The following is a 144179-nucleotide window of genomic DNA, read 5'->3' as shown; positions in this document are numbered from 1 at the left end:
CATCCTTTGCCAAACCTAGGATAATTAGCAGTTCCTGTGAACCACTCGATCTAACTACAGTGTCATACGTCACATTTCGTAAGACTCCACTCACAGAACTAGAAATAGAAGAAGTATTTATTAGCCGTGCGGTCTAAGGCGCTGCAGTCATGGGATGTGCGGCTGGTCCCGGCGGAGGTTCGAGTCCTCCCTCGGGCATGGGTGTGTGTGTTTGTCCTTAGAATAATTTAGGTTAAGTAGTGTGTAAGCTTAGGGACTGATGACCTTAGCAGTGTCCCATAAGATTTCACACACATTTGAACATTTTGAACCTGTCAGGACAGAACCGGAATTATCCAAGTTGCCGTGATGCATTAGTTTTCTTCAGCCTGGTCTATGACCTTTTGAATTACCGAAAGGAAATGTCGACGATCTCTTTTAATATTGAAGTACCTTTCGTTTTCCTAGGTGCTGCCTAAGAGTTAGCGAAACAGATAGACAAGGGCGTGTTAGTCTACTACGTCATTCGACAGCGAAACTCGGAAACGCTGCCTTGAGGGACAGACTGAAACGATACCGCCAAAAAACTGTTTATTTGCTGTTGCATCCACATGTGGCATGTTATTCGAGTATTTCGAAATAAATAAATGAATGCTCATTTTTGTACTAATTACGATGTTAATTTATTTTAGTGATTGGGTTGTCATTTCTCTCATTCAGCTGAAGCGTAAACTGGCAGTTTTTAACTGAAAATTACAAATTCACTTCACTCTATTTTTGTCGACCACATGTATGAGAGAGAGAGAGAGAGGAGAGAGAGATTGGAAAGAGGTGTCTGTCACAGCTCCCGTGTCTGAGAACGCCAGTACGGGTAATTTCGGTTCTTCACAAATCGTAGATCTGTTTTATGCTCTTCCAGACGCAAAACTGACTTTCAAAAATGGTTCAAATGGCTCTGAGCACTATCGGACTTAACATCTGAGGTCATCAGTCCCCTAGAACTTAGAACTACTTAAACCTAACTAACCTAAGGACATCACACACGTCCATGCCCGAGGCAGGATTCGAAGCTGTGCCCGTAGCGGTCGCGCGGTTCCAGACTGAATCGCCTAGAACCGCTCGGCCACAACTGCCGGCCAACTGATTTTCAGTCACACCAAAGACGACAGAAATCCTTACTCATGTACTGCCACTATCTGGGGCACTATAATTTTATTATTATCTAAGAAGGCTAGGCCTCTAGAGCTTTCCTTCATTTTGCGATCGTGATATGATGAAAACTTTAGTTCACGTCGCTATAAACATTCTGTGTGTGGACCAGAAACCGAAGCCTGCGCATTGCTTATCACGGACAGGGCTGCTGCGGACTGCGGCAAACAGGACGTACAATTGTAGGATGTAAAGACCGCCAGTTATACAGACCACCGTTTTTTCCGAGTTCCCAAACATGTTTCAACACCACTGTGCCATCATCAGTGGGTTTCCGTTTTATTTAATCTGTAATGTGAACATTTTTAATAATTGATCACAAAATTATGTGGATATTTAGTTCAAACAATAATTCGTTTATTTTTGTTAATACCTTCACACTTGGTGTGCATTAGTTTTCAGGACCACTTGTGCATTATTTATTACAGGCAGCTTGTCATCTGCATCCAAACGATGCCGATGAGAAATTTTGTTAGGAGTTAACCTATCATCTAAACGTAATTTAGTTTGTCCTGATATTTCACGCCTGTATCAGTACCGTCACCTTACAGTCCGCGATTGTTGGAATTCTTGCGTACACTGCTGTCGCCGTGAACGCGCTGTGACTTCTTTCACGACCCCGCCGCTCGTGTTGTGTTGCAATTCTCCTTCATTTTTAAACCTGTTTTGTTACATTTATCATCAGAAACGTGAAACACAAAAAGCTTAACGAGTCGGTGCGCAAGGATCTCGCGCTTTACGACTTTATAATCGAAAATACATGGACTGTCTAGTAAAGTCGGCGTAAGATTCAAACAAATAGCAAAATGACTTAGAAATGATATCTGGATGGTGAAAATTGTCTCTGAATAAGACCAAGTGCGAAGCCATCCACTTGAGTACCAAAAGAAATCCGTTATACTTCGGTTACACGATAAATCACTCAAATCTAAATGCTGTCAGTTCACCTAAATAGTTTGGAATTACCATTACTAGCCGGCTGGTGTGGCCGAGCGGTTCTAGGTGCTTTAGTCTGGAACTGTGCGACCGCTATGATCGCAGGTTTGAATCCTGCCTCGGGCATGGATGTTTGTGATGTCCTCAGGTTAGTTAGGTTTAACTAGTTCTAAGTTCTAGGGGACTGATGACCTCAGATGTTAAGTCCCATAGTGCTCAGAGCCATTTTTTGTTAGTGTATGCTACCTACATTGGGAGAATGATCATCGTAATAAAATAACAGAAATCAGAGCTCGTAATGAAAGATTTAAGTGTTAATTGTTCCCGCTCGCTGTTACGGAGTGGAACGCTATAGAATTGATCTGTAGGTGGTTCGACGAACTGTCGGGCACTTAAGTGTGAATAGCAGAGCAGCCATGTAGATGTAGATTCAGATGACACCGACTTCAAGAATTCTAAAATTGGAGTGAAGGTGAAAACCAATGATATAAAATTATTTGTTTTATTATGTATTACATTGTGGGTATCGACATCTTATAAACCAAGATTAATGAAGTTTTTTTCAAAATTTGCATCTCTGTACATACAGATTATTTTAAAACTTTTATTTTCCAATATTTAGGTACTCACTGTGGACAACACTGGAATTGAAGTTTTCGGTCGATATTTCTCTGACACAAAATGTATGTGTCATTGCGTTCCCTAGTTGCGAATTTGAATTTGGTGATGTTTGATGTGAAACTAACATAATTGTACGTACAGTATCTGTATTCTGTATTTTAATACAACTGTGACGTGAGTAATTGGCTAAAATTATGTCATCTATGCGTTATGGAAAAGCTTGAATCTCCCATTGTAAAGTCTAAACATTTGACATACAATACCAAAAATTGTTTCAGACTTCCACCTATCACGACTCAAGCAATAAGTAAAATCACGCTTCTGGACATCTAAATTATCCCCTGGATGGGGCCTCATAATGAACATTTTAACAGGCAATGTTTCGTCAAGTTCAGTAACGTACGTAGCTTCAGTATATGTGTTTGACAGCGTAGCGTTTACTGGAATATTTTTTTAAATTGGAAACAGCTGTCTCATCATTACTTTGCCTAATGCTGTAACGTCAACTGCAATAAAAACGGTCACGTTTATAAGCGAGTTCATCTTTTTGCAGGACAGAGCCACAGTGTAATCTTCAAAGGACTAGTTGCATCTGAAAATAAGTTATCTTCACTTAAATTGACGCTCACTATAATAAGAATATATCATGTTGGCTACCATGCGACGTCAGACAATGTACACTCCTGGAAATGGAAAAAAGAACACATTGACACCGGTGTGTCAGACCCACCATACTTGCTCCGGACACTGCGAGAGGGCTGTACAAGCAATGATCACACGCACGGCACAGCGGACACACCAGGAACCGCGGTGTTGGCCGTTGAAAGGCGCTAGCTGCGCAGCATTTGTGCACCGCCGCCGTCAGTGTCAGCCAGTTTGCCGTGGCATACGGAGCTCCATCGCAGTCTTTAACACTGGTAGCATGCCGCGACAGCGTGGACGTGAACCGTATGTGCAGTTGACGGACTTTGAGCGAGGGCGTATAGTGGGCATGCGGGAGGCCGGGTGGACGTACCGCCGAATTGCTCAACACGTGGGGCGTGAGGTCTCCACAGTACATCGATGTTGTCGCCAGTGGTCGGCGGAAGGTGCACGTGCCCGTCGACCTGGGACCGGACCGCAGCGACGCACGGATGCACGCCAAGACCGTAGGATCCTACGCAGTGCCGTAGGGGACCGCACCGCCACTTCCCAGCAAATTAGGGACACTGTTGCTCCTGGGGTATCGGCGAGGACCATTCGCAACCGTCTCCATGAAGCTGGGCTACGGTCCCGCACACCGTTAGGCCGTCTTCCGCTCACGCTCCAACATCGTGCAGCCCGCCTCCAGTGGTGTCGCGACAGGCGTGAATGGAGGGACGAATGGAGACGTGTCGTCTTCAGCGATGAGAGTCGCTTCTGCCTTGATGCCAATGATGGTCGTATGCGTGTTTGGCGTCGTGCAGGTGAGCGCCACAATCAGGACTGCATACGACCGAGGCACACAGGGCCAACACCCGGCATCATGGTGTGGGGAGCGATCTCCTACACTGGCCGTACACCACTGGTGATCGTCGAGGGGACACTGAATAGTCCACGGTACATCCAAACCGTCATCGAACCCATCGTTCTACCATTCCTAGACCGGCAAGGGAACTTGCTGTTCCAACAGGACAATGCACGTCCGCATGTATCCCGTGCCACCCAACGTGCTCTAGAAGGTGTAAGTCAACTACCCTGGCCAGCAAGATCTCCGGATCTGTCCCCCATTGAGCATGTTTGGGACTGGATGAAACGGCGTCTCACGCGGTCTGCACGTCCAGCACGAACGCTGGTCCAACTGAGGCGCCAGGTGGAAATGGCATGGCAAGCCGTTCCACAGGACTACATCCAGCATCTCTACGATCGTCTCCATGGGAGAATAGCGGCCTGCATTGCTGCGAAAGGTGGATATACACTGTACTAGTGCCGACATTGTGCATGCTCTGTTGCCTGTGTCTATGTGCCTGTGGTTCTGTCAGTGTGATCATGTGATGTACCTGACCCCAGGAATGTGTCAATAAAGTTTCCCCTTCCTGGGACAATGAATTCACGGTGTTCTTATTTCAATTTCCAGGAGTGTATATCACATTTTTACATTACATTAATCACATTCCATGTATTCCATGGTGACTAGTCTAAGGATGTCGAAAAAAGTCAAAGATCTAGCAAGAGTTACCCTATAGAGTTCTTTAAGTGTGTCCACCACAGGATCTACATGACATTTAATGTGCTCTGTACATTGTTGAATACATTTGTACCCTTGTATCTCGACTCCTTTCTGTACTGATATTAACCCACTGAAATCTTTGTAGAGGTTTTCTTGGTCCTAGTGTTATAGCCACTAGTAGTTGTCAAAGTACCTAGTTTTTCGAGTAGGTCTGTCTAGGATGTTCGATAATTAACATCGAACATAATACTTACAACACGTTTCCTTATTCAGAAAATATTGTCCCTGTGAGTTGCGGCTCCACAGAAAACGATTTCATAATTCGTAGGGAATGGAAATATTCAGAACTAACGTATTTAAATAACCCATAACATTTAGCTCGCGTATTGCAAAAACATAGGTGCACTAAGGTGTCACATTAATTCTAAGCAGCGGTTGTCCCAGCAGAAGTTGTGATTTCCCTGTAGCGCCAAAAACTTAGTACTTTTTCGTACTTCATTTTGGACTTCCATGACAAGTATTGAACTCCATGCACTGACTGCCTTCGAAATAGAATGGTAATACACGCAGGAACATTGAAAATAGCGCAACGGCAGTGAAGAAAGGTACACACGTGAAACTTTGCATGCAAGTTCAGCGAGATCCGATATGCAAATGACCCAAATTTGGTGTCAATGCGCATGCCTAAAGACCCCTACAGCGAGGCTGCAATCGAACAGGAGCACTGTTTAAACAACGGGCAGTGGGAGAGACATACGCTTGAGAGAGACCAAATAAACAGCGTGAAAACCCCCGCAGGCTGGTCGACACAACGTGTGGTTCGTCTTGTCGATCAGTCGGAGTGTTCCGTGAGACTATTTTGGAAGCAGTGGACGCGAGAAGACACGCACGTGCGACATAGCGGATGTACAGCGACCAGGAAGACAAGGCGAGAGGACCGATGGATCATGCGGCAATTACAAAGCATTTCCAGACGCTTGTGGACGATAATTTGCAGCTCAGGTCCCAATGTAGATTACTGTCGTTAATCTCGAGATCTCGGCAATTCCGTCCACTGTGGTGCTAAGCCAGAACAACGTAGACTTCCCAAATTGACAAAAAATGGTGTTTGGTGAAGAATCTCGATTCTTTTTGGGCACGGTTGATAACCGCGCACGGGTGTGGAATCAGCCTGGCGAACGGCACAGTCTCACCGACGCCGTCGTACGCCACATCGCACAGCTGGCGCAACCGTCTGGGGGCCATAACCTGCGGTAGCCGGCTCCTTTAACTGCGGTACGTGGAACCGCAACGGGCCAGCGCTATGTTGATGACATTCTTCTATCCCATGTGGGACCTTACCTACATGGTCTATCAGGGACACTTTACCAGCAAGATAATGCTTGACTGCTTATAGCAGGAGTTGCTCAGAACTTATTACGTAATGTTCCGACTTTTCCATGGCCGGCCTACTTCCTACAGAGCACGTGTGGATTTGTCCCCTATAGAGCAGATATGGGACCAGCTGAAACGGCAGTTGCCGCTTTGTTACTCTGTACATGATCTGGAGGTGACTGTTCAAGATTTGTGGGCCATTCAGATTCAGCACAACATCAGACCTCTAATGAACTCGACGCCGGACAATGTTGCAGCGTGTACTGCAGCAAAATGTGGTCCAACGCGTTGTCGATATTGCACTGAATTTGTCTACTTGTGCACACTGTATCTGTTTATTTGTCTTGATTTTTGAATCAAGTGAATCATCTGTATCATTATCTCTAACAAATTTCCCATGTTCCCGTCTTGGTGCGCTACTTCCAATGTTCATGAGCGTACATTTGTCATGAACCATGTGTTAATCTTTCCGAAACCTTCATTAGCTGACTTTTCAGTAAGGACACTATTTCTTTTGATTCCTGTACTTGTATCATCTGCAAAAATGACAAATTTTACATCTTCTGAAACTGCAAGTGGAATACCATTTATGTATATCAGAAACAGAGGACCCAAGACCGAACCTTGTGGAACACTACGCTTGGTTGCTTCAAGTGGCTGTGTGACTGACTTGTTCCTGATAGAATGTGCGGTATCTATTATTCCACAGTACTTTAACTTAATTTAAAAGTAACACCTAACAGGGCTGACCCGCAACGCATACGCTCGTTACAGCTTATTCCGCTGATATGCTAGATTTTTGGCAGTGTGTTCTGTAAATCTTGACGCTCGAAGCCGAGAGTTAGTTGCAACATCCAGCGGGTGAGAAGCCTCCTGTGGTACCTTCGCCACCTGCAAATCCCGCCATACCACTGCAGGAGGCTCGTCAGCTCATCTGCCTGAAAAGCCTGCGGAGGCGCTCGCGCACGAATAACTTAATTTCTATTCCCAGTGGCGCCGCCTATTCATCTATAAGTTACTGCTTTTTCTTATGTACTTTCAGCTTCTTTTCCCCTGACTCCACGAATTCATTATAATATCGCCCGAGAAAAAAAAGGAAGGACCTCTGGCCGTGAAATTGAGAGAAAGAAAGACGGGAAGTTGGAGAAATGGAATACGGAGCGAGAAAAAAATCGTTAGTCATTTACAGTTGAAGACCGCTAGGAGAATATTAATTGCGTAATCCAGAGAACAGAGCTTTAAGGATCTCGTTTAACTTCCATTCCATTTTTCTTATACTTTCCTTTTTTTTTTCTTTCTTGTCTCCCCTCTTTTCTTTCTTGGCTGCCATCAATTTCGAAAGTCTTTCTGCTTGCGGCACGGACTTAATTAGATGCTTAGTCACTCTGGTCAGTATTTCAGTGCTTTATTTATTATGTCATTAAGGCTTCTCGGGTTCTGAGCTTGCGTCACAAAGAAATGCTATTAAGCACACCTAAGCGCACTTTCCAACCCACGTTCTCCATGCAGTAGTTGATTACTACAACTTCCTTTCTGCGGTTATTTGCTCGGCAGCAGCCTGTATTTGGATAGCAACTGTCATCACATAGCACTGTTTCGACACACATACATACATACATACATACATATACCGATAATATACAATGGCTGGCAGGTGTGGCCGAGCGGTTCTAGGCGCTGCAGTCTGGAACCGAACGACAGCTACGGTCGCAGGTTCAAATCCTGCCTCGGGCATGGATATGTGTGATGTCCTTAGGTAAGTTAGGTTTAAGTAGTTCTAAGTTCTAGGGGACTCAGAAGTTAAGTCCCATAGTGCTCAGAGCCATTTGAACCATATACAATGAAGGCACATAAATCACATTTCGCGAAAGTGAAGTACCATTGTGCGCGAAAACAGATAACTTTTTCCAGCTAGGTAGCTGAAACCCTCTTTGTCTTAGCCTCCCAGCTAACCATACCATATGATTTTAATTTGCTTACTTAACAGTGAAACTGGTGCAAAATTTTGTTTCATCTAAATGGAACTGATCAGTGTTGCAATTTTTGTCGCGAATTGTACAATAACATACTCGCATTAAATTAATGACACAACCCAATGGAATCCAAACCGTAGCTTTGTATTTATTATGAATCTAGTTACATAATTCAGTCTTATATTTTTGTAAACGGAAACATGGAATTACCATGAGATTTATTTTCAGAGACATAATTATTTTTCGTATTTTCCATTAAATTCGAAATTGTAATCACATTTGGGAATTATTAACGTTTTTTTACAATTTATTCTGGAATCGTTTGTAAACGATGTTTTTAATTGTGTGTGAAAAATCGGTATTTTTAACACCGCTGTGCTGCGACTTCTTAAATGTTTGTATTTTTTGTTGAGGTAGTAGTTACGGAACGAGCTTTCGTTACTTTGTTGTCATGGAGTTGGCACGAGAAATAGTTGATCCGTTTTTGGATTCCGATCTATAATGTAATGTGGAACTGATATAAATTACTATATCAGAGATGGAAATAATAAACGCACAGAGGGATAAAATTCAGCACGCAGCAATGTGCTTATTTTAGAACTAGGTTAGTGCCCGCTGCTTCTCTCGCGTAGACTGTATGTTCTGCACTTTTTTTTAGAATTTATATATTGTTCACAAAATGCAAAGGCTATAGAATTATGGTCTTTACCGAATGTACTTCTGACCAAAAGCGATTCTGATAGTTGGAGACGAAGGTTTTTGTTTATCATACCTTTTGCGTTCTTGTGGTGATATTTCCGTAGAAACTTTCGTCCCCTAATACATATTTATTTACATCTAATCGAGCAGTCAAATACTAATGTTCATAGATTTAGCTTTAATATCTTTAAATATAACGGAAAACAATGGAACATGTATTCTTTTACTTCTAACAGAGAAACCAAATATAATCTTTTTCGTAGATTTAACTTTGAATACGCTATTATAATTTAATATTTTCATAACTTTTCATTCTCTATTTCATTCCCTTGGGAGGTTGAATTTCCAAAAGCAATGACACACGTTTTTTTTATTTCTGACGGGGAAACGAAATACCTATTTTTGCAGTTCTAGCTTCAAACTTGTCTTAATAGCGACATATTTTCAAAAAGCCTTTCATCCTCTCTTTCACTCCCTTACAAGTGAAATTTGGAACAATCTCTTCTTAAACGCTTCCTACAGTATAAGATCAACACCCTCTGCAAATTTCAAATTTCTGTCCTTAGTGGTTTGTGCTGTGCGATGTTGAGTCAGTGAGTCACTGAATCAGTACAGATGGGACCCGATCGTACCATAGACATAAGAATGATTATTACAGCGAGCCATGTTTCTCAACGAGCCGTATTCATGAGAACCAGACGAGTATGTTTTAGTTTTAGTGTTATGTGGAACTTCCTTCTCGCTTGCACTGAATCAGAAATATTATTCCTAAAATTTTTTATTAGTAACAGATAGAAGTTGGTAACACGTTAAATCTATGTAGAGGGATTATAAACTCGCCAGGCATAGGCTCAGTCAACTGTATCACAGCTAGACCTCAACTACGGGCCTTGACAATCCACTCCCACTATCCCATTCTCACTCACTCGATCAGTCCTGTCTCGTAGCCACTGTCTCCTTCGTTCTGTCCTACTGCTACTCTCGCCTCCCACTCTGTCTCTCTCTGGCTCTCTCTCTTACTGCTGTCATCTCATTCATTCCTTTCTATAGCTGCTGTCGCTTCTCACTGTCACATCACTGGCTCGCATACACTTCCACATTCTACTTCTCTTTCTCTCTCGCGGGCACTGTCTCCTTCACTCTTTTTCCTAGCACTGTTGTCTCACTGTCAACTATGTTCCTCTGTCAGTTTGTCACTGCACTGCCATTGTCTCCTTCGCTCTTTCTAAATCACAACCAATGTCTACTACCTTCCAGTATTTATTACTTTTCCGTCTATTTCCCAGTGCAACTGTCTCCTTCTCCGTCAGCATAGCACGAATATATTCACACGCCAAGATATGGCTCAGGAAGCTAGATGTGTCAGCTGGTATCCCACCTTTTAGTCAGTCTTTCAAATAAACGGGAGCATATTCGCATTTTTGGTTTCCCTCTTTCCCCTCTTACTGCAGGACATGTCACTGATATGGAAAAATTTGATGCCTCAGTAAAATTTAGATAGTTTATTAATGTGACACCGAAACAACGTAAAACCAGTTTTATACCTCAGACCGGCTTTTATGTGCCCCTTCTATTCAAACTGGTTTGAATCAATGACGAAAATAAAAGAAACGTTCAAGACTGGTATTAGAATTCAAGGTGAAGGGATATCAGTGTTAATATTCGCTGGTGACTTGCTATCCTCAGTGAAAGTGAAGAACAATTTCACTGATTTCATCCCCATCTAAAGCCACATGATTACTGTGTAATTCACACATAAGTATTTAGCAGAGGATTAATAGAACCGCTTTCAGACTGTTTTTCCCACCGTGGTGGTCTTTGTTTTGCAGTAACAATGAGGCCGTCCACCAAAGCGTTTCGTCTTCTTGTGCTGAAGGCGTCATCAAAGACGATACAGGAACAGATAACAGTTGCAAACTTACACAAACTCATCAAACCGAACTGTTTATACGTGAAGTCATCAGAGTGCTGTCTAAGATCCTGAAGTCGCGCTAACGTGTGTTATGAAGCATGTAGTGCGGAAGAGTTGGCACCCAACCGATCGTTGCGGCGATACACATAAAGTCCGACTTGCTCAGCTTACTTTAAATCTGAAACTGCTTTCTCTGTCTGTGAAGCCGCGATGATGTCTTCATCTGTAGGAGATGAAGGGTTATGCACATAAACGTGCTGTCGACCAGGGCTTAGCGTCCATAGAACAAAATTCACCAGTGACACAAATACCGACCTTGAAACCTGCATTATATTATATTTCACTTTGGAGAAGTGAGCATGCCAATCTTTACCCGTGAGCTCAGATTCCTATTACTTTATTACGATGATCATTTAAAGAATGGAAATATCAGTCGTTCTAACTACTAAATTTCACATTCTTCAGGAGAATAAAAAAATAACTTGTTTCTTTTTATCAGTATTCTGACTGGTCTGATGCGGCCCGCCACGAACTCCTCTCCTGTGCTAACCTCTTCATCTCAGAGTATCACTTGCAACCGACGCCCTCAATTATTTACTGGATGTATTCCAACCTCTGCCTTCCTCTACAGCTTTTGCCCTCTACAACTCCCTCTAGTACCATGGAAGTCATTCCATCATGTCCTAACAGATGTCCTATCATACTGTCCCTTCTCCTTATCACCGTTTTCCACATGTTTATTTCCTCCCCGATTCTGCTCAGAACCCCCTCATTACTTACCTTATCAGTCCACCTAATTTTCAACATTCGTCTGTAGTACCAAATCTCAAATGCTTCGATTCTCTTCTGTTCCGGTTTCCCCACAGGCCATGTTTCACAACCATGCAATACTGTTCTCCAGTCGCACATTCTCAGAAATTTCTTTCTCCAATTAAGGTCTGTGTTTGTTGCTAGTAGAATTCTCTTGGCCACGAATGCCGTTTTTGCCAGCGCTAGCCTGCTTTTGTGCTTTTGACGTCTTCCTTGGTTCGTCCGTCATTGGTTATTTTGATGCCTAGGTAGTAGAATTCCTTAACTTCACTTGCTTCGTGACCATTAATCCTGATGTTAAGTTTCTACTACTTCTCATTACCTCCGCCTTTCTTCAGTTTACTCTCAATCCATACTCTGTACTCATTAGACTGTTCATTCCGTTCAGCAGATCAAGTAATTTTTCTTCACTTTCACTTAGGATGGCAATGATATCAGCTCGTATCATTGATATCCTTTCATCTTGAATTTTAATTCTACTCCTGAACCTTTCTTTTATTCCCATCATTGCTTCCTCGATGTACAGATTGAACAGCAGGGGCGAAAGGCTACATCCTTGTCTTACACCCTTTTTAATACGAGCACATCGATCTTGGTCGTCCACTCTTATTATTCTGTCTTGGCTGTTGTACATATTGCATATGACCCGTTTCTCCCTAAATCTTAACCCTACTTTTTTCAGAATTTCGAACATCTTGCGCCATTTTAGATTGTCAAACGCTTTTTCCAGGTCGACAAATCCTATGAACATGTCTGGATTTTTCTTTAGCCTTGCTTCCATTATTTGCCGCAACGTCAGAATTGCTTCTCTCGTGGCTTTATCTTTCCTAAAGCCAAACTGATCGTCTTCTGCGCTTTCTCAATTTTTTTTTCATTCTTCTGTATATTATTCTTGTAAGCAGCTTGGATGCATAAGCTGTTAAAGCAGATAATTCTCGCAATTGTCAGCTCTTGCTGTCTTCGGAATTGTGTAAATGATGCTTTTGCGGAAGTCAGATGGTACGTCGCCAGACCCATACATTCTACACACCAACGTGAATAGCCGTTTTGTTGCCACTTCCCCCAATGATTTTAGAAATTGTCATGGAATGTTATTTATCCCTTCTGTCTTATTTGATCTTAAGTACTCCAAAGCTCTTTTAAATTCTGATTCTAATACTGGATCCCCTATCTCTTGTCAATCGACTCCTGTTTCTTCTTCTATCAAATTAGACAAATCTTCCCCTCTTAGAGGCTTTCAATGTATTTTTTCCACCTATCCGCTCTCTCCTCTGCATTTAGAAGTGGAATTCCCGCTGCACTCGTAATGTTATCGCCCTTGCTTTTAATATCCCAGTATGCTGAGAATGTCCTCCTCATAATCACTTCTTTTTCGATGTCTTCACATTTTTCCTGCAGCCATTTGGGCTTAGCTTCCCTGCACTTCCTATTTATTTCATTCCACAGCTACTTGTATTTCTGTTTTGCTTGCGTATCACGGAACATTTTTGTACTTACTCCTTTGATCGATCAGTTTAAGTATTTCTTGTCTTACCCATGGTTTCTTCGCAGTTAACTTCTTTGTATCTATGTTTTCCTTCTCAACTTCTATGATGGCCCTTTTCAGAGATGCCCATTACCCTTCAACAGTAATGCGTACAGCCGGCAGGAGTGGCCGAGCGGTTCTAGGCGCTACAGTCTGGAACCACGTGACTGCTACGGTCGCAAGTTCGAATCTTGCCACGGGCATGGATGTATGTGATGTCCTTAGGTTAGTTAGGCTTAAGTAGTTCTAAGTTCTAGGGGACCGATGACCTCAGAAGTTTAGTGCCATAGCGCTCAGAGCCATTTTTTTGTAATGTGTACTGAGCTATTTGTTATTGCTGTATCTATAGTCTTAGAGAACTTCAACCGTATCTCGTCACTCCTTAGTACTTCCGTATCGCATTTCTTTGCGTATTGATTCTTCCTGACTAATGTCTTAAACTTCAGCCCACTTTTCATCACTACTATATCTGCTCCTGGGTACGCCTTACAACCCAGTATCTCATTTCGGAATCTCTGTCTGACAGTGATATAATCTAACTGAAATCTTCCCGTATCACCCGGCCTTTCCCAAGTGTACCTTCTCCTCTTGTGATTCTTGAACAAAGTATTCGCTATTACTAGCTGAAACTTGTTACAGAACTCAATTAGTCTTTCTCCTCTCTCATTCCTTGTCCCAGCCCATATTCTTTTCTTCTACTCCTTCCCCTTCAACAGCATTCCAGTCCCCCATGACTATTAGATTTTCATCCCCCTTTACATACTGTATTACCCTTTCATATCCTCATAAACTTTATCTCTTCATCTTCAGCTTGCGACGTCGGCATGTATACCTGAACTATCGTTGTCGGTGTTGCTTTGCTGCCGATTTTGATAAGATAACCCTATCACTGAACTGTTTACGGTAACACACTTTCTCCCCTACCTTCATATAGAATTCTACTACCGTTTTACCATTTTCTGCTGCTGTTGATATTACTCTATACTCATCTGACCGGAAATCCTTGTCTTCTTTCCACTTCACTTCACTAACCCCTACTATATCTAGATTGAGCATTTGCATTTCCCTTTTCAGATTTTCTAGTTTACCTACTGCGTTGTAGCTTGGGACGCTCCACGCCCCGACTCGTAGAATGTTATTATTTCGTTGATTATTCAGCCTTTTTCTCATGGTAACCTCCCCTTGGCAGTGCCCTCCTGGAGAGCCGAATGAGGGACTATTCCGGAAACTTTTGCTAAAGGAAAGATCGTTATGACACTTGTTCAGTTACAGGCCACATGTCCCGTGGATACTCGTTGCATTTCTTTGATGTAGTGGTTTCCATTGCCTTCTGCATCCTCATGCCGTTGATCTTTGTTGATTCTTCCGCCTTCAGTGTCAGTTTCCCACCCCTAGGACAAGAGTATGCCCTGGACCTCTGTCCGCTCCTCCTCCCTCTTTGACAAGGCCGTTTGCAGAATGAGGGAGATTTCTTATACCGGTAGTTTCCGGCCGCCAATGCTGATTATTAATCAAAATTTAACCTGCGGCGGGATTTGAACCCGGGATCAAAGACGTTTTGATTACGAATCGAAGACGCTAGCCATTTTTTATTTATTTTTTGATCTCGTTTTGTTCGTTATGGCTTGTTGCATTTGTTCGGCGCGGAGATCATACGACATCCATTCAAGTTCATCGTTGATCCGTTCACTCAGTTTTTTTATTACAGAGGGCAGCTATCCCTCTGACCGAACACGTTGAGCTACCGTGCCGGCTCCCTAGACCACTGGTACCTGACTTAATTCTATCAAAAAATGGAGAAGGTATTCTGATAACAGAGAAATATGCTGCCCACCTCATCACTACAAAAAATAATGAGACTAATTAGAAAATAAATAATTTATTAAGAATGTTTTATATGCCATACCCAGGACTGAATGGTTATATGTGCCAACAAGGAAGTTTTTGATTCAAGTGTTATTAATACTGACGCACTACGTTTCATTTGTGATAATACGAGGGCAGAGATACGGCAGCAATGTTTTAACTAACAGAAAATAAGAAAGCTTTTATTTCATATCACATTAATACGTTTTATTTATGATAACGAGAGGGTAGAAATGTAGAAGTAATATTTGAACAAAAATTATTTCTTACATATTTTAAATTTTTTAAAAGAGAATAACAAAATTAACTTCAGGGAAAAATATTTTATTATCGACTTGTATTTCTTACACAATTTCATTTGTGGAATCAGATGTTGCAAAGTTTACTGCAGAACTTCCTGTATTGTTACGGACGAAATTACAACATTGTCGACAGCTCTTTGTGTTTTACAATTGCTGAACATGGCATACGTCAGCCATGGTCTCTCCTCTTTTGAACATATTGACATTTTTCCATTCTTCTGTTTGAGACTAAGACTCTGTAATAGGTATTTGAGATGGATGGCTGTGAGACACTTTGGTCATACTGCACCTGAAGATCTTGCACGCCTACGTTGACAACAGTGTTTCAGCAGCGTGCACAAAATCTGTAACTGCGTCGAACCATCCACTGCTTCAAATAGTCGGTGTAAATTTTATGAAACAAAGACCTTTTGTATCTACCTCTCTTTCTCTACAACTGCAAAAAAACTTGAGTTATAACTTCAAAATATCCAAAGCTAAGTGGAAGAGATATACGCGCATGGCACTTGGAACCCCACGGGAGACACTGCTTGGGACAATGACCATGTTCCATCTTGCAACGAACCAGTGAATCCGAGTAATTCTTTAAACTATCGAACTGCCATGTATAAAACGGCGTATGTCCCAAACTGTGTGTCCTACAACGATATAATTTTACACGTATGTTGAAAGATATATGTGAATACTACCTGTAAAATCTGTTGCGAATAGAGTCAGTAGTAAAGAAGTAATAAATAAAAACGCCATGCCTGACTGCATTTTTCTGCATGCGCAACGAAAATGTAGTAAGTGACAAACTTTTCTCCTTTCATCTTTTTGTGGGGATGGAAGCGAGAGGGAGGGCTAGGAGTCAGCGGAAAACATTTTTTTTAAGAAAAATGTTTCTAAATTATGTGTAAAGTTTGCTGGGAATTGCCAGCTGCTGTCATTCGCTTATACATGATGACTTACGTCGTACGTTTCGCTGCCACTAGCTGTAATACTTGACTTATTGTGTGAAACCTTTAACATAGCATTAGAGGTGTTAATGAGCAGATTACGACAGCATTTTAATTTTTTACAATAACTCGTTAGTAGCTGTATTAAATATTGATAAGCAATTTTTTGTGCCGTTGGAAGCCTTCAGATAAGGATCATGTAATTGAGCCTTGCCCCGGGTTAACCATTGTAATACAGATATTAGAAAGCTTTCCTCCATGATTTGACACTCGTAACAAGTCTAGTGACTGGGAACACAGCAGCACTGAAAATTCTTTTTGTGAGAAATGGCACTAGGAACGTTTGGCATTTCGACTCTTGATTTCTCCCTTTGCAGGTAAGCAATGAGATGATGGTATGGTATTGCTGTCTGGAAGATCCTGTCTGGGGTTGTTCGGCAGCCTTGCGTGAGTCCCTGTTTTAAGCCTCTTTGGCGAGTCGTGCGTCGATGACGATGATGTAAAATGATTAGGACAAGACAAACACCTAATCCCCGAGCGAATAAAAAATCTCTGATCCCACCGGGAATTGAACCATGGACACCAAGATCTGGCTGCAGCAATGCTTACTACTAAACCGCGAGATACAGACTCCCTACGACGTCGAAAGTCTACAGAATACGTTGGCATCAACTAATTTAATTCCAGATAATGTAGTTGTTGAAATCAAGTGAACAGGCCTTAAGGTGCGTGCCATTTTTATTTTTTTTTTTTTTCGGTTCGTCATTAGTGACCAGGGCTGCCTGCTCTACAGGATCTCCAGCAGGGAGCTGACGCGACAATAAAGCAGAGTGAGTGCTGCTAGCGGTATTTTCGGCCCACCGCTCCCGGCAGCGTTTCCGCCTCTCTGTGGCGGCCACTCTCGGCCGTTTAAGCTTCCGCTCGCCGTGCGTAATCAGTTTAGCCGAATGCCGTCCGTCCGCCGGCCACACCGCGCGCGCGACGCAACGCGACACGACGACATGCCGAGCGATGGCCCGGCGAACGCGACGCGCGGCGGGAAAGTGAGCAGCGAACAGTGAGCACTGAGCACGCCCACAAAGCAAACAGCGGCGACCCGCCCTTCCGGCTGCAGATCACAACAGCGCCTGCCGACTTCCGCAAACTCGGCCGCAACTTTTCTGCCGCGGCTAATGCGATATTTCCGCCACAGTGACGTCGGGCCCGCGGAAGCGGCAGCCAATCTCTGCGCCCCGCCTTGCCCATTACTCTGCCAAGTTAATTCGTATCTCCGCAATAATTTCGCCACAAACGCCGCCGCCACCGCAGCCACCTCCTCCTCCTCCTCCTCCTCCTCCCTCGCGAGTAATTACTCAAAACTGCCACTGTGCGCTCTCTGTCGATTATCGTTCATTGTGACGGAATGCAAAGTAGATTATCGTGTCAACCGCACAACTTCGACTCGACTCCTTTACGGAGAATTCTGCAGCTTTTAAAAGGACCCCGCACAGAAAACATTCAGTTGTCTGCGCGCAGCAGTAAGGGCAACTTAAGCGCAGCAGCTCATTTTTCTCCATTAGCGAGCGAGAAATCTGATAACACCTCTTTCCTCTCGGCTTGTTACTATTTCGCCCGCAGCTTTTAATAATGAGGCGGGGCCAAAGGCGTTCTCGGCACGGTCGACTGCTAATGCACTTAAAATTGGATTTCCAGCAATGATTTAAGTCGCACGGTACTGCACCCGCCCCTCTTTCAGAGAGGTAAATTTTTACAAATTCCAGAAACAGAATTTAATAATATTTCACAGCCGGGAGAAAGTTTAAATGAATGCAGGATGCGGTTGCTGAATCGGAAATGCTTCTTCACTGCCTAACTAGGGTAAGATAAATCCACATACGACACATCCTGTAACATTCAGAGTTTTCATATTGGAGTGGCAGTAGGCAAGCCTTCAACGTGAAACTCAGTGACGTGGTTGGTTGGCGATCAGATACGATCTTACTGCAGGCGTACTCTATGCACGTGTGATCTGACAACATAGCACTTACCGTCGGTAGTTTGGTCCGCCAAGCAGCAAGAGAGTTGGAGCAGCTAAAACTCTAGGTTCGTGTTCGGGAGGGATGGGTCTCAGACCCAGACACAGGTAATCTTTCTTTTTTATGTGTGACACGCAGCTGTTTAGTTGTCTTTTATTAAACCACCAATTTCGGTATTACACCACCATGACGATATCTGTATTCAAACAAAGAAAGCAAGAAACAAATAGAAGTGCACAAAAACTAATCAGCTACATATACCGCATGTCCCAAAAAACGTCAACAACACTTTGTACGGTTTTCAAGAAGGAACTCATGTCCGGAGACGCACTGCTTGGGCACTGGAGAACGTCGAAGTCTGAGATGGGCGTGCGTTCCAAATTACGTCAATAAACCTCAACATGAGCAGCACATCACGCTGTCTACATTACAAACGGGTTCTAACTGCGTACTTCCTATGTTAGTGCGGAGTCTACATCGGCGGTCCTGAACGTCACGCACATGAGCCAATAAGTGGGGTTGTCTTTGAAGTATTTCAGTCGCTCCGAGGACTCGAGTAATAAGGTCCTCCACTAACGTTACAGGTGTGCCACAAACCTTACCCTTCATACTAACACCCCCCCCCCCCCCACCACCGCGCCGGAAATAATCGTCAGGCGCCAGTGTGACCACGGAACTTGTCCACCTCTACCAATCCATGATTGGGATAGATCAGGATATGGGACGTTGTGATTCCACACATCGACATCAAAGTGTGCTGAATTCCGTCGTGTTGCAGCTCCATCCCCGTCAGAACATTTAGTAGCATTACATCCAGTAGGACTGGGGAAAATCATCTGTAATAAATGTGAGGTAGGTAAGTCCTGGTAGTTGGTTTGGCAGTAGATATGATCCAATAATGTGGTCACCTATTTTCCAGGGATTTTAATACCGATCCTGTGTTGGTGATTTTGAATCACCTGCGCAAGCGGATCTTGGTCCGCCTAACATGCATGTTGTGCAAGTTTAATATGCCGTCTCTGAAACTTCCTGGCAGATTAAAACTGTGTGCTGGACCGAGACTCGAACTCGGGACCTTTGCCTTTCGCGGGCTACTGCTCTACCAAGTGATGCTCTACCAACTGAGCTATCCAAGCACGATTCACGACCCGTCCTCAAAGCCTTAATTCCGCCAGTACCTCGTCTCCTACCTTCCAAACTTCACAGAGGCCCTCCTGCGTACCTTGCAGAACTAGCACTCCTGAAAGAAAGGATACTGCGGAGGCATGGCTTAGCCACGGCTGGGGGGAGTTTCCAGAATTGCTTAGTTGCCGGAAAAGAAGATCCCGCCAACAGTATTTATTTAGGCTTGATCGTTTTGTTAAGCGAAACTCTGTTTTAGACAGTGATATTTCCAGTCTGTGTACAGTATCGGGTCTTCCCAAGCCATTTCTTCTTCGTTTGTGTGTTAATGGATCCTTATAATAGGTATAGCAAATTCTTGCTGTCTAGAAATATTAGGTACTGTCAAAGGACAATGACTACGTCAATGGGAAGTACAAGGCATGGTTGATTACCTCAAATATTATCGCCCCCTACTGGCAAGACTTTTCTTGACCCAGAAGGACAGAGACTGCCAGTCTTTCACAGAATTTTTCGGCTAATCAGAGGTATGAGGATTGTGCTTTACGAGTTGCAACAGAGTCCCACCAAAATTTTTCCAGTGATACAGGAAGATAGCTACATAATTTTTAAACCAGTTAAGGATCCGTAACTTGAATAAAAAGTGTATAAATGGGAATTGTATTTCATCAGATGAAAAGGAAGAAAATGATACAGGGAAATAGCTAATATGACAGGCGGTGAAAGTTCTTGTATAGTGGAGAACTAAAAGCCTGTTTCACTGTTGTGTTTGAGGACAAGTTACGTAAACTATTTTATTCTCGTATATGATGACAATTTTTAAGATTGGACCACATTCTGTAAACACCATTCGTGTGAAAACCCAACACGTTTGTACGCGACATCCAGACGTCTATAAAATAGTGGAGCTCAGATTGGTACCATGTTCCTTGATTCCCATAAAGCCTTTAATACATTTTCGCCTAATGGTCTAATAATCAATACAGGTGACTCACGAATATAGGTACTGTTTCGTAATTGGATAGAGAAATTTGTAGCAAGTGGATTGAGGTACGTCGTAGTTACTGAGGAGACGACGGCAGAATTAAAATAACAATTCGGCGGACCTTACGAAGAAACTTAGTACGGAAGGATGAGACAAAACGTTCCTATCGGTGCTGAATTCATTAGAGAGAGAGAGACCCAGATCGTGTTTTAAGACAAGGATAGGGGATAAAATATGCTATGTCCTGAAACGCTCTGCCGCTGACTGTGACTGATTTAGCTAAACTACCGAAAATTTAAATCTTGATGACCGGGCGGGTCTTCGAACTACACTCCTCTTAGAGCCATAGCCACTGGGCTGTCTCGCTTAGAGCACTTCAGTTTTAAGTGTGGTAGGATGGCGGCTGCTCACGATTTACGTTAATTACCTGGAAGATCGCGTCCATAGCTCTCAATGCTATCGTAGACCAACCAGTAGTGAACTGCGATGTGACGTCAATTCGGCACCATTACGAAACTCGAGAGCACTGGCAAGGAGTCTACACGAGGTGCAATGACTGGAAGCTTACCGTCAAATTAATTTAATATCCCGCGAATCAACGGAGACGATATCGTTTACTTACACGATCAACGATCAGCCACTGTAACAAGCGGAAAACGTTAAATATGTACGAATATCTGTCTAGATGAAATCCTGCCACGCGGAAGGCAAAACGCCCAACAGACGTAGAGGATAAATCCTTACATGAAAAAAGATCACCAAAATACCCCCCTTGGGTCGATCCTTAAGTACTGTTCGACAGTCTAGAACTCTTACCTTTTTTAATTGAACAAAGGGATAAAAAAATTTACTGAAGAACAATGATATTCGTCACGAAGTTTAACTCTCAAAGCTCAGTGCGTGACACTACACAAAAGGGTTCGTACTTTGCCTAGAATCTCATTCTCAAAACTCCGAAACAGCACACTCGGTAAGAATCAAGAAATCAATTACTTCTTCGGCTTACACCTCGCGTTATAACTGTAAACTTAAAGATAAATGGATTCTCGTACAGTAACTAGAATGAATCTATCAGATTGCAGCGTATTGTATGCTGTTTGACGTCTTTCCCAGACAACACTGCACTTCCGTCCAGCCGCTAAGAGCATCGCCAGCGAAAGGAAACGTTCCGGTTTCGAGTGCTGATCCACTGGGTAGTTTCAACCCTCAAGCAAGTTCCGTGTGGATAGATTTGATACGAAATGAAGATATTATTAAACAACCAGATATAGAATCAGTACATAATAAAATATCAAAGAACTGTGACACGGCCGAACGACAGGGAACTAACATGAATCGAGATTAGCAAACGTTGCATTGATAATGGCTGGGCACTAGCCGAAATCTGGATTTGCCTAATAAAACCTACAAAAAATAGGACGACTGATTGCTGCACTCCATAATTTATAAATTAAATAATAGAACTGGACCGTTGATTTGCAAAGAATGGAAAATGCCAGACTTTCCAACGCACCATTGGGTAACACGTCGAGGGAAAGAACGCGCTGAAGACAGGTGCGAAAGCCTAATCGATGAAGTGGAGGAAGAGGAAGAGGAAGAGGAGGAGGAGAAGGAGAAGAAGAAGAAGAAGAAGAAGTTCCAGTGGCACTGGAAGTTGTACAGAAGCCGAATTGGGAAGACTTCTCTTCTCTGCGAACAATGCACATTTCCTAGCGAAGAGGGAGTGCTGTGTCGTTAATGCGACAGCCTCGTGTAGGTGACTGTAATTTCTAGGTCTGTAGTGTCGTTTCATTTTTATTTTGTTGTTGTTGTTGCTGTTGTTGTTGCAGGTGGTAATGTTGCTGATTATAATTCTGACGATAATGACCATGATGACGATGACGTGAGGAGAAAGTGGGTGAAACCTTGTGCTCACACTCGAATAGCGACTAGAGGGCAGCCGACCTAAACATCCTCTTCCGATAGACGAATCACGATCAAGTGTCACAAGCTCTCACTCCATAAAACACCGCGGAGATGCTTGGTACTTAGCCCAAGCCACTGACTGAGACCGATTAGAGAAATTTCGGCTTTCAGAGCGAGAGAGTCCGACAATCCTGCTTCTCAAGTAGAGCCGCGAGTGAAATAGAAAGCGATATTAGTGCGGTAAGTATCCTCTGTCACAGAATGTACGGTGATCTGTAGAAAATGAATGTAAATTTATAAACCAGCCATACTGCAAAGACCTATCTATAATCAGATTAGAAATATCTGGATGAAAGGTATTATGGAGAACTGACAGTACTCCACATCGTTTCAGCCTCGGCTTACGACTTACGGCGCACGTTTTCCGTTCGGCGACTATAGCATTATTTATGATCTGCAGAAAGTCGTTGCAACACATCGGTTAGAAGCAGACAAGGTCATTCGTCGAATTCGCAATGGTCTCTCGAGTAATTTACTCGTTCTCGAAATCGTTTCGTTACTGACATTAATGTACAATAGGAGGAAAAATGGCTTCCAGTTGTCTCGTCAGAGAGACAGTGATGCATTTGCAGCGAGTAGAGGCCATACTCAAACTGCTCTCTCTCTCTCTCTCTCTCTCTCTCTCTCTCTCTCTCACGCACGCGCGCGCATTCACACACATTTATTTTTAAAGTTCATTAGGTTGTACTCGTTTCTTAATCAGTAACTGTAACGGCCTAATATAGATGGTTAAAATGAGAAGTCCGTGCGAAACCGTAGGTAGGGGTACAGACCGAATAAGTATTTCGTCAACTACGTGCGCTGGTTATACTATAACGAAGCTTAGCATCTAGAATGGCCAGCGGTGGTACAGCAAGTGGTAGGAGCAAAGTACTAGCTGGCTGCATTGCGATGTTACTAACACGTGCACTTGACCCAGTTTACTAGTCCCTAGTATTAATTCCTATGCTATCTGCCATGTATAGAGTCTTCATAACGACTATAAATGTCATTCTTTTCTTTTAGCATAAGCACTTGCGCATGTCTCTCTCTCTCTCTCTCTCTCTCTCTCTCTGTGTGTGTGTGTGTGTGTGTGTGTGTGTGTGTGTGTGTGTGTGTGATGACAGCGGTGTATATTAAATGAACGAACGCAAAACTTGTTTAAACCTTGTAAATCATTTACCGCTGTTACGAGTCTGCGATTTATTTTTAAACTCATACACAAAATGGTGGACGGTAATGTGTTCTATGAGTATCTGTGCCCCGTAGCTATTTTCTTCGCTCCTTTGTAATGGTAATATCGATCATGAAATACCATCGTTCCATTTAAAAATCATAGCCGCTTCAGTATTTCGGTAGATAAAAAAATTGTCACATTGGATTCTTCCTATGTAGCTTTCAGAAACTCAAAACAAGCCTCATTGTGCGAGATGTACAGAATAAGAAGAAATAATTTGGACATGCATAGTAATGGCGCGCCGTGGTAACAGGAAGGGCGCAACCCCATCTAAACCGCTTATTTTATTTTGCTCTGGGGCACATATTTTCTTTCCCCCCAAATAACACGAAGGGAATATGGAAATAGGCATTGTGGTGCTTTGTTTTATGACGAAATTTAAAACGCTTTCGCATGCCGTAAAACATATAAATAGGGCAGCAGTTTAATTTCACGAGCGACCTTCGAGAAAACTGAAACGCCCGAAGCGCCTGAAAATTGATTTTGAACTGAAATCGTAATGCAGAATTATGGACATGGGGTGGGTCTTCTCGGTGTGAGATGCCATAGAATTTCCATTCTCCTGCGTGAGCAAAGATAGGGAGAAGACACCGGCAGGGGAGGTGGGCTCTGATGAGAAAGACGACCCGGGGAGCACAAACCCCCGCTTCACAGCTGGGAGCTGCCAACCTCGAAAGCGGAATTTTTTTCTCAATGGAGCATCGGTATTTCGGTCATACTGTACGACATAATACACAGGGTGTATATACAGTCCATAAAGTCCGGGAACACTTTCAATTATTTATTGCACAAGAATTAAACATTGTACAGATGCCATACTTATTGCATTTTGAAGAGGAACTCTGACTGAAAGGTTTTTTTTTTTTTTTACGAACATTCGATACACGAACCATGAGCGACCCGGCAGAGGTCAATACGGTAATCGAATTCTAACCATACCTGTCCCAGCATGGCATCGTCGACTGTGCGACTGTGGCAGTCGCTTCCCGTATTCTCTCCCGAAGCTCTGCTAGAGGCGGTACATACATCAGATGTTTAATGTGTCCCCACACACAAAAGTCACACGGAGTGAAATCTGGTGATCGAGGAGGCCATTTCATGAAACAGCTGTCCCCTTCTGTAACACGGAAAATCCATCGATGCGGCAGCTCCGTGATCAGGTACCCACGAACTTCACGATGAAACTGGGGTGGAGCCCCATCCTGCTGAAAGATGAACGGAGAGTCCGAATGCATTTGAGGCATCAGCCATTGCTGCAACATGTCCAAGTAGGAACATCCAGTGACAGTGCTCTCGGCGAAGAACAATGGCCCGTACAGTTTTCGACGTGACAACGAACAAAAAACATTTATCTTAGGCAAATCATTCTCAAATTCAATGCATTCGTGTGGATGTTTTGTACCTCAGATTCGACAATTATGCCTCTTCAATTTCCCATAGTGTAAAAAGTGGCTTCGTCGCTAAAAACTAAGCGATCAACAATGCCATCCCTAGCCTCATTCAGTTGTTGCAGCTGCGAACAAAAAATGGTTCAAATGGCTCTGAGCACTATGGGACTTAACATCTGAGGCCATCAGTCCCCTAGAACTTAGAACTACTTAAACCTAACTAACCTAAGGACATCACACACATCCATGCCCGAGGAAGGATTCGAATCTGCGACCGTAGCGGTCACGCGGTTCCAGACTGTAGCGCCTTTAACCGCTTGGCCACACCGGCCGGCTCAATTCTAAGGAAGTATACCTCATTAATAAATGAGTGTTTGGGATCCCTACTCGGTCCGGATTCAAGGAAGACATCGAAGCAATTCACGGCATCCTAACGGAATTGTCTCCTGTGGTTCCGTTCGATCAACACTCGAGTATTACGGAAATACTCCGTGAACTGAAATGGCAATCCTTGGAAGAAAGACAGCTTTCTTTTCGCCAAACAGTACTGAAAAAGGCTCGGTCACAGCGGCCGTCCAATTGCGAACAAAACTCAAAACGCTTGTCTTTGTCGCCGTCATTGAGCTTCTGCACTAGCTCCAATTTGCATGGTTTTATAGACAGTTTCTGTCGCAAGACTTTTCACACTGTCATGGAAGCCATTTCGAGTTCACGAGATGCACGACAAACCGATTTCTTTGGACTCCTTATGAGTGTCTCACGTACTCGCTCCACATTCACTTCACTCACATTGAGACGTCCGCTTCTCTGTGCCTGGCACAATCAATCCGTCGTAATGAATTTGTTGTGCCAGTGGTAAATGGTCTTCCTTGTTGATGGCTTCTTACCGTACTTGGTTCTAAACATCCGTTGAACAGCTGTTGCACACTTGTTTTTGTCGAACTCCAACACACAGAAAGCTCGCTCCGCACCTGAACTCGCCATGTTTGCGACTAGCGCTGACTATCGGCAAATTACCAAACTACGCTGTGGCGATATACATGAAAAAAAAAAAAACTTTCAGGTTTTCTCTTGAAAATGACATATGTATTATATCTGTAGAATGTTTGGTTCTTGTGCAATAAATAACTGAAAGTGTTTCCGGACTTTATGTAAACCCTGTACTTGTGGTACATGTTTCTAGTATAAGAAATATAGTCAGCCCTCCTTTAACCACATGTATCTCTCACCCAGCGCAAAGTTCCAAGCGACTGAAATACAAAACGCAGATAACTTCCATATAGAAGAATGGATAAAAGAAAGGATCCGTAAAATTATAGATCAATATCGTTAACGTCGATTTGCTGCAGAATTATTGACAATGTTCTAAGCTCGAGTATAATAAATTTGTTAAGACAGAAAAGCGTCTATCCACAAATCAGTATCACCAGCACAAAATTCTGGTTGCAGTTTTCTCGCATGATATCCTGCGAGCAACAGGTAGATTCCACTTTCCTAGATTTCCGGAAATCTGCAGCGCTGTACTGCAGACTGCTTACAGAGGTCAGAACATAAGGACTAGGTTCTCAGATCCGTGTGAAGGTCAAAGAGATCTTAAGCAATAGAACTCAGTACGTTACCCTAGATGACGAGTGTTTATCAGAGACAAGGGGAGCATGGTAGGACCGCTCTTATCCCCTATATACATAAATGATCTGCTGGACAGGATGAGCAGCAATCTGCGACTGCTGAAGACGCTTTAATGTACAAATACGGAAAAGTATTGTCGTCGAAGGTGTGCAGAAGCACACAGAATGAATCAGAAAGAATTTCTTTTTGGTGCGATAAATGGCGGATTGCTCTAAATGTAGAATAATGTAAGTTAATGCATATAAATAGGAAAAACAATCCTGTAATTATCAAATACGTTATTAGAGGTGTGCTACGTGACACGATGTATACCTAGGAGTAATGTTGAAAAACAGTAAACAATGGAACTAGTAAATGAGATTGGTACTAGAGAAGACTCGTGGTCAATGTCGATTTATTGGGACAATTCTAAGGAAAAATGGCTCTGAGCACTATGGGACTTAACATCTGAGGTCATCAGTCCCCTAGAACTTAGAACTACTTACACCTAACTAACCTAAGGACATCACACACATCCATGCCCGAGGCAGGATTCGAACCTGCGACCGTAGCGGTCACGCGGTTCCAGACTGTAGCGCCTTTAACCGCTTGGCCACACCGGCCGGCTCAATTCTAAGGAAGTATACCTCATTAATAAATGAGTGTTTGGGATCCCTACTCGGTCCGGATTCAAGGAAGACATCGAAGCAATTCACGGCATCCTAACGGAATTGTCTCCTGTGGTTCCGTTCGATCAACACTCGAGTATTACGGAAATACTCCGTGAACTGAAATGGCAATCCTTGGAAGAAAGACTGCTTTCTTTTCGCCAAACAGTACTGAAAAAGTTTAAGGATCTTGCGTATGCAGTTGCCGATTATTAGTGTAGTTCAGTTCGTGAAATTCTCGCAATGTGTCCTTCTGGAGTGTACAACACACGTTTATGTATGAGTAGCAAGACCGGGCATATCAAGTTCTGAATATTTATAATACAAAAAGCAAACGTTGACAGGCTTCGTCAACAGATCTCGATCTGTTATTTATTTCCACGTCATCTATAATTATTAACAAATATTCTCTTCTTTGCCCACGATTTGCCACTTTTGGCTTTAACCATCTTTCAAGTGGAAATCTATGAGTCATAAATCGTGCATAAAGCCCCACAGTTATATTTTTTGGGACATGTTTATACTACTTGTAATTTATACGTTTATTTGTTATTCACTTTCGTTCTGTTGTGCCGGTATAGGCAGCTTCCAAGTTGTGACCTTCCAGCCTTTAATTTGTATACACTATTAAGTACACAAACAAATCTACAGCGTGATATGTATGTACATGCCAGAGAAGACTGAAAAGTTTTTGATATGTGCTTTTCCAGTTGAAAGTACCCTACTGTCGATGTTACAATTGCGGGACTTGTAATATTGGTGACAGATGAAAATTTTGTTGTTAAACAAATATAAAACTGTAACCTGATGCTATGGTCATGATATACTCGTACACGGCGAGGTATTGGTAACGTGCTCAGTGACGAGAACAACAGATAAATGTATCGTGGGTCTTGATAGATCGCTCTTTAGAACATTTTGCCACGTGACACAAAAGTTAAGGATTCGATTTCCGGTCCGAAACATAGAGTTTTTATTAACAACGAAGTTTCATCTCGCTGCACACTCCGCTGCGTAGTACAAATTTGTTCTGTATATAAGGAATTTACGTGTGGAACGTATGGCAGATGATTTTGCATGGAAGAGGATGTGGTGTCTATTCTCAGCAAGCCATCTTATGGTTTGAGGGAGCATACTTCTGATAGCAGCATCCCGCCTTTTCTGTTCAGTTTACAAATGATGTGTCGGAAGAGCCACTATCGTTAAACCTGATTATGAGCATTCTCTCTGATTTTTCTCATCGCAATAATTTTGGGAGACGTCTGTGTCAAGATGTACTATACCGTGGGGAAATCTTTTGGAATGTACGATTTCGGAATTTCAAGAGTAAACATGTCCGCGATGGGGTAAGGAACAGATAAATGTAATGTAGACATTGTGTGGGATTTCAGTCAACTGGAAGGAGGGTACGTTTGAGTTTTCACTTTGGTTGGAATGGTTAAGGCAGGTTACAGATGATAAGTTCGGTAGATGTCAGAGAGCATTTACGGTCTGAGAGAGGGAGGTGGTTAAAAATGCCCTGCAAACTGGAGTGTTTGTAGATGAAAGGAAATCTGGATTCGACAGTGGCGCAGCAAGAGTTCACCGTTCTCAACGATGGGTGATACACATTGGGTTTTGGGACTGTAGTTCAGGGAAGACGTACGACAGGCGAAATCCTGTTATGTATGGGGTTAGAGAACTTTATAAGATGGCACAGGATACGGGTAATTGGTGTGAAAATGTAAGGGGAATGCATTTCATTTAATGAATTGGAGAAAGCGACAGAACTTTCGAGAATCGGAGGTCCGTGCAACACTCGCAAAGGTGGGAATGGTACGGATGAGTGCTTATGTTTGTCGGTGATCGTGAAATTTAGTTTACATCTTCAACTGCACAGTGACATTAGCAGTTGTCGGGTATTATGGGATTTCTTTTGGATGGTTGCTAGATGGAGATTCCAAGTTAGTGGTTATTGAGTGTTAGTCGTAAACGGTTTAGAATTTTTGTTAGTTGGATTGGACAGTTGTGGACTGTTAGGTACAAGTCTTGCGAGCAGAACAGGTGGATGGATTTTCCTGTAATTATTGTCCGCGTTATTATATTGATTGAAAGGTGCAATTGCTACTCCAGTGGGTGAAATTGTTGAAATGTCATTGGAGGTATCGCTGGGGTGAAAGGAGGGTGGGATGGACGTGGAGGAAGATAATGTCGTCAGGGTATTGAAGTAGATACACAATAGGAAGGCGTTTGGAACGTTACCTTTTAATAGAAGTTAAAGAGTACAGATAGGACAGTTCTTAAGAACACATCTGCAGATGGGTGGAAAATGTAACATAGCATGGTATATTGTTACGTACGATGGACTGTTCTTCACGAAGAATGAAATAAGGCGGGTGTTACTGATGGAGACTGCATGCTAGTGGTATTTGATCTGGAGTCCATAAAGTCGTGCACGATCGTAGTTCAGTGCCGAGGGATAGCAGGAGAGTCGCCTCTTGTGTGTTCCTGGCAAAGAGTGTGGGCTAATTACAAGGGTTGATCATCAGCCGAAAAGTTGGGATGGAGTCAGTAGTGGTACAACTTGTAACTGTCATAACCGCATTAATAGAAATACTTTGTTCAACACGAACTGAGAGCGATGTCTTAAGATTCCACACAGTACTTATTCATATCCTTACTCAATTGAACCTGGCGACATTCTACGCACCCCATTCCTCATTTTCTCTCTCTCTCTCTCTCTCTCTCTCTCTCTCTCTCTCTCTCTATGTGGCAGAGTCCACGATTCGGTAATTACTATTTATTCTTTAATTAATTACTTACTACGGGATACCCTTCTTGTCATCAAAAACATCAGTTATTCCCAGCAAGGAAAGTACTTTCTGATTCGCCTGGTTGATGTGTAGTCTTATTTTTTCTAATGGTGTTTTTATGTCTAAGCGGAGATTGGTACCAGACCAGTCATAGCAAAAAGGCATACGAAATACCGTTTAACAACTAAACTAAAGTTAATCGATGTACCAGATCGATTTTTGATAATCTGACAGTACCTTTAGTTCTGGTTCTGGTTCGTCTCCGTTTTTTGCAGTTAAGCACTATAATATTAAAATTACTCTTGATAGTTGACACTTCACGCGTTGGCGCTGGTTTCTTCCAATCGGAGCGCTCAACGTCATGGCCGAACCGCGCGCCGTTCCCAGAGTGCCACAATAATTTCTTGTCCGGCTATCTTTCTTGATACGTTTGGATCCTGAGCCTAGGGCCCGACCCTTCTGTAAACACACACACACACACACACACACACACACACACACACACACACAACGATGCTAACGAATTACACGCGTTTTAGACACAGTATTAACCAAACACTGCTATAAGACGCGATTCCGCGTCACCTATACTGCTATTTCAACCACAGAGATCGGCTTGCATTAGATAACCTTCACCCAATATTGAGTGAAACTTAAATTCTGAAGGCTGCAATTCATCGTTGCAACTGGCTGACAAAATAAAATAATTATATGCAAGGTGAAGCATAGTGCAGTGGTAGTCGGTCTTTGGCTGTGGCGAGGGTCACACGCCTTGTTTGCGTCTCGCCTGCTGCGCTGCTTACTGGCGAGCGCGGGTTTGTTTACATCCGCATAGTGACTTGTTTCCGAGTCCGACTTCATCGATTGTCGTGGGATTTTCTTACCACCAAGCGACAATTAAATTAACTTTTCCGTTAGATCACGATGACCGAAGGAGTATGAGGTTGAACGCTTTATACGGGAAGAAATGCGTCTCCCGCCATAACATGTTCTCGGAACACATTTTTCGATCCTCAATACTATTCTGTACATAAAGCTGGCGAATAACGAGCTGCGCGCCGACGTTGTGCGGCGTCACGCTAACGATCTCAAGTTCCGATACTCTGACGGACATGTAGGGACTGTCGTGGTTAATCAGGCTGGATTTGAACTCCGAACGTTGCGGGTTTTCGAAATTCTGTTTGTAGTACCGTAGTACGTTGTGGCGGCCGCTTTTAAACGTTACGGAAACGTCGTCAGTCACGTGGCTGAGGCGTGGAAGACGTTAAAAAGGTTGAGAGGCACCCACATGACTTGCTCATACTGTGGCATCAAGCAGTCAGGCCTGCAAGATGAGTGGTCTGCCAAGCGAGTGGATTCATTCTCATTTATCGAGTAACATGAACTCTAGTACTCACACTTAAGTTACAAGTTATCCTCCCATATGATTAATACGCAACGGAAACACGCATCTGACTATCAGTAATTTACAGAACTCTGACCGTACACTACGCACTGGCAATACCACATTTTCTTTTTGTCTTTTATTTAACGGCTTTTGTCAACACGTGGCCACCGCACTGAATATGAATGGCGCACACATTATGAATTCGGGACATTATGACAACATACAATTCGAAGGAAAAGTCCACCACTCTTTTTCTTTTCACTATCTTATTTATTCCGATAAATTCTCTAACCTAAACACACAAATTCTACAACCTAAAACAATAACACATGAGAAATTCCGCCCAGTGGGCATGGCTTTACAATGGTGAATCTCTATATTATGGTCTCGTAATTATTTTTAACGCTACAGTGCACTTTCTGGATAGGATGGTGGATCTTTTATTATACCTCACACTTCGACTCTCACAATCATCATCACTAAACTTTCCTCCAGACCGAGCGGTACCGAAGGAACAAGCATAACCCACTAATCTTTTGAAACTACCTTGCTACTCTCCCATGCAAACCACACATACCCAAATTACATGACATACATCACACTGCAATAAGAAATATAAAACACTAAATAGCCACAACACTATCACTTTCAGCTTTCCCACTTCAATTAATATTTATCCCAGTTTCACACGACACTGCCCCACTTCGTAATTCTACTTTCCTACTATGAACTCTGGAGATATATGCACGTCTTCCTGACTGATGGTGCGCTGTACTCTGATGCCCTGACACTTGATGACCCGACGTCCTTCCCTGCCTCCATCTTCAGTCAGTGTCCACCTCCGAACATCGACCTTCCCCCGTCTGCGTCTGATGCGGTAGCCAAGTGGCGTTGCTGGACAGACGGCCGACTCACCTTGCTTCTCTCTCAGAGTTTGAATCTAGCGTCACAAGGAATTATATCACGCAAGGTAACATTAAGAACGTATTCATCACACACGCGAGTCCTCAACTGATACCATGGACGAGTACTTCTCTTTATCCTTTGTCTCATACACAGATTGAGACTCACACAGTACTCACCACGTGGAAGTACTCGTCTCTAATTTCAAGTCCTGCACCCGCCATTTCTTAAATATTTCAACTTATGGTACACACGCTATTTCTTAAATATTTCAACTTATTGTACACACGCTAGTAATTCAGCTTAACTTAAGCACACGGAAGTATTTCAACTTATTTCTACACGTGGTTTCATTGTGACCGTTGGTCACTTCTGAAGATTACTACAATCCCTTTAATATTACCTGCCTGACATTTAATTCTCCCCACAAAAGTTCCTGAAATAGAGAAATTATTATTTCAAACTACTCTTAAACATTCCACATGCATACCATGTCTCCATTCTTTCATCATTACGAAGCACAACCAAAACAGGTCTTAACAGCACAAGCTCCAGCGGCAGAGTGCTGAAACATGGCCGTTCTCTAGGTCCTCTCACACCTCTGTCGAAGTGGGGAGGCACCTTGCTACCCTATTGGTCAGCCACATTTCAGGCGCTCAAAGCTCAGGCAAATTTCATCTCTTTGGTCCCACCAAAGGTGGCTAAAGGATCAACTCAAAGATGATCATATATTCACATTCACTATCTGCGGTTAGCAGACGACCATACATCCATTCATTTCACAGATCTCACCAAACTGGATGTAGGGATTTACTTTGTGGGAGTGCACATGTGATCAATTAAATAAATAAATTGTCATTCTTTCCCACACTGGTATCCGGCTTCGCTGTATTAATTGAAATTGAGTTATTTTACAAAAAAAAATGTGTTCTTCTGACAAAAATAATGAAGTATGTTGTACCTATTTTCAATGTCGGGCGGTACTGTACCCTTTTAAGGTACTGTGTCCTCAATGGTTACCGTCAGGTAAAAACTGAACTGCAGAAACACGTTCCTTCCTACTTGGTTATTGCCAGCTGCAGGGCTGTCGTCATGTGCGATGGCCAGCCGCGCACCTGTTCACGATGTGGCGAGGTAGGCCATGTCCGAATGTTTCCGACGTAGACTGGTTCAGACGCCGGCCGGAGACGCCGCTCTTCCTGCTGCGCCCACTGTGTTACCTCTGTCTTACGCGTCTGTGTCAGTGCCGCCTGCTACCCCCCCTCTGAATCAGTCGGTACCGGTGTCGACTCCACTCGACGACGCGATGGACGTTTCGGAAAATTTGGAAATTTGTGGTAAGATCTTATGGGACCAACTGCTGAGGTCATCGGTCCCTATGGTTACACACTACTTAACCTAACTTTAACTTACGCTAAGGACGACACACACACCCATGCTGCCGACCGTTCCGCCTGTCTCTCCTACACCCCTGTCGGAGGCAATACAAATGAATGACGACTGTCAGTAGGCACAAACTGTCTGTCTCGACCACATAGTCGTTGGTCATGGAGCTGTACCTACCTCCGCTTTTCTACCATCAGCCTGCATGTCGGAGGATACCCGCCCGCCATCCGACACGAAACAGCATGTTAGGAAGCAACGGTCGCCGAGGAAACGGAGGAGACAACGTCGTACCCCTTCTGATGACTGCGTCCATCGGAAGTCTGCACAGGTTGACGACTGATGGTGCGCTGTACTCTGATGCCCTGACACTTGATGACCCGACGTCCTTCCCTGCCTCCATCTTCAGTCAGTGTCCACCTCCGAACATCGACCTTCCCCCGTCTGCGTCTGATGCGGTAGCCTCACTTTCTGTATCTGACGCTACCTGTGGGCGCACCTCCAATAATGTTCCGCTGAACCGGCCGGTGACACGTTTCTCTCCTGGGCGGACGACGTCGATGTTGAGGATGGACGTTCTGGAAGTGTACAGAACGAGCACCGCCTGGTGTGCAGATCGTCGAGAGCTGTCTGGTTCTTGGTGCGACAGATGTTGTCCCTAATTAACCGTACGACTCTTCAGACACCCACTCAACCGCCCTCCTCTTTCCGGACGCGGGACACTTCCCGCAAGCGAAAACGAACTCTGTGGGGTGGATTTGCGGACCCGCAGCACACTACTTGTTTGCTCATGGCGAGAAAAGTATACTTGGCTTTTGGCAGTTCGTTAATGAACATCATTGTGCAGTTGTCCACAATCCAAAATACGGACAATTTTGTTCCAATTTCCTCTGCAGTGTTTTCCTTAAACCACCCCAGAACTGGGGTATTCCTGTCATGAAGAGTTGATCCCCGTCTCTTCCATACTTAGAACCGATATATTCACAAGTGATCGGAATGTTCGTTCGGAGAAACTATGTTTAATAGTCTCAGTTAGTCTGACGTCTTGTTGCGCCCCCCTCCTCGCGTGACGCTGCTTTCTGATATTCTCGGTCGTTCAGTCGTATTAATGACAAAAGTAAAAAATAAATAAAAATTAAAAAAACGAAAAAAAAACAAATAAATAAACGATGTTCATTGTACCTCTACGCCACAGTCCCTACGCTTTCCTTGTTCCTGGAGGATGGGAACGGGACATGGTGGCGAGGCCTCGGGTTGCGACCCCTGCCCACCTTGCCGCCACCCCTACGTTTGGGCGCCTGGAAGGTTCCCTTCACAAAAAAATTTAAGAAAATAAAAAAATAAAAAAAAGTGTTCACCGCATGAATTTAACGTGTAGAAGGTCGTAGGTTCAAACCTCGTCAAATGCAATTTTTTTTTTTTATTTCCTAACCTAATCAACAGACTATTCCGTTAATTGGTTTAAATGCAATTCTTTTTATTTCTAATACTTTGCGTGTCATTTTCATCATTGTACTGACTTTTTTATTTGCTCTTACTTTCCTTCCTATCGTTTTTTGTTCGCTTGGAATCTGCCTGTGTTGCTTATAATCTGTAACCAACCGACAACAAGGACTGCTCATTGGTTCGTGACGCTGCAACTTTGTAGCCAGTGTGAGGATAGTTTTAAGTAATCAAATACAGCGAGAAATTACAGTTTGCTTTTAGCGCTGAAACTGAAATATTTATTTCATGAGTTTGCTCGTAAAGGTAACCTTTATCGCCGCGAAAAAACGATTATAATTTTAGTTCTGTCGCTCCATATCACTATGTTGAGGTTACGTTACTCTGAGTTTCAATTCAGGGCTACAAAATGCATCGCCCCCCGCAGTTCAGTTATTGGTCACTAAAATCAGCAGTCGACAGAGCGTATCGCAATCCCGTCATACCTCGCGGCGGCCGCTTCCAACACTGCTCCGCGTTACGCATTAACTGTATTCGTGAAGTGAGTCGCCGTGTTTGTGTGTCGCCTATAACCGAGCGATAACCACCAGCCGAATGGCAACACCGTAGCGGCAAGTGACACACTTCAATTGTCAAACAATTTTAATCCGTTTTATTGCAAGTTCTCGAAAAGTCAAGTAAGGAAGAAGATCCAAAGCAGTTTCGCATCATTTTATATTTCCAGGGATGTTGCAGTCCGTTACGTCCAGACTAAAGTGTCGGTGATAATACGCTAAGAACAGACAGGTTGTTACTTCGTACAGCCGACTTTATTCTCGAGAAAGAGAAGCAAGAATAGTGGGACCATCGCCTGCCGCAGTGGCAGGAAGAAGTCGGGGGAAGAGGTCCCAGGCCGACGGAGAGCGGTTTATGCCCGTCTCTATACGGAATCCGATCGTATTGTGTCGGGAGTCTGTTTATTTTATGTCCCCTATAAAAACGTGCACTCCTCCGCGGCTATCGAGCGGCCGCCCCCCCCCCCCCTCCCCATTCTCCGGAGCTTATTTCGCCCTTCAGTTGTTTCTCCAATCTCTCGACGGTGCTGCCACCGCGCCATCTCCCAATTTAAATTCATGCTGAATGTCATATCCCGCGCCGGCGGCTGGCGCAATCTGGTTCCCAGACATAAAACAAGGCCGCGTACGTGCCCTGCTGCTGCGCGCCGCAGCACAGAGCTGCCGGCTCCGGGTTCCTTATTATGCCCGGAGATGTTTCGGTTCGTTACAGGGCGCTATTTGATCTGGGACTGGCGCAAACCGGCGCGAAGGACGGAGACGAAGACGAAGCTGCCAATACCACGGCTTTTGGTGTTGCAGGAGCCCATGATCGCAGCGACGCCGTGGAATGGAGGATGAGCAGACAACACGGCGGTGGTGGGGCGACGCGCGCCCCCAGGGCGCCGCCCACGCCGGGTCCCCGCGGCCTGCCTCCTTAAATCATGGGTCACAGCAGCAGAGCCCGGCATCAACGCCCAGTGATGCCCGTGGTGCGCGCTTCGGTAAGTCCGCCTGTCTACAGTTTACTGTGTAACAGAGTCGTGCGTTGATAGAAACCGATACGACATGTATAATTCCACAATTCGGCTGATGATATACTTCCCAAACAATGAGGTAGATAATCACTACTGCAGCAGCAAATGCAGTAATTTCATTATTTCCCGCGTAAGTCAAATCAAGAATGTGCTAGCCTTGGTAATACTGCTCATTCAGTTTCTCCGCAGGGTAGATTTGTGAGTGAATGCACGATGAAAATCGTTTTAGTATAAAAAACTTTTTATGCGTGGCCATAGTACTAACCGAAACTGAAACCCTCTTATGTCCTGTCTTCTCTTCTCGCGCTTGAAAAACGTCATATTGCCACCCTGAGCTGCTGGTAAAATACTTTATTTATACAGTGAGTTTCAGCCGTTTGTCCATGATTAGATTTCTATTTACCAAACAAAACTATCCATAAGTAACATTACAGACTTAAAATGCCACAAATCTGTTAACTGATGTAAGTGTTAACATCAACACATACGTAATGGAATGTCACTTACATAAAAGTAGTCACAGCATCATGTTAGACGAAATATAAAATCATGCATGTGATAAAACCAACAACAATACACTGAAAATAAAAGTGTACCGTAACACAGTGATGGATTCATTACGGAAGCCACGTAACATAAAGACGTCAATAGTTCACAATGGTACGGTCATCATATCGTAATATTAATTACGTCGTCAATCTACAAAAAACTGTGCTACGGAGTGTACACATTCGTGTTGGCACTGTAATAGTGTTAACAGTGTGAACAGATTCATGTCACGCAGAATACTTATCAACTAATCACTGTTTACTTATACAACCGAAGATAAGCATAGAGGTCTACATACGTCGATAGTAACTAGAATCTTACGTATGCTAAGCTGTGGGTCATCTGCCACGATACATGTGTCCTGTGTGTAGCATCTACTAGCAATCTGCGCGCATTATAGTCACAGTTGCGGTGACAGAAAACAAAATGCTTAGAAGTAATAGCTTACATGTATTCACAGGCACTAGAGTGATACGATTTAATGTCACATTCATCTGTACACTGCTTTCAGCGTACGGTAACTACTATGGGACAGGCCGTACAGATAGATACAATGCACGCCTAGCCATTGTCTAAATATATACAGTGTAACTAAATGAAGGCAGTTTGTTGATTTCCATAGGCGTTTCGCTTCTTTTATTTGGGAAGCATCATCAGTGGCCTGAAATACATGTTTCCTTTTATACATGCAATAAACATTTTATGTGGTAGATATACATGCTGCTATATTACATTTTTTCGTGTTTTTCTCTTGTTTTTTAGGTTCGAAGCAACTTTTGTAGCACAAGTTCAGTACTGTGTAAAACACCGAACGATGCATTCACAGTACGGACCTTGTGCTACAAATGTTGCTTCTAACGTAAAAAACAAGAGAAAAACAAGACAAAATGTAATATATCAGCATGTTATATCTACCACATAATACGATTATTGTACGTATAAAAGGAAACATGTATTTCAGGCCACTGATGACGCTTCCCAAATAAAAGAAGCGAAACGCGAATGGCAATAAACGAACTGCCTTCATTTAGTTGCATAGACGGTACATACCTCCACGAATTTAGAGCAACTAAGGGAAAGACGGAAAACAGAAAAAAATGACGATATACAGTGTAACAGATGTAACAACTACAGTTTCATAGACACATAATTGTATCAGCGTCTGAGCGACTTCCTCACCTTCGTAGATAATTCGCAAGCCACTTCATGGTGCGTGGCGATGGACACCTTGTACCACTATTAGTCGCTTCGTTTCCTGTTCCACTCGCAAATAGAGCGAGGGAAAAACGACTGCCTATAATCCTCCGCACGAACCCTAATTTCTTTTCTTCTTTGACGGCAGTAGAATCGTTCCGCAGTCAGCTTCAAGCGCTGGTTCTCTAAATTTTGTCAACAGTGTTCCTCGAAAAGAAAGTCGCCTTCGTTCCAGGGATTCTCGTTTCAGTTTCCAAAGCACCTCCTTAATTCTTGCGTGTTGATCAATCCCACCGGTAACAAATCTAAAAAATGGCTCTGAGCACTATGGGACTCAACTGCTGTGGTCATCAGTCCCTAGAACTTACAACTAATTAAACCTAACTAACCTAAGGACATCACACACACCCATGCCCGAGGCAGGATTCGAACCGGCGACCCTAGCAGCAGCGCGGCTCCGGACTGGAGCGCCTAGAACCGCACGGCCACCGCGACCGGCTAACAAATCTAGCAGCCCGTTGTGGACTGCTTTGATGTCTTCCTTTAATCAGAACTTGTGGGGATCCCAAACACTCGAGCAGTACTAAAAAGTAGATCGCAGTGGTGATATATACGCGGTCTCCTTCACAGATCACCCGTACTTCCCTACGATTCTCGCAATAAACCGAAATCAACCGCTCGCTTGTCCTATTACTACAGTCATTTCATTCTCGTTCTATTTCATACCGCTTGGCAACGATACGCCTAGATATTTAACCGACGCGATTGTGAGAGGCAGCGCAATACTAATGCTGTGTTCAAATACGAGTAATATGAGATTGTTTTTATAGTCATCTGCATTAACATTTTTCTTCATTACATTTTTCTACATTTCGAGCTACGTGTCACTTATCACGCCAACTATAAATTTTGTCTGTCATCGTGTATCCTCGTATAGTCAGTAACCGAGTAGACCTTCCCGTACATCACACCATCATCGGCAAACAGCCAAAGATTGCTGCTCACAGTCAGATCATTTCTGTATACAGTGGTCCTATCACACTCCCTGGGGCACTCCTGAAGATATCCTTGTTTCTGTATGTTTATTGCCCTTGTCTTTCCCTGTTGAGTCTGGAAAGACAATTTAAGAAAATTGAGCGGGAAGTAAATTGCGTCTCATTCAGCACCACAACGGTGAGTACAAAACTTTGTTATTTACAGAATATAGTTTTTCACTTTTTTGTTTTTCGGCTTACTTGCCAGTTCACATTTGTTTCATCGGCTTCCCCAAAAGCAGTGTAGTACATATGACGCTAAAAAGCACATTGTGGTACACGACTAGCACATTGAAACACTTCAGCGACCGCCTTGTACAAATAAGGCCATTAGTTTACACAGGAAACAACAATGTGCTGCACTATACTAGTCTACTGCACTTTATATACTACGCCAATGTATCGAGTTCTAGAATGTGTGGTTTAGCGTTACGAATGGCGATTAGACATTTTTGGTTTATGACAACGGCACATTTCCACCACATCGCGAGAATTAGTTACGAAGACTACTGGTGATCTTCAGGTGTCACCTAAAGAAGTTCATTAAGAACAATCCAGGCTGCGGCTTAATAAATGCTCTTGGACTACAGTTATGGTGGTTCGTATTAACATTTAATTTACTATTAATCTGCACATTTTGGTTCTTGCATTTAAAAATAGGAAGGGCAGCCCAAGTACCTTATTTCACGTTTTGGAAACAAACTGCTACAAACAGTCGTAGGAAAAATAATCAATTACTCGCCCATCCTTTACGACACGTCGTTAAAACAAAGGTAACAGTGAAATGTAGACACATAATCCATTGCTATGACGCAACGAAGCGATAATTGGTTAATTTCCTATATTAACAGAAGAAGACTCCATCTCTTGTTTGTAACCTGCGGATTGTTCGTCATAGGAACTAAAACATCATATTCAGTGCAAACAATTGCTCATTTACGTCGCTGACCGTCTCGCGACGCGGCTCGCGGCTGATTTACACGCTGGCGCATAACGCATACCCTTAACGATCAGTATATTTTGTCGAGAAAGTTGCTCCTCTAAAGCCCTTTTAGCACGAGCGACTTTCTGGTCAAAATCGACTGATCGTGGTGGACGCGCGCCACGTGCCATCGTGTAAATCAGCCGCAAACCGCGTCGCAAGTGAGTCTGTGACGTAAATGAGCAATTGATTGTGGCGAGTGTGTTCTAGAACATTGAGTGTGTCGCAGACTGCGCATGCGCGGAAAGACGTGTCTGTGGCGTCGTCTGGTAACATCGGAACTTAACCAACTCTTTCATCAAATGTACTCGCAGTCGTAAATATGGAAAACCATAAGATGTATAATGAAATGGCGGGAGTCCCGGTTTTCCGCTTATCGCGAGCAGTCTCCTTACCATCAGACTTTCCGAGAACGATTCATGGTCTCACTCAAACGTCCATACGTCGTGAGCCACGCGTGTACAAAGTGCACTCGACAGTCATTAGTATTCTTGTACAGAGGAGACAGTTTAACTGTTGTCATGAATGTCCGAAGGAACTTCATATCGTATTTCTGAACAACACAGCACAACAATATCGCAGTTAACCAACTCTCGCCAAGCTCACTCATGTTATAGTCATGGATTTCATGCTTTTGTGTCTTTTCAATCTTCAGTTCGTTGTTTGCTTCGTTTTTGTGACACATTGCAAGGTTGTATTTTCCCTCGAAAGTTCTCGCGTAAGTGACTCGAAATATCCAGAAACAATAAGATATTTACGTTATACATTAAATCGGCAGAGAAAAAGCCTCCACTATGACACAATAAGAAAGTAATTAGATATGCACCTTTTAATGAAAACTGTTTCAACAGTGAGAAAGTCAGATCTATTTACAGAGAAAAATAATTTTTATCTTATTTGGCAATTAAAAAGATAAAGTAAAAAGGTGCTTCTTACTGCCTCCAGAGTAATATTTTATGTGTCTGTGAGTATTTATTTTCCCGCAGGGTCAATCTAGATGTTTTGAAATGTTCAGATGAATGTTCCCTATCCTTTCGGCTCAGTTAACACCTATGAACAAACCAGATCACTACAGGCACTGAGCAACTATAAAAACAATGCGAAATTATACTTTACGTAAATCAGAGTATCATTACTCGAACTCTCTTAGATAGGAAGCGCTTGTCTGTTTAAAGATCCAAAGACTAGGAAACACAGACAAGCCTGGAATTATGTAGAAAGCAAATCTCAGCAGAGAAAGAATGTAATCAATGTACGTAGCTCGGTTTTGAGTTGTGGTAATTCTGGCTAGTTGTATAAAAGAATGCATAAATAAAATTTAAACTACAAAGCCAACATGGGTTAAACTAAAATAGCAGATAGCAAAAATGAACCTTACATTGAGCCACAGTACGAAATAAATTATATATAAACAGCATATATAATATTCATAAATTGCCAACAGGACTCAAACCCTATAGACAGGAACTACACAACTAGTTCCGAACAACTGTGGCACAAACAATTTTAGCAATATAAGATAACCAAGCTGTAACTAGTAAACTGTTTAAATAAAGCCCAGGTTATCTCAAACCTAATACAATCTAACACACATAGTTTAAAGAACCATAAAGCACAGAGATTAGCTCTGAATAACTGTTCGTACAATCTACACACTAAGATATCCTCCAGATTTCATTATTGGTTAAAATATTCTCGGTGCACTTGACGTGTCGACTTTGGATGAAATCATAAGCATTCAATGATTTCTGCCATTGTGTCGTCAGAGGTTCGATCATCATTTCTAACTCATCTTGTTACGAACCCTTCCAAGAACGCTACGTGGTGTGACAAGAGCGTGTGCAACCGTTCAAGGCAAAGAAGACAGGGTGAGTCGAGAAGTCATTAATAAATAGGAAAACAAGTGACAGCTTCAGTATCTTTTGATGAACAATAAACTGCTGCTCCATCAATATTTCGATGTATCTAAAAATTCAACCTCGAATTAAAATATCGAAATAATTACAGAAAGCAAAGAAAAGTTCTAATAATACTTCCCTACATACAGAGAAAACGAAATCTGTAAACAGATTTCGGTTGCCGTCAATTGGAGAGGAATTAATAATTTGTTCATTGTGGCCGCGACTGTTAAGATTCAAGTTTAAACGTAGTGTCTTCTCGGTCTTGAGGTGCACACGAATATAACGGCGGAAGCTGCACCATGTTAGAAAACATATGCGTCAAAAACTAAGTGGCCAGTTCTACAGGCCAGCAGACGACAGCTAGCCACTTGACCACCCAGCAAGTTGACACCAGCCGTAGGCCCGCTAGAATGAGGGACCGGCCAGCTAACAAACCGCCGCTCCGTGACATTCTGCAACGCCTCTCTGGAAGGTCCTCCAGTTGCCGTCTCGCACGGGAACGCATCTTATCTATAGGTACGCTTCGCCATTCTGCGGTAAAGTTTATCGGTCGCTACTTCGGGCCAAATCAAGTAATGACGCTCGGATTCCATTGCCGTTTCGGTTTGGCGCTCGCAAGATACTACGGGAGAGCAGCAGTGCCAGAAAACGCTCTTTTGTTGCCTATACCTAATTCTCGCGGTTGAGTATTCACTCTCTGAATAATTCTCGTATTAAACTTGTGTAGTTATAATCAATACTTCTTCTGTGGGTCGTTCTGTGATTATTTTTATATCAGGGAGGCTAACCTCGATTAAGTTTACCACGGCCTTTTGTGACTGTCAATTAGCAATTTTTCACAAACACAACTTTTATTTAGGTAAATTTACAAAGTTGACGACTGACCAGCAAAAGAAAGCTAACAATAAAAATGCCATTAAAAGTCTCCTAATTGAGGCAAACAAAAGTTTTCTAAATTTCTACAGAGGTTCGTGGTAGCACATACACACTAATAAAAGTGAAATTCAGAGACGAAGACGTAATCTTCAGCGGTCGAAGTCCACGAGGTCGGCCTCCGGAGTGAACTGAAGTTCGGGGCTGGTTCTAGCCCCTAAATAGCTGTCTGCAGCCAATCAGGTTTTGGCGTAGTGATACTTCCAGCAGGCCGTGGCTCGAGCTCCCCCTGCAGGAAGTAGTGCTCGGAATGTCTGTTTCCATTATCTTGTATATAAAATAGCCGGTCTTTACCATGGTGCTTTTGGTACGCCTTGGACAAAGACAACCCCGTCCTTTGTGGTGTAATATGGGTTGCCAGCCCTCAGGGGCTACCTTGGCATCGGCGTAACACGTTCTGTACTGATTTCACAATGCATGTCTTTGTTTATTTTTTGCACCTTTATTTAATAGTGTTGCCATTTCTGCCACTTTCCCATAAGCCATCCAAATTAGTGGCTCTCTACAAGTAAGGTCGTAGTCCGTGCCTTTCTGATACTATGTAGAATCCTAACATGACATCCCGATGGCCCACCAGTATTTGCGTGGAAGAGCCAAAGATACCCAATATCGTGTAGGGGATCCGTGAACAGACAAAAGTGCCGCAACAGGACGTGGCATAGACTAATATCCGAAGTAGAGTTGGAGGGAACTGACACCATGAATCCTGGAGTGCTGTCCATAAATCCGTAAGAGCACGAGGGGGTGGAGATCTCTTCTAAACAGCACGTTGCAAGGCATCCCAGATATGCTCAATAATGTTCACGTGTGGGGAGTTTGGTGGTCAGCGGAAGTGTTTAAACTCAGAAAAGTGTCCCTGGAGCCATTCTGTAGCAATTCTGGGCATGTGGGGTATCGCATTGTCCTGCTGGAATTGTCCAAGTCCGTCGGAATGCACAACGTACATGAATGGACGCACGCGGTCAGACAGGATGCTTACATACGTGTCACCTGTCAGAGTACTATCTACACATATCTAGGGGTCCCATATAACTCCAACTGCACACGCCCAGCACGATTACAGAGCCTCCACCAGCTTGAGCAGTCTCCTGCTGACATGCAGGGTCCGTGGATTCATGAGGTTGTCTTCATACCCGTACACGTTCATCCGCTCGATACAATTTGAAACGAGATTCGTCCGACCAGGCAACATATTTCCAGCCATCAACAGCCCAATGGCGATGTTGACGGGCCCAGTTGAGGCGTAAAGCTTTGTGTCGTGCAGTCATCAAGGTTACACGAGTGGGCCTATGGCTCAGAAAGCCTATATCGGTGATGTTTCGTTGAATGTTTCGCACGCTGACACTTGTTGATGGCCCAGCATTAAAATCTGCAGCAATGTGCGGAAGGCATGCACTCTTGGGACATTGAACGATTCTCTTCAGTCGTCGCTGGTCCCATTCTTGCAGGATTTTTTTTTTTCCGGTCGCAGCGATCTCGAAGATTTGATATTTTACCAGATTCCTGATATTCATGGTACACTCATGAAATGGTCGTACGGGAAAATCCCCAATTAATCGCTATCTCGGAGATGCTGTGTTCCATCGTTCGTTCGCAGACAAGACGCCACGTCCAGACTCACTTAAATCTTGATAACGTGCCAATGTAGCAACAGTAACCGATTTAACAACTACGTCAGACACTTGTCTTATATAAGCGTTGTCGATCGCAGCGCCGTATTCCGCCTGTTTACGTATCTCTGTATTTGAATACGCATGCCTATGCCAGATTCTTTGGCGTTTCAATGTATCTCTGGCACTAGCTGGGGGTGAGCTCTTCTCATTTACACCGCCCGAGACTCGCGCACTGCGGCAGTCAGGTACAAGTAGCGCACATTGCCGGTTCCTACCAGGTGTACCGGTATGCAATGAGCTTTAAGATACAAATGTGTCGATAGGGAACATTTGTTGTGAACGAGCCTTAATTTTTTTAGTTTGGTTGGTATGACATCTGTCAAAGATATTTAGTATACATCAAGTCATGGAACAAACAACATCATATGCTTTCATCGTGTTAACAATGTCGAATTTTGTACCAGAAAGTGACGATTTGCAGAAAGCATTAATTTTTTGTTTTCATTTTAAAAAAGGTGCTGCAGAGTCGCATCGAATGCTTGTCGAGGCGTATGGTGAGCATGCTCTATCAGAAGCAGCACGCAAAAGATGGTTTCAACGGTTCAGAAATAATGATTTTCATGTAAGAAATGAAGAACGTGGAATACCACCAGAAAAGTTTGAAGACGCCGAATTGCGAGCAACATTGGGTGAAGATGATACTTTGAGTCAGAATCAAATGGCAGCAACGCTATATGTTGCACAACAAATAATGTCTGACCGTTTGAAAGCTATGAGAAAGATCCAAAAGTGTGGTAAATGGGTGTCACATGAATTGAATGAAAGACAGATGGAAAACCGAAAAACCATTTGTCAAATTTTGCTTCAAAGACATGAAAGAAAATCAATTTTGCATCGAATTGTTACTGGCGATGAAAAATGGATTTATTTTGAGAATCCTAAACGGGAAAAACCATGGGTTAATCCGGGACAACCATCAACACCGACTGCAAAACCAGATCGATTCGGCAAGAAGACAGTGCTCTGTGTTTGGTGGGATCAGAAAGGTGTGGTGTATCATGAGCTTCTAAATCCGGTGAAACTGTGAATACTAATCGCTACAGACAATAAACGGTCAATTTGAACTATGCATTGATCGGATAAAGACCAGAATGGGCCAGAAGACATGGCAAAATAATTTTTTTAGACGACAATGCACCTGCACACAAAGCAAAACTGGTTCAGGATACAATCAAAACACTTGGCTGGGAGCTGCTACCCCACCCGCGGTATTCACCAGACTTGGCCCCTTCCGACTACCATTTGTTTTCATCAATGGGACACGCGTTGGCTGAGGAACACTTCGATTCCTATGAAGAAGTCGAACACTGGGTGTCTGATTGGTTTGCTTCAAAAGACGAACATTTCTATTGGCGTGGTGTCCACAAATTGCCAGAAAGCTGGTCAGAATGGATAGAAAGCAATGGTCAGTACTTTGAATAAAATGTCTTTACTTTTCAATTCAAAATTAGTGTTTCATTTTCACAAAAATACGCTCATTTCTTACCGGTACACCTGGTACATTTTATTACCGTATTACGGTTTTTTCGTGACGTCGCTTTCACCGTCCAGGTGCCAAACTAAACAAATGTCAGCTCACACGACGCACATTTTTGGCGCTGATATGTAAACAAAAACGACCACGTCTAACAGGCGAAACAGTGGAGGAATACAAAGCCAGGGGCGCTGCCCTAGAGTCGCTTGGTATTGCATAAGGAAACCGCTCGTACAAAAGGGGCTTCCAGCATGACGTGAGAATGGCGGTGAGTGCAGGTAGCGGCCAGCCGCCCCCGCCGCGGCAGAGGCGGACAGCGGGGTGGCGGACGGCGAGCTGTCGGTGGCGGCCCCTGGCGGTGCTGGGGGCGGCGCTGGCGCTGGCGCTGCTGGCGGCGGACTCTGCGGCGGCCGCCATCTGCCCGTCCAAGTGCCAGTGCGACGACGAGACTCTCGAGGCCTCCTGCACCGACGCCAACCTCGAGGTCGTGCCCATCCAGCTGAACCCCGACGTCAAGCGCATCAACCTGCAGGGCAACCGCATCAGCAACGTCCACTTCACACTCGACCTCTACTCCAACCTGCGCCATCTCGACCTGTCCCGTAACAGGATATCGTCGCTCGGAACGCACAACTTCAAACTGCAGACCAAGCTGGTGAGTAGCTGTGCTACCGGCTGTGTTTTTTTCTGAGTTGTGCTTTACAATGATACGAAGGACATTTTATAAATCTCGCAAGCTATTTTTTTTACTTACACGTTTATTTTTTTTAAATATTGTAACACCCCACCCGTCACTTCGCTGGTTTTGGCGTGTGTTCACCCCAACTAATTGACTAACAGATCAACAGAGAGTGCAAAACTGCCGCAATATCGGATAACGCAAAAAAGTAATATGGCCCTGTGACTCCTGATTGAACTGCGGTGGCAGTGTTGACATTAATTTATTCAGAATTGATCACTTTTAATTATAAAGGGGTGCACATTGATGTTATATTCATCTATTTACCACCAGATGCAAATGTTGAACATAAAATTAATTAAGAAAGTGACTTGGGATTTCAACTACTTGATTGAAAACAGATGCAATCGATTAGCACAAATTTATTTTAACTCCCGACCTTCAATCATCTCATTACAAGACTCTCCTATCAGGCAGTGGTAATAAATTGCGTTTGCGTGGAGTAAAGCGCGATAACTCAAAAGTAATTCCTATCGACTGACCCAGGCGTAATGCGAAGTGCGAGAAGAATTCTACAATACACGGCCCATGAAACCCTCGTGGAAACTTTGCCGACATGATCCAACAAATTAATCAGTGGCCGGAGCGGGCGCAATATCACCGAATACAGCGTGGCGGAGCGGCGTCGTTGTGTGGACGTCGGCCGACCTCGTGGTGCTGCAAGGCTGCGCTCGTCTATTCACTCCTAGCTATCTTGCTCAGTACATAGCTGAACCAAAACTTCCTATCTCCAAGCTCAATCGTTCCATTTGCTAAGTCCTAAACTGCAGAGATGCTCACTCTTTCTCAGGCAAGCTGAGTAAAGAACGCCACGTCCGCACTCTAGGCAAGCTGGGAACGGAAGACCTCTACGGAAACTTCTCACAGTCTGCTCTTCGCCTCGGTTTCCCCTCCAGCAAAATCACTTATGCCAATTGCAGCGCAAGTCTCTTTAATTATGCGTCGCTTCCCAGCGCCAGCCAATGCCTCCTCTGGAAAGTGAACAAATTCCCACAAAATTTCCCTTCCTTTCAACTTCTGCTATTTCGCTCCTCCCAGGCCACCCATCAAGGTTAGCGTCTGCACAAACACCAATTTTTCCGGAATTCTGACGCCCAGGAGAGTAATTCAAATTCCTTGGTCCTACGTTCCCATCGGAGGCCCGCATATTTCATTCTGTCGCTCTTCACCTGATTTACTTCAGGCTCTGCGGACCGTGAATTCAGCGTGAAGTTGCTATAGTCACGAAGACGCATATTTTGACCTCTGCTGACCGCTCCACCGTAGCTTTGCGCGGCTTTCACGCATGTTTCACAGAAAACCGAACGACAGACATTTATCAACAGGCGTACAAGTTCTCCGTCTGTATCCCGGTACACCAGCATGGAGTCGGGGTCAACCACCCACTCACTGTCACTCATCTTAAGGCGGCTGGAGGCCGCGCACCGTTACCGCTTTCTCAGAGCTTGAGCCGCCCTAAGCTGCCTATTGTCGCTTCCCTTAGCCGTTCCCCCGTCGGCCACGGTCAATTTTGAGTACTTCCCTGTGGTAAACTAGCCTCCAGTAAACCGACACGGTTCCATAAAGTTTTCATGTCGTGTGAATTACTTTAAAACCATCACCCGACATTAATTATTCCAATACGTCCATACTATATCCTCTACAAGATGCATTGTGCCTTGTCAGTCATTTTTGTTCAGCCCTACTGTTCGATCAACGTGAGTTAGGTGATCTTTAATGACTTCATGTAAGGGGCATAGTTCTTGCCATCTTACAATATTTTTTCACTATTTCTTTACATCGCTACAATATAGTTTCCCCACTTCTCTATGACTGAATACTAAAGTCTTGGAAGCTCCATTATTCCATCCAGGACACCCCGTCTGTTCGTCTGTCGAATGGCTCGGGTACCGGTGGTAGAAAGCTCTTCCGGAGAAAGATAACGAAGTTCACGCATACGGTTTGTCAACTTCAGGAAGAAGTCTAAGTCTGGTGGACTCACGTCCGGGCTGCAAGGAGAATGAGGCAATACTTCCCAGCCGTATCTGCGCAGTTTTTGGGCTACAACATTGCTGATATGCGGGCGAACATTGTCGTGGAGAATGAGCGGCCTAGCGTCGAGCAGTAGAGGTGGCGCTTTGTGCATTTTTCTGCCCAGGTTTTACGTCACGTTACGACAATACTCTGCTGTGATACTTGTTCCAAACGGGACTCTATCTGTCATGATGATTCCTTGATGATTATAAGCAAAAATCATCATTTGCTTGAGCTTTGAGCCACGCGGGATTAGCTGAGCGGTCTGCGGCGTTGCAGTCATGGACTGTGCGGCTGGTCCCGGCGGAGGTTCGAGTCCTCCCTCGGGCATGGGTGTGTGTGTTTGTCCTTAGGATAATTTAGGTTAAGTAATGTGTAAGATGACCTTAGTAGTTAAGTCCCATAAGATTTCACACGCATTTGAATTTTTTTTTTTTTTTTTTTTTTTTTTTTTGTGCTTTGAGCGAGTCAAAATTTCTTTTGGGCGTGGAGGATCTGAAGCTCTCCACTCATTGGACTGTGATTTCAACTCCGGTTCAAAGTCTCTAATCCAGTTTTCATTAATAGCGGCAATTCGGCACTATAATCCTTTACCTTCACGATCGAATCGTTGTTTGAGCAACGTTGTAAAGTCTAGGCGTTTCTACTTCTCTTTAGCAACCAAACAGTGTGGGACCCATCTCGCAGAACATTTTTCTTCTTCAAATCACTTGTGAGAATACCGAATACTGATGTCGGGTGAGTTCCCATGGCTTCGGGGAGTTTCTCAAAATTCGCACTGCGATCCTCACAAACCGCACTGCAATCTTCTTCAAGAGCAAATGCTACAAGTTTCACTCTTCTTTCATCTGTTGCCGTTTTTGGCCTTGCGGATCTCGTATTATCGTCTGTGCTCATACGTCCACCACTAAAACGATGAACCTAGTGTGAAACTGTACTACGATCCACTATTAAATATCTTAGACTGCACTGTGCATTTCCGTCGGGTTTTTGCCGCGTGAAGTATTGATCTCGATGTACTACCTCTGGTCTACGACAGTCACATTACCTGACTCCTACAGGGTCCGTTTCTACCTCTCGGCAGTTTTATGTTAAGAGTGCACAGCAAAAAAATTAAAACATGTGCTTCTTCCTCAAGCTCCCAACAACATCTGATGTAACTTTGATTGTTATTGCAACAAACAATCCACAGTAATACCAACTTGTGCATTATCTATTAAATGTCCCTCACATTTCGTTGGTAGAGTAGTTGATTTCGGAATTGCGATAATAAAACAGTCGCGGTCCAAACCTCCCATTCCAAAAGTAATGATTTTTGGAAGAACACTTTTATTAAAATTGGGTTCGGAAGCACTTAGGAGTTTTCAGAGAACCTCCCTTGAGAGGCCGAGCAGCATAGTGCAGTGATAGTGCAGACAAACAGCTAGCTCTCAAACAATGTGTAAAATACTACACGACTAATATTGAAATTTCCATTGAAACATACAGTTGGTGAAACAATGAACAGACCGTGTTATAGTAACAGTACACTGCTTTGAAACTTGAAGTATCATGAGCTTCGCCACCACTTACGTGTGTAAAAAATAACCATTATTGCTGTTTTTCACTCAAACGATCAGTTATTGAATGCAGTCAAGTTATTTAGATTGGTTGTACGTCTGAAATTCATTAGTATCTAATCATAACAAAACGCGAAAAGTATACAAAATTATCCTCACCAAAATATTTCGAACAAAGACATATAACAACAAAGAAAACAAATTTTGTCAAACAGGAATACCATTTGAGCACAAGCCTTTGAAACGTCGATCAAAAACGCCGATTTACTCACAACATAGCAACAGCACAGGAAATGAAATGCATCCGTGATAAAATACTCTAAACGAACAAAAACTTGGCTCAAGTACATTAGAACACGGTATTCTCTATTGTAATGTGTTCGATTCCCGTCCGGGTTGGGGATTTATGCAACCCGGGGCTGGGTATTTGTGTTGTCCTCATCATTTCATCATAATCGTCATCATTAGTGACAGTGGTTAGACTAGACTGTGTACAAAAATTGGGCTGTGTAAAAATTGGGACTTCGTATGGGCGCTGATGACCCCGCATTTGAGCGCCCCACAAACCAATCATCATCATCATCAGTCCTCTGACACATGGTTCTGAGCAGATAAGGCGGGTTGCTGAGTATGTAATTCTGAGAAGATAAAACGGGTTGCTGACGCAACTACTTAGATCTGAAGATGATCCTGGGTTATCGAAACATGTAATCTAATTAAAAATGATGATTTCTTGATGTACATACGACATTTCAAATACCCCCATGAAAAAAACCACATAGTGTCATATCGCAAGATCTTGCTCGCTAATTCATGTCACCACTGCGAGGAATCGCACAGGTAGGAAATTTCTCTTGTAACAAGTCTATTGTTGCAATCGGTAAGTGACAGACTGCACCATCTTGTTCAGATCATAACTGTCCAGCATTCCTACGATCCATCTCAGACCACAATGCACTCCTAACATACTGCGGTAGCGTTTGCCGTACACAGTTAATGCGTTTCCGGCGCCATCTTGGAAGAAGTACGGCCCATTTTCGCCCTCAGCTCAAATTCCCCGTCACACAGTCGTTCGTTGTAAAGGTTTCTCCAAACTTACTAGAGGGTTTACTGTGCCACAGATCCTGCAATTTGTTTGCTAAGAAGCCATACAGTAGAAAGTGCACCTGATCAGTGAACACTATTTACAGGGCTATTACAAATGATTGAAGCGATTTCATAAATTCACTGTAACTCCATTCATTGACATATGGTCACGACACACTAGAGATACGTAGAAAAACTCATAAAGTTTTGTTCGGCTGAAGCCGCACTTCAGGTTTCTGCCGTTTAGCGCTCGAGAGCGCAGTGAGACAAAATGGCGACAGGAGCCGAGAAAGCGTATGTCGTGCTTGAAATGCACTCACATCAGTCAGTCATAACAGTGCAACGACACTTCAGGACGAAGTTCAACAAAGATCCACCAACTGCTAACTCCATTCGGCGATGGTATGCGCAGTTTAAAGCTTCTGGATGCCTCTGTAAGGGGAAATCAACGGGTCGGCCTGCAGTGAGCGAAGAAACGGTTGAACGCGTGCGGGCAAGTTTCACGCATAGTGATGTGAAAGATTGTTTAAACCTCCTCTACCAAGAAACGTGCCAGAACTGCGAGCTCGCGTCAACAATGCTTTCGAACTCATTGATGAGGACTTGCTGCGCCGAGTGTGGGAGGAATTTTATTATCGGCTTGATGTCTGCCGAATCACTAAAGGGGCACATATCGAACATTTGTGAATGCCTAAAAAATCTTTTTGAGTTTTTGTATGTGTGTGCAAAGCATTGTGAAAATATCTCAAATAATAAAGTTATTGTAGAGCTGTGAAATCGCTTCAATCATTTGTAATAACCCTGTATTTTCGCTTCCCGCTCTTTGTTTGTCAAACATCCAGTGGGAAAATGCTTGCCACTTTTTGTGATGGTTTGGCTTCAGCTCTTGTGTCAACTGAATTTTGTAAGTGAAAGGTGAAGATCTACTTTTAAAATTCGCTGCATGCTGGTTATGAGAAATCCAATTGTTGTGGACGTCGTCGAAAATATTTCACCGTACTTAAGCCAACATTATCACTCACATGGTGATGTTGTCCACAGAACAGAAGTTGCAGGCATTTCAGAAAGTCGTTCTTTATGGGGCTCCCTTTATTTAAGAAGACTTTTTATTTAATAAGATTGTTCTTTCTAAAAAAAACTGCAGGACTGTTGACACAAGTAAGCAGAAAATAATCATCAGTAAATTGCAGCTATGTTGGTGCGTACACCAGATTTGGAGGACCAGGTTCTACAATAATGAGACAAACGCAAGTATAAACTCCAGGCAAGTGGCCCGCCAACATCGTGTAAGCCAAAATACGATTCTGCGTGTCCTGCATGACAACCGCTACTATCCCTAGCGCCGGCAACGAGTGCAGGGATTATCAGCAGCGGTAATCCCTCTATGGGAAGATTCTGCCGCGGGTCATTTAGTCGTTGCGTGCACACCGACCCTTTCCGGATATATGTTCATAGGATCTTTTTTGCTCCATTTCCAGTGAGGAATCCATCACTGCAGATTGTCGGTTTTATTAACGTTCACCCTCTATATGTAGAATGAAGTGACGAATGAAAATTTGTACTAAGGCTGGAATTCGAACCCGTTTCTCCTCCTCACTATTCAGATGTGGTAACAGCTACGCCAACCTGGCACAGTAGCTTTGCACGACTGCAGGGACTACCCCAGCATGCCGCCTCCTCAACCCAAATTCCCATTGACAGCGCAGCCCATTTAGTGTTGGGGTTGAGAAGTGGGCCAACTGGGGTGGGCCCCGCAGTTGTTCAAAGCCACCGTGGCAGGGTGGCGTAGTCGATAGCGCAAGTACCTAGTGAGCCAGAGATTCGGGTTCCAATGCCGGCCTCAGTACCAATTTTCTTTCGTCGCATGAGTCTGCATATGTGAATCCTAGATGTGTGAGACTTCAATAGGTATTTGGAACCATATAGTTTCATTTGTAATAAATATGTTAGCGTAGTGACTCTGAAAGTGTGTCCAGAACGAGGAACGCCGTCTTCGAGATATGTCTTCCGTACATATCGGTTATGTTTCTGCACGGGTACCCCTTTATTTCTGAGTTCGAATGTCTTGCAATAAGGAAAGCTTACGCGTATCTTGAAACAGTGTGAGCCGTGGCGGTTTATCTATTTTGGTAGTCGCCTCTGATCTTTCACCGCTGGTCTTTGAAACGAGTGGCTCCCTTTGGAGGGAGCCGTCACGAACAAGGGGTTTGGTTCTCTTTGGTCGTGGCAATAAGGCATGTGGAGCGGAATCAAAAACAAGTTATCTGGCGGCATCCGGTCTATCGGTGCAATAGGGGAAAAGCGCTGTCCGCGGCCTGAAGGAACCTTGTATCCATCGTTAAGCATATCAGTGGAGCTTACGACTGAGGTAGCGGGCTGCCAGAGGTGTGCTCAACACAACAGACAGGTGTTTACGCTGCGGTTATTTTCGTCTCCGTGGTGATACACTGCAGTGGCTTACCCGTGGTTAAAGAGAGATTTGACATTAAAGTCTATTAAATTTTGTTTCCGTAAGACTTCCAAGTTGTGTACTGGAACTTTTGCTCTGATATGCCTTGGGAATGACTTTTTTATTAGCTAATTGGATTATTTTACTGGCCTGTAATTGATGTCAAATGTTCTTGAATGGAGGCCACTGTGCTAGGCAGCCCCGGCTGTTGTTGTGTTCTTACACGCGCCATCTATTTCGCTCATGGCATTTTGGTAACGCAGCTTGGTGTTTAAGGAATTTCAAATTGTAAACTTCGTGCCTGTCTGAGGTAGAAGTTACCAATTAATATCGCAAATTCTAACATGGGATGACTTTTCCTATTTGGGATGGCTTTGATTTTGCCATATCGACACTAAATTATGTAACCCGACTAATATGACCTTATCCGCTAATGCTGGGTTAATGAGTGATTAAGCACGGTATACTACACTACTGGCCATTAAAATTGCTACACCAAGAAGAAATGCAGGTGATAAACGGGTATTCATTGGACAAATATATTATACTAGAACTAACATGTCATTACATTTTCACGCAGTTTGGGTGCATAGATCCTAAGAAATCAGTACCCAGAACAACCACCTCTGGCCGTAATAACGGCGCTGATACACCTGAGCATTCAGTCAAACAGAGCTTGGATGGCGTGCACAGGTACAGCTGCCCATGCAGCTTCAACACGATACCACAGTTCATCAACAGTAGTGACTGGCGTACTGTGACGAGACAGTTGCTCGGCTACCATTGACGAGACGTTTTCAATTGGTGAGAGATCTGGAGAATGTGCTGGACGGGGCAGCAGTCGAACATTTTCTGTATCCAGAAAGGCCCGTACAGGACCTGCAAAATGCGGTTGTGCATTATCCTGCTGAAATGTAGGGTTTCGCAGGGATCGAACGAAGGGTAGAGCTACGGGTCGTAACAGATCTGAAATGTAACGTCCACTGTTCAAAGTGCCGTCAATGCGAACAAGAGGTGACCGAGACGTGTAACCAATGGCACCCCTTCCATCACTCCGGGTGATACGCCAGTATGGCGATGACGAATACACGCTTCCAATGTGCGTTCACCGCGATGTCGCCAAACACGGATGCGACCATCATGATGCTGTAAGCAGAACCTGGATTCATCCGAAAAAATGGCGTTTTGCCGTTCGTGCACCCAGGTTCGTCGTTGAGTACACCATCGCAGACGCTCCCGTCTGTGATGCAGCGTCAAGGGTAACCGCAGCCATTGTCTTCGAGCTGATAGTCCATGCTGCTGCAAACGTCGTCGAACTGTTCGTGCTGATGGTTGTTGTCTTGCAAACGTCCCCATATGCTGACTCTGAAATCGAGACGTGGCTGCACGATCCGTTACTGCCTTGCGGATATGATGCCTGTCATCAGGACTGCTGGTGATACGAGGCCGTTGGGATCCTGCACGTAGTTCCGTATTACCCTCCTGAACCCACCGATTCCATATTCTGCTAGCAGTCATTGGATCTCGACCAACTCGAGCAGCAATGTCGCGATACGATAAGCCGATATCGCGATAGGCTACAATCCGACCTTTATCAAAGTCGGAGACGTGACGGTACGCATTTCTCCTCCTTACACGAGGCATCACAACAACGTTTCACCAGGCAACGCCGGTCAACTGCTGTTTGTGTATGAGAAATCAGTTGGAAACTTTACTCATGTCAGCACGTTGTAGGTGTCACCACCGGCGCCAATCTTGTGTGAATGCTCTGAAAAGCTAATAATTTGCATATCACAGCATCTTCTTCCTGTCGGTTAAATTTCGCGGCTGTAGCACGTCATCCTCGTGGTGTAGCAATTTTAATCGCCACTAGTGTATTTGTCTTCAATAACAGCCTTTAGATATAATTATTTTAAGCTGTGTTTTTGCTGCTGTGGCTGAATGATATGTGCTTATCGTTAGTAAATGGGCTCACGTAGTAATAAGTCTGTATCAGCACTTACTGTATACCGGCGTCTCAAGGTTTCTCAACAGAGTTGTATTGATTACGAGGTGCCGAGCCTTTACACGAGGCTGCTTTTGTGTGCGCAGGTGACGCTGAACTTCAGCCGCAACGACATCTCGTCGCTGAGCAAGGACACGTTCAAGGGCCTGAAGTCGGTGCAGGTGCTGGACCTGAGCTACAACCAGCTGTCGTCGCTGGAGGGCGCGGCGCTGTCCGAGCTGGGCGACCTGCGCGCGCTCAACCTGACGGGCAACCGCGTGTCGGCGGTGGGCGAGCGCGCGCTCGAGCGCCTGCCCCAGCTGCGCGAGCTGCTGCTCGACGACAACCAGCTGCTGGACGTGCCGGCCGCCGCGCTGCGCCGCCTGCCCGCGCTGCAGCGCCTCGGGCTCGCAGACAACCTCATCGAGGCCGTCGCCGAGGGCGCGCTGCCCGCGCTAAGAGACCTGCGCGCGCTCTCGCTGCGCCGCAACGTGCTCTCCTCCATCGACCGCGCCGCCTTCGACGGCGTCCAGTCCCTCCAGGTTCGTGCACACACTCTCTCCCAGTCCACCGCTCGCACCTCCCCCACTTCCCAAAACCTAACGCCACATCACCCTGTTTCTCCACTCTCACCGCTACGGCATCGCCTTCCCCGCCCCCTCCCCCCCCGCCGCCCCCCTCTCCCGTTAGTGGTGACACTTGGAAAGTGGTCCGATAATTGAAAAACAGCAGCGATAACTCTCTCATTACATACCTGCCGTAGAACAGGGCAGTTCGGCTTCTGATTACCTAAGATAGAGATATTTCGCTCATAACGATGTTGGTTGGTTGGTTTTGGGGAAGGAGACCAGACAGCGTGGTCATCGGTCTCATCGGATTAGGGAAGGATGGGGAAGGAAGTCGGCCGTGCCCTTTCAGAGGAACCATCCCGGCATGTGCCTGGAGTGATTTAGGGAAATCACGGAAAACCTAAATCAGGATGGCCGGACGCGGGATTGAACCGTCGTCCTCCCGAATGCGAGTCCAGTGTCGAACCACTGCGCCACCTCGCTCGGTCCATAACGATGTACTGAACTTTACACAGGGCGATAATTTGAGTAAAATGGTAGTAACATTTAGCCTCTGATATTCCTTAACTCGTTTTACATTGAAGAATCGGTTTACCTGTTTGTGGCGCAGTAGCTGAGTACACATTACATTTGAGGGCTCGTGTCTGAATTTTTGTATATCCCTCTATGAACTATGGCCATCTTTTGTGCAATAGTGATCAGCTTTACGTCAAATGTACGGCTTATAATCTTCCAGTTGCCGTTCTGATCGATTTTTCGTGGCCAGTATCCACCCAAATTTAGTTCATCATCATCAGTTATCTGCTATATTAGCAGGTCCTTTGCCTCTCCGTTTTCTGCGATCCATTGCTTCCTTCTTAAGGCTGCTGTAATTTGTGCCGTCCATAATGTCATCCAGTACCTGGAATCTCTTCCTTCCTCGCTTCCTTTTCCCTTCTACATAACCTTCTAAAACTGTTTTTATCAGTCCGTCATTCTTTCTTAATATATGCCCAATCCAATTTCTTTTTATTCTCTGTATTACGTCTAGTAACTGTCTTTTCTCTCCCACTCTTCTCAGTACCTCTTCATTTTTTACTCTGTCCATCCAACTTATTCTTTCCATCTTCCGCCATGTCCAGATCTCAAAAGCCTCCAGCCTTTCTCTGTCTTTTTTCCTCATAGTCCATGTTTCAGCGCCATATAGAAGAACACTCCATACAAGACATTTTATGAGTCTCTGAGTTCTCTGTCCAGACCGCTGCAAAAGATTCTCCTTTTCTTATAAAACGCCTCTTTTGCCATTGCTATCCTTGTTTTAATTTCTGTGGTGAACTTCCAGTCGGTGTCTATCCTGCTTCCAAGATACTTAATATTTTGCACCTGTTCTAGTGTTTCTCCATTCAGCATAATTTTTATTTCCTTATTTCCTCCTAGTGCCAATACTTTTGTTGTATTTGTGTTAATTTTCATTCCATATTTTTTTCCGTTAGTTGCAATGGTGTCCACCAAATCCTGTAATTCTTTTTCCCCTGTGGCTAGAAGGACCATGTCATCAGCAAATCTCAAACACCCTACTCTTCTTCCTCCAGTTTCTACTGCTTTGTCATCTAATGAGCATTGGTCAATCATATTTTCCAAGTAGAGGTTGAAAAGAGTGGGTGATAAACAGCATCCCTGTCTTACTCCTTTTCCTAGTCTGATCCAGTTTGTACTTTCTCCTCTCACTTTAACTGAAACTTTTTGATTAAGATATAATGAGTTTATTAGTCTTCTGGTTTTCCAGTCCACTCTCTTTTCCCTCATTATAGTCGCCAGCTTGTCCCAAACCACATTGTCAAATGCCTTTTCTAGATCGATGAAGCACACATATAGGTCTCTTCCTTTTTCAACAAAACTTTCTCCCAAGATTCGTAGGAGCCCTATTGCATCTCTAGTGCCCGTATTCCGTCTAAAGCCAAACTGCTCCTCGCCAAGATTCTCCTCCACTACTTTTTCAAGTCTTTTATTAATTATTCTTAACATCGCTTTGGCTGGAAGTGAAATGAGGCTGATTGTCCTGTGCTCGCTGCATTTCTTGGTTCCTTGTTTTTTCGGTAATGGAATCATTACTGTTGTCAGAAAGTCCTCAGGCCATTCACCACTGTCATATATTTTATTACATAACCTCAATATTTCTCTTATTCCATCATGGTTCAAGCATTTTAGTATTTCTCCCGCTATTGTATCTGTACCTACCGCTTTGCCATTTTTCATTGCAGCTATGGCAGACTTTACTTCTTCCATTATGATGATCCGTCCTTTCTCGCCATCACTTACACTGTTGTGTGATTCAAGTTCCAGAGTTTCTGGTTTGCTATTTGTGTCTATAGCTCTTTTATATATTCTTCCCATCTCTGGAGGGCATCGTCACGATCTTTGTAGACTACCTCTTCGTCTTTACTCAAAATTTCCATAGTAGCACTTCCTGCTCTGTTGTGTTCCCATGTCATAGTCTTTACTCTGTTGTATAGTAAGACGTATCTTCCCTTCCTGTCCAGTTCTTCAATTTCATCGCATTCCTCTTTTAGCCAGTTTTTCCTAGCCTGCTCTGTTTCTCTTCGCAGTTCATTATTTAACCTTCGGTATATCATTCTTGCATCTTCAGTGATCTTGTTTTTCAATTTTCTTCTCTCCTCCATCTTGGAAATAATTTCTTGGGTGACCCATGGTTTTTTTGACCTTTTCCCTTTTACATATCCTATATTTTGCTGTCCTGCCTTAATGATTCCTTCTTTCAGCATATTCCAGTACTCGTTGGCATTATCAGGTGCTTCTTTGTATTGTAATGTGTTTAGAAAGTCCCGAGACAGCATTTCTGTATGAAACTTCCTGGCAGATTAAAACTGTGTGCCCGACCGAGACTCGAACTCGGGACCTTTGCCTTTCGCGGGCAAGTGCTCTACCATCTGAGCTACCGAAGCACGACTCACGCCCGGAAGGTAGGAGACGAGGTACTGGCAGAAGTAAAGCTGTGAGTACCGGGCGTGAGTCGTGCTTCGGTAGCTCAGATGGTAGAGCACTTGCCCGCGAAAGGCAAAGGTCCCGAGTTCGAGTCTCGGTCGGGCACACAGTTTTAATCTGCCAGGAAGTTTCATATCAGCGCACACTCCGCTGCAGAGTGAAAATCTCATTCTGGAAGCATTTCTGTAATTTGTTCTTTGTTGGATCTTATCTTCTCTAAACCCCACTTCTTCACCATGGTCACCTTCTTCAGTTTTTTCATTTTTATTTCTATTTCTGCCATAAGTAAGTTGTGGTCACTATTAATATCTGCACCTGGTAATGTGTGCACCTTCTTGATTCCATTCCTGTATCTTTCTTCTACCAGTATAAAATCGATTTGGTATCTGTATTTATCCCCTGGTGATTTCCAAGTGTAGAGCCTCCTCTTGTGGTTCTTAATCCATGTGTTTGCCGCTATCAGCTGCCTTTCCCTGCAGAAGTCAATTAACCATTCACCTTTGTTATTTCTCTTTCCAAGACCATGACTGCCTACTATGTTTCCCTCTTTCCCTTCTCCCACAATGGCGTTCCAGTCTCCCATTACTATTTTGCAGCATTTCTTATTTTCGTCCATTATTCTCTCTATTACATGATTCTTTTCCATCTCTCTTTTAAGGTTTTCTAGTTTTCCTGCTTGTAGCAGAGTACTGACATTCCAGGTACCAATTCTCGTTTTGATTTTTTGTCTCCTTTCAAGTTGTCCCCCCTGGAGATCCGAATGGGGGACTATTTTACCTCCGGACACTGAAGTATAGGTTGGAAAATGAGAGACCCCTAGCCCTCGAAACCTAATAGCGTCAGGGTCGGAAAAGAACAAGAGCTGGCCGAGGGTGGCCAGACAGGAGAGATAAAAGTGAGGAGCCTGGCATAAGTAAGTGGAAGCAATGCCAGGACTCAGCTCGGGGCCCCGTGGTCGCCAGCCACGTATCACTAGGTGTGACTCCCTGAGGATCCAAATTTAGTTAAAGGCTAGTAAAATTAATGCAACCGAGGTGCAGAGTTCACAAACAGGTAAACAGGCGACGTTTAAGAGCTGAGACAGTCTACTAACCGTCTAGTGCTGTTCCGATTTAAATACAGCTTGGCTGTTATTAAATTCAGTTGAGACTGTCAATAGTACGAGAATGCTCAATGTTCGTAACTCAGAACGATCAGAATGCATAAATAAATCTCTGTTTACTTAACAAGCATTTTTACAGGTAACGGTTGAAGTTCGCACTCGTTACTGTGGTTAAAATACAACCTTGCGTAGTAGGTGGCTAGTAGAGTACAGATGAAGATGCAGATGGTTAGCGTCAGTCTGCATTATCCCCACGGAAACTACGAAACTTTAATACATTGTATGATAATTATTATTCATATGCGGTGGTTAACTTTATTCAGTTATCCATTTTTAATCAGAATAAAACTTTCTTAACACAATCTCCTAGCACATATTACTAATTCTTGCATTAATGGCGTTACACTGCATTACTCTTAGTATGCATCGATTACTGTTCGTATCCATTACTGTTCCAAGCGACGAACTCAAAATTCTAATTGCTTCCACCCGACCCAAGCGTACGAAAACGCATCTGCTCTCAACTGAAATGTATGTTGTCGACACTACATTGCTCAACAACCGTCTGCCGGGTTAACAAAGAACTAAGCCTGAGAAGACACGGTACGCTTACACACAGGCGCCGGCCCTCGTTTCACAGCGGCTCGCCGCCTTCTTATATTGCAGAGCCTGGACGTGAGCGACAACAACTTGACGTCGGTGCCGACGTCGCAGCTGTCGAAGCTGGCGGATCTCGTGGACCTCGACCTGAGCGGCAACACTTTCGACACCATCGAGGCCGTCTCCTTCCAGAGTCTCTTCGAGCTGCGGCAGCTGCGTCTCAGCCGGCTCCGACAACTACGCAGGTAAACGCCGCACCTTAGAGTTTTCCAGTAGATTATTTCCACAACTTCTTTCCGCGTATGAAACTAATGTCTTAGCTACCTGCTTTTATAACCTGTCTTAAAAGAGATGTGCTGGCACACTGAACTGACACGGGTTTTCTCAGCGGGAAGTGTAAGAGCGATAGAAGCCTTCAAATCTTCATAGGACCGTCCAGATTTGATTCTTCCTCAAATTCCCTAAATCCCTACAGGGTGACTTAGGCAACGAAAATTTTGGTCCATTTCAGTTCGAGTGTGACTACGGGCCAAGTACTCGTATGAACGTCTCAGGCCTTCATGCTAACGGAAAGTAAAACTCGAGGAAGCTTATTCATTGCAGACGTAGCACTTGCTCCCTCGACAAGAATGGGCTAGAAATTCCGTCATTGTGTTCCTGAAGAAAACGCCCAAATAATATCACCAGAATGACTGAGGGCGCCACAGAAATTTTAAATTTGGGTAAGAGGGGGGGGGGGGGGGGGGGGAGGGAGCGTGAGGAGGAGTCGGCGGGAGCCGACTGGTATATATCTTCCTGAATTTCGGATTAAAGGAGAAGACGGTGGCATGTTTTATGGGACGCAACTTTTGAGATTACGTAACCGCACAGGTCATCAAACACCTCAGTAATTTCTACTGTAGTATATAAACAAACCCCTTGGCGACGATTTGACAACATAGAGCTTCAGTAATAATAAAATTAATGTCTAATTTTTCCAAAACAAAATTGCAGATGTTTCTTTTTTATCACTACTCGTCCTCTACAGTCTTTAGCCTCTACAGCTCTAGTACCATGGAAGTACCTCGCTGATGTGTTAGCACATGTTCTGTCATCCTGTCCCTCCTTCTAGTCGGTGTTTCCCACATAGTAACTCATTGTCATTAATTACTGAGAACATTTTTCTCGTGGAGAACAGTAAAAATGAACACAAACACTCTAGACCGCAAAAATATTTCCTTTATGATAACTGGTCTTAGTCAGTTCTTGATCATCTTAAGATTCTCACACCATAACGGTAGACTATGGCGATGAGTGGAGTGGGTGTTGTAACCCCACTAACTCAGCCGTGGAATTTCTTGAAGTTATAACACCCTCTCCGTATCTGCCAATTAAAGGATGAGAGTTTGAAGATGGTCAAAAACTGACCGAAACCTGTTACCATATAATATACGTTTTGCGGTCGATACTGATTGTGTTCATTTTTAAAGTCATTGACATTAATTTTATTTTTTGTTCCTGAAAACAATATTTGCTAGTAATACGGAACCATCTGTGTTATTACCTAAAGAACTGTAAAATACACCACTTGTTATTAAAAATTAGGCAACAAGTCTTTAAATGTGCAATAATTGAAATGGAAAAAAAATCAGTGGTTACTGTTCGAGCGTGGAGAACTTTACTGTGTACTGATAAGAAATTGCGCTGCCGGTGCAGGGTGGACGTGCGGGCTTTCGTGGACAACATCAAGCTGCAGTCGGTGGAGCTGGACGACAACGAGCGGCTGTCGTCGCTGCCGCCGCGGCTGTTCCACGGCAACCCGGCGCTGGAGCGCGTGTCGGCGCGCGGCAACGCCTTCACCGCGCTCGAGGCCGAGCACTTCCCGCTGGACCGGCTGCGCGCGCTCTCGCTGGCCGGCAACCCGCTGCACTGCAACTGTTCGCTGCTCTGGCTGTGGCTGCTGGCGCGTAAGCAGCGCGACGCGCCGCCGCCGCCGCCGGCGCTGCAGGCGTCCGCCGCCAACCTGACGACGCTGTCCGCCGCATCCGCCCCCGGCGCCACGGCGGGGCCCAGCCAGCAGCCGCCGCCGCCCACCCCTGCGCCCGACATCACACCTAGGCTCGACGTGGACGGCATCCGCTGCCACGAGCCGGAGGCGCTCCGCGGCCTTCTCATCGTCGACGTGCCAGAGTCCGACGTAAGTCCACCCCCTGCCAGAATCCCATGCACACCCTTCTGAGAAACAACGAGGCTGCAGCGTGAGTGCAGCATGGCAGGGAGCGGCTAGAGCGCTCGATGATGTCAGGACGCGAGTCGACGCTTTAGTGCCCTGAGCATCAATACCTTGTTTGGCTTTGTGTAGTGGCTGTCTGCAGAGAGCAGACAAACATGAGCCGGACGGTTTACTATCCGATGTGATTGTGGCAATGTGGGACGGCGAATGATCACTTCAGTGCAGGTTCACACCAGGCTCGAACTCTAAAGGGAATCGGCGAAATGCCGCGAATAATGAGGATAATGGGCCTGGGGCAGTACTTCAGTAGTGTGTGGATGTGTTGAGAATTTGGGTCTGATGGAAGGCGCGCTTGGGTAGTCGTACAGTTGCGATGATCACTACCTCTGGATGGTTTGATGGTCAGAGCATCTGCCTAGTAAACATGAGACCCGGATTCGAATCCTGGTCCGGCACAAATTTTCAACTTCCCTCGCCGATTTCAATCATGAGTCTTAAATACATTTATGAACGTCGATTTATTCAGTGTAAAAGAAGTTCTGCGTATTCTAGTGACACGGAGAGAATTGTTTGGAGACTTTAATACGTTATATGAGAGTTTACGATCATATTGTGATAAATTCCATGAATGCACGAAGTTGTCTGAGTCTACATTTGATTGCGTTTTAAAAAAATCGCTGCGCGCTTGAGAGTACTTTACACCAAATTCCATTCAACTATATCGCTAGTGGAAAATCTTATGGGTACCTTGATTTAAGTTAAACTGAATTCAACAATGATGTTTTATGTTATTTTAAACGAAAATAATATTGAACAATTTAAACAACTGCGTCAAATATCACTGGTGGCAAGGAATGTACGAGACATGTTTTGCGAGTTACTTTTGTCAGAACAGAAGGGCACAATAAAAATGTTCTCTTGCCTTCAATATTATTTGCAGCTGATGGGGCATGTTACATTACTTTTAGTGAAGAGTGTACGAAACAACAAACAAATATCTCGTCCTACACAAAGAACACTCTAAGCCAAAAAAACCACGCGCCATGAAGGAATTATGCAAGTGGGGCGGAAATCGATGAACGTGATGCACATGTACAGACAAACAAATTATTGCAGTTTCAGGAAAATTGGATGATTTATTCAAGAAAAGGAGTTTCACAAATTGAGCAAGTCGATAACGAATTGGTCCGCCCCTGGCACGGATGGAAGCAGTTGTTCGGCTTAGCACTGACTGACAGAGTTGTTTAATGTCCTCCTTAGGGATATCGTGCCAAACTCTGTTTAATTGGCACATTAGATTGTCAAAACCCCGAAATGGTTGGAAGACACTACCCATGATGCTCCAGAGGTTCTCAATGGCAGAGAGGTTCGGGGAATGGCACCCGAGACCACCACTCTTGGTAGTCGAGCAGAAGGAAGGGCGACAGTCACGCTGGTATTCCAGTGCTGTCAAAGGCGTCTCCAGACAGGTTTTCGCCAGTCACCGGGGCTCACTTCGAAGCTCCAGTCAATGAGATTCCAGGCCTAAGACTTGGCTGGGGATGCCCCAGGAATACGAACCTGATGGTCACCCGATATGGAGCCCGACAACCAGTGGGTACTATTTCATTTCAGAGCACTATTACTGCACGGAGGTATATTGACGACACTCTCTACACCCTACGTTGTTGCCCTTCATGGCAACCCATCGTGGGCTTACTTTTCAGCAACAAATGCCCGCCCACATAGGGCGAGATTTTCTGCTGCCTGTCTGCGTGCTACCAAACCCTACCTTGAGCCGGAATGTTATCGGATCTCTCCCGAACTGAGAACGTTTAGAACTTTATGGACAGGGCCCTCAACTAGCTCAGGAGTTTTGACGATTTAACGCGCCAGTTAGACAGAATTTGGCAGGATACCCCGTTGGAGGACATCCATCAACTCTATCAATCAACCCCAAGCCGAATAACTGAAGGACCAGATGTAGACCAACGCGTTACTGACTTGATCAACTTGTGAAGCTCTTTCTTTTGAATAAATCATCAAATTTTTCTGAAATTGTGATCATTTGTTTGTAAATGTACATTACATCTACCGATTCGGATAATTCCTTAGGGGTGCGTCGCTGTTTTTCTGCTTGGATTGCATTTAAATTGCTGCTTACTTCCCATACCAATTAGTTCTAAGTTCTTTGAACAACCAAGCTCGTACATGTATTTTACTGAAAAGTCTACTACTTATTTGCATGGCTCTTCAATAGTTTGTGACAGAAGTTTAAGTTTCAAAGACACAAGGTTAAGTGTTTTATATTCATTCATAACATGCACATATATTAAACTCAAAAATATTCAGTATCTTCATTTTTTATGTGCGATATAACTTCAATTCAATTTTTGACCATACATATTTATTCATAAATTCCTGACATTTCCAGGATAGGGGCGATCTTAGTGTAACGAAATCCGTAAAAATTCCATACAGCTAAGGTCTGTAGTAAATTATTTATTTAGATGACCGATTTCGGTAAGACTATGTTACCATCTTCGGATCTTCAACGTTACAGTTCACCCAATCTCCCCTATCTGCGCTTTGTATCGTCTCATATCATTGTCTGTATTCAGCTGTGGTATGAACATCAACAATGTCAGTCAGTGCAGTTTTGTATATACAGTTATTTTTATTACGACATGCTAACGTCCAGTGTATTCCATGATCCCTATACATACATCTGCGAAATGAGGTGATGCAAAGCGAAGATGGCGGAGACTGTATGAATTGTAAAGCTGAAGATCCGAAACTGGTAACGTAGTCGTACTGGAGATCCGAATTACCATAATTTAGACTCCAAATTCGGCTACTGTTATAAATTCAAAACCAAATGACGATTATTTCTTACCTACAGTACTTCCATCTTCTGATGGGTAATGTGACGACAACTCTTAGTGCAGCTTTATGTATTAGGGATGCTACCTTCAGCTGCAATTAGAGGTCTTAATTTCATTGCAATCGATTTCTGTGTTCCATTACAACATCTCCAGGTTCCTTTACTGGCGTCATATAGGGGGTTGAAGTTAGTGTAATGAAACACCGAAATCGACTGCAATAAAATTAAGACCCTGGTGTCTGTTCAAAAATACTGACACCCTTATATACTGCGGAATTGACCATTAGACGCCACGAGAGGAGAACTCGACAGTATGGAAGAAAGCAGGGAGTATTTTGCTGTCAGTAGAGAAGTAGTAAGAGCACAATGAGTTGGTCAAGCGAGCACGCTGGCTTAGAACGTGGACTAGACTTTGGATGTGATCTGTGTAACAGATACATCAAGAACATGTCAACCCTTCTGAAGCTACCCAAATCGACAATTAGCGATGTGATTGTGGACAGGAAACGCGAAGGAATGACCAGAGCTCAACAAAGACCAGCGGACCTCATGTAATGGCGGACAGGAATCGTCGGACATTGCCAAGAGTTGTTGTAAAAAATCACATGAAGTCAGCGGAAAGAATCACGAGTTAGTTTCTAAGTGCTACCAGTAGTGCAGCTAGCACAGTTACTGTACTTAGCGAGTTAGAGAGAATCTGTAGGCGGGGTTAAGAGCAGAGTTAGAGAGAATCTGTAGGCGGTGTAAAGAGCAACGCCACTGGACAGTGGGTGAGTGGAAACTAGAGAACATATTTTACAATAATGTGTACAGCAGAGTCTGTCAGCATGACAGTGCACAGAGGAGGTTAGAATATAGGTAGATGCTCTTTCGCCGAAAAATTGAACCTGTCTCTGCCAAATTGCTGAGTCTTAGTGAAGCGTTCGTATTGCAGTGCTGCTCTTCGATCTCACTTTAAACAGCAATAAAACTTTAGGCTGTTTTACTGCGATGTACATCATGCTCGAAGAGCTACAGTTGGCTTTAATTATTAAGTCTTCAACTGTCTGATGATGAGCATTCATCCACGAAGGTACATTGTTTCAAAACATATACTCGTAGCTGACTGTCAGTTCACTTTATTTGTAGAAGTCCATCTTGGTCACACTGATACCGGTGGTGGCTACTGCCCTCTTCAGATCTGTTACAAATATCAAGCTTTTAATTAACAGTCACTCTTTCCATAGTTACCTTATATTTAAGTTTATGGTTTAGTTGTTTTTTTTCATACTGGAAGGTTTCGGTTTATAGATGTGGTGTTATTTTTAAACTATACATTCTGGCTTTTACACAATTGTGTGTTATTTATTTTGCCAGGCTAGGAGCTCCCCATTATTACTCTTTATATCTTTTATTTGGAATTTAGGTATTGTTCTGATTCCGCATATTGAATATCAGTTCTTGTTTTATTGTCAGACGCTCATTTTGCCATGTGAAGAAATTTCAGTTGAGGACTACGCATACTGCAATTTAACTATTAAATTTACGATACTGGCTGCTTATGTACCCTAGGTGTAGTGCCCTCTGCTGGTTTCAGTTATTTGTATAAATATCACAAGCATCCAAGACGTCACCAGCATTTATTATTTACCTACGCGTATAGATTTTAACATTGACACCTACATCAAAATATTTTGTGGTATGTATGGCTGGTAAGAATGGCTGTTGATCATTTTTTTATATTTTTCTAATATATCACTAGGCCTTTTATATATTTTCTCCAGCTAATTGAAGTTAGTTGGTCGCATCTCAGTTTTTTACTTGTAGCGGATCTGAAGATGGCTGTCGCCGAAACCGCTAATAGTGAATTGCAAAATCAGTGTGATCGCTACGGACCTTTACAAATAAAGTTCGACAATATGATCGTGGACTCAGTCGCAGACTTTACGTCTTCGACTGATGAAGTACGTCAATTCAACGCATTAACTCTAAGTGGGTTGGTTTAATAGAGGACTTTAATGGACAAGCAGCTTCCAACACAGAGCTGGCGGACAACCTTCAATTGACACTGTACTCGGTATAGACAACAGCATCTCCCCTATATTTTAGCTTCCTTGCAATTCACCCTGTCGTAAAGCAGCATCTGTGAGACAATAGGCCCGCATCTCGTGGTCGTGCGGTAGCGTTCTCGCTTCCCACGCCCGGGTTCCCGGGTTCGATTCCCGGCGGGGTCAGGGATTTTCTCTGCCTCGTGATGGCTGGGTGTTGTGTTCTGTCCTTAGGTTAGTTAGGTTTAATTAGTTCTAAGTTCTAGGCGACTGATAACCTCAGCAGTTGAGTCGCATAGTGCTCAGAGCCATTTGAACCATTTTTTGAGACAATAGTCTGCGGACATTTCTGAAATGAATAGACGAGTCCAAAGTCCTGATGTGAACTCAGTGGAACATCTGGTGAACAGTGAATTTACTTTCAAATTTTTTTCTTAAATAATTTACTTTATTTACTAGCGATTCATCAAGAATATTAACACATTTAATCACACTAGGTGAGCGTGGAAGTAGTTGCCAGGAAGTAACTGATGGAAACTGAAACTACTTTTAACAAATGTGAATTTTATTCTTAAAAGTCTTTTCACAAACAGATTTAAAATTATAAGCAGAAAAGCGCCCTCGGAATATCAAGTTACAATTTTATATAGAGGCAGAAAGAACAATATTAACAGTAGGAGCCTTCGGGCTGAGAAGCTTGCCTGCTCCTTTTCAACACGGCCGTAGTCATGACCGCTCACAACAACTTCTGAAAGAGTACACTGGTGCAAATCTGCAACACACCAGATTACTTTAAACTAAAAATTTTTTAACAACTCACACAAACACGTAAACTATGCACCCCGTAAGAGGGATGAAAATGGTACAACACTCAAATTATTTGCCACCGAGAGTGCAATTTTTTTTTTTAAAGGACTCTTACGGTGGATGGGGTGGCAACCTTATAACCTAAAATGGCTATTTAAATAAAACCCATAAAATGCAGACTTACATAAAATGTACAGCATGCTCTACATTACACATATACCACCTCGCAAGATGATAGGCAAGGTAAAAACATTAAGCAATAAGAAACTTCCTGGCAGATTAAAACTGTGTGCCCGACCGAGACTCGAACTCGAGTCGAGTCTCGGTCGGGCACACAGTTTTAATCTGCCAGGAAGTTTCATATCAGCGCACACTCCGCTGCAGAGTGAAATCTCATTCTGGAAACATCCCCCAGGCTGTGGCTAAGCCATGTCTCCGCAATATCCTTTCTTTCAGGAGTGCTAGTTCTGCATGGTTCGCAGGAGAGCTTCTGTAAAGTTTGGAAGGTAGGAGACGAGGTACTGGTAGAAGTAAAGCTGTGAGTACCGGACGTGAGTCGTGCTTCGGTAGCTCAGTTGGTAGAGCACTTGCCCGCGAAAGGCAAAGGTCCCGAGTTCGAGTCTCGGTCGGGCACACAGTTTTAATCTGCCAGGAAGTTTCATATCAGCGCACACTCCGCTGCAGAGTGAAAATCTCATTCTGGATTAAGCAATAAATTCGTTAAAACCGAATCCGAGAAACATGAGAGAGGCAGCTATTAACGTACGGCAGACCGACAGACAGACACTAACTGCATAACAAATGCGGGCGGGAAACAGACGAACAAGTTGGGGACGAGAGACTGACCAAGAAAACAAATAGAATTTAACAAGTCAATGAAACACACATCACGAATCACTTAACTTCTATGCGATAACTGGCGAAGACCTGGCTTAGCACCCACAAAACGCTCTCCCGAGCCGTCCGCTGCGAGCCGCTTCAACGGACGCAGGAAGGCACGCCGATCTCCCGTCTCACGGCGTCGCAGCTCGCGCCGGCCAGACCGATGTCGTGGGTTGACTCCTGTTGTTCTCGTATCGGCTGCGAAGCCACTACTACTCACTATACGGCGCGGCCCACTGGACTGACGTGGCGACCTCGCATGCGCCGACGCTCAAGACGGACAAGGCATTTTGTGTCTCAGTGCACGACCGACCAACTGATCGATCCAACCGGCCTTAAAGGTCGATCCGAACGACAGAGATCCTGGCACTCCTGGCGGCAGACCGACATTGACTAAGCGATACACTCGGTCGGACCCAACCCTGCAAAGGAAACATGCCCTCAGGCTACCTCACACCCCTTCCCCGGGAAGAGACCGACCTACCGATCAATCCAACCGCCAATGTCCATTGCCTTAACAAACTCGAGCAGACTGGCACTCCGAACGACAGACACTGACTGCCCCACATTGACCCGGCTGACCAACTGACCGATTCGCCGAGACTCACAGCCTGCCCCCATCTGCCGAGCTCATAGCGCCCCTTAAATGCACATAAACAGGCAACTTTTTCCCTTTTCCACCAGAGGGAGACACCAAAGCTGCGATTGCCACAGCGGCGCCACCGCCATGTAGACGTGGCGACTGCTTATGCTACGCGCTGCGGCGCGCTCTTCAAAACAGCAAATTTTAGTACGGCTAATCTGGAACGTCGGCTTCGTGCCGGACCACCTTCCCTTACCTCCCCCCCCCCCCCCAAGTGCCCCTGCCACCGCTCCCCCCCCCCCCCCCCCCCCCCCCCCCTCCCCCGGAACCCCCAGCGCCCGAAATAAATACTCAGTCTGTCTTTTCTGGTTTCATTCTTGAGAAACAATGATTTGTCATTCCGCCACAGACATTCTAACACCTCACTGATAGCGTCCCCGGCATCGTTCAAGCTGTCATACGGGCTACGGGTGGACACAGCCCATATTAATGTCCACTAATGTGTATCGAGATACCTGTGATCAGATAGTGTACATAGTGAACTGAAGGTGTCATTCCTGCTACAAAAATAAAATTCTTTTTTTTTTATTTGGTTGTATAGGCCATTTATTAACTGGCCCTGGTCGAGCTTCGTAGCTGCCACTGAAGATCTGCGTTTGTCCCGGCAGGTGCGATGCGACGCGTCGTGGCTGGCGGTCATCATCGTGACAGTAGTGGTGATGGCGCTGTTCGCGGTGACGTGCGGCCTGCTGCTGGTGATGGGCAACTGGAAGTGGTGCCGCAAGAAGGAGGAGCAGCTGGCCGCCACGACCGACACGCACCACCACTCGCACCTGCAGAACGGCGCCGTGCTGATGCTGGTGTCCGGCAAGGACCGTCCGCCGGACGCGCCGTCCGCGGTCGACACCTTCCGGATAAAGGCGAAGAAGGAGGAGGCTGCGGCAGCGGCTGCGGCCGCCATGTCGGGCGGCTTCCAGCACCGGCCGCTGCCGCCGTGCTGGGACGAGGAGCGCTCGGCGGCCGCCGCGGCCGCGGCCGCGCTCTACCGAGGGCACCAGTACCGCTCCCCCGCCACGCCGCCGCCGCCGCAGTACCCCGGCGCCATCAACGGCTCCCTCAAGAAGCCCGCGCATATCGTCTACGTCTGAGGACGCTAGGCACCGACACGTGCGCGCCAATTACCGCTGAGGGCCCACTGGAAAACAGGGTAATGCCACAAAGCGTTCTGCAAGTCCAGCAGTTGTCGTACAAGTGTTTCTCTGGGAAGTCCACCTGTGTAGCGAAGAGATTGGCGTGTCTGACTACTATTATGAGGATCTACGTTCCTTCCCCGATACTAGCAGGAATTTTTTTTTCTCGGTGGGAAGGCTGCGACGGGATGATCTCGGCCTCGTCAGACCATTTGAAGACCCACTGAACGTCAACCCTTTCGCGTCCAAATGGTAAATGGTGACACATGGCAAAGTATGACACGGCGACCGTTTGGCACAGCCAACTAGAATCAAAACAAAAAAGTAACGAAACTATCACCTCAACCGACGAAGGGAACTAAAGATATTGTTGAAATATCTTTTGAAAGATGGAATAACAACTCTGCTGCGCATTCGAAGTGTTGTAAACTACAAATTTCGCCGAGAAAACCTGAAGGATTACACAGATTTTTTGTTGCCCGGGGAGAAATGTGAGTTTGCTCTTGTACCGAAATAGTCTTCCCTATGTAGTACATACAGAGGACGACATATAAATTTTTGAGCGTGCAGCCCTAGCGCCCGTCTTCTCCACTATTATTTCACAAGTATGTCTTTCAAACATAAGCTTTTCCATTCATCACACATGGCAGCTATTACTTCCAGTAACTTAAAATCTGCCTCTGCCCACTTTCTTTTATTAAAGGTGACTGATTTTGGATGATAAGTCTTCCACTTCAAGCGTCCGTTGAACATTGTTACGTTATTAAACAGTCGAGCCATATTTACATTAAATTATTTAAAATTTGAAAAAAACATTATACACACAGGAGACAAAATGGATCAATACGCTCAAACAGTAAGGGTTCTGGTAGATGTTAGAAACAGATTATCCACTTCCAAAAGCAATTCAATACATGATGTAATAACTAGTTACAATAAAATAATTTTAGCTGCCAAAAGAAGCTTAAAAAAAGTAGCTGCAACCTTTAGTTACCTCTTATTGACCAACTAGGATCACGTACGTTCTATGTTGATTCCTATTTTTGCAGTACCGCATTTTCTCCCTATATTGTCTTTTCCTTTCTTCCGCCCACGTTATTCCACATTTATTTTTTGTACCTTGAGAGACTTTATTCTTAAAAAGAACTTTTTGTCCCACAAGTTTCGACATGGTCGAGAATGGAACACTAATTCGAAAACTGACAGTAAATTTATTTCACGCCTATGACCTTCATGGCCTGTTTTATTGTTTTAAGGTATAGACATTCGTTAGTTTTATTTCTATTTTTGCAGCATATCTCAATGTGTCACTGCTGGCCGAAACCGGTTGTCCGACAACCTACAGTATTTGTGCTCATACACGTGAAATACAAATATTTGTTCCAAACTTTTTCTCACTTTAGGTTCATTGATGTTGTTTCTTTCTAGTTCTATTCTTATTTCTGTAATCCATGCTAACGTTTGGCTCCTTTTGCAGAAATTAAGAAATATTTGTTTCGTTAGCCTGTTCTCATTCATTCGACAGAGGTGTCCGAAGATATTAGATAATATTAAACTATACCAAGTGGAGCTGAAATACTCACTTGCAGACAAGCATAATTGCTTGAAACTACAGTTTGCATATAAAGCATCATTTATGTAAGAGAACTGTTCAAACAAGCCAGTCTTCTACAAAACAAGAAAACACTTGAATACGTTTGATCTTTTTGAAACCCTTATTCCCAAGGTAGCAACGCAGAGAACTGGGACAGCTAGTTTCAAACGCTCTTCTTCACCCAGGATACAAACATCAAGACAGTTGATGTAGATACCGCATATTTGTATCCTGATATGGAGATGACCGATTAAGTGGTTGAAAAAAGTAATCAGTTTTCTACATTGCAATGTTATCAAATAATGGTTTTATTGAAATAATCTGTAGCATTCAAGTTTACAGAGCAGTTTCCAGGTTCATCTTCTGGTCATACTCTAAGTGGACCAACATTTCAGACCTGTGGATCTATCGTCACAGAGATTTAAACTCGGTTAGCATCTCCAAAACAGATGAAAAATCTGCTCATCAGAAGCCATATCAACCCCCTCTTCAGCCTCCTCAACGCCCCTTTATGGTCCTTATTTCTGCTCCTTGTTAATAATCTCCTCCTTCGATATGTGCTGCCATTGCTTTTACGAACTAAACTAAAATAAAAAAAAAACACGAGAGGCAGATTTGATGCGTCATTGATCGCCTTTGACAATATGATTACAGTATTCACCACCACAATTATTTTTTTTAAATATGTTTACTAATCCTTAGGCTGCTTTACTATTCAGCTGTTCACGATACGTTATTAACTCTGAAGTTCTGTGAATCATTTTCTCGCATGACAAGCTGTCCTCGGTGCTTCTCTGATGTTATGAAAGCATATACTTTGAATTACTCTCAGAATAGGCAGCAAGGAAAACGTTAATACAGCAACACTATATAAGTGGCAGGGCCAAAGGGAAAATAAATCTTATCACTGTAAAATTCACATCAGAGAAAGGTGTCTTCGTGGAACCTTTAGCACAACGGGCACAGTTAGAAGTACTACATTCTGTCACATTTTTGAGAAGTAACGAGCGTTGCCAGACTTTTGTAATCCTATATTCAGTGTAAGAAGGGTAACGAGATTTAGTGATAAGAATGTATTTTCATCAACTAGTACTCTACTTCGTGTACCATTAAAAACGTAATATACGAATGGATCTCCCAATGGTGATGAAATATTCAAATTTCGGTTCATTGCACTCGTGCATTGGACGTGCTTCGTAGACACCTATGTATAGGGTAAAGACTGTAATGTAACAGAAAGGATGACAGACGATCATATTTCGAAGATGAATCCAAAAAACTAAAAATCTATTGCTAAGTGGCATGGTCTCGTTCCTCCAATGGGCCCTCAAATTACTCTTCGTTGTTTTCAGAAACAGCGTGATATTTCTAACTATTTGATATATTAAAGTACCATTTCCATAAAAAATGTATTCTAAATAGCTACTTCCTGTTTAGCAAGTAAGTGCAACCCGACGCACAGTGTTCTGTGTCGTAGGCCTACATAAGCGAGCAGAGACGGTAGTTGAGCCCACGGCCGTGGAGATGTGCGACCGCCTGCCGCTGTTACTTTGCAATAATTAGATTCCCTATGTTTGTTAAGAAGTGATTGAAGTGCTGTTCTTTTCTGAGTCGTCGAGAATCTTGCTGGACTGTGGTACATTAAAATATTTTTGTAACTGGTCGTGCTTTTTATAGGAATTTGTTTCCAGACTGTAAAGAAAGTTGTTAACATTTGTAAGAAGTGAAACGTGATTTGTTGCAAAATGTCATTTTCCATACTGAGCAGCGTGTGTTTTCAGCTTTTAGGAATGCAGTGGTGAAGCTAGGCGCTTAAAATTCCTCATAGTTTGTGACTGACAAATCCCAGATTGCAAATGAGTAAGCAAGAGTGTGTGAAGTTTTCTCAAACAGTTGTTTCCGGTAAGTAATCTCGGAGAAGTTGAGCACACGTAAAGAAAATGTCACGTTTCTTTTCACAACTCTGGGGACATTGTGGATTCTCAGAAGAAGAGTATCGTCGTGCGTCTGACATACTATTTGCGAAAGAAAACAACCCCTGCATGTGGTTGTTGTTCAAGAGAACAAAGCTATACCTGTGACATACATAGGACACAATAACAGAGAGGATATTGCAAATTCGTCCCGGAAAGACAATTATTTATGCACTCGCGTCTTAAACGTATTCAAACGTGCCATTCCGCAATGCCACCATCTTTCGTTTAAGTAGCTAACATTTTCATTAGCTGCGGCTACATTTCAAGCTGTTATGCGTATTACGCTTTCCGACAGTGCTACTGTGACACTTTATTTCCTCCTCATCCATTAAGTAATTGCCAAACAAAATCAGCACTACCACTCGTGAACATTATTTGGTGGTTGTCATAATGGAATGAAACAAGTGTTTCGGTCCTCTAGCTACTATTATCACCTTGAACATGTTTCTCTTCAAGTGAATAGTGATTGCAAGATATTACATTCCCTGCTACGCTAAACACTTTGTATCTTAAATGTAAAATTTTCTTTTGTGCTACGCCGCGTCGTATTTCTTCTACACTATTAACGTTTCGATCCTATGCTGAGATCTTCTTGTGGAACTTGTGGCTTTCACGGTAAGCTAAACAGTACAAGATCCCGAAGATGATTCCAGCAGAGGGATCGAAACGTCGATCGATCAGAAATATGACGCGGACTAACAACCTAGAAAATTTTACCTTCACTGACAATGAACACTAGAGCCTGCAGATTAACACTTTCTTTTTTGTCAATTCCTGCTTCTGGTAGCATTAAACTACGTATCGCAGCCATCCCCGAAATAAAGTGCTGTCTCTAGAGGTTTCTAAATATGCAGAAAACCTTAGATAGTTACGCTTTACTCAAAAATCTGCTACACTGATATTCCGGTATGCATGGGCTCCTTCAGAGGAGCTTTTCTGTAATTTTGTGCACAGTATTTTTGTAAACACCAGATATTTTTAACTATAATAACAATCTTGTCTACTCCTATTACCTTAGTGTAACATTTATTTAATACCTACCTCAGACAACTTTTTCATTTGCATGATCCCTGCTCTATTGTTCATGTTACCCAAAGACTCAAGTCGAAGAATGGATACATATATAAATACACTGACAAACGAGCCATCCTTTGGTTGCCACATTAAAGGTAGTTATCAGAAGAGTTATTTTAGAAAAAGTGAGTCGTTTTTCCTCCACCGTTCCTACTAGAGCTAAAAGCAGTGTCCTGTTGGTAACCTGTACCACCAAAATATAGAGAACTAAGAGACAGCTCAGGATGTTTTTTTTCCTTCATAAAGTCAGTGCAAAAAGAGCCGTTACACCAAAAAAAGTTCAAAAAATGTCACTGTATACCTTCCATACGATTGCCACCTGTATATCTCTCCTTACTCAGGCCTTTCAGTCACATACCTACCTCATATCCTCTTTATGGTGAGACTAACGTTCTGTTCCGTTTTACAGTTCTCCAACTGATAAAGTTTTTTAATGTTATACGACGTTTCCCTAGGTCAGGTCTCGAATGTACATGATATTGGTGATACAGCGGTATACATTAAGTATGATTTCCCCTAGTTGCGCTCCACAGAATGCATTGAATACTGGCTTTTTAATTGTCTGTTGTTCTCGAATGTACATGATTTTGGTGATACAGCGGTATACATTATGTATGATTTCCCCTAGTTGAGCTCCACAGAATGCATTGAATACTGGCTTCTTAATTGTCTGTTGTTCTTGAATACTTTACGCGATTACCTTAGATGTACGAGACATTAGGAAAAGGTAATTTCTATTAGATGTACAACGTTAAAACTGATTAAGGCATTGTCTGCCGTTCCCAGGAAGGCTACACTGAGAACGAAAGATGGGGTATAAGCGGTTTACAGAATTTCTGCAACTATTAGATTCATGGCAAACAGGCCAAAGATGAGCGTCATTACTGGATACATCCAGCTTCCGAGAAACGATTATCATATATGTATTTACAGTTCGCCAAGTATACACTTTTTACAGTATCCACAGATTCATATACCTGTAAATGTGTGTATTAACAATTTAGTAGCTGTTTGACTTAAATAGTACGCAGATAATAATTAATATCTACAATCGCTGTTGCTTTTGCACTTAAAACAACAAACGCTTCTATTACAGCCACATAAGGAACGACTCTATAGCGCAAACACTAAAATTGCTTCAGTATTTTTACCCCATTCTCATCTGTATTTCTTATACAAAGAAAAATGATTCTCTCATAATACTTGAAGACTGAGTACTCAAAGTGTTGATCCTGTCGCTATCCAGTGATTCGTCATTTGGTTACTAATACTGGTGAGGTTCATTAAACGATGCATATGTATTATTTCTGTTTTCTGGAAATGGACTTTGTTATATGCGAAATGTGAACGAAGACAGGAATAGAAGTTGTGACTGTGACAGTTTGAGGTTCATGGCTAACAATTTATAAAGGTGATATAATTGTACTGGAATATTTTTACCACGAAATATTTTTGTGTTACTTACCTAGCAATAATATGTGTACTTTACAATAAGCAACAATGTAGCTATAAAGTAGAAGGGGATTCGTACTTAAGGATATGCCATAAATTATTATGCTTCTCAAAATCAGTGCATGGAAATATATAGGAGCTAATGCAGTCCTGTAACTGAAAAAAAAAATCTAGTGACACTATCGTACTGTATTTGACCCAGTAAACTCAACAGCGTACGAGGCGCTTCACCTCTGATTTTCCTACGTTTAATGTAGACATTTTTCAGTTATCTCTTTCCGTAAGGCCCAGATGCCAATAATGGGAATGTTGTGATACCACATTATTCAGTGGGTAAATATTCCCCCCCCCCCCCCCCCCCCTTCAGTGCAAAGCTCCTACCGTAAATGACTGAAATACAAATGCAATAATTGGCACGGTATTTTCTGAAGCATTAGCATTAACCAAGGCAGCTTAGTTATGTGATTATCACCATTCCTTTCTTTTCATAATTACGTTTTCTAACAATAGGAAATAATAGAATAGAATTTTTAGTTATCTGCTTTATTAGTAGTATTTAAGTTTCTGATCTCTTATTTGAATTTAGTTTCACACGAACACTGACTCGATTCATACCTGGAAATGTAGGATGAAGTTTCGTCTCATGTGTCATTCTCTGACTTTTGACTGTATATATAACGTAAACTCAATACTCTTGTATGCATTGAAGAGAAATGTCTTTCGTCTACTCGTTTTGTACATTTTATACCGATATTTGGGCTCTTAGGCAAGGCGTTTGTTCGACAACAAAACATGAGAGACAGAGGAGACGTAAGTCAGTTCGAGAACAATAACACTTTTTTTAGATAAGCAAATCCCCTTTTCTTTGGCATACAAACAGATATGAAATGTTGTAACTTTGAGAATGATATTAATAAAAGACATGTGCAATTATAAAATATACATATATAAATATATATTATTTTAGTTGTGCGTTGTTAAGTTGTATTGTAATTAAGAACTTCTTTGAAATAATAAAATCTGTATATCAAAATTTGTTTCATTTGGTTATTATAAGTTTCCCTTCACTGACATTGTTATCTTACTGTGAATTAATTCATTAAATTTTCTTACATCATGTTCCGCTTCCCACAAGGGCCTAAAGCACACTGTCAACGATTTCGAGATTGTGGTATGTATTCATTCTCCTGACGTCTGTAGACGTCATGGTCAACCAGCTTTATATGCATCTGTAGCCTCTCACTGTATCTATGAGCATTCACGAAACGCTATCTCACTGATTTCTTGTACGTTCATTTCCATAAAGCACCGAAGCACAAAGCATAATTTTGTTGCTAAGCGCTGCTCAGTTGCTGTCTAAGGTTGACAACATAATTTAGTGTATACATCATGTACGTAGTACTAGTAGCACTTCATAATCGGAGGTGTATCAGCAGTTTTCTCTGAACCTCAAGCTACGGAATGTGCTCAACGGAAATTATATCAAGGACAATCAAGTGCTGCAACACGTCATAATTTTGGTGTGGCGAGTTTAGTACGTGTTGCTCATTAGTAATTTTCGAAAAAAGTTCTCTCGGAGAATGTTCTGGTTCTAATAACACACTAATTACAAAATTTACACCAATCGAAATGTACTATTGTCAATAGCCTACATAAGAAAAGTTCGTGAATTAACTTTAATATTTAATGTAATCTTAAATATTAATTAATATTTCGCAACAAGATGGATACTTTATTTTTTCATAGGAAGTACAGGGCGCTGAGTCTTGGTTAAAAACAGTGTAGACCTATGAGACTGGTGGTTTGTCTATAATTTTGATTTTCACAAACATCTGTTTCTCAAAATTTTGTTTCTGTGCTCTGGACACTTGTGGTTGTCAGTGCCTCAATTATCTAATATTGATTATTACAAAAATTATTTCTTAAAAGGAAAGACCTTAGTACATTAACAACCTCAATCGCAAGCAGTCCAGCAACAGTATATACGCCGGAATAAAAGTACACACCCGATGTTATAAAAAACCTGGTATCATTATTGTTAAGACTCATGATATGGCCAGTTATGGAGTACGCCTACTGCACCACCAGTTGTGTTCGAAAAGTTAGTGCTGCGCCATATCTATGGGTCGAAGAAGAAATTACTCCACAGGCTTCAAATTAAATTTTAGCGTACTTATTGGTTTTCCTAATGGCATAGATTGCTATATCTATTACAAGATTCCTAGTTACCTGAAATTCATAACAGCGTTCGTGTGTTTGATGCCTATTACGTTCGTCTAACGAGAAATGTTGAAGAATCGCATAAGTAAAATATGGTTACTCTGCTATCGATTTGAAGGTCCACTGCTTCATCCTCTGCCAAAGTCGTCCCTTGACGGCAACATTGAAAACCATTTTGTTAGTCCCTGTCTATTAATATCGACATCGCTTTGACAGCGCACTCCTTCATATTCGTCCTAATCGATGAGTTACGTAATCTAGTGAAGATACTGGAACAAATCACCAAAAAGAGTATCCAAGTACAGAGAGAACTTACGTAAACAAAGAATGGTTATGTGAGCGAACAATTTACCGACAAAAAATGAAGTATTTTAACAAAAAAAATCCGCGAATACAGAATATCAGACCAGGGCAAGAAAAAATATTTAAATCCATGTATACAATGATGAACCAAGATGAAAGTGTAAACTTCGCAATAGAGTTTAAATTCGTTCAGTGTTGTCCGCACAAAACAGTTAAACAACACGATATTAGCGGAAATATTAATCAAAAGATCGAGCGAGGTGGCGCAGTGGTTAGCACACTGGACTCGCATTCGGGAGGACGACGGTTCAATCCCGTCTCCAGCCATCCTGATTTAGGTTTTCCGTGATTTCCCTAAATCGTTTCAGGCAAATGCCGGGATGGTTCCTTTGAAAGGGCACGGCCGGTTTCCTTCCCCATCCTTCCCTAACCCCGAGCTTGCGCTCCGTCTCTAATGACCTCGTTGTCGACGGGACGTTAAAAAACACTAACCTAACTAACCATTAATCAAAAAATAAAATACTAGCTACTATTTATACTACGAATTCCAATCATTTCAACTAACTGACCATCCGTAGATTATAGCTATGAACAAAGAACTCGAGCAAACAGTCCAATTATAGAGAGGATTTAAGAGACTCGAATCAGTTCTAGCACAGAAAACCATACGAAGGGTGTTCGCGCGTAGGACGACCATAAGATTTCTTCGTCTTTTCACTCTAGAGCAAATACCAAACCTAGTTTGTAAGAATATACTCTGAATAAGTTAAATGTTACGCAAATTAGATGATTAATTATACATTTGTCTACGATTTTGAAAACAAATGAAAAAGAAAACCAACCGATGTGAGTCCTTTTCAGATAACATTTATATGTTCTTATACGTATCTACCCCCACACCCTTCCTCCTCCTCCTCCTCCTCCTCTAACTATGGTTCCTGAAGAGCGGCAGCAACATTTGCAGTAGATACAGAGGCAACAGTCTGGATGGTTGAATGATTTGTCATTGTAACATAGGCCACCACATCTTCACTGTGTTGGTACTGCGAGCAGCTGATAGCGAGGGAAAACATTGCCGTTATATTTACCAAGAACATGAAGCTCTACTGTATGTTGATAATGGCATTGTAAAGGTAAAATGTTCCGGAGGTAAAATAGCCCCCAATTAGGATCTCCCGGTGGAGGTAAAATAGTCCACGATTCGGATCTCCAGGAGGATATTTCATCAGGAAAAACAAAACGCGTTTCACTGGTCGGAGAATGGAATGTCAGATCGCTTAACCGGTTAGATACTTCAAGAAGAGACATGAATTGACTGAAGTGAGATATGTTGGGAATAAGTGAAGTGCGATGGTAGGAAGAAAGAGGCTCCTGGTCATGTCATCACAGAATTACATAAAATTAAAAGGGGGTAATACGGGAGTAGGTCTAATAATGAATAGGAAAACTGCTATGAACAGCAAAGTGAACACGTTAGAATAGTCAAAACACCCATTACAATAGTACAATATTATATGCCGACTAGATCTGCAGAGAATTAAGAGATTTAAAGAAGGCATGATGGAAAAGAAGTAATTACACAGGCAGTTAAGTGAGACGTCAATGTAATTGTAATAGAAGACTGGAATTGGGATATGCAAAAATGAACAGAAGGAAAAATGGTAGGAAAACATGGACTGGGGGAAAAGAATGAAAGGGGAAATGCACTGGTAGAATTTTGCACATAATTCAATGTAATCATTGCTGCTACTTGGTTTAAAAATCATTATAGAAAATTTTATACGTACAAGAGGAGGCCTGGACACAACGGTAGGTTTCTGACAGAGTATATAACAGTAAGATGGATATGTAGAAACCAGAGTTTGAAATCCAAAATGTTTCTAGTGACAGATATGAACACTCAGTAGTTGTGCGTTGTTAAGTTGTATTGTAATTAAGAACTCCTTTGAAATAATAAAATCTGTATACCAAATTTTGTTTCATTTGGTTATTATAAGTTTCCCTTCACTGACATTGTTATCTTACTGTGAATTAATTCATTAAATTTTCTTATATCGTGTTCCGCTTCCCACAAGGGCCTAAAGCACACTGTCAACGATTTCGAGATTGTGGTATGTGTTCATTCTCCTGACGTCTGTAGACGTCATGGTCAACCAGCTTTATATGCATCTGTAGCCCCTCACTGTATCTATGAACATTCACGAAACGCTATCTCAGTATAATTAATTGTGTATGAAGTGCAGAGGAAAAATGAAGATAGTACATAAAGGTAAGACATTAAGGAGATGGAACCGGGATAAAGTGAAAGGACCAGAAGTTGTTGAGAGTGTCAAAGAAGCACTAAGCAATGATTGACTGAAACAGGGGGGAAAGATACAACAAAAGACGAATGGATATCTTTGGGAGATGAGTAAAGCAGCAGAGTATGAAATAAGCCAAAAAAGGCAAGGCCCAATACGTAGAAACCCTTTGATTACAAGCGAGATGTTGAATCTAATTCATCAAATGAGAAAATATAAAACTGCTGCAAACTAAACAGGCAAAATGGAATACATTCTTATATGAGATTGTAAGGAAGCGTAAAATGGCAAAACAGGAATGACTAGACGAGAAATGCAATGTTGTAGATACATGCCTGGCTAGGAGTAAAAGAGAAACCCAAAAGAAGGATATTAGGAGGAAGGCTGAAAGGTGGAAGAAATACCTAGAGGTTCTCTGTAAGGGAAACGAAGTCAAAATTAATACACAAACATCAGAGGAAGTAGATGATGATATGGAAAATGTCATTTTACGAGAAGAATTTGACACAGCACTGAAAAGCCTCCGTGACAATAAGGCCGTTAGAGTGCATGACAGTCCCTCAGAATTGTTGAGATTCTTGGGAGAGACAGCAATGAAAAAGATATTCGTACTCCACCTGGTATGAAAGACGTAAGAGACAGGCAAAATACTGTCATACGTCTAGAAGAATGTAATACAGTGGCGGGGAAAGAAACCGCAACAACAAAACACAATGTAGAGTAATGTAATTTCGGGAATACATTCGTCTAGGTAACATATTTAAGTGATCGACATTGTAAAATCACTAGATAATGTACGCGCGTGATATCCTATTCTACATGTGAAATGCTGGTACAGTAATAGATGATGTAACCGCCAGAATGTTCAATGCCAGCATGCAAACATGTATGCATTGAGTTGTATACGTGCTGGATGTCAGTTTGTGCGACGGAGTTCCATGCCTATTGCATTTGATGGAATAAATGGTTTCTAGCATGAAAACCATATATTTTCAGACATAAGTTCATTAGACCATTTTTGTATCGTATATTCTTATCAATCAATCCCTAGAGTTTGTACACGGTGGAAGAAGTCACTCTGTATAATTAGGCATTGCTGCTAGTACCGCTGCATTAGAAACGACGTTCAAAGTGTATGTGCAAATCCCGAGGTGCTCGTCATCCGTAAGGCAGCATTGTAAAGCCCATTTATTGACACTGACTGGTTTAATTATTTAAATCAATTCTTACGCTTTGATGGCAACGACGGCGCATTGTATCAAAAGCTCCACAACAAACTGAATTTGTTGGGGCTCATCCTTATCCATATATGAAGATCGTAACTTTTCTCGAAAGAACAGATACCATTGATGACCGTGCAGCTTCTCTAGAATAAATGATAATTAACTGAAACCCTCACCTGCCGACAGGTGTTGTTGATATACCCCGATGGGGACAGCTGAAAATGTGTGCTCTGACCGGGACTCGAACCCGGGATCTTCTGCTTACATGGCAGACGCTCTATCCATCTGAGCCATCGAGGACACAGATGAATAGCGCGACTGTAGGGACTTATCCCTTCCACGCTTCCCGTGAAACCCACATTCCCAGCTGTCCACAATCTACCTACGTAATGTTCCTAAAAGATATTTGCCCATCCACTCATTACTAGCGGACACTAAGGTGACGATTCCCGTAAGGCTCCGGGCAACCTGTGCGCATTCGCACAGACGAAGGTCAATGGCCGGGTAGCCATTTAACTACACAAGTATATGAAGATAGTAGGTGTTCTCGAAAGAACAGATCTATTAGGAACATTATGTATGTAGATTGTGGACAGTTGGGAATGTGGGTCTTACGGGAAGCGTGCGAGGTATAAGTCCCTGCAGTCGCGCTATTCATCTGTGTCCTCGGTGGCTCAGATGGATAGAGCGTCTGCCATGTAAGCAGGAGATCCCGGGTTCGAGTCCCGGTCGGGGCACACATTTCAGCTGTCCCCATCGAGGTATATCAACAATTCCTGTCAGCAACTGAGGGTTTCAATTAATTATCATTCATTCTTTCCATTTCAGCTCAACAGCAGCAAAAATCCCAGACAAGGAAAAAACCTTGTAATGAAATAAAGTCTCCCCCTTTACTACAGTTATCATAAAAGTCTGCCCTGTGCCAAAAATTAAAACATTCTGTCCCACAATTACAGCAATCGGCTACAAAACGGGAAAACCTGATCCATTGCTATTGGAGTTACCATATAACCGCCTACCTCCAATCCCATGTTAAGAAAAATAATTAAATCAGAAAAGGAAGAATACTTTCGGATTTTACGTGAACACACATGTGTTCAAATAACTGCTGACTGAAAACTCGTACACTCTTACCCATCGACTCGGAAATACTTGTACATGTGAAGCACAAAATGAAAACAAGAGCTAGAGCAGTGCAGGTGCGTGGCCAAGCCGGGTGGACACTGCTCGTCTACATCACTCACTATGCACGCGCAAGCGGAAACACGCAGCTGCCAGTTCAATCACTCGGTATCACGCGGCACTCACTCACCGACTGACAGGTAACAACCACGTGGCCTCGCCATGCGGTTGAGGAAACAGACAGCAACAGGAATTCATCTGGCTCACCCACCCCGCACGCTGCTCCGGCCGCTGCGTGTTACCTCAAAGGCGCTCACAGCTTCGACACAACGTAGCAGCACTACTGGATCCGGCAAGACTCCAGACGCATTTAAAATTAGAATTTCTTTTTAGGAGACGATTTTCCGTGTTTTTCTGTGGAGAATGTGTGTGCTGTATGCTCGAGATTCACCAAGTGTTACCACAGTATAACGAAAATTAAAGTGATAACCTAATATTGAATGTTATTGATGGTCATTGTTTCAGTTGTGGAACTGCATATTTCTGTGAAATAATAGCTGATGTAACAATACTCACTTTCAGACAGCTGCTAAAATCGCACTGACGTTTAGACATATTTTATCAGAAAAATTAAAGAGAGATACATTGAGAGTGAGACTACAGATTATAATCGTAAATTTTGTTTACAATTAACTAAAAAGCTTCAAACCACACCATAGGCTTTCATGAATAAATCGAGCAAGTGAAATAGTAGGACTCATTACATTTGATATACGAGGGTTGCCCATAAATTAATGCAGTGCATTTATTTTCTCAGCCGAAAACAATGCAACGAATGCCAAACGTTATGAATGTATTATTTGAAGTCTCCTGAGTGCGCGTGCCAAGTTGCCGTCACATCCGACAGATAGCGTAGCTGCAGCACGGTTTCAAAACGGCGTCCGTAGGTGATGTACGTTACAAGCAACGTAGCGTCATTAAATTTCTATTGCAGAGAAAAAACTGTAGGGAATATTCACAAACGCTTGTGCAAAGTCTCTGGAGCATCTGCTGTCATCATAAGCACAGTTAGTCGCTGAGCGCAGAGGGTGATGTCATCAGAAGTCTGTACGGAGGAGCTCCATACGGATGTCTCACCTGACACACCTGACCTTGGCCCCCTTGCACTTCCACTTGTTTGGGCCTTGTGGATGCTATGGTTCAAATGGCTCTGAGCACTATGGGACTTAACATCTATGGTCATCAGTCCCCTAGAACTTAGAACTACTTAAACCTAACTAACCTAAGGACATCACACAACACCCAGCCATCACGAGGCAGAGAAAAGCCCTGACCCCGCCGGTAATCGAACCCGGGAACCCGGGCGTGGGAAGCGAGAACGCTACCGCACGACCACGAGATGTGGATGCTATAGTGGACATTATGAGGACGATGAGCAGGTGCTTCACACGGTGAAGCATTGGCTCTACCCCCACAGGGGCAAGGATTGGTGCTGACATGGCATACACGCTCTTCTTTCGTGCTGGAGGAAGGCCATAGAACGGGGTGGTGACTGCGTGAAAAAGTAGGGTCTGCAGATAAAACACCACTATTTCGCGTGTTCAATAAAGAAATGGTGAAGAAAAAAATGCAGTGCATTACTTTCTGAGCAACCCCCGTGTGAATAGAAAAAGAAAGGAAGCGAAAAGTCTTGTGGTGAAAAGAGATTTCTATCTGGATAGTAATTCGAATAAGCTGGTCGTTAGAACAAAGTTATTTACTCATGAATTAACTGTAAATTAAGTAGCAAATAACATATGATGCCACTGTATTTTGTTTGTTTACTTCTTGTTGGCTCCGAACACTGGGACTTAACATCTGAGGTCATCAGTCCCCTAGAACCTAAGGACATCACACACATCCCTGCCCGAGGCAGGATTCGAAGCGTCTAGAACCGCTCGGCCACACCAGCCGGCTTACTTCTTGTTAAAAGTTAGTATTTTTAGTATTTGTTCCCTTGGATAAGCATAGTTCCTGGTTTGAAAATAACTTGTTAATGGTTTGTCCAGAAAGGTGCCTTTGTGGCTCAGTGGCTTAAGTTCCAGGCCACAAAACTTAGACTTATGGTTCGATGCCCTGATGGCCTAATGTCTTTCTCTATAATTACCCCTCCTTTCGCCTATAACAATGACAATAATGCCAAGTCATGTTGCATCATATTTCAGAGTAGGTGTCGAAATGTAGATCCCCCCCTCTAACTGACTCTATACGTTCAGAGGTGGGAGAAGTCAAGGGCACACCACCATGCTTAGTAAACCACTGCCATGCTGAAACCACAGTTTCTCAATGTGCGGAAGTTGAGCACAGCTTTACATGATTTACGTTAAACATAACAGTGCTTGTAGGCAGATGGCCTCACCAGATGGGGCTATAACACACTAGTGGTATGGAGATGGGGTTAATGGTGCACTTTTTATGTCAAATTAATAAGGAATTTAAATAAACTGATCAACTGCCCTCCATCCCACCCCTACCCGCTCCACAACCCCAGATGACATGGATTTTCCCCAGCCGGCTTGAAGATCTCCACCCTATCCCTCTCTCCACCTCTCCTCCTCCCCCTACCGTATTGGCGAGAATTTCGATTTGGCGAGAATTTCAATTTTATGTAGGAATTTCTTGGTCCCAGGACTGTACTCTGCCTCGTGATGGCTGGGTGTTGTGTGCTGTCCTTAGGTTAGTTAGGTTTAATTAGTTCTAAGTTCTAGGCGACTGATGACCTCAGCAGTTGAGTCGCATAGTGCTCAGAGCCATTTTTTTGACTGTACTGGTGTCACTCCTCCCCCCTCCCTGGGAATTAGCTGGAAATTAAAAATTGCAGTGCCCTTTCTGGGACTCGACCCCCGGTCCTTCTGGATGGAAAGCACAAGTGCACACCCCCCACATGGAAACTGACCAGATGCAGGAGAGGAAGGTGTACGTTATGTATTTTGGTTGGGAAACGGATGTAAAGATAAGTCTTAATGATGTAATTAATTATTAATCTTGGACCTAATTACACAACTATATGCAAAGTTCTACACAAGGCGCGCCTGAAATCGCAATACAGATCAAAAATTGACGATGCCATAAAACTGGTTCTATCCTGCTGGGAAAAAATTTTAGAATTCCACTCGAAACTTTTGGCAGATGCCATCAAGCTCTACCCTTCACCTGCAAGCTGGTGGGAAAAAGGCTGGAGTGGAAGGTATTCAACTGAAGAGATGCTGATGTTCGACAGAGAGTAGCTTAATAAGTACATTACCTGCAAGCATACAGCTGAAGACTATTTATTACTGTTTGACGTCGGAGTTTGCTACAGACGCCTCCCACTGCATTGCTCAAGAATCACCCCGCAGCCAAGGAATTGGAGCCAATACGCACTACTACAGCTAATGAAAAATGCTTCATTGTTCTAAATACCCATCCGACATTTTTGGATCCATACCTCGCATCTTCCGACCTGTGTGTAAAGTTTCTGTCATCCAGCAGACAATCATTCACAACAGCAGTCTATTATTCCATTTTAGTTTCGTAAGCAATTTGGCCATCATAGGACAGCATGTTTCACGCAGTCTACTAACATGTCGGCAAAAACACTATCACTTCCACGTTCCACTACAAGCTATAATTCATGTGGTGTCTACTTTATAATTAGAGGATATGAAGTATGAAATGATGTATGACGAGCAGAAAAATCTATTTTTAAACACGCAATTATGAAGATAATAATAAATACAGTCTTGATTTCACGAGATTAGGTACAGTCGATTTCTGATAATTTTATGAGCAAAATCGGTGTAGTTTGAAAGCATTCCCCATGTTCAAATTACAAATTGTTATGCATGAGAGCATTACATTCACCAGAGATTGAAAATACCGCCGCAGTTGTAACGTTCTTTTTTTAGAACACGACCGGTTTTGCGCTCTTATACGCCCATCTTCAGGTATCGGAACTTGGTGCTGTGACTCCGAGCGTCGGGTTGGACGAGTACAAGATGAGGTGTGCTACCAGCGAGTGCAGAGCACAGATTACATTTATCAGACTGTGAACTACCGATTTAGATCAGTATCTATACAGTAATGTAGTATGTTCGAGAGCAGTCCGCATCGTTATTTTGCAACATGCAGAGTAGGTGAAAAAACTATGAACTATCTGCATCCAAACTTTAAACAGTCATACCGCTCCTTTAAATAGAACCTCCTACAAAATTTTACCATGTGTCTCTCTTCCAGCATACCGAAAAACAAATACCGTCTTCGTGTTGACATCGAGCACATTACATACACATGCATCGCTCCAATGGAGCAAGTGGCCATTGGTCGAAGTCGTTTGCACAGACTTGTACCCCTTCTCTGTGTACGCTCAATATCCCCTATTAGCTCTACATACTTGAGCAGTGTGGTGTCACCGCCAGACACCACACTTGCTAGGTGGTAGCCTTTAAATCGGCCTCGGTCCGGTAGTATACGTCGGACCCGCGTGTCGCCACTATCAGTGATTGCAGACCGAGCGCCGCCACACGGCAGGTCTAGAGAGACGTCCTAGTACTCGCCCCAGTTGTACAGCAGACTTTGCCAGAGATGGATCAATGACAAATACGCTCTCATTTGCCGAGACGATAGTTAGCATAGCCTTCAGCTACGTCATTTGCTACGACCTAGCAAGGCGCCAGTACCAGTTTATATTGAGATTGTTATGAATGTATCAACAAGAGCGATGTTCTCCAATTATGGATTAAAGTTAAGTATTCAAGCAACTACGTACTTTATTTGCTACTATAAATTCCTTTAACTATTCCAGACCTCACGCCAGTCTGCGTGAGCTTAACGCGTGCATTTCGGCCTCCTCTAGCAACACGGTGTTGGCTCTTCTGCCAACACATTAAGCAGTATTTTAAGATGGACGGCAGCAGTGTTTCGTAAGCCATCTTCTTTGTAGACTGATTGCCCTTCCTTAGTATACTACTAACTAACCGATGTCGGCCTCCTGATTTACCTACAACCTACATCTACATCTACATTGATACTCCGCAAGCCACCCAACGGTGTGTGGCGGAGGGCACTTTACGTGCCACTGTCATTACCTCCCTTTCCTGTTCCAGTCGCGTATGGTTCGCGGGAAGAACGACTGTCTGAAAGCCTCCGTGATTGTTTTATTTCGTATCCCTACAAAGTGCTATACCCATATATTTGTATGAGTTGACCGCTTCCAGCTGTGACTCAGTGATATTGTAACCATAAGATACTTCACTTTCCGTTTATAGAAGTGTGAGATGATACGTTTCTGATCATTTAAGCATGTTGCCAATCTTTGCATCCCTCTGAAAGATTACCAATGTCTGTTGCTTCTTTCAGATAGTACTTCATCAGAGGTGACTGTGCCGTCTGCAAAAAGACTGGGTTGACACTAATACTGACTGCATGTTCATTAAAATTAACTATGAACAGCAAGCGTTCCAACACATTTCCCTGGGGCACCTGCGCAGTTACTACTATATCTGTTGATGACTCTCTATCCGAGATAACACGCTGCGCCCACCCTGTGTATCAACTTCAGTCAACTCACAAATTTCTACATCTACATGGCTACTCTGCAAATCACATTAAAGTGCCTGGCAGAAGGTTCATCGATCCACCTTCGCAGTTCTCTATTATTCCAATCTCGTAGAGCGGGCGTAAGGACGAACACCTATATCTTTCTGGTCAAACTCTGATTTCCCTTATTTTATCACGGTGATCGTTTCTCCCTATGTAGGTCGGCGTCAACAAAATATTTTCGCATTCGGAGGAGAAAGTTGGTGATTGGAATATCGTGAGAAGATTGCTCCGCAACGAAAAACGCCTTTGTTTTAATGATGTCCATCCCAAATACTTTATCATTTCAATGACACTCTCTCCCCTATTTCGCGATAATACAAAACTTGCTGCTCGTCTTCGAACTTTTTCAACGTATTTCGTCAGTCCTATCTGCTAAGGATCCCACACCAAGCAGCAGTATTCTAAAAAGAGGAGGGACAAGCGTGGTGCAGGCAGTCTTCTTAGTAGATCTGTTACATTTCATAAGTGCTCTGCCAATAAAACAGTCTTTGGTTAGCCTTCCCCACAAAATTTTCCATGTGTCTCCTGAAGACTTGCTTTTATTAAGTGATTTAAGTTGCTTCACTACTCCGAGGATATTTACTTCTACGTTACTCATGTGTTGTTCGTAATTGTAATTCCTAGGTATTTAGCTGAATTTACGGCCTTTAGATTTGACTGACTCATCGCGTAATCGAAGTATAACGGATTTCTTTTAACATTCATGTGGATGACCACACACATTTCGTTATTTTGGGTCAATTGCCAATTTTCGCACCATAGAGATATCTTTTATCAATCGTTTTGCAATTTGTTTTCATCTTCTGACGACTTTACTAGTCTATAAACGACAGCGTCATCTGCAAACAACCTAAACGGCTGCTCGGATTGTCTCCCAAATAGTTTATATAGATAAGAAACAGAAAACGGCCTATAACAGAAACTTGGGGAACGCGAGAAACCACTTCTGTCTTACTCGAAGACTTTCCATCTATTACTACGAACTGTGATCTCTCTGACAGGAAATCACTAATCCAGTCACATAACTGAGACGATATTCCATAAGCACGCTGTTTCACTACAAGTCGCTTGCGTGATACAGTGTGAAAATCCTTCCGGAAATCCTTAAATACGGAATCAGTTTGAAATCCCTTGTCAATAGCATTCAGCACTTCAGGCGAGTAAAGAGCTAGTTGTGTTTCACAGGAACGATGTTTTCTAAACCCATGTTGACTGTGTGTCAATACACCGTTTTCTTCGAGGTAATTCATAATGTTCGAACACAATATATGTTCCAGAATCCTTTTACATATCGACGTTAATGATATGGGGCTGTAATTTAAAGGATTACTCCTACTACCTTTCTTGAATATTGGTGTGATCTGTGTAACTTTCCTGTCTTTAGGTACGGATATTCCGTAGAGCGAACGATTGTATATGATTGTTAAGTGAGGAGCTATTGCATGAGCATACTCTGAAAGGAATCTAATTGTTATACAGTCTTGACCTGAAGACTTGCTTTTATTAAGTGATTTAAGTTGCTTCACTACTCCGAGGATATTTACTTCTACGTTACTCATGTTGGCAGCTGTTCTTGATTCGAATTCTGGAATATTTACTTCGTCTTCTTTTGTGAAGGCATTTCGGAAGGCTGTATTTAGCAACTCTTCTTTGGCAGCACTGTCTTCGATAGTATCTCCAATGCTATCGTGCAGAAGGCATTGATTGTTTCTCGCCGCTAACATACTTCACAAACGACCAGAATCTCTTTGGATTTTCTGCCAGGTTTCGAGACAAAGTTTCGTTGTGCAAACTGTTATAAGCGTCTCGCATTGAATTCCGCGCTAAATTTCGAGCTTCAGTAAAGGATTGCCAATCTTGGAGATTTTGCGTCTGTTTAAATTTGGCTTGTTTCTTTCGTCGTTTCTGCAACAGTGCTCTGACCCATTTTTTGTACCAAGGAGGATTAGCTCCGTCGTTTGTTAATTTATTTGGTACAAATCTCTCAATTACTGGCGATTCTGTTTCTCTGAATTCATGGCACATCTCATCTACACTTATATTAATTTGGAAAGAGTGGAGATTGTCTCTCAGGAAGGAGTCAAGTGAATTTGTAAGTGCTTTTTGAATAGGTATATATTTCTTTTACTTTTGGAGGATTTTGGGATTACAATATTCAATCTCGCTACGACCATCCTGTCTTCACTAATCCCTGTATCCGTTTTGACGCTCTTTATTAACGCAGGATTATTTGTTGCTAAGAGGTCAAGTGTATTTTCAAAAAAAAAATGGTTCAAATGGCTCTGAGCACTGTGGGACTTAACTTCTGAGGTCATCAGTCCCCTAGATCTTAGAACTACTTAAACCTAACTAGCCTAAGGACATCACACACATCCACGCCCGAGTCAGGGTTCGAACCTGCGACCGTAGCGGTCGCGCGGTTCCAGACTGTAGCGCCTAGAACCGCTCGGCCACTTCGGCCGGCCAAGTGTGCTTTCACAACCGCTTACTATTCGCGTGGGCTCATGAACCAACTGTTCGAAGAAATTTTCAGAGAAAGCATCTAGGACAATTTAGGATGGTGCTTTATGCGTACCTCCGGAATTAAACATTTATTTTCGCCAACATACCAAGAGTAAATTAAAGTCACCACCAACTATAAACGTGTGAGTCGGTACGTGTTTGAAATCAAACTCAAGTTTTCTTTGAACATTTCAGCAATTGTATCATCTGAATTGGGAGGTCGATAAAAGGATCCAATTATTATTTTATTCCGGTTTTCAGCAGTGACCTCGGCCCATACTAACTCACAGGAACTGCCTGCTTCAATTTCGTGATAAGATAAATTACTTGTAACAGCAACAAACATGCCACCGCCAACTGTGTTTAGCCTATCCTTTCGGAACACCGTTAGGTTCATCGCAAATATTTCGGCTAATTTCGGCTTTAGCCATCTTTCAGTGTCTATAAGGATTTTAGCATTAGTTCTTTCTATTAGTGCTTGGAGCTCTGGTACTTTCCCAACACAGCTACGACAATTTACGACTGTTATACCCATGGTTCCTGTATCTATATTCTTCCTGTTTTCAGCCTGCATCCTTTGTGACTGAAGCCCTTTCCTTTTTGTATTAACCTAAAAAGCTGCCCAGTCCACGCTACACCCCCTGCTACCCATGTAGCATATAGTGGGCTCTGACCTATTCAGTGGAACCCTAAACCCATCCACCCTATGATGCAAGCCGAGGAATCTGCAGCCTACGTGGTCGCAGAACCGTCTGGGCCTCAGACCCTCCACTCGGCTCTGTACCAGAGGTCCGCAATCGGTCAGCAAATGTTCAACTCTGCTTCCATCTCGCAAACAAGACTGGTAGTCTTTAGTAGTTCTGTTAGCCCCTCGATGTGAGCCATCGCCTGCAGCTGGCTGCACCCTATCCTCTTCATGGAATTCAGAAGAACCTGTTCCACATTTGGAATGACTCTACTCAGTATGCACATGCACATTGGCTTTCTTCCCATTCTTGGCAGCCATGTCTCTAAGGGGCCTCATAATGCGCCTAACATTGGAGCTCCCTACTATCAAGAATCCCACACTCTTTGATTGCCCGTATTTTGTAAACTGAGAGGTTTCCTCTGTAAAAGGACAGGCGTCGGCATCTGGCTCAGTGACAGTGTCAGCCACAGACAGCACCCCGAACCTGTTTGTTAGACTAACCAGGGAGGCCTTACATGTGGCCCCCTGGGAAATCTAACCGCATGCTACGTCCTGGGGAGACCTTCCACTCGACAACAGGTGAGGGTTCAACCTCAGTGCGAGCAGTAACTGGCCGATTGGAGGACTTGACGGCTGGAGGTCCGTTGGATCCCCACAGCTGGCCCATCTACTGCAACCTCAAGTTGTGTAACTGAAGCCATCACAGCCTGGAGCTGTGAGCAAAGTGTCACCAACACTGCTCGCATCCGCACAAAACAATAACAATTCCATCTATACTAAAGACCATGGAAAACTAAACTACACAGATAATCAGACTATCAGCACGTGCCGTGGAAGTCTACTGCAGATGCTGACGAAAACGGAGGATCTATGTCTAATAAATTAGTTAAATACACTGAGATTCAGAAATCTAACTACCGAAGCACTCAGGTGAAACTATATAATTTGCCCCTGATTAGGAATTTGTAATATGTCACAAAATTGGTTTACTTTCCGACGCAAACGAAAACGCGAGAACTGTGGCTATTAGATATTAAATTAACACGCAGAAACTCAAGAAAGTAAACTATTAAGGCACACAGATGATATTATACAATTCGCTCCTGGTTAGGAACTCGTAAAAGTTACAAAATCGGTTTACTTGCCTGTTGCTTCATGTGTCTCGTCCGGCTGTTGCTGCCTAACTGCTTAATACTCCTATAATCGTACTTTTGATGATGGGCACGTGTTTAGTAATGACTCAAATAGTGTTCATAAACCATGATTGTTTTGATGCACAGGTATCATGGTGTTATTTGAGGTAAGTGCGAGATGAGTATCATATGGTTTTAGAATCCATGTTGGTTCGTGTGGAGGAGATCATTCTGTTCAAGATAACTCATTAAATTCAAGCTAATAATATAAGATTCTATCACAAAGGGATGTCAAGAATCTTCGGCACTAGTTTTGTGGGTCGCTTCTGCTGCCCTTCTTGTAGATGGGTGTGGCTTCTGTTTTTCCGAAGTTCAGAAGTAGGCACCACGGTTTGGGCCCAATGCTACAGATTGTGAGCCTTGTTGAAACTCTATGAGTAAGGCTGACCGCCAGTCATTGGAATGGTCCCAATTTGATCTCGGAAACTATACAGCAGAAAACGTGCGCCACAATCTGCACTTGGTTGCACCTTGTTTGCCCAATGGCTGCTATAATAGCCTCTTCAACATGTAGAATGAGGCCATGTACCTTCCAGCTGTGTGCACAAGGTGTTCCTTCGCAACCCTTGCTGCCATTTCGCTAGAGAGAAGCACTATTAGATATATATTCGATAATCCAACGATTAACATTCTCTCCACCCTTTAGAGTTTATCTGCCTTGACAATGTACACAGCACGTTTCCCAAGAACTGAAGAGATTCTTAAACGGCTCAGTTTTAGCGGAAAATACATCCATAAACTTGTTAGTTAGTGGTGTTGTGTAACAAATCATGTTTCAATTATTTTGGAGATAAGATTACACCTTAGAGTATGAACTTTATTTCGGTGTCTTAATTACCTACGAAATTGTTGATCTATTTTTGATAAAAAAGTAAGAGAACTTATATTCAGTCTTAATTATCTTTCGCGTCTCGCTACTAAAAGTTTGTGTCATCATGGTGTCACGAATTCTGTTGTGAAATACACTACTGACCATTAAAATCGCTACACCAAGAAGAAATGCAGATGATAAACGGGTATTCATTGGACAAATATATTATACTAGAACTGACATGTGATTACATGAGAAATCAGTACCCAGAACAACCACCTCTGGCCGTAATAACGACCTTGATACGCCTGGGCATTGAGTCAAACAGAGTTTGGATGGTGTGTACAGGTACAGCTGCCCATGCAGCTTAACACGATACCACAGTTCATCCAGAGTAGTGACTGGCATATAGTGACGAGCCAGTTGCTCGGCCACCATTGACCAGACGTTTTCAATTGGTGAAAGATCTGGAGAATGTGCTGGCCTGGGCACCATCGCAGGCGCTCCTGTCTGTGATGCAGCGTCAAGGGTAATCGCAGCCATGGTCTCCGAGCTGATAGTCCATGCTGCTGCAACTGCTACTGATACGAGGCCGTTAGGATCCAGCACAGCGTTCCGTATTACACTCCTGAATCCACCGATTCCATATTCTGCTAACAGTCATTGGATCTCGACCAACGCGAGCAGTAATGTCGCGATGCTATAAACCGCAATCGCGATAGGCTATAATCCGACCTTTATCAAAGTCGGAAACGTGATGGTACGCATTTCTCCTCCTTACACGAGGCATCTCAACAACGTTTCACCAGGCAACTCCGGTCAACTGTTGTTTGTGTATGAGAAATCTGTTGGAAACTTTCCTCGTGTCAGCACGTTGTAGGTGTCGCCAATGGCGCCAACTTTGTGTGAATGCTCTGAAAAGCTAATCATTTGCATATCACAGCATCTTCTTCCTGTCAGTTAAATTTCGCGTCTGTAGCACGTCATCTTCGTGGTGTAGCAATTTTAATGGCCAGTAGCGTAGTATACGTTGCACACGCCTTCTCGCGCTGGGAGGATAACTGTGTTGTACTGTACCTTAAACAGCTGTCCCAAGCTTACGTAGTATCCAAAAGTTCCGTGAATCCTCGTAGTCATCGTGCGCGTCACGGGGAGAAGGTGGGTCAGGTAGCACATCATGGGAGTGAGATAAAGGTTGACGAGTGATACTCGCTGCATCATATCCATCGACCGTAGAGCATTTAGTCGGACTGAAGTGCGGACTCTGAGTAACAGCCGTCGGTAATTTTTCGCACCATTCCTGCCGTCTCCTTATGAAAGGTGATACCCAAACGTCGGACGATTTGTAGCACACGTAAGGGTGCTTCCGTTCCTGGTTCTAGTTCACGCCCATCCTGCATGAATTGTGATTTTCGTAAGTTGACCTCCCTGCCAGCTGCCATCCCACACATCTGTAGCCAATCCAGTGCTGATTGAGTCTCCTCCTCATTCCGGACGAGGAACACAATATCATCTTCTTATGCTCTACATTTGAATGATAGTTGCCGCAAAGAAATCCTGGTAAGTCGTTGGCGAAGGCCTGCGAGGCACGGTTCTAAGGTGATCGCATATAGGAGGGTCGGAAGGGGCAACCGTGTCTGACTAATCTTAAGATCTTAAAATACTCCTTCCTCCGTTGATGACCATCGATGAACTGGCACCATGCAACAGCCGTCTCACTGCAGTGGTGAACAATAGAGAGACACCCACCCTGTTCATCGTCCCTGCGAGGTACACATGATACGCTCAATCAAAGGCATGTCCGAAATCTACAGCAACCATTGCCCCCGGAGGCGGCACGCAGCCGCGAAGGCGACGACGTCACGGTACTCTCTAGCGGCTGTGTGTATATTACTGATGTCGCCAAGACAAGTCTGATCGGCATGTATTCGATCCGCCAGCGACGTTTTGATACGGGTGCTCAATAAGCGTATTAAGACCTTGCAGTCACTATTAAGATGGGTCAAGGGGGCCATAATCACAACGTCGTTTGGTGCCATGTGGCTTGGGTATCGGGATCAAGAGTCCTTCCGTAAATTTTGTTTGAAGCGGTACTTCTTGCCGCAGAAGCTCATTGAACATGCGTACCACATCGGGGTCATAATGGTCACAAAGGCATGGAAAAATTTCAACGGGAATCCGTCTGGGCCTCGGTACTTGTTGGAGGCGCCTCGTGCAGTCGCTTCCACCAGCTCCTCGCACGTAATTACAGACAACACGTCCGCTACCCCTTTCAAACTAGTCGCGTCTGGGGTCTCTTCCACGACGTTCCCCAGCTCGCTCTGTCCCTCCCCGTCGCTCGCGTGGAATCTGGTAAAATGATCCGTGAAAGCCTGTGCTATGCCCCTTTGTATTGAAATACGACGGCCATCGCCGAGATCGACCTCTTGCATTAATGCCCTTCGTCGTTAAGCAGGCAGTCCTGTGACCTCGCGCGTATCATTATACACGCCATCCTTAGCGTCGGAAGTTGTATCAACTTCACTTTGATTGGGTGGACGGCTTCTGTCGTTCTAGTGCAGGTAGTTGAGCGAACAGTTCACGGAGGGCCGTAAAGTAAAAGTCAGAGGTCGTGCGCTGACATCAGGGAACATCCTTCTCATATCCTATTCCGCCTAAAGCTGGCTTCGCGCTCGATGGACCACTGGAGGACAGAACCATAAGAAGTTCGTCGACAGAAGCAGCCACGCCACCTGTCCTCCACCATGCGTCGGCATTCTGCATCACGCAGGTGGGAGACGTCCATCTTCCAATCACTCCTCCATTTCCATACCTGCTGTCTAGCAAGGGTAATCGTACAAACACGTATAGACCCCATGGTCTATAAACGCGATCGGCCAATTTCTGTGTCCATCTTCGAAGTCGATAACTCCTTTGAAACAAAGATCCGATACAAACGGCTCGTGGAGTGGCACGTAAGAAACGTATATCCCAATTGGTTGCGATACTTCAGGTCCCATGTATTGACTAATTCCCTCCCATTGATCGTCTACCTAAGTTCTTGTCTAGGAGTATAGTTAGGATGTTGGTCCTTCCTGTTGAGCACACAATTAAAATCTCCGCCGAGTATGCAAGCATCATATAGTCCCCGGAACAACGGTGTAACGTAATGGGAGTAAAAATCTGCTAGTTCCCTTTTCTTTTCAGACCCTGACGGTGCATATATATTGATCGTAGGTATTCCACCTATTATGGTAACGGCCGTACCACGGGCCGATGGCAAATACTCTACTTCGTCTGCAAGTATCCCTTCCTTCAACAGTATAGCAGTGCCCACACCTCTCTCGTCACACGGAGAACAGTAAATATCGTAACCGTAAAAGTCCGATGGGGAAGCACCCGAACTTTCTGTAAGAGGGCTATGTCTTAAGTCTGCACTTCTTATCATGTCACAGATCATCTTGATTTCTGCCGTCGTCCCAATGTTATTGATGTTAACATACACTTCGATAAGCTTGTTGTATGGCTTTGAACGTAGACAGGGCACCTTACGGTCGCTAATTCTTCAATACACAGGCTGCTTACTTTCTGTCGCCCCCGCCGTCCCCTCACGTGGTCTGCCATTATTCCGTGCACTCTTCCGGCCTTACACCGCGAGAGCGTGTGGGAGCAGTTCCTCCAGCATCATCTGTTCCCACGGGGGTGGGTCTTGTGACCAGTACCCCAGCGTCCCATAGCTGTCATTTGTTGTAGGCGCCGTAGCCTCCTCAGTAGCCTGTTGCCATGGATTGGACTTCTGCGCTGTTTCTGGAGCATCGTCAACGGAAGGTTGTGTCGCCGTCCCGCAGGCCACCCCTGCATCCACGCTAGGGAGTTGTGTTGTATCCGTGGTCATCTGCTCTGTACCGGAAAACGCCTCAGCTTTGACTGCTGGATGTGGTTGTCGTTATCCACCGTGAGGCGGCGCTTCTTCCGGCGTTTTGGTGATCGCTGTTTTCGTTGCCGCGCGTCAGAATCAGAGGTCAACATGGCCTCTTGATGTTTGTGGAATGACTTCGGAATCGAGCGCCGTCGAATTATCGACGACCGTAAGTGTCGTATCTGAAGGGGCTGCAAGCAGCACCGAAGAAAGGGTGTACTGTGACAGCTGCAGGCGGTCCAGCGCAACGTCGTCGCTCCGTGCCTCGCCGCGATCTGCCTCTGTACGTTCCGGTACCTTTCTGTCGCGCGGGCTACGTTAGCGCGTAACACCGCGACATAGGCCGTGGGGAGCATAGTGGGACTCGGTGTGAGCGGTGAATCATCCCGTGGCAGCTGTAACAACCTTCGTCAAGTACACTCAGAACGTACGTGTCCCTCCTTCCCTCACCCAGAGCACGTTCTTGGTTGTCCGTCACATATGACAATCGCCCTCCGACCAGCGATGTACACGTGTGACGGAACATGTTTCCGTTGTTCTATCCGTATTTGTCTGACACCATTGAGGACAGGATACGTTTTGAATCTCGCCCATTTTTTCAGCCACATGGGATATGACCGATCCGTAAGGACGCAGGGCGTCTGGCACCAGTTCTTCTGACACTTCGAATGGAAGTTCAAAGACGCGTATCGTTCGTAGTCCCATGCCAGCGTGTTCAACCGTAACCGCTCCAACATTCCGGTCCGAACGACAGAAACGAAGTCCTTGTCGGTGTCGGAGTAGTACTTCGTGACATGCCGCTCCATTGATGAGCTTTACACAGACCACGCTGCTGACTACAGATAAGTGTATTCAGGTTCGATTTTTACCTCGTCCCTTTAATAACGTTTTATCTCGTAAGCCTTCGGTCGAGCATATTCGTCAACGAAAGTAAATTTCAGTGTTGATTTGCGGAACGACAAAGCCATGATTCGTTCTATGTATTACCGCGGCCCACCGCCACATATTTAATGTAAACACCTCTCGCGCACACATCGGCAGGGACGCATACCGTCCGAAGAGCTGCGCCGCTGAAGGCTGACGGCCCCATTAAGTCGCCTTGGCGCAGCGGTTCACTCAAGTGTGCGGCTTACCCTCACACGCCTCCCTCCTCAATCCAAATTCTCACTGCCTCCCCAGTCTACTTTAAAATACCCCTTACGTAGACTCTCCATGTTCTGGAATAGCACCTTAGCATCAAATACAAACGGGGGATCCAGCCTGAAAACTGAGGAAGGAGGGGCAAACGAAGGATTAAGGGTGCAGGTCCTTACACAAATGAAATGACACAATTTCAGAATATAAAGCACTCCATCTTCAGGCCACATGTGGCCCATCGGGACCGTCCGACCGCCGTGTCATCCTCAGCTGAGGATGGGGATAGGAGGGGCGTGTGGCCAGCACACCGCTCTCCCGGACGTTACGATGGTTTTCTGTGACCGGAGCCGCTACTATTCGGTCGAGTAGATCCTCAATTGGCATCGCGAGGCTGAGTGCACCACGAAAAACGGCAACAGCACATGGCGGCCCGGATGGTCACCCATCCAAGTTCCGGCCACACCCGACAGCGCTTAACTTCGGTAATCTGACGGGAACTGGTGTATCCACTGCGGTAAGGCAGTTGTCCAATATCACAGTATAAGACCAGTAAATTCACTGAGGTTTTGTCATTTCATATCTAAAAGAAATAACTTCTGACAGAACCATTTTATACCACAAGAACAGTGAAAACTACAGTGCCGTCTATCTCATTTTCTTAACTACAAGCTTTCTTTTCTTGCTGGCAATGTGTTCTTTCTTCGTTAACAGTTTACATTCTTGTCTATACTTAAAATGTCAGAAATCCACACCAGAGGGAAAGGAAGCATTATAATTGAGGCGCTGAGAACATAAAGGCCTAAAGAACCCCGTCGTCAATTTTTCAGACTATAGAAGGTACGCAAGCTCCTGACACCTGTTCATCTTACGGTGAACCAACTCTTTCGTGCTGTACCCCTACACTGCATATGTGAACGTTTGCGAATAAGTGTCACACCAATTTTCCTAATATTCGATTTCATAATGTCCCAAAACGTATTCCTTGCTGTAGGGACCCTCACTGGCCACACTAACGCCCGTTTCTTGATGAAAACTGAAACGTCTTGAAGGAATGCCTCACCAGAATTTCGTTCCATGGTTTCAGAATTCCAAAAATGGACGCTGAGAATTTCGTAATCTGTAAGGATGTTACTACTAAAGCAAAAGTTGATGGTCGTGATAACATTGTACGTTCGGAAATTTTATAGTTATGAATTTTTAAACAGGTTGCCATGATCAACTGTTTAAAACAGCATTATTCTTCAGTAGAGTCGTGGAAGGCCGCCATTTCGGCAGACCAAAATTTCTTATTTCTCCACAGTTTGTAAATTCCTTCCAAAAACCAGGGCCCAGATACTTAAGTGGAAGGCAAATATCAACCTCGAAACAGACTTAACAGAAGTTTTAAACATGGCTGATTCAGTGACCGTTTATAAATTAAATTTGAAATAAATGAGCCCCGGGCACAAATTTTTAGTCTTATTAACCAGGTTTCAACACTTCTAAGAGTGCCTTCATCAGAATTTAAATGTTTAAAGTAGCCTATAACACAATTACAAATTTATGGGAAAAGAAAAATTTTTATATTAAGTACTGACTAACAATACAAGACAGTGACAGTACTTACATGTCACGTACAAAATAAATAACAGGCCAGAATAGCTTTAGTCACAAATTTATTTTAAAAGAATGCAAGAGAACGAGCCACTATGGGCTGCTCCTGTCCGTAAAGCCACAGGTAGCAACGGACTGAGGCGCCCGCGTTAACAAGTGCGGGCAGGTAAACATGACACCAAGAGTGCCATCTGGTAGCTGTAAATATAAGTAGGCTGCTTAACATTTAAAATATAGCCAGCTGAATGTTAAAATGAACAGTATTTAGTACTTGAACTCACAGGCAAAGCTTTATATGACAACAGCAGACATGGTAACATCTTGCTTATGTAAAAGGATAGAAATACAGTTTGAAAACTGAAAGTGATTAACAGTGCAAAAAGAAGCAGTACTTACACGTCACGTATAAAATAAATATAAATGTGACTAAAGCTGTTTCGCTTTATATTTATGTGGGCTGCTAGGTGAAGGTTTTCTTGGGCGTTACATGTCACCCAACAAACTTACTTTACAAAATTACCTTCGTTTTCTGTGGGGTCATGTAGCAGGATTCCTTGAGGATGTTGCCTTTCAGCAAGGCGATAGGTTGGGTAAATGAACGATAGAGCATCAGTACATTTTGTTGCAATGATGACAAGACATCTAATGCGCCATTATGGACAAGGACGGATTGGTTGAGGAGGAGATCTTCTGTGGCTCCAAGATCAACTGATCTGAAACCTACGGATTTCTGTGTTTGGAGCCACCCGAAAGGTGTAGTGTATGCCACTGCAATTAACTGGTGTAGATTTGAGTGTTTGTCAAGAGATTCGAAATGATCCCGGCGCGTTTGAAAGGACTCGACGGGTACAGACCTGCATTCTGGTACGAGAACGGCAACTTTGAATACCTTCTTTAAATATGAGAGCAGTTATGCACTTTTTCATTCATTGCTACAACCATTCTCTGACTCACGTGCGTTTCTTTCGAGACACATTAAATTGCGAACCTGTGCCACATAAAATTACAGAAATGTTTGGAAAAAAATCACTAAGATAAAAAGTGAAGCATAGTGAAGGGATTAACCGAATGGAACGGAAATCGGTAGATGTGGTGTCTTTGTATAAATAAACAAATGATTAAAATTTCAGAAAATCTGAAATATGTCTTAAAGAAAAACAGCTTCGCAAACTCAGCAAGTCAATAAAACTTTGGTCCAACTCTGGCCCCTACGCAAGCAGATATTTGGCTTGGGACTGAGTGACAAAGTAGTTGAATATCCTCCTGAGAGATATCGTGCCAAATTCTGTCCTACGGACGCGTCATATCGTCAAAGTCCCCAACTGGTTGGAGGGCCTGCCAACGATTCTCCAAACGTTCTCAAATGGAGAGAGACAGCGCGACCTGGCTAGCCAAGGTAGGCTTTGGCAATCGTGAGGACATGCAGTAGAAACTCTCGCCGTGTGCAGGCGGGCATTATCTTGCTGAAATGTATGCCCAGGTAGCTTGGCATGAAGGACAAGAAAACGGGGCGTCGATTTACCGCTGTTCTGGAACCAAAGCGGTCTTGTTATGAAAAGAAATGACACTTCACGCCATCACTCAGGCCGTATGTCTGGCGATAGGCTGGTATCCTAACACTGTCCAGGGCGTATCCAGAAACTCATTCGGTCTGGAATCTCATTGACTGGAGGAGAATTGTCTTCAGTGATGATTCCCGCTTCGAAAGGATAATGAGCCCCAATGACCAACGAAGAAATGTCTGGTGAAGCCCCGTACAGTCTTAGTTAAAAACAGTCTTGGTTGCAATTTTAGGTTTTTATATTTCAACAACGCGTTTCGCCTTATTTAGGCATCTTCACGTTATCTACATAGAAAACAGAGAACAAATCCATCTATTTAAGAATCGCGATCGCGTTGTGCAGACTTGCCTAATTTATAAGCATGTATAAACAGATCAAATATTGAAAGAGCAAATACCTTTATTTGGTATTTCTTAGAAGACTCCTTTAGTTAATGTAGCCAAAGGGTATCGTCGAATATATCAGGCCAATATCGCCTTCGTTAAACCCAATAAAAACTAGGAATATAAAATAGTAAAATCATTACCTTTTCTAGATGGACGCGAGAGACACCAGGATCTGCATAACTCCTTCCTATTCACAGGAGCGAGTAACAGAGTAAGAGGGGGGCTCAAGTAGTAAGCATAATGCACCACAGCGTCGTGTGCTAGTACTGAAGCCTAATACAGAATCACGTCAAGAGGTGGCGCTGCGACGTAGCAGTGATAAGAATGAGAGATCGTAAACTGGATATACATACTCACTAAAACTTTATAAATGTAATGCACATAAAACATTGATCAGATGGAATTACTAGGGCCAACACCTGTGCAATAACTTATCCTAAAATTTTGACGAAGTAAAATATAAATGAAGGCGGTAAATTTAAAATGAGAAAACGAGATGTATAATAAACACACAGATGCAGTACATAATCAGATTTTTTGCATCATATACCACTAGAACGAGAACATTAAAAACACATGACCGTAATTTCAGATATACAGGCCACCCATATAACAGTCAATACTGAGTCATTCGGAGCTAGAGATCCTAGCAAGAAAACTTCTTCTATAAAATACAAGTAAAATTATTAGCTTTAAAAAATACACAACAACGTGTAAGACGGACGTTATGCGGGCAAACTTCCCCCCCCTCCACCCTTTTTTCTTTTTTTTTTGTACCTACATTGAAATGTGTAACAGGGCTCATATTAGGCAGAATTACGGGAGCTCCAGGATTACATTAATAACACTGATTTCATAACTTATAAAAAGGCCTGATTGGCGCCAAATATTTGGCCGTTAGGGAGACACAAATCTTTGTCTTTCATATGCCTAAGTACACTCCTGGAAATTGAAATAAGAACACCGTGAATTCATTGTCCCAGGAAGGGGAAACTTTATTGACACATTCTTGGGGTCAGATACATCACATGATCACACTGACAGAACCACAGGCACATAGACACAGGGAACAGAGCATGCACAATGTCGGCACTAGTACAGTGTATATCCACCTTTCGCAGCAATGCAGGCTGCTATTCTCCCATGGAGGCGATCGTAGAGATGCTGGATGTAGTCCTGTGGAACGGCTTGCCATGCCATTTCCACCTGGCGCCTCAGTTGGACCAGCGTTCGTGCTGGACGTGCAGACCGCGTGAGACGACGCTTCATCCAGTCCCAAACATGCTCAATGGGGGACAGATCCGGAGATCTTGCTGGCCAGGGTAGTTGACTTACACCTTCTAGAGCACGTTGGGTGGCACGGGATACATGCGGACGTGCATTGTCCTGTTGGAACAGCAAGTTCCCTTGCCGGTCTAGGAATGGTAGAACGATGGGTTCGATGACGGTTTGGATGTACCGTGCACTATTCAGTGTCCCCTCGACGATCACCAGTGGTGTACGGCCAGTGTAGGAGATCGCTCCCCACACCATGATGCCGGGTGTTGGCCCTGTGTGCCTCGGTCGTATGCAGTCCTGATTGTGGCGCTCACCTGCACGGCGCCAAACACGCATACGACCATCATTGGCACCAAGGCAGAAGCGACTCTCATCGCTGAAGACGACACGTCTCCATTCGTCCCTCCATTCACACCTGTCGCGACAGCACTGGAGGCGGGCTGCACGATGTTGGTGCGTGAGCGGAAGACGGCCTAACGGTGTGCGGGACCGTAGCCCAGCTTCATGGAGACGGTTGCGAATGGTCCTCGCCGATGCCCCAGGAGCAACAGTGTCCCTAATTTGCTGGGAAGTGGCGGTGCGGTCCCCTACGGCACTGCGTAGGATCCTACGGTCTTAGCGTGCATCCGTGCGTCGCTGCGGTCCGGTCCCAGGTCGACGGGCACGTGCACCTTCCGCCGACCACTGGCGACAACATCGATGTACTGTGGAGACCTCACGCCCCACGTGTTGAGCAATTCGGCGGTACGTCCACCCGGCCTCCCGCATGCCCACTATACGCCCTCGCTCAAAGTCCGTCAACTGCACATACGGTTCAAGTCCACGCTGTCGCGGCATGCTACCAGTGTTAAAGACTGCGATGGAGCTCCGTATGCCACGGCAAACTGGCTGACACTGACGGCGGCGGTGCACAAATGCTGCGCAGCTAGCGCCATTCGACGGCCAACACCGCGGTTCCTGGTGTGTCCGCTGTGCCGTGCGTGTGATCATTGCTTGTACAGCCCTCTCGCAGTGTCCGGAGCAAGTATGGTGGGTCTGACACACCGGTGTCAATGTGTTCTTTTTTCCATTTCCAGGAGTGTATTTCAATTTTTTCCAAAATGTTTAACTTCTTACCCTTTTGCGCAAAATGTAAAATCTTAAGATTTTGTACTTGCGGAGGACTGTGAACACTGGTTTTAAGGTGTTGTACAAAGGGAGAGCTCTGTTTTACCTGTCCCCATCTATTAACAAGATGTTCTTGCAGTCTAATTTTGAAGGTTCTGCCTGTTTGTCAACATATCCTGCATTACAATCTCGACACTCCAGCAGATATACCCCCGATGCCAAAAGATTCAATGAAAAAGATTTGGCGACAGGAGGAGATGCCAGACGAGTGGAGAACTAGTGTACTGATCCCAATATTTAAGGGGAAAGGTGATGTGCAGGACTGCAGTAACTATTGAGGTATTAAACTGATGGCACACACAATGAAAATGTGGGAAAGAGTTATAGAAGCAAGATTACGCAAGGAGACTGTGGTGTGTGAAGAACTGTTTGGGTTCGTGCCTGGAAGCGGAAAAACTGATGCAATACATGCTTTAACGCCGACAGTGGAGAGAAGCGAGGAGCTACAAGACGATCTATGTATTGATTTCACTGATTTGGAGAAAGCATGTGACAGAGTCCTAAGGGACGAAATATGGAGAAGCAGAGCAGTGCGCGCCAGAGAAGTATGTGAGGTTAGTGAAAGAAATGTACAGAGGAGCAATGACACAGGTGAGAAGTAGTGTGGGCATGACAAAGGAGTTTCCAGTAAAAATAGGGTTACATCAAGAGTCTGCGCTTAGTCCCTACCTTTTTGACCTCATTATGGATGTGCTAGTGAAAGATGTGAAGAAGGAAGCGCGGAATATGATGTTCTCGGATGATGTGGTTCTTTGTGAGCAGAGCGTCGACAGACTTGAGAAAAAGCTGCAGGACTGGAGGAAGGCACTAGGAGAAAGAGGGACGAAAATTAGCAGGACAAAGTCAGAATATTTAGCACTGAAGGATGTGCAGATGAGGTCTTGCAAGATCCAGGACACTGAGCTGAAATCGGTCTGCAAATTTAAATACCTGGGGTCGTACATACAGAGGGACGGAGGACTGGAAAGCGAGATAAACACCGAATAAATTGCGGTTGGAACAACTGGAGGAAAATGAGTGGAGTGTTGTGTGACAAGAAGGTGAGCATTGGGTTGAAAGGGAAAGCGTACAAGTCGGTGGTAAGGCTTGCTATGATATACGGGGCAGAGACATATCCTATCACAGTAGCCCAGGAAAGGAAGATGGAAGTGACGGATATGAGGATGCTGAGGTGGATGTGTGGGGTAACAAGGAAGGACAGGATTAGAAATGAATTTGTTAGAGGAGCTGTGAAAGTGGGACCCATGGGGAAAAAGATACGAGACAGCAGAAAAAGGTGGTACGGACACTTATAGAGAAAAGGGGAAGAGTATATCGGAAACAGAGTTGAAGATATAAAGATTGAAGGAGTGAGAAGGAGAGGAAGACCGAAGATGAGGTGGAAGGATAAGATATCCGTGGACATAAGGGAGAAAGGATGGAAGAAGGGAGAGGCAATGGATAGGGAACTATGGAGGAGAAGGATCCAGAAGAGCAACGCCGACCCTATGTGACGTGGGGCAAGGAGACGATAAAGAAGAAGACAAATATTTGTCTCTTCTTAACGGCCAAATACACTCCTGGAAATGTAAAAAAGAACACATTGACACCGGTGTGTCAGACCCACCATACTTGCTCCGGACACTGCGAGAGGGCTGTACAAGCAATTATCACACGCACGGCACAGCGGACACACCAGGAACCGCGGTGTTGGCCGTCGAATGGCGCTAGCTGCGCAGCATTTGTGCACCGCCGCCGTCAGTGTCAGCCAGTTTGCCGTGGCATACGGAGCTCCATCGCAGTCTTTAACACTGGTAGCATGCCGCGGCAGCGTGGACGTGAACCGTATGTGCAGTTGACGGACTTTGAGCGAGGGAGTATAGTGGGCATGCGGGAGGCCGGGTGGACGTACCGCCGAATTGCTCAACGCGTGGGGCGTGAGGTCTCCACAGTACATCGATGTTGTCGCCAGTGGTCGACGGAAGGTGCACGTGCCCGTCGACCTGGGACCGGACCGCAGCGACGCACGGATGCACGCCAAGACCGTAGGATCCTACACAGTGCCGTAGGGGACCGCACCGCCACTTCCCAGCAAATTAGGGACACTGTTGCTCCTGGGGTATCGGCGAGGACCATTCGCAACCGTCTCCATGAAGCTGGGCTACGGTCCCGCACACCGTTAGGCCGTCTTCCGCTCACGCCCCAACATCGTGCAGCCCGCCTCCAGTGGTGTCGCGACAGGTGTGAATGGAGGGACGAATGGAGACGTGTCGTCTTCAGCGATGAGAGTCGCTTCTGCCTTGGTGCCAATGATGGTCGTATGCGTGTTTGGCGCCGTGCAGGTGAGCGCCACAATCAGGACTGCATACGACCGAGGCACACAGGGCCAACACCCGGCATCATGGTGTGGGGAGCGATCTCCTACACTGGCCGTACACCACTGGTGATCGTCGAGGTTACACTGAATAGTGCACGGTACATCCAAACCGTCATCGAACCCATCGTTCTACCATTCCTAGACCGGCAAGGGAACTTGCTGTTCCAACAGGACAATGCACGTCCGCATGTATCCCGTGCCACCCAACGTGTTCTAGAAGGTGTAAGTCAACTACCCTGGCCAGCAAGATCTCCGGATCTGTCCCCCATTGAGCATGTTTGGGACTGGATGAAGCGTCGTCTCACGCGGTCTGCACGTCCAGCACGAACGCTGGTCCAACTGAGGCACCAGGTGGAAATGGCATGGCAAGCCGTTCCACAGGACTACATCCAGCATCTCTACGATCGTCTCCATGGGAGAATAGCAGCCTGCATTGCTGCGAAAGGTGGATATACACTGTACTAGTGCCGACATTGTGCATGCTCTGTTGCCTGTGTCTATGTGCCTGTGGTTCTGTCAGTGTGATCACGTGATGTATCTGACCCCAGGAATGTGTCAATAAAGTTTCCCCTTCCTGGGACAATGAATTCACGGTGTTCTTATTTCGATTTCCAGGAGTGTATTTGGAGCCAATCAGGCCTTTTTATAAGTTATGAAATCAGTGTTATTAATGTAATCCTGGAGCTCCCGTAATTCTGCCTAATGTGAGCCCTATTCCTCTCTGGTCTTATGTCGTCTTCTTAGCCAAGCCATTAGGGTTTTTTGACTCAAACAGGATACTTGCGAGTTTGTCGCTTTAAATGATGACGCATTTTACACATTTCAATGTAGCTACAAAAAAAAAGGGGGGGGGGGGGGTGAGTTTGTCCACATAACGTCCGTCTTACACGTTGTTGTGTATTTTTTAAACCTAATAATATTACTTGTATCTTATAGAAGAAGTTTTCTTGCTAGGAGTTCTAGCTCCGAATGACGCAGTATTGACAGTTATATGGGTGGCCTGTATATTTGAAATTACGGTCCTGTGTTTTTAATGTTCTCGTTCTAGTGGTATATGGTACGAAAAATCTGATTATGTACTGCATCTGTGTGTTTATTATACACCTCATTTTCTCATTTTAAATTTACCGCCTTTATTTATATTTTACTTCGTCAAAAGTTTAGGATAAGTTATTGTACAGGTGTTGGCCCTAGTAATTCCATCTTATCAATGTTTTATGTGCATTACATTTATAAAGTTTTAGTGAGTATGTATATCCAGTTTACGATCCCTCATTCTTATCACTGCTGCGTCGCAGCGCCACCTCTTGACGTGATTCTGTATTAGGCTTCAGTACTAGCACACGACGCTGTGGCAGTTGAGCGCGCGATGCCGATGAGTGCGGACAACGGATCGCGCGCGTCCGAGCCAGCCGGCTGGGTCGCGCCGGGGCCGGCCGCTGGCCGGTCGGTGGGGCCTGCCCCGCCGGCCGTCCCGACGACGGCTCCCCACAGGACGGATACAACGGCGACGACCCCTGCAACGGCAACGGACTCTGAAACGCAACATAATGAGGACAGGACCACGACGAGCGCTACGCGAATGCAGAGCGGAGGACAAACCCCTATGACGAGAGGCATCAGCTAACACAGAACGATCGGCAACAACGGGAACTAAGACGTGAAATACAACACATGATTCTGCAAAGTCAGGAAGTATACGACAACCGCACTAGTACAGTTCCTCCTTCACAGCCTGAAGAACAAGTAGACTACGTGGAACAAGTTTCTCCACCAAACGACGACGACGAAATGGAGGGAGTCTCCTCTGAAGAAGTTTGGACCATGCAGCCCACCGACGGAGAGGGCGATTTTACGCTAGTTCGCCAAAGAAAACGACTCAACGCTTCTCCTAAGCAGAACAACACTCGGAAGCGACAACGTCCAGAAGAACTGAAAACTTCCAACCGTTATGCGGCTATTGCGACGGAAGATACTACAGATGCTCCAGAACGTGTGGACCAGACGAATGATGTCAATCTCGAAGCAGACAAAGAGGGGACACATGGCTCTGGCCGGAACTTACTACGCAAAGTCCCGCCCGTTACTATTTACCATACCAAGAACTACATGGAATTCAACAAGGCGCTGAGAGCGAATATTGACAGCAGTCTTAAGGCCATCTACCAACGAGACAGGATCAAATAACACTTTGACTCGTATGAAGATCAACGGCGGGCTATCAATTTCTTTGTGTCGAATGTCATCCACTTTTTTACACATCAGGCCGCGGAGGACAAGGACCTCAAAGTGGTTGTCAAACGTCTACCTGCCGAAGTTGCGGAGGAAGAACTGAAAGACGCACTGATAGAGAAGGGTTTCCCTGTCATCAACGTCCACCAGTTTGAAAATCGAGACAACAAGACGAAGGAATTACGACCTCAAGATGCTTACTGTGTCACGTTGCCAGCGCAAAAGGAAAACTACAAGATTTACAACATCAAATACCTTCTATATACTAAAGTCGTTATTGAAACCTACAACAGACAAGAAGGACCTGTTCAATGTCGCCACTGCCAGCGATTCGAACATACAGCTAATTATTGCAGCTTGCCTGCTGGCTGCGTTCGATGTGGAGGGCAACACCGATCTTCAGCATGTACGCATCCCCGAGGGGCTCCGCCGAAATGTGCTAACTGTGAAAAGGACCATCCTGCCACATGGCGTGGCTGCCAGAAGTACCAGGAGCTTCTCAGGAAATATACACAACGGTCTTCCCCTAGCCCTCTCAACGAAGGACTCGTGTCATACGGAACTCCAACCTGACGCCACACCTTCCGCCCCACCGTCAGCAAACGCCACAAGAACAGTCGGCGGCGACATGACAGCCAGTAACACAGCCTCCTCCTGAAGCACTTCCACCTCGACAGCACCACCAGCATTATTCATACGCCCACGCAGCATCGCCACGACGACGGGAACCGGAAACCTAAGTCTCACCAGCACATTTGATGGAATCCATAGCTCCAGCGCTCTCTGATGTCGCCAAACTACTCACCACCGTGCTGCAACAACTAGTGGGGATACTTTCTTTAATCGAAAGTGTGTTGAAGGCCTTTGGAACACCTTAAGATGGATCGCCCTTGGACCACGAGAAACCTGAAAATCTGTATATGGAACGCCAACGGAATGAAACACAAGAAAACAGAATTCAATGAATTTTTACGTCACAAAATCGACATCGCACTTGTATCGGAGACACACCTTCGTCCAACAACTGAGCTCAGATTTCGTAACATGTACGTCTATATTACGGACAGACAAGCCCAACGAGGTGGGGGGACGGCAGTTCTGCTTAAAAGGGAACTGCGGCACCATCATGAAACACTACCACACCTCCAACATTTGGAGGCAACATCAGTAACGGTTCGATCGGCGGCAGGCAACGTCACTTTCATCGCCGCGTACAACAGCCCTGGTTAAAACCTGGTGCCAGACGACCTACGGAGTATCTTCACCAATTTTGACCAAATCTTCCCAGGAAGTGACCTTAACAGCAGGCAATTTGCGTGGAATTCCCGGCGTACGAACCCTCGTAGACGAACTTTGATTGCCATGGATTGTGCATCACAGTCCATGGTCCGCGAGAGCCAACACGGATTTCTTACTTCGATCGGCAAAAAGCGGACGTCCTAGATATTACTGTCATCAAAAACATTGAGATGAACCTCCAGCTCCGCACCGTCGACGATCTTTCGTCTGACCACCTACCTGCTCTCAGCATAGTGGAAAACGCAACGGCCAACCTCCCGCCCCCCACCTCACAAACTCTGAACTGGGGTAAATTTCGGACATATCTTGACAACAATATCCGCTAGACGCAGGAAGTTTCAACATCAGAAGCCATCGTCATCGCCGTACAAACTTTGACGGAGAAGATAAAGGTAGCCAAACCGAGGGCAACTACTCACACGGTCTACCCTGTAGTAGCTGTCGACGAGTTTCCGCCTTTACTCGGAGAACTGAAGGCTCAGAGAAACAGGAGTAGGCGACGTTGGCTCCGCTATAGAAACCCGATCGATCGACGAGAAACACACGTCTTAACACGAGAACTGCACACCAGAGTGGCCGAGTGGCGACAGCAGGTCTGGGAAGATAAGATGGATGACTTCTTACTTCGAACCAAGAACGAATGGCAGGTAGTCAAGAACATACGAAACCAGCGGCCACCTAAACGAGCCATCCGAGGACCAGATGGCCTCCTCTATGACGAACTCGCCCAGGCACAGCTGTATGCTACGACTTACCAAGAACAGATGTCTACACCAGAGACCCCCGTGAGCGACGTCCGCCTGCAAGAACAGGAAGCCGTCGTTACAGCAGAATGGACTGCTTTTCGTACTGCGTCTGTACAGAGCCGCCCACAGCTCACCAGACCAGCAGAGATCCGTAAAATTATCCGGAAGACTCGAAATAACGCCCCAGGCAACGACTCCATAAACAACACCGATTTGAAACAATTGCCCAGGAAGCCAACTGTGCTCCTTACCCGAATTTTCAACAGCTGTCTTCTGCCGAGATATTTTCCTACGGCATCGAAGACGGTTCGAGTAGTTCCAGTACCCAAGCCAGGTAAAAACCTAGCAGAATCCAACAGTTACCGGCCAATTAGCCTCTTGCCGACCCTTGTCAACGACAACAAACTCCAAACGCTCCAAAACATTTGATATCGATGGCTCATAGAAGCTCCATGGTGGACAAGAAACGTCGACATCCGCACCGCACTCCACGAGACCACTATACAAGAGAAGGTCCATGACAAGGCTCTACGAGTTTTTGACAAAATCTGTGCCCTTAGGGACGAAGTTCGACAATTAGAATCGGTAGGAACGGTAAACCCTGCAAGATGGCACAAGTACCGAGTACCGAAGTCAATAACGTTTCACCCCCCGCAATCTGTCATAACATGAGGAAACAGTCACACATGACAGCCTAGGCACACCTCACCCTCCACAGCAGATAGACATCACCAAAGATAGCAGGCTAAAGGACCCATTGAGTGCCAAGCCTAACCGAATGTGTAATAAATAAAGTGTTTTCCTTTTTTCCTTACATCCCATCCTAGAAGAATAAGTCATCAAGGATGATCTCTTCAGCCCACTCTACACAGTATATAAAAAAAAACCACGCTGTGGTGCATTATGCTTACTGCCTGAGCCCCCGTCTTACTCTGTTATTCGCTCCTGTGAACGGGAACGCGCTATGCAGATCTTGGTGCCTCTCGCGTGCATCTAGAAAAGGTAATCCAAGTCTGCACAATGCGATCGCTATTCTTAAATAGATGTATTTGTTCTCTGTTTTCTGTGTAGATAACCTGAAGATGCCTAAATAAGGCGAAACGCGTCGTTGAAAAATAAAAAACTAAAATTGCAACCAAGACTGTTTTCAACTAATACTGTTAAGGACTGGTTTGCAGTATGCCACATATGGATTGGAAGAATTCCCCGTACAGTGGTTGGATACCAGCCTGACCGTCGGCCGCCGTATGACCTGGTAACCAAGAGTGATCATCTGGGGTGCCTTTTTTTTCATAGCAGGTTGTCATCTGCGGTACTCTCATTGCACATCGGTACGCTGACGATAGTCTTCTCTCCGTTTTGATGCCTCCTCGCCAAGGCATCCTGGGCTGTCTTCGTGCTTATCAAATCCTGTCGTACCAGCAAGTTCGCCACATCTTTCCCCAGTTGAGAATCAGGACAATCCAAGAACCTCGTGATTCCATCTAACTCTTAAGTTGGACAGAATTTGGCATGATATTCCTCAGAAGAATATCTCATTCCTATCAACCAATGCCAAGCCGAATAACTGCTTACGTAACGGCCATAGGTGTACCAACGCGGTATTGACTTGCTCAGTTTGTGAAGATCTTTCTCTTGGATGAATAATCCAGTTTTTCCGAAACTGTAATCGTTTAAACTTCCCTGGATATGCCTCTAATACGTTTTCTCTCAAATTTTGAGGTACAGCTCTAGTGCGGTCTGAAAAATGAGAGAAACCGAACTCTTCAGCTAAGCCACAAAAAAGTCAGTGGACGTCAACGAAAACTACACGCTCGACATACACACGCTGTCAGGCATCAAGACATTGCACAACATGTGTTTTTCGTATACTGTCTCGTAGAGCTTCGGCTACTCCAGTGAGAGATAGGGCCCGCCTAGCCATAGCTGCACGTCAGGGGATACACACAACTCCCACACTGCAACTCCTCTCCCACGCTTGTCACAAGGGAACTCTCACTATCACCATTGTCCCTCCGAAGCGCGTCGTCTGCGCGGGTACTGGCCAAGTACTTTTGTGGACATTCTATTAAGTGTAAAAATGGTTCAAATGGCTCTAAGTACTATGGGACTTAACATCTGAGGTCATCACTCCCCTAGACTTAGAACTACTTAAACCTAACTAACCTAAGAACGTCACACACATCCATGCCCATGGCAGCATTCGAACCTGCGACCGCAGCAGTCACGCGGTTCAGGACTGAAGCGCCTAGAACCGCTCGGCCAAAGCGGCCGGCTTATTCACGTGTTCATTGGTCCAGATGAATTTTCTTCATGTCGTAGCTTCCACTGGTGACATTTCTGTGGCCTTACTAATCGCTACACTGCGATGACCAGAGGTGCTCTTTTGCGGTGGCAACGTCTGCACCCAACACTGAGGAGATGGGTCTGGATGATACGGCTGCTGATGTGTGCTTGTTGTCCAACAATGAAATGGCGAGTAACATGGTGTACTGTACGTATTGATACTGTAATTTATTGTAAAATAATGTTTACTGTTTTTTCTATGTAAAGAAATACGTTTAGTAATTCAAGTCGTAATGATATACTTTGGCCAGAGACATTTGCCAAGACAGTGAAACGGAAATGAACTATAAAATTTTATAAATTTCTGCACGTTCAGAGACCTTTTGTAGGCTATAATTGCAAGAAATAAGCCCTCGGTCACTATTTTTAGACTTAATTATCCTGGTTTCGGCACTACTAGGAGTGCCTTCATCAGAATTGAAAACGATTAAAGCGGCCTATAACATAGTCACAGAGTTACAGGGTAAGACACTTTTATGTAATGAGTGTAAGTACTGATTAACAGTAAAAGACATAAGCAGTACTTACATGTCACATATAAAGTAATTATCACGCCAAAACAGCTTTAGTCACAAAATATTTAAGATAGAATAAATTAAGGCGATCCACTATGGGCTGCTCATACCTGTACGGCCACAGGATGCAACGACTGAGGTGCCCGCGTTAACAAATGCGGCCAGGTGAACATAGCGTTGGAACGAGCGTGCGATCTAATAGCCGTAGGCACATTAGGCTACTTCACATTCAAGTGTGGGCAGATAAAATTATGATGAATAATGCTCAGTACATAATGAAAATCAACATTTGTTTGACAGCGGCAGATAACGTAACATTTTGTCTGCAACAGAGCTTAAAAGCACAATATAAAACATAAAACGTTATTGTGAAAAATACAGAGAGGGCTGAATGACAGCTTGTAGAAAGCAATATTACATGGAATATGGCCTAAAAATATTTAATAATTAAAATTATGAGAATGACTTAGACGGAAAAGAACAATTCGGCAAACTGCTTATGAAGACCCGAAGTCAAATGTCAAGTAACAGCTTTATACCGTTCAAGAAATTTTTATTAAGCAGCTGCAGCTGTTCATTGAGAATGAGGCTATCATTTCTAGAAAGATGTTTAAAGTTCTCTAACTCTTCTTGAATATCTAATCTACGCCCTTTCTTTTCGGTGTGCAAAATGTTGCTACCGCAAATAGCTTTAGGTGCCTGAGCTGTAATCAGAAGATGGTCGGCAAAGGATGAATTTTGGGGGCTGGTGACATTTTTTCTTAACAGGTATTCATTAATTGGTTCATTAAGCGGTAAATCCCGACGGCCGCGTTAGACGTTATCACATACAGTCTAACCAGTAAATTGTGGCCCCCTAAATAATCAACGTAGTGTACACCTCCCTTTCGCCTTACACATACACAGCGGGGGTGGACGTGGCGTTGCAATAAAAAATCGGCATTTATGTTGTGGTTCACGAAAAACCGCTGGAAGTAGTTAGTATATGGACGGACCGGAAACGATGTTCCATGAAGCCGAACAAATACCCCTTAGCTCTGATTATTGATGGCTCTATGATCAATCCATGAGCCCATGTAATCTTTCGACGTATATCACCATACTAGGTGCACGGATCCAGGGTTCAGTTCTGTGAGGGGCGGCGAAGCGTTGTTGTAGCATTACATTCTGAAGAACGCCTCTAATGTCTGTTCCTGGAATATCATCGCAGCCATTTCGCTTGTGTATGTCTATATCCAGCTGTTGATCATAGCGTTGAGTCCAACATAACCACTATCTCCCAACGAGACCACGCGCCTCATGTTCCAAATCCACGATGTCGTTCGGTGCCGACAACCATGTCCTGACACCCTCTCGTACTATAGCAGTCCGAAGAGAAAGCGATATGTTTACCAGTACTGCAGATCATTCCATTGAATTTCTGTTTCTTATCGGTAAGTCTAAGAACTCACTATGAACATAATTCTCTGTCTCTGCCTCTCTCTCTCTCTCTCTATCTATCTCTCTCTCTCTCTCTCTCTCTCTCTCTTTCTCTCGGTGTTTGTGCGTTTTAGGTATTTCAATGATAGTTAGGTTTTGGCTGTATTACCACTTTTAACTAGACGCACAACAGATTTCAATGTCGGTGCTAAAGACTTACCTCTCTCTCGTCAACATACACTGAGGTGACAAGAGTCATAAGATACCTCTTAATATCGTGTCGGACCTCCTATTGCCCGGTGTAGTATAGCACCTCGACGTGGCATGGATTCAAAAAGTCTTTGGAAGCCCCTGCAGAAATATTGAGCCATATTGCCTTTATAGCCGTCCGTAATTGCGAAAATGTTGCCGGTGCAGGACGTTGTGCACGAACTTACCTCTCGATTATGTTCCATAAATATTCAATAAGATTCACGTCGGGTGATTTGACTGGCCACATCATCCGCACGAATTGTCCAGAATATTCGTCAAACCAGTCGCGAAAAATTATGGCCCAGTGACTTGGCGCTTTGTTGTTTGGGAACATGAAGTCTATGAATGGCTACAAATGGTCTCCAAGTATTCGAACATAACCATTTCCAGTCAATGATCTGTCCTGGTGGACCAGAAGACCCAGTCCATGCTATATAAACACAGCCAACACCATTATGGAAGCATCACCGGCTTGCACAGTGCTTTGTTGACGGTCTGGGTCCTTGAATTCGTGAGGTCTGCACCACACTCGGGGCTCACTAGACGAGGCCACGGTTTTCCGAGTCCAACCGAAATGGTCTCGAGCCGAGGAGTGGCGGTGCAGGTGATTTCGTGCTGTTAGCCAAGACACCGGCTCTGGTCATCTGCTGCCCTAATCCATTAACTCTTTGAGCCCCTGTGGTTTCTGACTGAAACCACTATTTTATCAAATATTTTTTTGAAGTACTAGTGCCTTCGCGTGTAACCACTCATGCCATTGCAAGATAGAAACTTGTAGTGGTACACTGAGGTACCTGTACGAACGTAGTGCGTTGTAGAAGGCACTTATGGGGTTCAAAGGACCAGTTGGGTCAGAGATTGTGCTACATGCGGTTTTTTTACAGTGGCCATACTGAGGAGGTCGTTGACGGTGAACGCAAGTGTACCTTAATTATGGTAACGTAAACTCGAGTTTGTACCACTCCTTTTATGTGTATTATCGAAATAAAACAAGTAGGACAGTATGTAGTTGTGATACGTAATTTATTAAATTTGGGGCCAATGTTTGATTATTGTTCAGGGCTGTAATTTGCTTTCGACATTTGCTTAGTTCATAGAAGTTTCGAGATGTGGGAGTTTATGTAGGAGAAATGTCAATTTGCTTCCAAATGTACACATGAAATGATGAGTGGTTCAAATTGTATGTCCCAGTTGTTTCAAAGTGAAACTAACTCCTTAAAATAACTACTTACCTTTTGCTCCTTTCATATTACATTCGTCGCATACTATGATAATAAAGGTTAACTATGTGTCACGATTCGTTTTTTCATATTGTTGGGACTCATATGGTTAACTCTAAATTTGGCCCCATTGTCCTAACGGAAACGTTCATCGTTGCCGGTCCGTTAGCACTGACAACTCTTAGCAAACGCCGTTGCTCTTAGTCGTTAAGTGAAGTCCTTCGGCCGTTGCGTTGCCCATGATGATAGGTAATCCTCGAAATTCGGTATTCTCGGTACGCTCTTGACACTGTAAATCTCGGAAAATTCATTTCCTTGTGGATCTCCGAAATGCAATGTTCGATGCCTCTAATTACCATTACACGTTCAACGTCTGTTAATCCCGTCATGGGGCCATAATCACATCGGAAACCTCTTCATCCGAATCAGGGGCGGTTCTAGAAGTCGGTTAAGGGGGAAGGTAGGGGGAGAAGTGGAATATCGCTTAACAAATGGAGAGTTGGAATCCTCCGCCGACAAACTGGTAAAATTTGGTGTTGCTTAAAGTAGTTTTTGGTAACTGATTTGGAGTTCAGGGTAAAAGAAACTTATTTTTACATGGGAGATTTAATAAATTACATAAACCATGGAAAAGGTCAACTTACAACAAATAAGCTTTCATTAATTTTCTGGATACAGAAGGTGACATAAATGAAAAAACTTGAACTTTCATGAATATAAGAAAAATTCTGGAACAAAATTCACTGTATATTTCCGTCTTCTGCCCAATTTGTCATGTTCATTCACCTCTGTTTCTTTTTACTGAATATGTCAATGATATTTTAAATGTTCATATCTCTTTCTTTATGGATATTTGCAAAAGTCAATCCATTTAGTCTCATCTGCCCCATTGTGTAACGCAAGTAAGTGTTTACTCGTCTCATAGTAGAGAAGCTTCGTTCAGGAGTGTTTGTGGTGACAGGAATAGTCCCAAATACACTCCTGGAAATGGAAAAAAGAACACATTGACACCGGTGTGTCAGACCCGCCATACTTGCTCCGGACACTGCGAGAGGGCTGTACAAGCAATGATCACACGCACGGCACAGCGGACACACCAGGAACCGCGGTGTTGGCCGTCGAATGGCGCTAGCTGCCCAGCATTTGTGCACCGCCGCCGTCAGTGTCAGCCAGTTTGCCGTGGCATACGGAGCTCCATCGCAGTCTTTAACACTGGTAGCATGCCGCGACAGCGTGGACGTGAACCGTATGTGCAGTTGACGGACTTTGAGCGAGGGCGTATAGTGGGCATGCGGGAGGCCGGGTGGACGTACCGCCGAATTGCTCAACACGTGGGGCGTGAGGTCTCCACAGTACATCGATGTTGTCGCCAGTGGTCGGCGGAAGGTGCACGTGCCCGTCGACCAGGGACCGGACCGCAGCGACGCACGGATGCACGCCAGGACCGTAGGATCCTACGCAGTGCCGTAGGGGACCGCACCGCCACTTCCCAGCAAATTAGGGACACTGTTGCTCCTGGGGTATCGGCGAGGACCATTCGCAACCGTCTCCATGAAGCTGGGCTACGGTCCCGCACACCGTTAGGCCGTCTTCCGCTCACGCCCCAACATCGTGCAGCCCGCCTCCAGTGGTGTCGCGACAGGCGTGAATGGAGGGACGAATGGAGACGTGTCGTCTTCAGCGATGAGAGTCGCTTCTGCCTTGGTGCCAATGATGGTCGTATGCGTGTTTGGCGCCGTGCAGGTGAGCGCCACAATCAGGACTGCATTCGACCGAGGCACACAGGGCCAACACCCGGCATCATGGTGTGGGGAGCGACTCCTACACTGGCCGTACACCACTGGTGATCGTCGAGGGGACACTGAATAGTGCACGGTACATCCAAACCGTCATCGAACCCATCGTTCTACCATTCCTAGACCGGCAAGGGAACTTGCTGTTCCAACAGGACAATGCACGTCCGCATGTATCCCGTGCCACCCAATGTGCTCTAGAAGGTGTAAGTCAACTACCCTGGCCAGCAAGATCTCCGGATCTGTCCCCCATTGAGCATGTTTGGGACTGGATGAAGCGTCGTCTCACGCGGTCTGCACGTCCAGCACGAACGCTGGTCCAACTGAGGCGCCAGGTGGAAATGGCATGGCAAGCCGTTCCACAGGACTACATCCAGCATCTCTACGATCGTCTCCATGGGAGAATAGCAGCCTGCATTGCTGCGAAAGGTGGATATACACTGTACTAGTGCCGACATTGTGCATGCTCTGTTGCTTGTGTCTATGTGCCTGTGGTTCTGTCAGTGTGATCATGTGATGTATCTGACCACAGGAATGTGTCAATAAAGTTTCCGCTTCCTGGGACAATGAATTCACGGTGTTCTTATTTCAATTTCCAGGAGTGTATTTGAAGTAAAACATATACATTTGGGAAAACTGCTTGTCACAGTTCTTTAATGCTTCAGTTACTGTTTCAGGTCTTTTAATTTCATCAACCCACTTTTTCTTCCATAGGTTCAGCTCTCCTCTCATTAAAAGCGAAGAACTCTCCAAAAACTGTTCAAATTCCTCGGATGCCTGGATCACTTCATCCTCACTCTATTTTAAACAGTAAGCAGGAATAAGACCGTCAGGTGGTAATATGGTGTGAAAATCTTGTTTCTAGCTCGGCAATAAAACGATCCACAACATGTAAAAATACTGTTCGTCTGAAGCATTCCTCGGCGTTTGCAGCAGGAACGTTGTCTCTTTTGGTTTGTGTTGAAATAGTTCTTGGCATTGTTGTTACACTTCCGGTATCTTCTGCCAGTTTAACAACGTCTTCAAAAATACTTCCGAATTCTATTTCCGACTCCGTCCTTATATTGTTGAACACACCAAGCACATCGTTGACATGATTTAAGGCAGTTGTTAAATCCATTTTAGGACTTTGTAGCTGTTCCCTTAGTCTTAAAGGGGGACGTTGATGAAACTGACCAAAAATGTCAATTTTCGATTTATTTTTTATTTGTTAGTACGATTCATAGACAACAATTTCCCAAAGTTTCAATGTTGAAATCGCATCCAAAATGCCTGAAAATTAATTAAAAGTATGACGCGGCCTCCCTGCCACACCCACATTTTGAAGCAGCGCTTCAACGCCAGCTCAGTGAACATCGATTCTGTGTTTTACTTTCAACCAAACGTGTGTGAGATACATCTAGAAGGCCGTGGTACATACTCTTTGGTTTTATAGATCATCTTTGGCCGATCCTGCATTTCTTAAAAAGTGTGTTCATGGCAAAATCCAAAATCCAAATGAGTCTCTAAATTCACTCATATGGAAACGATGCCCTAAAAACACATTTGCATCTCCTACAGTTGTCAGAATTGCAACGTATGATGCAGTTATTGTATTTAATCATGGAAACGTCGGGAGGATGAAGGTGTTAGAAGGAATGGGCTTCAAGATAGGAAATTTTACTCAAGTCATCCTGAGAAAAATAGATTTACAGCGCGTATCTGCAGATGAAGAGTCAGTTGAAGACATGGTAAAGAAAAGAAGACAGACAACAAGAAACCAGAGAGAAGCCTTAAAGGGAAAGACGACCCAGAGTACAAATGTGGTGCCTTCTCAAGAAGTAACATAAGGAAAAAAGTTTGTTTGAACATTAAATGCGTTTCCTGCAAAGTTTGTTTTTTAAAGTTTATGTACCTTTTCCTCAGATTCTATGAATGCTAGAATTATGAAATTTAGTACACATATTTCTGTAAACCTAATAAATGTGTCTCAAGAGCAAATTTTGAAATTCTGATTGCAAGCTGAGATATGGGGCAAAGTGCTTGGAATTTTGCATGAATTTAAAATTGTACTTGTGGAATTACAATTAAAAAATTATGAAATACTCCTATTTGACCTATTTCAAAAACCTCATGAGGGAAGCTTACAATATATAAAGAGATGAAACAGAGAAATTTTTGTAGAAATCTCTTGAATACTTTCAGAGAAAAAGGAACATACATTATTTTTTGAAAATAAAACTTCAAATTTCATTTAAAAAGTTGAATATATATATATATATATATATATATATATATATATATATATATATATAAAAAGGATTTTATACGTAAATGTGTTACTTCCATGTAAAGCGTGGTACAAAATTTCATTGCCATACTTCCTAAACTGTAGATTTGGTGCGTTTTTGAAATAGTGTGTTTTCATCAACGTCCCCCCCCCCCCTCCCTCACTCTCTCTCTCTCTCTCTCTCTCTCTCTCTCTCTCTCCCTTAAAGAGAGGCAATATGCTGCAGTTGCTAAAGCTACTACGGAGTCTCCTCTTTGAACAGCAGAACTAAATATACAAGCTTTACTAGCCGTTTCTGCTTTGGTTTCACGACTACTTGAAATTTCGTCAAGCAAGGTCACGACCGGGACAAATAGCTCCTTGAAAGTAATAAGGGTATCGTTTCTTTCCACCCATCTTGTTGGACACATTTGCTTCACCTTTGTTTTCTTTGACTCTGTGAACGGTAGTCGTGATATAGCTTCCTCTAGGGAATTTTTTCTGTTTGCAGAGGCAGACAAGAATGCTGAAACTGATCCTACAATTCCCATCACATTTCTAACTATTGGAGTATCACAAGACTTAGAAATACACAAGTGCAAAGAGTGGGCAAAACAGTGGGTATAAATAGCCAACGGCTGTTTACTTAAAATAAGAGCTTGAACTCCTTAAAATCTCCCAGCCATGTTTGAGCCGCCATCATAGCCCTGTCCACAAAGATATTGACAGCTCAGCCCCAGTGTCTTGGGTTCTCCATTCGATGGCTTCTGCAGTCGAAGTGCCGGTAGTTGATTTAAGCTCAGTAAAACCCAGAAAGTCTTCTTTGGTAACAAAGGTCCCTCTGTCAATGTACCTAATACAAAATGTCACCTGTTTCTTAGTGGTGACATCAGTTGTTTCATCACACATAATGCTAAAAAATTTAGCCTTTTCACATCCCTCGATATTGAGGAGCGAATAGCGTCACCAATGCAATGTATGACTTCGTTTTGGACTGTGTTACTTATCATAGGACTGTTTCGGCCACATGTACTGAAATGATGTTTTAAATCTTCATCTCCAGCATCCACACGAAAAGCCGAAAGACTCTGAAACACTCAATGTTTTCCCTCTAGAAGATCATCAGTTTTTTCTTCTTTTAGCTGACGAATTAAACCATGATCACGATGTCCTCGTAAAGGTAGGTTATTTCTAGCACACAGGACTATAGTCTTTATAATAGGCCTCAAGCGTTTCCAGTTTTCTTCAGTAACTGAAAATTTCTTGGTATCGAGAACAACAGCAATACCTTTTTACTTGGTTCCATAGACTTGGTGAACTCTGTAGCCTTCTCCATGAAAATTTTGTGATATTTTGTGTTTTCATGAAGATGAAGATCTTCTGTAGCCTTTTTGTATTTGACCAATGGTTCTTTTACCAGTGTTTTCAACGCCTATAAAAATAAATTAAAAATGTCTTAGGTAAAGAATTAAGTAAAGAAAAAATAGTGCAAACACAACCTTGTAAGCACTCTAAATGTCAGCAACACATAAATTTTTGCTGAAAAACCAAGCCTGAAAACTGTTTGAATAATTATGTTTTGTATCTGAAGTGTTTCCGATTAAAAACGACACCTACAAGTTATTTATGTTTTTTATCAAGCCAGTTAAAGGTTTCAGTTGTTTAGAATAATGAAAAGCTGTAATAAGTACCTGGGAGCTGATTCTGGCACCTGAAGGAGAATACAGAACACATGCAGTACAAAATCCACCACGTAACATTTTACTCTATGAAAGCCAGTTGTACTGGCTCATCCATTCATGCTTAAATCTTCGATTTTGCTTCCCTTGCAATTGAGTAGGAAAAGAAAAGTTTGCAGGAGGCTTCCAAGTATTCTTCAAAAACTTAAGTTCCTCATCATCACGTAAGGCACCTTTAACAGCTCTTCGTATATCATATGGGTCATAATATGTTTCAATCCTCTGTGGTCTTTCTTCGTGTGAATTAAATATGCTTTAAATGTCAGTATTACGTACAAGTAGCTCAACACAAAAGTATATAACGTTATTCACACATACAAATAATTTTAATTTATTATGATCACTAAAAAGTCACCCTTTGTCTTCCAAAACATTAACATTACCCCATAGCCCTCGGTCTTGCCCCATCCACCTACAAACATTCGTATGGGCGCCCTCGGTAAACAGTATTGAAATGGTCTTGTGTATTGACATACTTAAATAAGGTACTACCTGCCGCAATTCTGTACAGTAATGACAAGGAAAAAAGACTCAGAACAGTGAAGCAGTAAAGAGTAAGAAAGCAGACAACAATGGCTACTTCAGGCAGTGTTTCAGCTACCTAATGTTACCGGCAGCCCAGAACAAGTGACTGCCATCACCCGCCTTCTACCAATTCAGGACTGGCAAGATACAGTTTACACACCGTAACTCTAATTTGTTTGTGAAACCGGTCCGTGAATGGTATTTATGAGTCCAAAGATACATAAAATCTAAGTTTCTCTTAATTTAGTGGCCTTTTCCAGGAAGTTTTGTTTGAAAATGTTCCTACAGAAAGACTTCAAAATTTAACACGACATTAGCGATCTATGTCAGTGAAAGTCGTTGGTTGGTTCCGCCCTGTGCCATCAGTCGGTCGCAGTCAGATTAATAACAGCAAAACCAGGAAAGATATCGCATCACATTACATACTGCAGACCTATAAGCTTTCTTCTAGTAGTCTGAAAAGCTTTTAGAAACTTCTGAAATGCTCTCACATGTTTATAGATTATTACTGAAAGTTGGCAGATATTGTTGAGACAGAAAGCTTTGAATAATTTGTAAGGTGACAGAATAAACGAACGTCTATTTCGCACCTTACAATAAGAGCTTTATATATCGTAATGGGAAGATGAATATGACACCTAACTTAATTCGGCGGTAATGAGCAAATTTGCCTGAAAGTATGTAACGCAAAAGGGATGACACTCACTCGATGGTATTAACTCATCGATCATATAATGCATTTCTGTGAGCAGAAGGTGAGACAAGCAGCGAGAGGAAACGTTTTGGTTCAGAAGCAATCGCGAGGAGAGGCGAAGGGCATACCACAGGTGGTAACACAGAAAGTACTTAGGATGCGTCCCAAGTCGGGAGTCAATCACTGACTGACCAGGTGACTCAGACCCTGTTGGTCGAAAGAAGCCATGACACGGAGAATGAAAGAACCCAGGTGGGGAGACACTTCGACCACAAGAAAGACAAGACGGAAATTTTCGAGGACTCTTCTCTGAACAGGCGTCAAGTGCAGAACGGGACATACAATGCTCTGTACGATGCAGAGGAGAAATTTGTGTGAACACTGCGTTCACAGCCGCTGACATCCTGCAAGAGATTAGCTGTAAAGTCGTTTAGCTCCAACAGTGGAGAAACAAACCAGCCAGTTAGTTAATTGTTCTTGAGAGAACTGAGAGGGCATTGTAATATGCACGCTGCTCCAGCCATGCGCTTGTATATCGACATATTCCAAGCCTAGGGATGAGTACTTATTTTCTCTCATAACGAGAAACAGAGGGGGAGCTTCTGCTGGAAAATTCAGCAAAGGTTTAATAAGATTTAATCTGCCAGGAAGTTTCAAAGGTTTAATAAGTTTTTATAGGAATTTCAGAGGAGGAGAGTGGCCATGCATACGATAGATCATTGCAGATAAGGTAAATACCGCGTGCAAGAGACGTCAACTTCTTGGTTCACCAGTTTGCGTCCACTATAAACTCGAGCGACCTTGGGTAATCGTTTGCTCAACTTGTCACAAAACTAACCATCCTCCGTAGACTTGATTGTCATCCTAAATAGTACCGAACTTTGAACCGGAATCGGATGATTTATCGTAGTGCTAAACAACATCATAACGTAATTGCAAGAATAATTTTGTAAAGAAACTTCTAGTTACAAATTAATATTGTTGTGTTTAGGATTTGTTAAATTTCAGAGGACACGATGCGTAATTTTCACAACTGCCTTATTGGTTCAAATGGCTCTGAGCACTATGGGACTTAACATCTGAGGTCATCAGTCCCCTAGGTACTTAGAACTACTTAAACCTAACTAACCTAAAGATATCACATACAACCATGCCCGAAGCAGGAATCGAACTTGCGACCGTAGCGGTCGCACGGTTCCAGACTGTAGCGCCTAGAACCGCTCGGCCACAAGGTCCGGCACACCTGTCTTAACATTGTCACATTGTAAACTGTGTAAAAGCGTGTATATCTGTGAAATGTTTGCAACATTAAACAAATGTCATTACAGCATACACAGTTGTGTCCTCAGTCAGAGAGTAAGCAACCACCATCTCTCATCTCAGAAATTTTGTCGATATTATTAATACCAAAAATACGTATAGCCAGCTTTACTAAAAAAATACAACAATAAAATGTTATTTTTCAGTACAAATTAATAAAATAATGCTGGTTTGTGCAGAAAATATTTTACCACCTCTTTAAAAATTGACCTCACTTTTTATGTTTTCAACCAGTCGTATTCTTAATATTAGTTATGGATTAAACATAATAGCGCTAATCTTACTTAATTAAACTAATAACTACCAGTAAAAATCTTAGTAATATGAAGGAAGTATTATTTGAAATTAATAAGATATGACCCTTACTAATTGTTTTGTGTTGTCGAAATTGTAAACTCCAGATGCACAAGCCTGTGACGGTTCCAATTCTGTAGCCCAAGCTTCAGATTCCTTACGAGAGTTTTTGGCCCTACGCTGATGTTCCGTTAGCTTGCGATTCATTGGAGGAACGTCTTTACTCACTCATTACAATCTCTAATACACTATTATTCCAGAAAAAAAATTGACTCTTCACGACGCATGATTCGATCACACTACTCAGTTACACACTTCAGTAATATCAATAATCGTACTCGGAAAACAAGTGTTCGCTGACAGCAAGTGGAAGAGTTGGAAGGACAATCGACTGTTTTTAATACTCGATTGGTCAGTCGATTGTTTTTACGTCCAATCGGTTTCTTCACTCGGTTGCAGTCCTTATATGAATTTTACACTAAATTTCCGGGTTTGAGTTATTTTATTTACATTCTCTTTCGGACTTTTCGGTTATCATATCAATTTTTTTATTGTTTTTAAAATTTAATATCAGATGCTGCCCTGTAAATTTATGGATAAATAAATGAACCTTCACCATTTAACACGTTTCTGAAGTAGCTATGATCAAAGTTGTAAAGATCGTTTTGGAACACCCTGTATTTTTCGTACTTCTTTAATGAGATAATGACAAGCCTCCAACAATCGGCGATCGTATACAACGCGACGTCGCCCCGCTGGCCAGACAACTGAATAATTTAAATGTCATTTGCCTTCTACTCATTGGATGTATTAAAACGGACTTAATTTACGTTTATATTCCTTACTACGTTTGAACATGAGCGTCTCTATAATGCGCTTTCACAAATTCTTGTAACTCTCGTGTGTAATTTATATCTACTGGTCGGTAGGTGGCAAGCGCCCGCTGGCGTTACCTGCACTGCAACGCATCTACAGAATGTATATGCGTGGTAAAATAATACGATTTGACCCAGATGTCCAGTTATTTCGAAGTTTTTGTCTGGGGTTAGCAATTTAAGTGTTGGTAGGCACACCCGACATATTTAGCTTTCTTGATTATTGTAAGTGGTACATTAATATACATCCAGTGTAGATTAATAAATAAGTCGCCCATTTTAAGTTAAATGATATTTATTGGTTTAGATAGTAAGCTATTTGCCGCTCTTATTCTTTTGTTAAATGAAATACATTGCAACCCATAGTGCGACATAATTATAAAAAAATGATTGAATCTGTTGAAGCAATACATTCGCTGGTTTCTGAAGTCATTTTATCCAGTGTAAAATGGTACTCCATTAAGGGGGGGAGGCTATAGCTCCCATAGCTCCCCCCCTTCCCACCGCTCCTACAAATGGCGTAATCTTTCATGGGTGATTAATTGTTCGTCTAGTTTGCCTATTTGGGTCATAGTCAAAACTTCTGTCTAGTCATATGTCTAAATTTAAACAGCTGCGACATAGCGTGCTACCCAAACATATAAGAGTGGTCTGTGCCAGGCACAGCAACGACCCGTGGTCAAGTGAAATATGGCTATCTGAAAACGTATGTAGAATCGGTGTTAGAATTCAGTGAGGTGATACAAGTGGTGGGATACCTCCTAATACCATGCCGGACCTCCTCTTGCGCTGCGAAGTGCACCAACACGGCGTAGCAGACTAATTGAGCCATACTGCCTCTGCCGGCCGGAGTGGTCGCGCGGTTCTAGGCGCTACAGTCTGGAACCGTGCGACTGCTACGGTCGTAGGTTCGAATCCTGCCTCGGGCATGGATGTGTGTGATGTCCTTACGTTAGTTAGGTTTAAGTAGTTATAACTTCTAGGGGACTGATGACCTCAGAAGTTAAGTCCCATAGTGCTCAGAGCCATTTGAAACATACTGCCTCTATAGCCGTCGATAATTGCGAAAGTGTTGCCGGTGCAGGAAGTTGTGTGCAAGAACTTACCTCTCGATTATGTTCCATAAATGTTCATTGAGATTCATTTCGGGTGATTTGGGTGGACACATCATTCTCTCTAACTGTCCTGAAAGTTCCTCAAACCAATAGCGAACGATTGTGGCCCAGTGACTTGGCACATCTTTGTTTCGGAACATGAAGTCTATGAATAGCTGCAAGTGGTCTCCAAGTAGCCGAACATAACCATTTCCAACCAATGATCTGTTCAGTTGGACCAGACGATCCAGTGCATTCTATGTTAACACAGGCCACACCATTGTGGAACCACCACCGGCTTGCACAGAGCCTTGTTGCCGGCTTGCGTCGTTGGCTACGTGGCGCCTACAAATGACAGTTACGCCAGTATATTGCCCTTTTATATGTTGTTTACGTGATACTACAGCCATCTGTGTAAGTGTATATCGTTGGTTGATTTGTTGATTCAGAGGGGGGCGGGGGGGGGGGGGGGACCAAACAGCAAGATCGTTGGTACCATCGTATTAGGGAAGGATGGAGAAGGAAGTCGGCCGTGCCCTTTCGAAAGAACCATCCCAGCATTTGCCTGAAGCGGTTTAGGGAAAACTAAATCAGAATGGCCGGATGCGTGTTTGAACCGTCGCCCTCCCAAATGCGAGTCCAGTGTGCCAACAACTGCGCCACCACTATCTCCTTCTTCCACTGTGATGCCTCCGTGCTTAGAACTCCTCGTTTAATTTCGTCGACCACAAATCCACGTCCCTCGAATGACGAGGCAGGGCAGAGCTGAGCCGCGGATGTATCCAGCTGACGCTGTGAGGCTGCAGGCCCGCCCCCGCGTGTCAGTCTCATCTCTGGCCGGGCCGGCTGTGCGGGCGGCCGCCGGTGGGGTGGCTGCGACGCGTCACGCCATCACGCCGCATTAGCCCCAATGACAGCCGCGACAATGCGCGGATTTGGGCGATTTTCGCAGCTGTCGCTGTCGCAGCCTCCCTGACCTGGGAGCCGCGCCGCTAAATGCGTCCGGCGCGGCGGTCACCTCGTCAGCGGCGGCGCAGAATGGCGGGCCGAGAGCAGTCACTTATCCCCGGGGCCAGCAAGGCGGCGGCGGCGATTGACAGGGGCGCGCCCCATTCAATCGGTCTCAGAGCCGCTCCCTATTCCGCACTCTTCTGCACACAAAGGCTGTCAGCGCGTCCCCGGCGAATTGCTGGGGTGCCCCTCCCCGTGCTCGTGAACTCGGGAAGCAACGGACCCGTGCAGCAGGCGACACGAGAAATCGTCGCTGCCGTATGCTACAAGTTACGGAGGTTCGAGTATTCGTACACTGAAAGTCAACACTTGTTGATACGTGATTCTACATCTACATCTTCATACATACTCCGCAATCCACCATACGGTGCGTGGCGGAGGGTACCTCGTACCACAACTAGCATCTTCTCTCCCTGTTCCACTCCCAAATAGAACGAGGAAAAATTACTGCCTGTATGCCTCTGTACTCACCCTAATCTCTCTTATCTTATTTTTGTGGTCTTTCCGCGAAATACAGGGTGTTACAAAAAGGTATGGCCAAACTTTCAGGAAACATTCCTCACACACAAATAAAGAAAAGGTGTTATGTGGACATGTGTCCGGAAACGCTTAATTTCCATGTTAGAGCTCATTTTAGTTTCGTCAGTATGTACTGTACTTCCTCGATTCACCGCCAGTTGGCCCAATTGAAGGAAGGTAATGTTGACTTCGGTGCTTGTGTTGACATGCGACTCATTGCACTGCAGTACTAGCATCAAGCTCCTGCACATTTCAGTCGAAGTGTTCTCACGCTTCTCAACAACAGATTCGGTGACCGATGGATTGGTAGAGGCGGACCAATTCCATGGCCTCCACGCTCTCCTGACCTCAACCCTTTTGACTTTCATTTATGGGGGCATTTGAAAGCTCTTGTCTACGCAACCCCGGTACTAAATGTAGAGACTCTTCGTTCTCGTGTTGTGGACGGCTGTGATACAATACGCCATTCTCCAGGGCTGCATCAGCGCATCAGGGATTCCATGCGACGGAGGGTGGATGCATGTATCCTCGCTAACGGAGGACATTTTGAACATTTCCTGTAACAAAGTGTTTGAAGTCACGCTGGTACGTTCTGTTGCTGTGTGTTTCCATTCCATGATTAATGTGATTTGAAGAGAAGTAATAAAATGAGCTCTAACATGGAAAGTAAGCGTTTCCGGACACATGTCCACGTAACATATTTTCTTTCTTTGTGTGTGAGAAATGTTTCCTGAAAGTTTGGCCGTACCTTTTTGTAACACCCTGTATAAGTTGCCGGCAGTAAAACAGTACTGCAGTCAGCCTCAAATGCTGGTTCTCTAAATTTCCTCGGTAGCGATTCGCGAAAAGGACGCCTCCTTTCCTCTAGAGACTCCCACCCAAGTTCCTGAATCATTTCCGTAACACTCGCTTGATGATCAAATCTACCAGTAACAAATCGAGCAGCCCACCTTTGAATTACTTCTACGTCCTCCCTCAATCCGACCTGATAGGGATCCCAAACTCTCGAGCAGTACTCAAGAATAAGTCGTGTTAGTGTTTTATAAGCGGTCTCCTTCACAGATGAACCACATCTTCCCAAAATTCTACCAATGAACCGAAGACGACTATCCGCCTTCCCCACAACTGCCATTACATGCTTGTCCCACTTCATATCGCTCTGCAATGTTGCGCCCAAATATTTAATCGATACCGAGCGAGGTGGCGCAGTGGTTAGCACACTGGACTCGCATTCGAGAGGATGACTGTTCAATCCCGCGTCCGGCCATTCTGATTTAGGTTTTCCGTGATTTCCCTAAATCGCTCCAGGCAAATGCCGGGATGGTTCCTTTGAAAGGGCACGGCCGACTTCCTTCCCCGTCCTTCCGTAATCTGCTGAGACCGATGACCTCGCTGTTTGGTCTCCTTCCCCAGAAACAACAACAACATTTAATCGACGTGACTGTGGCATTAGTCGTACCACACTTGCACAGCATGTCTTAAATACCATAAAAGAGGAAGCGGGATGGAATCATGGTTGGTAGTCACACATTGTAATTAAGACACTTTATTGGCATTACGCCTTTAAAAAAATAATTTGAGAATTACAAATCGTGGACGAGCCACTAGATAAAACTTTGCAACTAAAATTAGAAACCCAATGTACTCAGTACTCGAACAAACAATTCCAAATCAAGAAAAGGTGGTTACTGACAAACTTGAGAACCTCAAACTCACGTATTGGACTTCCCTCAAAATAGATATAATGAAACAATTACTGGTAAAGTGTGACTTAAAAACAATTAAGCACTAGTTCCAAACTAAGATGCCATTACATAACATGATAGACTCGCTTAATTTAAAAAAAACTACAACAGAGACACTGGTCTTAAAAAAATAAACGTTTACGTACTCAGACGTGTTAATAAAAAATTACTAGAAAAAGCTGCACGACGAACTCAGCAGCTGCTATGCAGTTTAAAGTTTAGCCAGTTGCCAGTCCGTAATATTTCAGAAAACAAGTTCATATACAAACAGTTTACATACGAAATATGTATCTACCAGCTTAGCCCGCCTTGACGGAAGGAAGATAAATACTAAACTTTGGAAGGGGATATATGACCAACTCTGATAGTGGCCAGGTTCTTAAACACTGCCAGGCCTTGACCTCGGATGACATTGTAGTCCCGGCCAAGGCGCTGAAACAATTAAAAGTTTCTGCCCGAATCACAAAGACAGTCCAATAGCTGAGAAACATAGAAACACTGGGCAGAACCTTTGACTCACTTACACATGGACAACTGTATTAATAGAGTGCAGGCTTTAAAAACAGCAACATAAAATCATTTGATTGCAAGAGACACAATAAAACGTCTGAGAAAATTTTCAAATAACGACCACCATTAAAACTAGGCCACGAAAGTCTACCATAATAATAATAAAGTTTAAAATCTCTGAGTGCGTCGGTGAACAAACAATTACGATGACTTACTCCATATCAGGTACACAATACGAAGGAGCTTGGTTCCACAGCTTCACCGCTTCCCTTCAAATTTTGTTCGCAGCGAAGTCACAGAACTTGTATCTGCAAGCTGCCCATGTTGGCAAAAAGTCCAACCAATTTCACATCACAACGTGTAACGGTCATCACACTCGTTCGGCAGCCGTTGACACTCGTCTCCCCCGCGAATGACACGAGATCTCGAGGGTTACCAGTCTAAGGCTAAAAGCCTACTCGCTTCGCCTGCGAAGCCGCAAGATAAGACACGCGAAAGCAAAGATAGCTTACCTCAACCACAATCGATCTCAACGATACATGAACAGAATAAGACTGGTGCCAGCTCGCCACGGCTCACTTGTGTGTCAGTGGAGTGATATTCAGAGATAATTATACACTGACGTGACCAAACTAATGAGATGGAGGTATGCACTTCATACGAGGGCTATCCACAAAGTACATTACGTTTTGGAATTAAAAATAAATAAAGTATTGGAACTTTTTTTATTATATACAGATGAAAGCCACACTTAAATACTAATTTTCTACGTAGTTGCCATTTAAATTAAGGCACTTATCGTAGCGATGGACGAGCTTGGAAATTTCTTCGTCGTAAAATTCGGCCGCCTGCGCCTTCAACCACGTGGTCACCTCTTCATGAAGCTGTGCGTCGTCATCAAAACGCCGCATAGCCAACCACTTCTTCATTGCTGGGAATAAGTGGAAGTCGCTCGGTGCCAGGTCGGGACTGTACGGCGGATGAGGAAACAACTCCCACTTAAAAGATTCGAGAACTTCACGAGTGGCATTTGCCGTGTGGGCCCGGGCGTTGTCGTGAATCAGCAAGATCTTTGAGCCCAACTTTCCCCTGCGCTTGTTTTGTATTGCTCTTCTGGGGTTGTGCATAGTTTGTCAATACCCTTGAGAGTTTATTGTAGTGCCTCTTTCCAGGAAATCCACAAAAATCACACCTTTTCTGTCCCAAAAGACAGTCGCCAGAATAAAAAAATTTCCAATACTTTATTTATTTTTAATTCCAAAACGTAATGTACTTTGTGGATAGCCCTCGTATAACGGTAGCATCGTGTACACAAGGTACTAAAGGGCAGTACACTGACGGAACTGTCATTTGTTCTTAGGTGATTCATGTCAAAAGGTGTCCGACATGGTTACGACAGCACGACAGGAACTTAGAGACTCAGAACGCGGAATGGTAGTTGGAGCTAGACGCGTGGGATACTTAATTTCGGAAATGCTTAGGAAGTTCTATATTCCAAGATCCATTCTGTAAAGAGTGTGCTGACAATATCAAATTGCAGGCATTACCGCTCACCACAGACAACGCAGTGGTCGAGAGTCTTCACTTAACGACCGTGAGAAGCGGCGTTTGCGTAGAGTTATCAGTGCTAACGGACAAGCAATACTCGTGAAATAACAGCAGAAATCAATGTGGGACGTTGGATGAACGTACCTGTTACGACGGTGCGGTGAAATCTGGCGTTAATGCGTTACGGCAGCAGACGACCGACGCGAGTGGCTTTGCTAACAGCCGACATCACCTGCACCGCTTCTACTGGGCTCGTGACCATATCGGTTAGAAGCTAAAGTGGCCTAGTAACATGAGTCCCGTCTTCAATTGGTAACACCTGATGGTAGGGATCTAGTGTGGCGCAGGCACCAAGAAGCCAAGGACCCAAGCCGTCAACAAGGCACTGTGCAAGCCGGTGGTGGTTCCACAATGGTGTGGCCTGTGTTAACATAGAATGCACTGGATCCTCTGGTCCAACGGAACAGATAATCGGCTGGAAATGGTTATGTTCGGCTACTTGGAGACCACTTGCAGCTGTTCATAGACTTCATGTTCCGAAACAACGATGTGCCACGTCACTGGGCCACAATCGTTCGCGATTGGTTAGAGGAACTTTCAGGACAGTTCGAGCGAATGATGTGACCACCCAAATGACCCGACATGAATCTCACTGAACATTTGTGGGACATAATAAATAGAGAGATAAGTTTGTGCACAACTTCCTGCACCGGCAACACTTTCGCAATTATGGATGATTATAGAGCCAGTATGGCTCAATTATCTGCTGGGGATATCCCATGACGGTTCTAGGCGCGCAGTCCGGAACCGTGCGACTGCTACGGTCGCAGGTTCGAATCCTGCCTTGGGCATGGATGTGTGTAATGTCCTTAGGTTAGTTAGGTTTAAGTAGTTCTAAGTTCTAGGGCACTGATGACCACAGCTGTTAAGTCCCATAGTGCTCAGAGCCATTTGAACCATGCTACGCCGTGTTGGTGCACTTCGCAGCGCAAAAGGAGGTTCGGCATGGTATCGGGAGATACCCATGACTTGTATCACCTCACTGTATTCTTATACGAATTATATGTATAGTTTCAGATATATTTCAGTTGACCATGAGGCGTTGCTACACATGGCACAGACCCTTACTACATATTTGAGTAGTACGTATGTCGCAGCTGTTTAAATATATGACTAGACAGAAGTTTTGACTATAACCGAAATAGGCAAACTAGACGAACAATTAATCACCACGAAATATTACGCTAACCATAAAACACCTCCTCTGGTCTTGATAACGCTCTCAACTCCGCGAAGAAGAGCGTCTGCAACTTTCTTCACGGCATGCTATAAGAGGCGATCAAAATGTTTAAGCGTTTCCGTTTGAGGCATTTCTGCTGTGTTTAGGCAACGTAGTGCGACTCTGATGCGGGTATATAAGCACCGACATGTAGACAAGGGATTCGTGTGGCATTCCGTCTTTCCGCAGTACGTGCGGTAAATGTGGGAATGTAAAGTATGGCGACGTTATTACTAAATGCGTACAAACAGGAACAAAGTGCTGTTAATCCATTTTTTGGCTCCCGATGGACAAATACCAGTAGACATCCATCGGAGGCTGAAGAGTTTGTATGGGGCATCGTGTCTGTCGAAAACCATCGTTACGGAATGTTGCGCCAAGTTGCGTGCTGCTTCATGATAACGCACGTAGCCTTATCGCAAATATCGTGACGCAGAGGTTACTCTAACTCAAGTGTAAGACACTCGAGCATCTGCCCTATGGTCATGATCGCTCCCCTTAACGACTTACAAAGGACGAGGATGTGCAGTAGACAGTTACGGATTTCTTCATTCGTCAGGTATCGGTGTTTCACCAAACGGGTATCTCCAGCTTGGTGCCTCGGTGGGATGATTGTCTCAGTGCTCACGGCGTTTTTCTATGATTGTTGTACCAATTCTAGACTTAACGGGTTTCGAACGGAAACTTTTTGATCGCCACTTATACAGGATGATTCAAAAAGAAAGAGCATATTTCAATTGTTTGTGGCAGACATACTATGAAACAGAAAAACACAATGTGCATGTCACTGGTTAGAGCAAGGTCCAAAGATTTATGTTCGCTCTTACACTACATCATACTCTCAACATGAGCACCACGCGTTGTTCGAGAAGCGTCGAAACAGCAGGCCATTTCATTCCGCATACAAATCAAAGGTCCCTGTTTACTTAATCGACAGCTTCAAAAATTCGATTTCTTAGCTCTTGAAAAGTAGCTGCCGTAGGTAGAACAAAGACTGAGTCTATCTCAAGTGTAAGGTCTGGTGACCTGGAAGGCCAAAAGCAATGAACAAGACTTTGTTGTCCACCTTTTCCAGCCCAACCTTTTGGGATGATGTTGTTGAGATAAAGCTGCACCATAACGTCAAAGTGAAGCAGGGCGCCGTCATGTATAAAAATGAAATCACTCGAATCTTCGTGAAGAGAGGAAATAGCCAATTTCTCAGCATGTCCAGGTATGACATTCCTGCCACAGTTTTCTCGGCAAAAAAGAAAGATCGATAAACATTGTGAACAGAAACGGCACAAAACACATTCAATTTCGGTTAGTCTCTTTCATGTTCGACGACGACAAAAGGATTTTGTGCCCCGAAATTCTTACGTTATGGCAGTTAATTTGCTCGACAGATGAAACGTCGGTTGATCCGAAGAGATTTGTCTTTCCAAAAAAGCATCCTCTGCCATATCCTGGAGAACTGAAATGCTAAATTCGTAATTACTGTTATGGTCACCGGGACGCAACTGCTGCAGTAACTGCGTCTTGTAAGGCTTCATGTGCAGGTGTCGTTTCAGAACACACCACATCGTTGTTGGAGAAAGCTGGAGTTTCTGGCCTGCCAGTCTGGTGCAGTTCCGAGGGCTCCGTTTGCACGCATCTCGTGTACGCTCGATATTTTCATCAGACGTGCGTGGCCGACTCTGCTTGTACAGAGGCGGCGTCTTGCTGAATGCACTTCGCTCTTGAACAATGGATTGCCTTCGCGTAAACACATAAAATGATTTCTCTTGTGGTGTAGTCGCCAAGTTGCTACAAACAAACAACATCAAAGCTTTAAACCTTCCTCTATCAGTGACATGTCTGATGTGTTTCTATCTTTTACAGTTTGTCTGTAATAAACAACTAGAATCTATCTTTTTTAATGACTTAGAATATCCAGCAGAAGTCGCTCATTGATGCCGTAAAGCTACCTTATTGTGGGGACGCTGACTGCCGAGTTTCACCCGCAGGTCCAAACAGCCGCAGACATTTTTTATGCGATTAAGTTTGAGTGATTTAGCGAACCAGTCGAAGTTTTGATAAGGTGGCTGTGTGTTTGTCAAACCAATAATGTATGCGGGGAGCCTTGTGAACGAGGCCGATTACATCTTGGTAGACGGGAGTGTCCACAGCATACTTAGGAGAAAGGACGAGACTTGGTCACCGTTAATGTTGAAATAAACTTGAACATTCATGTTGACGGCAACTTCAACGAGTTGGGCCACCAAGTCATCGTATGAAAAAGAGCCCATGAACGTCACAGAAGCACTTTCACTATGAACTCCTCTCTCCAAACACTACAGATTAAACGTCTCTTTCGCTAATCGGTGCACACTAGTCGTTCCGCCATTTGAAAAGAGACAGCGACTCTTCAGACCGTGTGCTGCATTAACCCAGAGAAATCGATTTCACAAACAGCTGTGTCTATAGGAAATAATAACAGCAACATTCCGAGTACTAACAGAGAGCCTCGAACATTCATAACAACACAAGATGTAGCACAGTGCGACATACACACACAAAACACAAGGTTTGCGAAACAACAAACGAAAAGCATGGCGTAAAGACACGTTTCAGAATAACCAGCAGACTGCAGACCCATTTATCAGAAGTAAAACAAGCACAGGAAGATGCCTGGTAAGAAGGAAGGAAGAAAACTAGATTAGGGTTTAACGCTCTGTCGACAAGATTATTAGAGACGAAGCGAAAGGAAGAAAGCCGGTCGTTTCCTTTTCAAAGGAACCATTCCGGTACTTGACTTCAGTGACTTAGCGAAACCTGGACAAATATATGGTAGCAGGAAATAATAAATTTACTCATCTTCAGTTCCCTCCCACTGTTTCTGCTACTACGATTACACAAGTAAGAGACTACAGCGAACTCCAAGACATACAAAAAATGGAAAACAAAAAATATAACAATAGCCTCATGACGTAAACGATTCCCTGCACGAATTTAACTACAGTGAATCAAAACAGCCCCTCATTGTTATCTTTACCATATCCCAGTGAAATACCGAACAGATATTGACCTACACCGACATGGAAGATACCAGTAGAAATGTTTCATTTTTAGTACAGATAGTAGTAATCTAAACAACTGAAGACGTAACAGGGCGAAAACACACGACAATACAGTGTGGTCCACATAAAGTTTGGTCCATATAAAGCTGGACTGCTTTAATGAGTCATAACATTTCAACCAGTAATGGGATATGTTTGCAATGTTGCTGGATAATATTGCACAATTGTGGGAATACACACATAAATAAAAAGTCCTCACACTTAATGTTGGATCTGCCCTCCACAAGCATCGATGGGCAACTCAACATATTCCACGACGTTCTGTGAAATGAAATGTATCCTCGCCATCGTTGCTTATTTCGTATGTATTGGCCTCACGGAGATATACAGTTGTCCTTGGTCTATTCTTGTATATACGGCTTTTGAGCTACCCCAACTAGAATAAAATCCCCAAGGGACTGGGTCAGGTGATCCGGGTACCACAAATTTTGTCAAACTACTCGGTCACCAAAGAAACTGGATACAAGTTGCATGGAAGCCTTAGATGTATGACACATTGCTCCATGTTGTTGAAAATAATGTTAGTTAGACTTCATCCAGCTGCTCCACAAATGTATTGAAGATGCCCGTGTAGACTGTAGCGTCTACTGTCGTATCAAAGAAAATAGGGTCAGCAATCCAGAAAGCTGACAGAGCGCACCACACTCCTACCTTTTCATCATGCACTGGTTTACACCAGCCCAGTGTCTGCTTTTTTGTGTGTTGACGTAACCTCATCTGTAAACCAAGTTACAGAGATAATGTCTGGACGCTGAGTAAGAAACCGCTGGAAACGTCGACACTAGGGCAGTCATTTCACGTGATCCGTTTCTTGCAATTTTTGGATCATGTGATCTCTGTATGGTCGCAATGCTGACTTCTTCGCAGCTCTCTGACATGTGGCATATGAAATGCCTGTCTCCTGGCTCAATCAAAGCAACGATTTTCTTTGAGATTTCCCCAAGGCCTTCGAACATTATTGATAACCTCAGCACTCAGTGAAGGTCTATGTTCACCATTGTCACTGTTTACTTCAGCTTCCTCATCGATAAAATTGTTGCCACTGTTGCTACATCGCGCACATTGAATTCTCTCCAGAATCCCCGTTGTGTTGTATCCAATGAGTCTTTCTTCCTATATGTTTTCACAGTGACAACCAGTTCTCGAAGTTTGTACGGAATGTTTCAGCCAGATAGAGATTGCGAACGAATCACTGATTTGCTCGTTATAGTCACGTGGCCCAAAATTAACGCTTCACAACCGCTATCTATGAGGCTACCAACAAACTAACACGAGCCGAGCGATAGCGGCTCTACACCGGACAAAGGTCCTCAGGTGCAGAAACAACCGTCAACTTGCCAATACACGGACGATACTCCTGATTCTCCCAGAGCTACTGATAATCATTAAAATAACTTTCACATTTTTATGAGCTTCCGGAGGGAAATTATGACCCACTGAAATACACTGAAGGGCCGAAGGAACTGGTACAGCTGCCTAATATCGTGTAGGGCCCCCGCGAGCACGCAGAAGTGTCGCAACACGACGTGGCATGGACTCGACTACTGTCTGAAGGTGTGCTGGAGGGAACTGACGCCATGAATTCTGCAGAGCTGTCCATGAATTCGTAAGATTACGATGGGGTGGAGATCTCTTCTGAATAGCGCATTGCGAGGCATCGCAGGCATGTTCAATTATGTTCATGTCTGGGGAGTTTGGTGGCCAGCAGTAGTGTTTAAACTCAGAAGAGTGTTCGTAAGGCCTCTCTGCAGCAGTTCTGGAAGTGTGGGATGTCGCATTGTCCTGCTGTGATTGCCCAAGTCTGTAGGAATGCACAGTGGACATGAATGGATGCAGGTGATCAGGCAGCGCGCTTAGGTACGTATCACTTGTCACAGTACCATCTATACGTACCTACACTCCAGCTGCACACGTCCCACACCATTCCAGAGCCTCCACCAGCTTGAACAGTCCCCTGCCGACATGCAGGCTCCATGGATTCATGAAGTTGTCTACATACCCCTGCATGTCCGCCCACTCGATACATTTTGAAAGGAGACTCGTCCGACCAGGCAACATGTCTCCAGTCGTCAGCAGTCCGTTGTCGCTGTTGACAGGACCAGGTGAGACGTAAAGCTTTGTGCCGTGCCGTCATCAAGGGTACACGAGTGGACCTTCGGCTCCGAAAGCCCATATCGATGATGTTTCGTTGAATGGTTCGCATACTGACACTTGTTGATGGCCCAGCATCGAAATCTGGAGCAATTTAAGGTATGATTGCACTTCTGTCACGTTGAGCGATTCTCTTCAGTCGTCATTGATCTCGTTCTTGAAGGTCGCAGCGTTGTCAGAGATTTGATGTTTTACCAGATGCCTGATATTCGCGGTACACCCACGAAATGGTCGTACCGGAAAACCCCATGTCTTCGCCACCTCGAAAATGTTGTGTCCCATTGCTCATGGCCGACTGTAATACTACGTTCAAACTCACTTAAATCTTAATAACCTGCCACTGTAGCATCAGTAACCGATCGAACAACTGCGCCAAACTCTTGTTGTCTTATATAGGCATTGTCGACCGCAGCGCCGTATTCTGTCTTTTTACACATCTCTGTATTTGAATACGCATTCCTAAGCCAGTTTCTTTGGCGCTACAGAGTAGTTCGGGCTTTAACGCGTGCGGCGACGGGCTACAACCACATGCAGCGGCGGAGGCTAGCGAGTGCAGGGCACTGTTCCCCACCTGTCTGGGGCAGAGCTGACAGATCGGCTCACAGCGAGACCACTAGTATAAAGATCCGCGTGTATCTCGTTTAAGCGGGACATTATTTCAGTGTTTTTCCTACATGAGACTGATTTTTCTTGACCGATGACCACTTTCAGACAGTTCCAGTACATCTAGAACGATTGAAAGCACACCTGTGTTAACCGTTATTGTTGCGGGGAGGGGGGGGAAGTTTTCCGGAGAAACTTTTCGGAGAGGGGTGGGCGGGGGGGGGGGGGTTCAAATCGTTCCAAGAAATATGATTAATAGCTTGCAGGAAGCGTCCTATTCTTCGGGTCTATTATCCGTCGGTGAGCGATTTCTGCAGACCGGAAACAGTATATTACTGCCAGCAGATGGATCTCTTTGTGTACTATGAGTGACAGGCTAGAACAGGCGTTGTATCCCTACCTGTGGATGGAGTAGAGGGAGGGAGGAGGGCAGGTAGGAGAGGAAATAAGACTGGTTCTAAGCTGCATACTCTATATCCATACACTGAGTGGAACACACGTGCAGCTGACGCCACTCTCACCCGACGGATCTTTTGTGGTCGATTTTTTACGGTAGTTGTGTTATTGCGATGATTTTTCCCAATTTCCTTTGGTGTGTGTTGCATTATGATCCACTGTTTACGAGTGGTGGTTTTTTCACGACAATTTCAATATCTAATAGAGCAGTCAAACGTTTGCATTCAGTTGAGGTAGAGTGTATTAGCTTTCCTAAACTTAAGTGAGTTTGCTGTCCTATCCTTTCTTAGCATGTACCTATGTACAAGTTCTTCACTTGTAGCGCGGTAGAAGTCAAGTCTTCCTGCACCCTAGTGATACTTCGCTGTCCTGTCCCGACTTAACATTTATGTACATGTGCGTGTACAGCTTCTTCAGTGGCCAGTTCACTTGCAAATTGGTGGGAGGCAATTCTTTGGGCAGTGGCTGTAGGATAGTTACCAACTTCGAACGGGATTGTGGACTAGAGCACACAGAAACATGAACATACGCACACACGTGACTTGAAATGGAAACAAAACCCATCTCAGTTGAGCCCCATACACCAAGACAAGCACCTCTGGTTCGTTCAGTCTGGGGTAATGGAATAGGACGAAGTTGTCTCACGCACTGTGAACGGATCACCAATTTCAAAGAACCTGAACAGCTCCAGGATAGACAGTAGTCTCTATGAGTTGCGAAATGCATTCTGCTACATCATCATTAGTTGCTGAAAAGTTTTCCCCTTATGCTCATCCATTATCACCTCCTTCCATCCCACTTGTAGGAGACTATGATGGATACAGTCCTCTGCTGTATGCTTACATGTAAAACACATTAAATTTCTCTCTGTCCAACACCAACGACAAGTCAATTGAACACATTTACCAACAATGAAATAAATTAATTTAATTAACTTTTAAATAAATAAACAATATTATGCTCAAATTTACAGCCAATTTTGTGTTTCCGCTTTTTGATGAGAGTGTTTGTTCATCATCCCACCAATTTT

At 44.0% G+C, this 144179-nt stretch overlaps 1 protein-coding gene, 2 non-coding genes and 1 pseudogene across 3 annotated transcripts; 2 read left to right on the top strand and 2 right to left on the bottom strand.

Moving 5' to 3' along the window:
• The first annotated feature begins 36590 nt into the window (after window positions 1-36590).
• Window positions 36591-108249, top strand: LOC124560336 (leucine-rich repeat and immunoglobulin-like domain containing-NOGO receptor-interacting protein 4). Its single transcript, XM_047130923.1, has 7 exons — window positions 36591-36744; window positions 46796-47172; window positions 56455-56889; window positions 61667-61845; window positions 63296-63776; window positions 71643-71927; window positions 108025-108249. The coding sequence occupies exons 1-7, from the start codon at window positions 36591-36593 to the stop codon at window positions 108247-108249; spliced, it is 2136 nt and encodes a 711-aa protein (XP_046986879.1).
• Window positions 84533-84607, bottom strand: Trnat-ugu. The gene has a single exon. It is a non-coding gene; the product is annotated as a tRNA-Thr (tRNA).
• Window positions 84970-85043, top strand: Trnat-ugu. Its single transcript has one exon. It is a non-coding gene; the product is annotated as a tRNA-Thr (tRNA).
• On the bottom strand, window positions 101687-101804 carry LOC124556555 (annotated as a pseudogene).
• Window positions 108250-144179: the final 35930 nt, after the last annotated feature.

Source organism: Schistocerca americana, chromosome 1 (genome assembly GCF_021461395.2).
Source record: "Schistocerca americana isolate TAMUIC-IGC-003095 chromosome 1, iqSchAmer2.1, whole genome shotgun sequence".
Taxonomy (NCBI): Eukaryota; Metazoa; Arthropoda; class Insecta; order Orthoptera; family Acrididae; genus Schistocerca; species Schistocerca americana.
Note: the sequence above shows the minus strand (reverse complement) of the source record. Positions and strands in the feature narration are given on the sequence as shown.

Coding starts and splice junctions, on each gene's coding strand:
- LOC124560336 (XM_047130923.1), top strand. CDS start 36,591: ATGGAGGATGAGCAGACAACACGGCGGTGGTGGGGCGACGCGCGCCCC. Junction 56,890..61,666: donor ACGGCGTCCAGTCCCTCCAG/GTTCGTGCACAC, acceptor CTTATATTGCAG/AGCCTGGACGTGAGCGACAA. Junction 63,777..71,642: donor TCGACGTGCCAGAGTCCGAC/GTAAGTCCACCC, acceptor TTGTCCCGGCAG/GTGCGATGCGACGCGTCGTG.